Raw genomic sequence first — 144,179 nt, 5'->3', positions numbered from 1 at the left:
TGTGGGTGTTAGCCTCAGTATGAGTGGTCCAATGAGGAAAAATGCATTTCTCTTCAATTACACAAAATAGATCTAAAATTTTCCTTGCTCTAATTAGCTAATAGCACTCTTCCTTCATAAAAAGATTTTCAATATTTAATTTTTAAAGACCAATCTATTAAGTAACACATTAACATATTAAGTGTATGTATTTACATGTTTCTGTCTCATCTGATAAGTTAAACTTACTTGTATCAAAGTATCAAATCATAAAGTTTCATCCAAATACAATCTGCTTAATAACTAAAGTTTCAATTTGGTCTCTGAAATGCCATAAAGCAAAAGTGCCTTTGATGACCTATTAATGCCAACTGTGAGAATTTATTGATAATCAAATTATTTGTTAGAATGGATTAAATAACCAGTAAACATCTGTGATCAGATGGAGAGCAAAGTAATATTTTCAGCTGTTTTACACTCCTTTGAGAATTGACGGGCCTTTATCTACAGCTCATACACACTTACTTTCATTTTGCTTACTCTTGTTGTGATGCAACACGTTAAAACACTCAGAAAATAGCTTGGAAAAAAAAACTGTGTGCAAAATCAAACAGCAGCTCATAGATGCTTGTACACAGAAGCAGAGCGCGCGCTCAAACACGCGCACGCAGGTCGGTGAGTTCGTCCGATTTTAAAGACAGCCAAATGCAATACCATCTATAGACGCCCAAATGGGTCGACGGGAGATGATGATAGCACAGTTTTGACCATTTCCCACTTTCATTCATCTTTTAAAAATAATTCAAAGTGTTAATTTCTCAATAGTTCTCGCAAATGTTTGAGGTCTCTTCCACACAACTCTGCTAATTTCCGAGCAGTTTTGCTAGGTGTCTGCTAAAAGAGCAAGTTCTCTACATGAAAACAAGAAAATAAAAATATATGTCTACATATTTTCCTCTTTTGCTTTATGTAATGTAAATTACTCACCATTGTAGCCAAAGACAATGCCAGAAAAATCCCTCTGACATGCAGACAGCCCATGTTGTCGTCAGTTTCTGTATTTCACTCTTGTGAGAGACCCTCTTCACTCCTACAGGACGGGATGCTGAGCCCATCTCGCTCCTCAGGTGTAAATACAACACACGTCAAGTTAGAAGTAATGAAAACAAGCACTTCCGGTATATATTTTCACAATAATGACTTACTTGCTCTTACTTCTGCGTGGGATGGCTCTGTAAAATATCTCCCTGCCGATCGTTAAAGTCTTGAACTGAATATAATCAAGCCATTTACTGCGAAGTTTACCTACAGTTTACCTACTTACACGGGTGTAAGGCAATGCGTCTTTTATTTTTAAGGTTCATCTCCAGTTTGGTTTGTGAGCTTTACGAAGAAGGTTGAACGGGTAGGTGCGCTCTACTGTTCCTGTGAGTCTCTAAAATCATCCCTTTGCCTCACTAAGCCTGAGTGTGTCGCTAATTACACGCAAACAAAGACAGTTATGTGTCATGTTTGGTGAAAACACCAATGCTTACAGCTTTGGTGTGTGAAATACAGGGGTGAGTCTCTTCAAACTGGTCATCCGCTTTTTCAGGTCTGTTTAATGTTTCACTCACTGAACAATCAGTACAAATCTGCTGAAAAATATGGCTTTTAAAGGAATTTCAGTTGAACCCTTTGGTATCATTCTGCACATATTTGGTCCACGAGGGTGCATTTGCCACTTACGTGGCTGTGTTACTGTATATGGCAGGGGCCATCAAACGCATTTGTACAAGGGCCAGATTTTGTCTTGACAGAGGCTGTGGAAGCCACACTTACTAATAAACTAAACTAAAATTAATATTTTTCATGTAATCCACATTGTATTTTTATTTTATTTTCAAATTTGCGTACATTATATAGGTATTAATGGTGAGACCAGTCCCTGCTACAGCCAGCCACAGGGGGATAATTAAGGTAACTTGGGTACATATTTCTGGGGCTGTCATGTTTTCCATCACTGGGTTTTACACTAATGTGGTGTGTCTTGGTTGGTGATAAACAAGTGCAGGAAACAGGTCTTTTTTGTTGATTTTCAGGCAGGGCAAATTGCATTCTCTGAGAGACTGAAGTCATAAGTTGATGCATAAAACTGCAGATTTAATCAGGACTGGACTGATAAGCATGTGCTTCTCATGCAAAAATGTACTCACAATGGCTGACAGAAGTATTTCTGCAAAAACAAAACAAATATTAAGTCACTCTTGACCAAGCTGGTATAATATAAATTGTTTGGGGGGTCAGTTTTATAGGAATTTAAAGGCAAAACTACCCTAAGAACTAAAACATTCTTCTTGCTCACATTTTCTAGATTTGAGAATGCTTTGGGGGCCAGATGGGAAGCTTTGAGGGGTGATAAGGCCCTGGGGCCACCAGTTAATGATCACTGGTATATGGCACTTGTTGGAAGAGGATTTTCATTATAAATCCAGTAATTCCAGTGTCAGTTTAATGGGTCTATACATGCTCCGTATACAAAAAAACACCCTAATAGGACATTGAGGACCGAAAAAAAATTTTGCAAAAAGTTTATTTGTGTTTCATAAAATATTCTTACATGTTATTAATGATTTTGCATTGCATATGCCTTTGCGATTTTCTCATTTGTTTTTCAGCTGAAGTGTAAAAAGCATTAGAGTTTCTTTTATACCCCTTTCCCAATAAAAAATGCCTTGCATTACCTGCTTATAAAAGGAAAATAGTGCCATGTATTGATATGCAGTAAATATGACAAATTCAGGTGTTTAATTTCAAAGTGAAACAGGCATTACAGAATATGTTATATACTGTTATGGCTTTAAGAGTAAAAATGTGTTTGGATTATATAGAACATTTGTTTCCTCAAATGGTTCATAATAGAAGTATATATTAAATCTGACATTGCACAAAAATGATCTGTGCATCAAAATCAATGCTGTTGCCAACCTTTGACATAACTAATACTGTCAAAAAACAGCCCACCATCATTTAATTAATTCTTTTAAATAAAAAGAGTGACATAATGTCATCAAACTGGCATTTAAAGGACAAAAATCACAAAATTTTAGACATTTGGTCATTTTGATCAAGACTGAAGCTATTTTTTAAATGTAATAAAAAATAAAAGGTATAATATTTCAATGAATGTTTCTGGAAGTGGACATAGTTTTCTTCAATGGTTTATTGAGGTAGTAAATTTGAATACCACCAAAGGGTGAAGGCTCTTCACATGGGGGTCTATCTGACTGTTATTACCTTGACTAATCAATTCATTTTCACAACATTATATCATAAGTGATTCATGATTTGAGATCCATCAATGATTTGCATTTTGTCAGGGATTGTATTCAGCAAAGGAGCTACAGTGATGTCCCGTCAGTCAAACTAATGAACAATCTGACAAATCATTTCAGCAGTGATTCAGACACAGCAGGCCCTCCACACACAAAAATAAGAAACAGTAAACCTGCTTCACTGAGCATTATCCTGGCAGGGGGGAGGGCCTACCCCTGACTATATATCCAGAAGTATGTTAACTTCTTTTAGGGAAAGAGGGCATGAAAACTGCTTTTAGGAAGAGAAAAACTATTTTCCAGATGTGTGTGTAGAAAGGAGCTGTGAAGGACAGAGAGCATACTTGTTAGTGTGTTGATCTGTGTCTTCATTTCAAAGTTGCTGAATGAAAGAGGCACCACACAGAGATGATGTGTCTCTGTTTCTGAGGTTCCACGCTCTCAAACACCAGACACAGACCATTTAGATGTCACAGTCATCATCACTCACATTTTATTCATGTTTACTAGGAATTTGACAGGCCTATTTTGACTTACACTAGTGCTCATAGTGATGATTCATCCATCCAAAATAATCCTTCAAAAGTCAGCGTGTAGAAAAACTACCCCTGTGGGACTTCCTTTCAAAGATCATGTAAACTTAACAGATTTGATATTGTTTCCAACAATTTATAAAATAATTATCACAAAGTGCAGCTCCATAGAGAAAATAAACGCTTTAGCATAAAAATTGCACCAATTTACACCCATCAAAAGTATAAAAGAGGTCTGACTGTGAAATGGCAAACAGATCTCTACAAAAGCAGCATAGAGATAAGCCCTTCCTCCTCTGAGTTGTGAATGGATGTTTCCAAAAGTGACTGACCAGTCTTGCTTTTTTCTTATTGCTCTTTGATTAAAAAAAAACACAATAAAAAGCACAAAATGCCAACACTCATTTCATCTCTGAGAGAACAGTTTCAGAGGATTATAATAACATAAAAATAAATCAAATAAAATCAAAAGTTATTAACATTCAATTTAACAGTTTTGATGTATATTATACTGAGCAAATTGTGAATTAAATGCTACCTACCATAATACGGTGACTAAATAAAGGAATTCCAAGCAATTAGCATTAGAAGGCACTTTGACAGAGCAGTCAGAGAGTCGATTGTTGACTTTCACCAACATTGTCGTAACGTCATATAAAACCAGCCTGTGTCAGTACAGGCACTTTGCTTTATTAACATCTCCTATAACACTAAATAAAATGGCAGTTTTTATTATGTTAAGACATGCTACCATGAGAGTAAAATTTTAAATCTGACTCCTGAGAGTAGCACAAAGTGCATTTGCTTTGTAATTAAAGATAAACTGTAATTTCCCAGAACAGGAAGCATCACTGCTTTGATTCCTCCCTGCAGAGTGCAAATACAGAGTTGAAAAGTCAATTCTACAGGCCACTCATAATATACCGTCTGCACTTTTCCTGCTTTTTGACTTCATGATTCCACCCAAAAGCTTTTAATACTTGAAATTGGCTGAGATTTAAACATTTTTGAAATATTTCCTGGGTCTTCATGGACAACATTGAATAATAATTATTAATCTAAAAAAGCTTCTGCTTTTTTTAAAACACGGCAGCTTGTTGGGAAACAAAGAGGTCAAACTTAGAAAGAAAGAAAAATAAAACTGAATTAAGCTTAAGTGGACTACAGGTATATATATTACTTGGTAAATATTTAGATAAAATATACTAAAAGTCTGCATAAAAATCTGCTTCCTTTTCAAACCTTTCCATCCCCTTGACAAAAGTTCACTTCAGTAACAATTACAACATGAGCACACCTAAAATAAACTGATACCACACAGTTGAAAAACAAAGTGATTTTAAAACATAAAATACTTGGTTAAAAAAAGTTTTTTGGAGTAAGAGTGATTCATAGTTGATTCCAAACAGTCGTTACATTGGCATCTTTAAAGTGTTGCCGCACTGACATCATGATAGTGTTTCTGTGACATTGTGCTGATGTTTTCAGGGGAAGTCGCTTCCATCGTAGATGATCGGCTTTTCCATGGTCAGATGGTAAAAGACTTTCTTGGAGATAAACCTGTTAAGAGATGGTTTGCTGATCAAAGTACTGCAATCTGAATGACTGAAACAAGATGCTGAGCCACATTAGGAGGCCGGATTTAGTGAAGACACACAAACACAGCTCAAACACAAACCGCAAACAATTGCAGACTAGAATGGATGAAACAATAATAGTTAAAATAGCTATGTAACAAACAAGTTGTCTAGTTATTGGAAAATTCAGGACCAGGGTGCTTGATAAAGGCTCTTTAACATAAGTCAGTTTATGCCAGTGATTGAAGGTGAAGGAAGAGAGGATGGGGAGTTACATGAAGCAAGAAATCTTGACAGCAACAGTGAATAAGATAATTCTACAACTGCTCATGCCATAAACCTAGCTTTCATTTTCTTGGATATCGCTATATTATCAGTAATGACAGGTACAATATGCGTAGAATCAGCAGTAATAACCGTGTTTGATAGAAGACAGAACAATCTAATGTTTGCATCAGGAGCTACAATGATAATGAAATGGAGAGGGCTGATATTGGTAATTATAACAATTCAAGCACAGAAGCTCTTAGAGCCACTTTAACTTTTTTTATGAACAATAATAGATGCAGGGCTGATGTTGGTAATTTAAGCAGTTGTGGACGGGCAGGTCCACAGCAGGAAATGATGGAAGTTAATACTTTCCCTACATAGCATAACTGAGCATGTTTTCTGGCATTAATTTTGCGTATACTCATGGATGCTTTTAAAGTTTGGGGTAGTTTACATGTTTGACCACTCAGGCCATCACAAAAGTGGCTGTCGGCCTTATCACCCCCTTATTTTTCAACATCTATCCCCTTACAAAGACCCTTTAGTAGAATCGTTGTGACTATTAAACTTTTTGTTGAGCCGTGTTACTGCAGCCTTGTCTTATTTTCCTTGATTTGTTGTCAGAAACATAGAAACTGTGTATGAATTATGCATTCACTGCTGTAATTACCTCCTCCAATGCCTGAAGAAAGTCCCTCTCCAGGAGTCTGGAGGGTAATTATACTCTTCATCTTCTTGAATACATTATGTACAAATAAAAATAAAGAAAAACTCAAGTGTTCAATACCGTGAAAAGGAGTTGTCAAAGATGAGCATGTAGAGGCCAGGGTGTCGGACTTTCAGCTGTCCTTGAATTGTCTCTTTATGGGAATTACAGCGAGTGAGAGGAATCAGGACCTGAGAAAAGAACAGAAACGTTGGTCCGAAATGAAACTTCATGTACAGGTTAAAGTATTATTATCCTACAAATCTCTAATGAACCAATTCTTTTATGAAACACTTCTACTGTTTTTATAAAATGGTTTACCTTACATGACTTTAAAAAAGACAGAAAGAGCTTTCTCAATCACAATAAAATAAAACTTAAAAAATCATATCACACAATTATGGCACTATAGTGAGGGGATGGAAATGTAAGACAAAAGGTCAGAACTTAGTTAAAGCCCCTGACTTTGTCAAGTTCAGGATGTTTACTTCATCTGGCTGAGCAACACTGGCCACCTGCAGCGTTTTCCTCATTCAGTAAAATTTGAAAGACCGAGCACATAGTCCTGGTCTCTGCAGGGGAAGCAGGGTCTGTCCATTGTGTTTAGTAATAACTCTTTTGTTGCTCCATAAGAGCTTCAAAATGCCTGCAATTTCTAATAAAAGAAAGCAATTTCCCTCAGCCTTATGATGTCCTATTTTATGATTGAGAAAACATTGTCCTTGATTTTTGCCCTTTCTTCACATTTCTGTGTCAGATGTACAATGACTAAATGATGGCAAGGCCATCTTACTGTATAGCTGTATGTGCTGTCAGTTGTCTGACAGGTACAGAAAAAGAGCATGAGCATATCTACCTTTGACTGCTCCACCTGAGTATCAGCTGTTTCCCTGTAAACCACGCTAAAGGAGATGCTCTTCGGCTCTGAAGAAAACATCCAGCTGATGGTCGGCCCGCTGTCGCCCACAGCAACAGTGATCACACTGTAACAGCTGGACTTAATGAAGAGTTCCCTAGAGCCGTCACCAAACTGAGAAATGTCCTCAATGCTGAGCGGGACTGTCACCCTGCATGAGAACAGATGTAATCAAAACAAGAATTAAAACATGGTGACTCATGCTTTAAAAACCCAATAACGTCAAGTAAGAAAAAGATGTGACTCACGTAACTTCTCCTGATCTGAGGAGGTTGATTTCTGAATCCTGAACAGTAGGGATGTGCTCTTCAGGATCATCAGGGGTCACATCTCCTGTGCTTCTGCAAAATTCAAAAGCAGGTTTTTAAAGATTCTGACTCTTACAGTTGACACTTGGTCTGCACAATGACCAAGAAGGAAACAGAGAAAAGGACTCAGTGGGGGATACCACTGTTCAATATTTCTCTGACCATATAAAATGTGATCAACAAATAATCAGATGAGCTATAACCCACACTCTTTTTACACTTTACCATATGAAGAATTTGTGAGATCAAGATCTCTTTCACAAAAGTGACCTGGCCCTACATATTTAAGACACAGATTTCAAACAAGAATCTTAAACCAACAGCTGCTCTCTATGTGTTTAACAATACCTTTGTCTCCTGAATCCAGAGCAAAGCAAATGATCGTCCTATGTAATTTTGACAAATTAATCTGAGGTTTTCAGATTGCTCGCTCTGGAGGTGCAGATCGCCCAGCGGTCAGGTCGTCCCCTATGTATGTGGGCAGCCCAGATTCAAATCTGGCCTGTGGCTCCTTTCCACAAGTAGTTCTCCTATCGTTTGTCTCTTTTTCTAGATAAGATAATTAGCTTGAATTCATGTGACAACATAAAAACGGTGTGCAGAACATGACAACTACACTCAGGTCTACGTTAATAATATATGGAATGCGCACATGCTGATCAAGAAAGTATTCATTGCTTATAAAATGTATTTCTCATTACATTAAATACATTTGCATTGTGTTTAAGTATCACCATCGTGCACTAACACATTTTGCTCATACACTTCAGATTGAGATTATGCATTAAAAAGCTTAGTGTATGACAAGACACCATAAATCTTCCTTTTCCAAAGATTCGACCATGGTCATTTTTGTAGCTTTGCTCCTATTTTTTTTCATCTGAGATACACTAGACTTGGCATAAATTATGACATAATGATTAATTGAATTCAAGCACAAATTCAGTGTTAGACAAACTTCTTCCAGTTATTCATCTGAACATCTATGTATACATAAATATGAACATTTGTAGTGCACAGATTCTTAAATAGCTGTCAAAAGTACATAGATGTGTTGTACAAGTTTCAGTGTTATTTACAAAAACAACAAATAAGTGTGCTACCCTTTTTCCCATCACTCAGCCACCATCCAACCCAGCATCTCAAAACCTTGGTATTTCTCAGTGGTTCTCTTCACTGTAAACACACACAGATAAAAAGTAAAGCTTTCTCTTCATACTAGACTATTATTGTCATATACTGTGTATGTGCTAATGTATATCTATAAAAAGATACCTTTGAAAGAGAAATCAAAAGGCACTGCAGAGAAGAAATTTTTGTGTGGGCAGATGTTTTTTTTTTTTTTTAGTTTCTGACTCCCACTATGCAAAGACTGAGTGACATCACCCCAGAGCTGTAGGAGATTGATTATTGATTACTGATGATTGATAATTAAAACAAACATGCACATGGTTTTGACAAAAAAAGTATTGCATTTAATAAGTATATATAACTTCAAAATTAGCGCTCTTAAATTTCAGTCCCTTAAAGGAATAAAAATTAAACAAAAACAGTTACAGTACATAAGTTAGTTGTATGACAGGCCACTGAGTTATGAACCACCAGGTCAAACGTCAGTCATGAAAAACATCTCTGGGTTTATAATTGCACTTCAAAATCAGGAAAATTGAGGCAGTGATATCAGCTCTAGGATGCTGGGGACGTGTCGGTAGAATGCGCCAAAAGCCACACCCGCTCACGAGAATCCTCTCAAATTAAAAAAATGCTATAACCTGAATGGAGGAACCATCTGTCTGCTATGTTGCCATGTTACAACTCTCATTTTAAGCCAACAGAGGACACTCTATTTCCTGATGTTGCTCTTCAAAATAAAAGTCTTCCATGATTATTAGCATTGGACACTTTTATTGTGACACACTAGGCAGGAAGAGAATGTGTCTCTCCTCATATACTTTACTAAACTTTAGCATTGTGATGCAAATAAACAGGAGGGATTGAACTGTTACTGCTTTGAGAGAGACAATGCCACTGTCCACTTCTTTCAGTTATCCAGGACTAAAGACAAGTGACATGTGGATTAGAGCACACCCTCAGCAGGTAAAATGTTGTATCATGGTTGATCTGGCCTAAGTGAAAAATAGACGAGCAGTCTGCCCCCATGATTTTATGGTGAACTATGGCCAGAGCACTGCTACCTGACTCTGTGCCATAACAGAGACAGAGACAGAAGTCTGTTTTATGGCACAAATTTCTCTGTTATGATGTTTTTAATGACCCATAGACCAGGCCAATCGATTTGGCAAATTTACCTCCCATTGAACACAGCACTTAACTGGCTGTTAATTTTCAATAAAGGCAGTGGCATCAGCTAACAACAGACTGTTAAGATAAACAGCTTGTGATGTTATATCTCTGCAGCATTGGGGGGGGGTGGGGGGGGGTGTGTGTGTGTGTGTGTGTGTGTGTGTGATTCCTACACGACCCCATCATGCAAACGTATCCAAACATATCTAGTTTGTTCAGACAAAAATTTGGGATTTCACCTTTCAGGGACTTTCAGTAAATATGTGTTTATTACCAGGAAACATGGTTTTTATGCATTTAACAAAAATAACAATCACTCTCTCAACCAAGTGAGGGAACTTGTATTCTTGTTGCAGCTGAAGTCAACAAACATTTAAGGAACATAACAATATACATTACATAAGCTTTATAGCCTTATGAGGCCTGTCAGCTCATTGTAAAAGTGAAAGCAGTTAAGTAAAGTGTATAAGCAACATCTCATTCCAGGCCTGTTCTCCTTCAGCGCTAATTTGGAGATTGTTGTGGTGACTAGAGAGGTGCTAGCTCACTGCTGAGGTTTCCCTTGACAGCAGTGCCTCACTGTGACTTTTGGTGCATGTCCATAGGACCATGTATTGTGCATGTGCACAATGCCTAATATGCACATCTGCACATATTGCTAAAAACAATCCTATCTGCAATTTTTAAAAGCATATTTCATACTTTTTGACCATGTCTATTCGGCACTATTCAGCATCATTTGCACCATTTGCACTCCTTGCAACCATACAATTAATGCACACAGACTTTTATATAATAGGTAATGTGTCTAATTAGGGTTTGTTCATGTTTAAATTTGGATTGTATTTTTACCTCCGCCAAGGAGGTTATGTGATCGGGTGGGTTTGTTCATTTGTTTGTCTGTTTGTTTGTTTGTTTGTTTGTTTGTTTGTTTGTTTGTTTGTTAGCAACATAACTCAAAAAGTCATGGACAGATTATCAGGAAATTTTCAGGAAATGTCAGAAATGGCATGTGAAAGAACTGATTAGATTTTGGGAGTGATGGGTGAGGAATTTTTTAAAGGATTCTTTCCTATTGGGAGATAGGGCTAATGATGGAGGTCTGCGCTGTTACCACTTACACCAGGAGATGGTGGACATGAGTAACTTCAATCCCAGCAACATGTTTTTGGTGTCTTTCTATTCAAATTTTTAGAGTTTATAGAGTTTGAAAGATGCACGCCCAATCGAGGAGACGAGTTGGAGCGTAACAGAGAGAAAGACATCGAATTGTAGCGTGAACACTCACAAAGCTGGGAGGAACAGAGGAATATTCACCCTCTGCCATGACTTTCAGTCGTCCGGTGAGACCATGGGTGCTTCCGCCATGACAGTCCACACATAGCGAAGCAAATGCTTTGCCTCACCGTGTCTCCACCCCACCGGGGAGGGAGTAATCAGCAAATTAGATTTTGGGAGTGATCTGGATCACCGTCTGGATCCAGGAATGTTTTTAAAGGCTTCTTCACTATTGGGAGATAGAGCTAATGGCAGAGGTCTGCGCTCTCTGAGTGCTTTTCTAGTTTTTTATATTTATTTGTTTAATTCCTGTCCATTAAAAGTAAAATTAACCAAAGTCAAATTTCTTGTTTGCATAAGCATACTATGAATAATAAAGATTCTGATTCTGTTGTGAGTATATTTCAGCCTGTGTGTAGCACCTTAAATGTCTGCTTTAGGGATTAATAAAGTATATCTTCTATTTCATCTTTTCTTGCTCTCACACAGTTAATGCTCCATACTTACATCCTTCATTTAAAAGATGACCAATAATCAATTATTATTTACAACAGGGCACAAAAACTGCTATCTCTCTCAAGTAAAGGCAAAAAACAAAGCCTCAAAATAAATCTTTAAAAATTATTATTCACAACACTGGATGATAGAAGCCACCAAATGGTACTTTGAACACAATATTTCTTTTAAATATCCCTTGTCCATTCAGTGTTAGATATTCGTAACACTGTGTTAATGCATTTTTTAAATTAATACAAACTGTTTGGCTGCTCTGGGAACAAAACATTTGAAAAATCTGCATAAAACTAAATCTGAGAGATTTTAAATCATGCAGCACTAAAGCCAGTATTTAAGTTTATTTTTACTTTTTGGTGTGGTCTTAAAAAGCTAATGAACAGCAGTACAAGTTATTAATAGAGGGCACATAGTTTAGCTCTTTTTAAAGATACAGTGTAGCATGCAGGGGTCTTGTTTTTGTCTAAAACTCATTGTTGTGCTGTGTTGTTTATATTTGACATTCAAGGCTTACTTAAAGACAAAGTTGCATCTTTACTCAAAACAACCACTTGAGCCAGGTCTCAAGCCCTTCCCCTTCATTTAACACTCACATATCTAGTGCTCCAGAAGGCTGTTGCTCTTGTTCTCCCTCCATGGAGCCTCCTGTGGTCTGGGATGTGGTGTCGCTGTCGTAGACACCGTTCACTTCCTCTTCTGTGATTATATCAAAAGCTCCATCATCAGATCTGGGACTGGGGTCTGAAACTGAGAGGTAAAGCATGAATGGAGTAAAAATACTGGACTGTGAAAACACAGCTTGTTTGCATGTCATGGTCTTCTGATTAAATGAATTCAAAAGCCTATTGCATGGATAAAACAGTAGAAAAAGGGCACCTTTCCTTACAACAGAAGCAAACAGCATTTTCTTTCAATAGAAATGTCACCAACTTCTCTGTCACCCACTAAATGGGAGTTTATGGTGATGGTTTCTGTCCTTGTTCCTTAAAATCACATGTCGGTCTTTTCATTTCTGCTTTGCTTAAGGTAAAAGTAGCTAGCAGATTTTTTCTCACCTGTTACTCTGGGTGTGGGTTTATAAGGAGCTGGTTCAGGAGTTGGATGAGGCCCAGCTCCAGGTGGAAGAGGCTGGCTGTCTGTAGGACTCAGCTCTGCCTCTGTGAACCTCTCCACCACTACGCTGTGCTGGGTGTAACAGTCTTTACAGCAGCGCTCCTTCTTCCCACTGTGCTTGGTCATTACAAAGTTGTTGCTGCAGTAGTAGCAGAAGATGCGACCACAAAGCCTAATGATAAAACGATACAAAGAAATAAACATAAAACTTGATAGACGTTTGTTACTTGTACATGTTAATCCCACCATCTTGTTCTGTTTTCTTAAAATTCTTTAAGGAATTTTACTATGTTGTGTAAAAGTCACCTGCAGTGATGTCTGCGCAGCCACCAGGTGAACTGACCCTGGCAGCCGAGGCAGTGTGTAGCTTCTCTGTCCAACAACCAGCGCTCCTCTGCACGCAGCTTCTGTTCAAACTCTAGAGCGTCTGACTTCTGCCACAGAGCATCTTTATCCCTGCAAAAAAGGGTAGATTCACAAAGTTTTAGTGTTTTTGATGCTTTTGATGAATCAATCATATATTGTAGAAGCAGAATATAGTTTGTTTTTGGGGTCTAAGCTCTGGCCTCATTATTATACATGGAGAATTTAAGGAGGGAAGAGACGGTATCTCAGACCCTCCACTAGAGACTAAAGAGCTACTCTTAAAAGCAAGAGCTCAGTACTGATGAACAGCAGAGCTGGCAATGGCGGAGCAGGGGGAAGAGACCAGAAATCATGAAGCCTAAACAGGCCATCAATTTTTCAGATAACATTGTATGTCAACTGTGACACTTAAGTTGTCTCCCTGAACTAGCTTGCAGGCATTGCTATATTCAATAAACTTTGAAGACTGAACAAATATTGGATTTTGTGACAAAGTGACTGAGCAGTGGTATTATAAGAACATGTTTATATTTAACAAATGCAGTTACTTTTTACCTGAATATAAAACTGCAAAGAATGAAAAAAGCATGCATAATAACAAAAGTCTAAAATAGTGAGCACATCCAAGAGGAGTTCCTGGCCTCTCTTTCAGACCTGTGTTTTCAGGAAATTATCTCAACTGTTTTTTCCTGCTCTTTGGCCCAAGTTCCCTACTATCAATGTCAAGCTTAAAAAAATCAGAGATCTGCTCTCACTAGAAGAACAAATTCAAATTGCACACTCCCTGGGGTTATCAAAAAACAGGCAGCAACTAAATATAATAAGGTGTACCATCTTCAGAGAAAACAAACTTTGACTGTCTTCTTCATTTAAAATCCATCCATCTGTAGCAAAAGACTCAGGGGCAGATCCACTAAAGAATAGCACAGCTTTTTGGCACATTTTTAAGCTGTGCAAAAGGCAAGTACAAGAGTGTCTAATCCACAAAGCATGTGCAAAGGGGAAATCCACACTAACTGCACACAAAATCCATGCAAACTGCTAAGCCAAGGAAACAGTGCCCTGTCTCATTTGCATGCCTGTAAATGAGGGAATTTTCAAAATTCAGCAATCAATCCCCAAAGGCCAGCACTAACTTCCACAGACAGTGGTACAATTTAAAACCAAATGAAACCAGATATAAACCATAAAGATATGAGCCATGTACCCCTCCTCCTCTTGCTTCTCCAGTAAAGTTAGTTGTCACTGTTTATCTAAAGTCAAAATTTTTATTAACAACAATGAGATGTTGAACCAGTAGGATGCAGGCATGACCCACTTTTGAATATGTTTTACAAAATGAATTTGTTATTAACCAGGTAAATCTTAATTTGCTTCCATGTGTACTTCTAACAGACAGCAATAAAATATTTTGGTACAAAAAATGACACTCTAGCTGAAAGTGAGCAGTGGTGAGTTTGAACTGTTATTTTATCAAACCCCTTTATGGTGTACGAAGTTCATCTACATGGGACATAACTAATTGGCTGTTTACTATAGCTATTTTTCTGTAAATTATACATGCTTCATGAACAATGAAACAACTCCGTATTTAGGCAAGCAGGCACACTGAGTGTGCTTTCACAAAGCTCTTGAAATTTGCTTTCTGTTGTGGTATGAACTGCTGTTAATATTAATGTCAACAATCCTGAAAGTTTAAATTAATTAACTGATCCAATATTGATTTACACAGCAGGATGTTTAATGCCGTACAGAGCCTCTGAGTTGCACTGTTCATCTAATGTGCCGCCACATGTGCATTTTGCTCCTTATCTCTGCACGAACAAGTTCTCGGCCTAAAATTTGTATTTTTCTTTCCTTCCAGCTTACTCTTTCATAGTGATACCAGTAATGTAAACACACATCCACCAATGTGTCACTTGGTCTGTGGCAAAACACTAAGTGTGTTCAGCTGGTAAACCTCTAGGACGTGTTAGTGCTGGCATATGATTAGAGCAAATTCTTTGGTGGATGCTTTACAAAAGAGGAGCTATTAGTGGGTGCACATCTCAAGCTAAACTTGGTGCTATTAGCATGGCACAAAAATCTTAGTGGATCTGCCCCTCAGTGCACTGGTGACCCTAAAATATAAGAAAAGTTCTACCTTATAAGCTCAATGAGCCGCTCTTCAAGGTTGGTCTTGGTTTTGTTGAGGTCATCGATCTCTGAAGTCAACTTCAGGCACTCGGTTTGTTTAGCAGATTCTGTTATGTTGAGTGTCTGCTTCAATTCCTCGCAGACCTTCTGTGCAGCTAATTGTGCTTCTTCAGCCCTGAGGAGAGTAAAAATATCAGCCTGTATCTTTTCTAATGCAACCAATAGTTAAAATAAGTGACAAGTGCTCATAATTGTACCTGGTAACTGCATTCCTCAAGTACTGTATCTCACTCTCACTCTCTCGAATGGTCGTCTCTGTCTTTGTGATGTGAGCATCTTTCTCACCAGTGAGATGCAAGTACTGCTCATTCACAGCCTTGTTTAGAAAAGACACAAACACTCATTAAAAAAGACCATCAGCACAAACTTTTTTCTACTTAAATTGGTCTAAGTTTGGCTGGATAAATTATATTCGATACATTTCATAAAATATACTCTCAAAATGTTGTAATGTGCATCTTGCATTTAAGGACCTAACAATGTGTAATTCATTTAAACAATCCTTAAAATAAGATCATTTTATAAAGATCTATCATAAAAACCACATAAACTGACAAATATGATCTAAGAGCCTTTCACTACCCTATTCATTTCATCATGACCTGTTCACCGCAGTGATTTTGCATGTTTATACCTCCTGAAATCAAAGACAACTGTTCATGCAATCAGTGTATCTCCATCCATCCATCCATCCATCTTCTTCCGCTTATCTGGGTCCGGGTCGCGGACCCGGCCAATTCCACCAGCTCCTCTGGGAGGATACCGAGGCATTCCCAGGCCAGCCAAGAGATGTATTCTCTCCAACGTGTCCTGGGTCTGCCCCGGGGTCTCCTCCCAGATAGACATGCCCAAAACACCTCCCCCGGGAGACGTCCGGGAGGTATCCTTACAAGATGCCCGAACTACCTCATCTGTCTCATGTCTCCTCTGCATTGAGGAGCAGCGGCTCTACTTTGAATCTCTCATGGATGTCTGAGTCCCTGACCTTATCTCTAAGGAGAAAGCTCATTTTAGCCGCTTGTTTTTGTGATCTTGTTCTTTTGGTCAGTACTGTCTCTCATTATAAAAACAGAAATCTGTAATTCTTCATGTAATCATTGGCTGTTAATAAGCACTACGTATATATTCTGCCAGTTTTTATATTGCACCCAGTGTTTCACTTCCTTTTATGTATCACTTCCATAAATCAAGTTATTATACAGCTGTAGGTGTCTGTTCAAGGTTGTGTTTAGATGTTGCACTTCTGACCCCGATCTATCTACAGGTTCTCTTGATCATGTGTAGCTATCCTCAGACTGAGCACATAACACATATTTACCTAATGATGGGTGTATTTTATATATATTCTATAAAGGCATGAAAAGGCTACAGAACAAGTCCTACTGCCTATCATTGTTCAGTCTCTATGTGAGTATAAATCACTGCATCTTAAAAACAGACCTCAAGTTCAGACACTTTGGCCTTTAAGCTGGACACATTCTTCAGCTCCTGCTGCAGCTGGGCTTTCACCTTGTCAAGCTGCTCATTCAGACTCTGAAATGTAAAAAAATAACACCAAAAAAAGCATTAAGAGGAATGTTTTGAGATGACTGCTAATAGCCTTGGATAGCTTTCATTTGGTGTTTAAAACATCTGAGGAATGAGATTCAAATGGGGAAAGTTGAAGAAAATGTAATTCCAGTTGGAACAACCACTCATAAAGTCAGCAAAATTTAGACTCATGGTTTCTAAAACTGACAGTAATATGAATTAGAAAATTACAGAAACTTATTACTTCATTCAGTTTATTTTTTATGACTAATATATAATTGGCTTTCTTTTCTTTTCTTAATTTGAGCCATCAAACTGCCTTAACACCCTGAGCAACAAAAAACACCCACTTTGTCGCTTACATGGTGTGTCCATAAGATTACTTCAAATTCTAATTTTATCAATCATACGCACAATCACACAACTTACTTTAGAAAGACTGGGACATTGTGTGGAAAGTTAACAAAACAGAATGCAGTGATTTTCCAATCCTTTTAAACCTACATTCAATTGAATGCAGCACAAAGAAAATATATTTATATTCAAACTGATAAACTTTATTACTGTTCCATAGATATACATGTGGAATGCTCAAAAAACACCTGGAACATTCAACAGGTAACAGGTAAGTAGTGACAGGTGATAATACGATGATTGTATATAAAAGGAGCACACCAGGAAGGCTTGGTAGTTCACCGTTCAGCATTAGCTTATACACTTTGTATAACCTGCATGGGCAGAAAGTTTATGCCAGCAGTTTATGCACAAGAATCCTAAACATGCAATTGCAAGAAGGGGGAGATTTTACTCTCTATAGTCCATAATATTATTAAAAGATTCAAAGAATCTGGAGAACTATCTGTAGGTAAAGAAAGAATATAGTTTTTAATACTTTAACAATCAGTGTGTTCACCCCTAGATGCTCACACAGTATTGTTAGAAGATAATGCAATGTAACGCAGTGAAATTAGTGTATCTGTACAGTAATCAGAAGCTAGGTCCTGTCTGAGTGCCACTGTCCTTTCTTCCATCCTTTTTTGTTATTCAATCTGCCTTTCAAAAGCCAAAATGTGACCAAATGAAGAGCCGTTTGGGAGCCAAACTACCAGCTGAACCAAATGATCTGGATCTCTTAACAGAGACAGATTTCCCATCACAACCAGCGAGGCTGGACAGACCTCAGCTTAGGAAACACGGGTAAACCAGAGTTTAATGTACTAAATCACAACAAAGCTGTACTGAACCAAACCAGGCCGCTACGTGGAAACGGACCATTGTGTGACACCGTTGTGTGACACTGCTCATCAGGGCTTGCGATGGAGGCTTTTTTAATTTCTGCCTCCTGCCGTTTCTCTATTTATTAATTTTTTTCACACATTTTTTTCATATTTTTATTTAGTTATTTTTGGAACACAAAAGTAGCTGAAGAATTAAGTACATTTTTATTTTCTCACTATTAACACTTTACAATAGTCATAAACAGCTCAAAACAGGGCCAAAACAGAGCGCCCCAACAATTTTGGGAATGAGCTTTGTACATAGTACAATGTACAGTGAAGTGCTTTTGTACCTGTCCAAGCTTGAATACATGCATTTATTTACAAACGAATACATTTAAAGCACTAACAACCCAAGGAGTAGCACAATACAACAATATAAAAATGTAAAACAGAAAATGCAGAGTAGAAAATAAATATAATGTGTATTTAACATAAGAACACAATATCAGAAAAGCAACTTTACAGCTGAAGATACTGGAGTATCGCAAGACCTTATAAATGCACTCTAACAATGTCAAGTATAACATAATAGGTTTAGCTGGTTTCATGTTTACCTCACTTATTATATTAATTTAAGGTGTTAAGCATGCTAACATTTGCTAATTTCAGCTTGATACAGGGGGAGCTTATAGAAATGTCATCAGCTGAGAAATTTTTCTATATAGTGTACACTTAACCTGACAATTTTTGGAAGGTTTTTCTCAAAGTTGGGTCAATTATAAGTTACAAATGACCCAATGTGCAACAAGTAAAGCCTAGTTTCCATGACTGCACTCCGGCTGGTGTCTTTTTAAGGGGTAATGCTAATCTTTATCCCCTGTGGCTAGTTAACTTAAAACTGAAAAGCATCTCATAGAACCCAACTTCAAAAAATTATATAATCCGGTGATGGAGAATAGATTTTAAAGACTTATACATTTGTGAGATTGCCTCCTTTGATCAAAATGTGACTGTCTATTGCAAGTCCGCTCAAACTTTGAAGTAATAAAGATATGATAATATTATTATAGTGTGTGATGTTAAGTAAGTTATGAGTGCAAAGATCTTTGGATTACATTTCAGAACACTTACCAGGGTACAGATAAAAAGTTACTCCCTGGTATCAAAGGGCATGGCAAAAAAAATTATAACAGAAAAGCCATCACTGTATCAAAACTGACTATCTTAATTGTAGTAGAACTCATAGTAAACATGTTTTGACTGACTCACCTTCGTCTGGGCCTGATGATTCATGCTCTCAGAGCTCAACTGGAACTTTACAGCCTCAGCCTCCTCTCGACCGGAGTCTTTGATGCTCTGTATTTCTGTCTTGGTTTTTTCCAGCTGCTCCTGAAGCTCTGTTATAGTGTCTTGAAGTTTCTCCTTCTGTTTCAGCTCCTCTTTTAGACTTGCATTCTCCGTGCGTATTTCTGACATGCACTCTCCGAGCCGTTCCACCTCTTCCTCCAGCTCTTCGATCTTAGCAGCGTCCCCTACCAAATATTCTCTGGCCTCTTCTTTCTCTGCACTAAGCTTACATATGGTGATCCCCAGCTCAGCCATCTCTGTGTTTGCCCTGTGCAGACCCTCACGAATCTCGTTATTCTCAGACACTAACTTGTCATTTTCTGCCTTAAGGGTCGACAGCTGTTCTCGGAGGGCTGTGGTCGAGATAACCAACTCTGCTTGGGTGGCTACTTCTCTATCACGCTGCTCAGCCAAAGTTTCTTCTTTCTTTTTGCACTCCATGAGCTCTGCTACATGCCTCTGATTGAGTGCCTCTGTTTGCGCTTTAAGCTGCTCAGTAAGAGTCCTGAGTTCGTCTCTTTGGGCCTCTGTTACCTCCAACTGTGTTTTTGATTTTAGCTTTTCCTCCTCAGATCTCTGTACTTGCACCCTGAGGTCCAGGATCTCTCCCTGGAGCCTGGTCACATCTTTCATGCTGACCTCCAACTGGCCCTCAACCATAGTCAATTTACTTGTCACTTCCTGCTGCTCCTTTGCTTGGACTGTGCTCCGCTCAAGCTGAGATTTCTCCATCACCTGCTTCTCAGAGGTAACTCTTTCAATCATTTCTGTCTGTTTAACCACCATTGCTTCAGCATCAGCTTTAGCAATCTCCAGCTCCTTCTCTCTTTCCTCCAGAGCATTTAACCTAGACTGCAGCTCAATAATAGTCTTCTCTTTACCCTTTAACTGCACATCTTTGGCTTGAATCTGATCCTGAAGGCTTGCTTCATTCTTGCGTGCTACTCCTAAGTTCTTCTCCAACTCTCCAATCTGCCCGTGAACACTCTTCAGGTCGGCTTGCATGCGGCTAAGAGCTGCTTTCACTGTGTCCTGCTCCTCTCTCAGCCTCTGGTTCTCCTGTTCTAGCCGCTTTGATGTGTCCTCCGAGAGCTTTGCAGCAATTGTCGCTCTCTGCAGGTTCTCGTCCAGCTTGCGGTTCTCCTCACGCAGGTGCTTCTCTTTCTCATCCACTGTCATCTTGGTGTCATCCAGCTGACTGCGAAGCTGTTTCTCAGAAGCTCTCAGTGCTGCTAACTCAGTTTCAAGAACCGTTCTGCTTTCTGCCATCTCCTTCATCAGCTCCTCGTTTCTCTTTGATGTGGCCATCAGTTTCTCATAAAGCTCCATGAGATTGGCACACTGGTTCTTGTAGTCCTCTATCTTTACTGCTTGCTCTTTTACATTAACTTCCATCTCAGAGAGATTAGATGTCAGTTTGTCGCTCTCTATGGTCAGGCTCTGGTTCTTGGCTTCTAGCTCTTGTAGTGTCTCACAGCTTGACTTTAGCTCTCCCTCTTTTCTCTTTAATGCTTTCTTTAGTGTACTGACTTCTGCATCCAAAGACTCTTTAATGCCACCAGCCTTCTTCTGCATTTCATCATTATCTAGCTGTGCCTTCCTCTTCACCTCCTCCAACTCCTCCTCCTTCTGCTCCAGAGATCTTTGGAGGTCCTGCAGCTGCCTTTGCAGGTTACTCGCCTCCTTTTCTCTCACTGTCAGAGCCCCCTGGAGCTTATCAAGTGTACTACACTGCTCCTCCACTTTTGCCTCCAGCTTTGCCTTCTCCTCAGATGCAGCTGTAACCAATGCTCCAAGTTTTGTTTCACCAGTCTTCTTAGCTGCTTCCTTGACTCTCAGCTCCTCCTCAAGCCTCTCCGTCTGTCTCCGCTTCTCCTCTCCCTCTGCTACGGCTTCCATCTTCCCTTTCTCTGCCTCTTTCAGTCTATCCAGCAGCTCATGTATTTTCTGTGCTGAATCAAAATGACTGGCTGCCTGCTGGCCCTTCTCATTCAGAACCCCATCTAACTTGGCCAGCAGCTCAATGTTCTTTCCTTCAGCAGCTGCCAGCTTTTCTTGCAGAAGTTGTTGTTCACTCTCTCTGGCTTTTCCTGCAGTCCTGAGTGCTTCCACCTGTCTGGACAGTTCTTCTTCCCTCCCCTGCAGAGCCTTGAGTTCTCCCTGAAGACCCTGCTGCTGCTCTTGGGCGGCAAGGGACATATCCAACTGCCTCTGGAGCTCTACAACTACCCCCCTGAGTTCATCTGCCTCCTCACCAAGCTGCTTCATCTTATCTAGGAGCTCTCGCTGGTTCAGCTCAGACTGATCCAACTCCAGGCGAAGCTCCTCAACTGTGCTGCTATCCTCTGCGCATGGGGGCAGAGACTCATTCAGGTCATTCAGAAGACCCTGGCCATAGTCAGGGCTGTAGGGGAACTCAGGAGCTTGCTGGATGTTTGGCAGAAAAGGAAAAGATACAAAAGGACTAAGTGATGGACTTCATAAACTTATCTTAAATAACACTTACTTTATTGGAAGAAAGATGTATGTGGTACCTGGGAGTACGAGCTGGCCAGACTGTTAATGCTTGAGCTACGACTGGGCGGCTTCCACATATGACCAGGTGAGTTTGCACTTCCCAGTGTCCGCCTGTCAATCAGATAAAAAGCTAAACTCCAAAACATTTGTTTGTGCAAGTTTTTGTGCCAATACTTATTGTATATTTATACATGTGATGGATGTATTTGTAGTTTTCAAGCTCTAATATCTGTTTTCATCTTACCTTGCAAAAGTGGGCCAGGCAGCATCCAAATCATGACCTCTGGAGGCGACATCAAACTGGACCTCATTGAGTTCATAAAGGTGATTTATTATGTCAACACTAAGGTGTGGCTTTAAGAAAGGGCTTCTTGCATAGTACCAGTCACTGTAGGAAAAGAGATGAGTTAGTGGTTTTATCAAGACAGAAGAAAAGGTAAAAACAGTGAAAAGGGCAAAAACAAAAGGTGTTGTGTCTTATTCATACCCTTTACAGGCAAATACCTTGGAAGTGGGCTTCAGTTAGCTTTCAAACAACTTAAGTCTCATGACACAGGCTAAAGCTTTTTCTTGATGCTAATAAACAACAAAAAGTGACTTTTTAGTACCTATTCCAAATCAAAAGATAACTTAGATCCTCTAGTCTAAATGAAATTTGATACAATGTCATACGATATTATATGATACAACACGACACAATAATGCGATACGATACAATCTATCTTCCCATTTGGGAAATTTGTCTCAGACCAGTTTGTCTCTGGTTATCAGTCAACAACCAGGCCTCACAAGAGTATACTAAGACCAGAAGGGCCAAAGACAGAAAGACTATGACTTTCTTCCACATGCTCAGATACTGGGAATGCCATATTGTCTTGCACAGCAACTCATTGCCCCATTACGCTGCCAAGGTAAGTGAACTGTTCTACAACTTCCACGCTCTCACCATTCACAGACACAGATCCAGTGGCAGCATCCAAGGCATCATCAAATGCCATACAGCTTAAAGTAACAATCAAATTCTTTAAAAAAAGAAGTTCATTTGCAATGGAGGGACTTTTATCGTCTGCCAGATGGTAAAAGGTCATACTCAGACTGGAGGATGTGAGACCAGTTAGGTACAAGTGAAAACACTATCTTTCAGGGGGGTGGAAGTGGCTAAGGTGGGTTCCTAGTTGCAAGTTCCAGTTGGGCCAAGTCTGGTAGTAGGTCTGGTAGCTCGAGAGGCACTATTTCTCCATCTGAGCATTGCTGAGGTGCCCTTGAGAAACGCAACTACCCCAAACTGTTTGGGTGCTCTTTCATGTGCATTCTCACTCTGACATCTCTCCAGTGCATGTGCACTGGGACCTGTTCATGCATATGCATGCATGTCAGCCTATGTGTGCAGCATGTTTAACAACAGAGTGTTACATTTAATTTTACCCTTCAGGTTTTGAAAGGACATCTTCTTCATGTACGTACATAAGAATTTTAGTAAGAGGGAAAGCATGCTTTAAAGTACACTGTAAAAATCTTCCAAAGAAATGGAAACTAAAGAGCCTCCACATGAGGATTGTTCACACTACACCCAGCACCCAGCTTATACTTTATAAATTGGTAGGTGTGCACTGCGTCTACATAGGCAGCGTCACTGACCCAGCCCTGCAGCAGTCTTCAGCTACACCCCACTTAATGACTTCCTTGAGGTTCCAAGCATTTGTACTTAGCGTGGGAAAAAAAAGTCCTGTTCTGCCTTGTTCCCTGTGCTTAGAAAAATTTGAAGTGCATTCTGTATCTTATATTAATTAGTCTCCTGGGAAAAATGTAAAGCTCTGTTGAGAATCTATGTAACCTATTAATGCATACGATTTCAGTGAACTGAATGGATTCTAGTCTCCATGTGTGCTTGATGTCTGTGTTCCCTGCTGTTTTTGTTTAGTTTAATATCAAGCTTTAAATGGTTTGCTTTCTTTGCCAAGGCTTCCTCAGAAAAGATTTTATTTCAAAGGGACTTCCAAAATCAAATAAAGAGTAAAACAAATACAAAAGATTTAATACAAAATCCTAAATCTTTGGTTGGAATAGTCTTCAGACTATTCAAACCACATGTTGTCTCCTCTGGAATCAGAGACCCCATTTAATGTAAAATAACAAGAAGTAAAACACCACAACAAAACCTCCACAATGACAATTCAAAAAGTAAAATGGGAAGTAGCATTTACATCACTTTCCTCACACTGTGTCACCACACCCAACCTGCTGATTTTTGGTTCCCTTTACTCTTAAAAAAAAAAAAAAAAAGAAAAACTTTGCAAAGCTAGTTTTGCTGTGACTACCTTACCTGGTGACTCTCTGGTTCATCAGGCACTGCTGTAGTGTGTCAGCCAGCCGCTGATGTACGAGGGAGTAACGGATAAACGCTCGCCCTTTGCCCAGAGAAGTCTTAAGCTGTCAAAGAAAGACATAGGTTCATTAAGTTTTTAACAAGCTTTATTTCATGCATTAAAAAAATATCAAAATATGTCATTATTTATCTTAGTTTTCTTGTTGACTTCGCAAGCAGTTAAGATGTATTTTAAGTGTGGCAGTAAGCATATTGTGGCAGGCTCTCTTTGCATATTTTGGCTGGTATGTACTTAAAAAGAATGGCCGCACAAACTCAGTTTGAGTAAGCACCCTCTGAAAACTTCCGTAGTGCCCTTAAGCAAGGCACTGATTTCCCATCTACTCAGGGCATCAGTCACTATGCGGTCCTCTCACTCTGACATCTTTCTGATAAATGGATGACTTGAGGTGTTTGGTTCAGGTCGGTGTGTGTATCATGTTTCACGATTACCAGATTTCCTACACAGTATAATGTAGGACTTTTTTAGACCTCTTTAAGACCTGAATCAAGTGAAATTTAAACCACTTTGTGCGCAATAAAAAAAAAAAAAAGAAAGAAGTACAAGGTATGTGAGATTTGAGATTTCTTGGTACACTGGACCAGGACTGAATTTTTTAACTTGATGAACTGTTTATGAAATGAAAATAGTATGAGCCAAATTAGTTTTTTTTTGGTCATAAACACTCCCTATTTTTTTTCTGGCACATTTGATGCTTCTATTTCATCATTGTACTGTACAGTGATATTTATCATCATATGTTTTAGCAGTTTTTGCCGAGCTGATTCTAAACACTTTAATTCATTAAAAAGGAGAACAACACTTTTGTCAGGGAAACCTGTCAAAATAAAGGTGGGCTTTACGCATTTTTTTGTGGGCAACTTGACAGCCCAGAGGTTTGAGAGGTCGACTGCTGTTTCATGGCAGTACAAGGCTTATTCAGTCACGGTTAGTATTATAATAAGTAACCTTTACAAGCATATTCACAAAAAAGAACAATTAAAATCATACAACGTTGGCTAGAAAATGCAGAATGGATACAGACCCGTCTTTGTCAAAGAGCTATTTAAAATTTAAGACTTCTCACAAGTAAAAATAAGACTTTTTATGGCTTTAAATTTCAAAAGTCCAATTCAAAACTTTTGAAGACTGTACATTCCCTGACAGAAGTCTTGTCACATAAGGACATAGTAACTAAAAATGGTATATAACTTTATTTCTAACCAGTCAATTGTTACAATAAATGGTTCATTTAATGTCAAAGGCTTTCACATTAATAACTGGGTGTAAAATGAAACCATCAAAAAGTGTCCTGATGTTCACAGCTTGAAAAGCCCATAACATCTGTTTCTGCAAGGACAAAAGTCTTGTCATGCCTTTAAATTAAAATTCAACCAATCACAGATTACAGCTTCACCTGTGACAAGTACTGTAATTAACACATTCCCAGGCATGTATAAAAGAACCCCAGTACTCCAGACCTTCATGTGAAGCACAACCTGACCTAACCTCTGACAACATGCCAAAGTTTCAACCACAGACCAAAGTGCTGATCATCAAGAACCTGAAGACCAAGTCTGCTGCTGAGGTGCAGACATCTTCAATGTATCCAAACATCAAATGGAGAGGATAAGACAAAGATCTGTTGAAGCTGGTGACGCTCATGACAAGCCCAGTTCAGGCAGACCCTGTTAGACAGCTGTTGTTGCTTCGACTGTCCAGGGCCAGCTCTTTTACAGCTGCAGCAGAGCCACATGAAAACTGGTCGCCAGAAACCCCTGTATCTACAAGAACAGTATGTCGAATTCTCTCACACAGTAGGCTCTATGGCTAAATTAGCATTCAACAAAAGACAAAAAATAAAAACATCTGCATTTGCCAAGGCCCACAGTTTGTAAAAAGGATGGTGAGTGAAAAAGTGGGAGAAGGTTGATTTTTCTCATGAATCATCCATTGAACTGCATCCCAATCGCGTAAATACTACAGAATACCTGTTGGGACCTGCATAGACCCAAGATTCACCCAGAAAACAGTCGTTTGGTGGAGGAGAATTCTTTTTTCCAAGGCACCATGACTTTATTCTGATGTAATTGTTGTATGTTTGTGTATTCCAAATAAAGTATGGTATGTATAATTTCTACTGTACATTATTTTTGTATGCAACAAGACTTTTGCCCAAGCAAAATCTGACCTTTCTGTTCTAATTACATGATAAAACTCAATGAATGATACAAATCTTTATTTTGGTATAATAAGCATAATCTAGAGGGCTTTGCCTTTCATATAAGCCATTTCTGATTCCAACTGATCAAATTCAAGTCAAGTTATTATTTGTAGTTCCTAAAACTTGGATAAGCAACAAGACTTTTGTCAGGCACTGTACTAGGGCCCTATGAAATTCGTTTTATCTTTTGCCAGATTCCGTTTTATTTTTTTCAAAATTCTGTTTTTTTCCATTTTAATTTTTTGGAATTCAATTTTTTAACCTTTCCACTAATTGTACCATAAAAAAAGTGTTTTGTTTATGTAAATGAATCAAATGTTCACTAATTAAATAGAAATAACCTTAAATTTATTGAAAAAGGGCCACAGTTGGCCCAGGAGCCATTGTTTGGATAACCCTGATATAAAATAAATATAACCAGTGTAGCAGTCAGATATTTCCAACATTTCAAGACACATTCACATGTATAATCACATCTAACTGATGTTTATAACGTAAACGAAGAAATCCTTCTGTTCTCTCAAACAAAGAGTGATAGCAACTTAATAAGAAGGTCACATTAAAGTTAAATGGTTAAAAAGAAACCTGTTACCTAAACTTTTCTTAATTCTCTCAATATGTAACAGTCCATGCAGTTTGATGCTGCATTGTTCTACTCCTGACTGTAACAGTTCTCTCCTCATCTCCCTCCATCCTCACTGTCTGTCCGTCTGCCTCATATCAGACCGCTGCGTTAATGCAGACACATGTTGGCTCGTTAAGCAACCAAAAGGGAACTACAGTATCTACAGGAGGAATTATTAAGCAAATTGTTACTCGAATTTAACATCATTTAGACTGTGGGACTTCATAAAATCTCAAGTCCGTCCAACTCGATTTTGAAGCCTTATATTTAATAATAGTTGTTTAAGGGGGGAATCTAAAATCCAAATGATAAGTGAGAAGTGAGTACCTGGTGCTTTATCTGTGATGTCACTGTAAACAACAACCACAAACATCTTCCTACCTCAGTGATGGATTTGACAAAGCGGATCCCATCATTGGCTCCTTTGACTTTAGCCAGACAATCGCTGAAGTAATCCCAGTAATCTTTCCTTGTACCAAGAAATGTGGTTTTCTCCTTTTGGTCAAACTAGAGAGAAGATAATCACATGGATACAATTTCAATGATGAGCTCAAGAACATAGATCTGTTTGAGAGGCCTGTGTTATTAAAGTATTAAATAGTTTAGTTTAGTTTTTCTAGTCTAGTCTAGTCTGGTTTAGTTTAGCAGTCAGACAATGAAAAGTGAATAAAAGTGAATCACATGTGTAGGGGAGGGATAAACCCACTTTGGGCTTTTCTCAAATCCTCACCAAATGTGGTCAACCATGTAACACTCCAACAAACAAAGTTCAAAATCAACTACCAATATTTACCGTATTTACCTGATCAGAATGAAATAAACAATAAAAAATGAACATAAAAACAGCAATAATGTGCTTGAAAATAATGACAATAATAATTATAACAGCAGGCTTAACCAAATCCAGACTGCATAAACAATTCACTACGAACCCTTGGTGGCATCAAAGCATTTTTGAGCCTCAGTTCTGTCTAGACAAACAAAAGAATTCTGTTTTAAAGTACAAATTTGTCTTCCTCAATTTGACTCCACAGTATCTGATGGAGTTTTGTCTTCAAATTGTATGATAAAATGATAGGTACAGGTTAGTGTTCTGTCTTGTTTAAGAGGAGAATATTGATGTCATAAACAGCCAATACATTACAGCTGCATCACAGGATTCGGAAAGGTTGCTGTTCTCACAAAGCATTTCTGCAAACAATAGGAGCTTATGAAACCACTTGGGGAAACAACATTACCACACAATAATACAATACGTTGGATACATAAAACCATAGAACAATGTTAATATACAAGAGGACTGTGAAAGACAACATTTTTTTCTAATAATACCCAGACATTTTTTAACCCTACTGCAGAAAAAACTGATGTGATCTTTCCAAAAAAGCTTTTTCATCAATCAAGAAGATCCTTAAAAATCTTCTTGATGTGACTTCAGTAATTTCTTCATCATCAATTTGTAATTCAACTTATTTTGAGTTATATTTCTTCTTCCTAGCAAAGATCATAAATTAGATTTGTTTTTCACATTAAAAGCCAATTTATTGTAATATACAATATGCTAGATGGCTATTGTTAACTTCCTTAATGAGTACAGACCAATTTTATGTTAGAGGTAAGTAAATTTGTGTCATCTGCAACTAATAATGGACATACTGTATTGAATACTAGTGCAATACCATTCATGTGGATAAGGACAAATACGGCTGAAATACTGTTTGCTTGATTGTTCTTCAAACAAATATTAAATCAGTCAAAAGAAAATTAACATCTGCAAGTTTTTCCCCAACTTTTGAGAGAGTAAACACATTCTCTTTTCTATTCTTTTTTAATCTGTACAATTAATGACATCTTCCCTGAGTCATTAAATTTTTTACTGGACAAAAGTAAAAACACACCTGAAGCAGGTACTCCAGTTTGTAGGAGAACTTGTGCAGGTTGGTGCTGTCATCAGTGATCGGCTCCCCACTTTCCCTGTACTCCTTTGCAAGCTCTGCCACAGCCTCTAAAATGCACATAGTACAAAAACAACATGGAGTATGAGAGCTACATTAACACACAGCTCAGACAAGCAGGGTTTCTCTTTGATAAACACAGTACGAGATGGCAAAAGGCATTTTTCTACATTGACCCAAAACACTCCTCTGCCAGTATATCAAATAAGTTTTCTAGAAATCTCTCCACCGTCTTTAAGCACAGATAATTCTAAAATCAATCACTTGCCTCGGATCCACCGTAAAAACTGAAAGGGCACCTGCGAAGGGTGCACCCTCAATACACACTTTCTGTCTCGTTGCATGCTGAAAGAGGCGGCCACCACACCCTGACTACAGGGCCGTGAGGCCGGATGCACGTTTTCCAAAGGATGAAAATGACCAGAAGAGATAAGATATTTCCTCTTGTAAGGACTGGAATTCGACCTGGCACTCAGACTAAGGTCCTCACATCATAGCAAGCCTCTCTGGCTCTTCATTCTTCCTCTCATCAGTCACACCATGGAGGCCAAAAACTACCAGCAGCAAGTCTATTCCCACACAATCACAGAAACAGGCAGCCACATATAAAGCTGACGTACCATGCAGATCTCTGATAATCCTCTGGAGTTGGCTCTCCCCTGCCGTAGCCCCAGTAGCCATGGCCCCACCACTCTCTCCCTGGCAACCAGAGGTCACAGGGTCATGTCCAGTCTGCTGAATCAGAGAATCAGAGCCAGTCAGGATAAAATTTGAACACTGTTATATACTGGACTATCTCTACAACACAGATATTTTAACACTTGTGACATTAATGTCACACATTATAAATTTCATACTTCTCAAGGGTCAATGTGTTTCTTAGATCTTAAAGTCAGCCTGAAATAGAAAAAATGATCTTTAGTATTTGACATTTTTACAATTCTGTGTAACACATATCACATGCAGATCTAAGCAGAAAGTAAAAAATATAAGTCCCAAAACAGTTTTATTTATTTAAGTTTTATTTGACCAGGTAGTCCCTTGAAATTAAAATCTCTTTCACATGAAAGATCTGGCCAAGACAGCACAGAAGGTACAACAGGAGGAACACTAAAACACAAAAAAATATGAGATACAAACATCAGAGACAAAGAAAAGGATAAAACCGGCTAAATGAGGCAGTCGCATTTTTTCAGTTAAATGACCTTTTACTATAGTTTTAAAATGATCCGGAGAGACAAGATTTTTCAGAGAACACAATGAGCAAAGGCTTTTCTACCTTAAGGTCAGGGTCAGAATTTAAATCTGATTAGACAGGTGCTGAAAGGCAAGGCACATAGTGAAAAGATTCACTACAACACTTCTAGTGGAAAAAATAGCATATACAAATAAGGCTGCATGTAATATCCATGCAAAAACATGTTAAAATTCTTTAGATATTTTTGCTTCAACTCCAGTTTCCATAACCCCCAAATGGAGAAGTGCCCACTCGTATTATAGCATTCCCATAGGTTACATAACATATATCGGTGTGTCGGTTTACCTAGTGACCGTGTTCACTGACGACTTTCAGCTGAAATGGGCTGGGTCTGTCCTTAATGTTAAAGGGTCCCCACTACCTCTTTAGGGGTTTTCCGTAATATTGTCGGCATGTGTTTATCGTGCTCGTATTTAATGAAGACTAAAAGCTTCCAATATCTGCTGTAGCTACAACTGCAGTGGACACATTTGGCTGAAACTAGCTTTTTAGCATGGCTCTAATTAAACTGAAACACCAGTGTATTACTGAAAATGGGTTGTGTCAGACAGGCTAATCCTGCCGTGTTATTTGGCTATAAGGAAGTAAACAAAACACATTTTAAATATGTTGTATGGTATGTAACAGTGGCTTTAAGAAAACAGTGTAACTGTTTGAATTCAAGGTTAGCTAACGCCTAACATTTTATAGCACAACATACATATTTCAGTAAGTGTAAAAACATTGCATTGTTTGTTAAAGGTTAGAGCTGTTTAGCTAGTAGCTAACTAGGTTAAAACGACTTATAAGACTGAAACATTTACAGTGGTTAAACAAAACTGTTTATAGTCTTTCACAACGCTAGAAGAACTTTTTTTACCTTGAAAAAAAAACTAAAGTCAAGAATATGCCGCTGTCAGCTCAAGCTTTGACATACGACTTTTGTGTTTTTGCAGCTGTCTTTGTGACGTTAGGTCTAAAGTTGAAACAATGGTCCTTTCACATATATTTTATATTCAACACCAACACGAAACTACTGCTTAGGTAAACTAACACATTCACTTCAAACTGCTGGTAAAACGACTAAGAAAAGAAAAGAAACTTTGACATACTTCTGCGGATATGACTTGAGTCCATAACAATCCACAGCGTTAAATGTGCAGACAAACTTGTTAAGACTTTTCTGACTGATGTTGTGTGAACCAATAACAACGCGTCATGTTGTCCTTAAGCCAATCACCGCTGGACCAGAGGGTGGGACCCATAGACACCGTAGTTCGGTTGTCGTTGCAGAGTAAACAGAGACGTCATGTGATCAATGTTATTCATAAATACATGCCCCACTTTTCCAGGGGTCTTTGACAGCAGGGCAAAGACGCCAGCATTTCCGGTTTAAATGGCAGGCAAGGAAGCGGTAGGTGAACTATCCTGAAAGGCTTCTTATATCTTACGACGAAAAAAACTGTTATTGTATCATTGCATCTGCCAAAAGTTTGTCTGAAAGTCAATAATGCCATGTTTGTGATTCATAAATAGCACGTCTTTTACACTTATTTCATTGTAATGATAAAGTATTCTATGCCTTTCCCAAACTTAAGTGCGCTGGGGCCCAATTTGAGACATGACCATTTGCTGGGGACCACCAAAACCTTTAACCATAACATGAGACTCGAAGTATTTAACTGCCTTTTTTTTCATTTCATGAGCAGAGGGCTTCAATGTAAAGGCCAAATTTGATTAGTTTTAAGGTGTTTTTTTTAATGCCACAAGAAAGTGTTGGCACAGACAGATATTTGGAAAGTCACCTATATTTTATATTCTAATATCAATCTCTTAAAATGTACATTTTCTAGCTACATTAATGCAGCATAACTGAATGTATGATGGAGAGTCACCAGTTAAATCAACACCAATCAAAACATGACACCCGTTCTGAATATTGGACAAAATACAGTCAGTGTTGAAAGGGTGACATGAGGGTTAAATCTTCTTGCTCTTTTGTTACTTCTTAGACTTTATAAAAGCATATTACCATCTAACCAATTATCTCTTAATAATCTAAAACTTGATTTTGATTTCCACAATTTAGTTTATGTATATTTAGTTTTTATGTGAGGTAAAAGGCCTCTCATGGCCCATCTGCAGTAGCCCCAGGGCCCACTAGTGGATCCCAGCCCACACTTTGGGAAGCACTGTTCTATATATTAGAATATAAAATGTCATTTTCACAGAGATCTAATTTTTCAAACAAACATTTAATTGAATGTGAATAAAAGAGATATTTAATGTCATTTGTATGGGTAAACATGTTTTTCAACAAAAGGGGAGGTAATAGTTAATATTGCACATTGTTGTTGCATGCCATGAAGTTAGCTGTCTGTTAAGGAGGATGTATTACATTTCCTGCACACCTTGGAAAATAATTTTAATATAACCCTGGGCAGCTGAGGCTTGGCAGAGTCAGTGGTTGCTCAAAGCGAAGATTGGGGTTTCAGTCCTAAACTTCTGCTTTCACATGTTAAATTGTCCTTGGGTAAGATGCTAAACCCTGAATTGCTCCTGCTGCTATGCCAGCGATGTGTGACTATATGTGAGTGGATTCACTCTGCCGGACAGATGGGAACTTTATCAAGCATTTTCTGCCATCTGTGTGTAAATGTGGCATGAAAGGGTGAATGAGACATGTAGTGTAAAAGTGTTAGGAGTAGTCAGAGGACTAGAACAGCACTATACAAGTCCAACTCTGTTTACTAATTAACACTTAAATGTCCTGTGATATGAGTAGGCAGGCCTTGTGAGCAGGGATGTTCTCTGGCCTGTGGTGTCTCAGGTGTATCTGGAGACATCCCACATAAACAGAGGATGGGCTGGGTCAGAGTGGTGTTTGTCACTAAGAGTGTGTTATTCTCTTGCAGTGCCGTTTGAATAGTAAGAAAAAGGGGAAAATGCTCTCTTGATGGCTAGTTGAAGTGATTTCTTCACAGCCAGGGTGGTGTTTCCAAAGTATAGTGATTCCACTGGTGATGATGCTTTCATTGAGTTCTCTGGCCTGGGGGAGGACATGATGACTAGGTCAACCCTTCTTCAGCAACCTGATAAGGCTGTACTTGGTCTTTTTCAGCTGTAATGTTACAAGAAAAACTCATGCTTGTAATGCAGAGTTGAAGAGTCTGTAAAAACAGTTTTGCTTTGATTTATTTGAGTTTTTAAAGTCTCATAAACATCTGAAAATTCAACTTGAATCTTCATATTCTTTTATGCAAATTTGGGATTTAGAGTCTCAAATATGGGCATATAACTGCAAGAGTTTGTATGATACTGGCTGTATCATTTCATATGTGGGATCCAGTGTTTTGAGAGCATCTGCCATACTAAATACTTAAAGAAGCCGATCACAATTCTCCAGCAATCTACCCTAATTTAGCTGGTATTTCTGTTACAATTTTAAGTCTGGTTTCATGATGTGAAAGTGACTGCGTTCATGCAGGTGCATACTCCCATAAATGGGATTGTTATGCCACCGAATAGGGAACTGGGAACAAAGGTCAAGCCTGTCATGAGTATATTAAAGGTGTTCCTTTTTAGACTTTCATTTGAAAGGACCAAAGCGATCACATCTAAAATCATCTTTCACCTAAAGTGGAAAGAAGGTATTTTTTATTTATGAGATCAGGATGCTGTCATTTTTACATTTTATTTAAGACCTAAGCTGAACCCTGTATTTTTCTTCTCCAGGTTCTGGTAAACAGCAATGAATGACTCATCTAATGAAAGCTTCGTATATGACTCTTACTATGACTATATGGATCAAGTCTGTGAAAAGGATGGAGTGGTCAAGTTTGGATCCTATGTCGTTCCCATTTTCTTCTCCATTGTGATCACTCTCAGCCTCACAGGAAACATCCTTGTTCTTGTCATCTTAGCTCTGTATGAAAACCTCAAGTCTCTCACCAACATCTTCATCCTGAACCTGGCCATCTCTGATCTCGTCTTCACTACTGGTCTTCCATTCTGGGCCATTTACCACATCTGGGGATGGCTGTTCTCAGAGATTGTCTGCAAGATCGTGACTTTTGTCTTCTTCATTGGGTTTTACAGCAGCATCCTTTTCCTGTGCAGCATGACCATCTACAGGTATCTATCTGTGGTCCACCCTCTCTCTGAGCTCAAGATAACGAAATCCAGCACTGGGATTTTTGTGTCTTTCCTCCTGTGGGGGTTGAGCATCGGAGCAGCTATGCCTTCCCTGCTCTACAGCTCCATAGTCTCAATCCCCCAAAAACATGAACACACCTTTGGCTGTGAGTACGAAACAGACCTGTTAAAAAAAATCGCTGTCACCCAACAGAATGGCTTCTTCTTGTTTGCTTTCTCGGTAATGGCCTTCTGCTACATTCGTATACTAGGAAAGATCAGACACAAAGCAAGATCCAACACAAAGAACAGAGCAGTGAAGTTAGTCTTCTCTATTGTCGCTGTCTTCTTCCTCGGCTGGGTGCCGTATAATGTGCTCATTCTGCTGAGGATTTTGTCTGATAATCTGGTCAAACCTTTTGAGAAGTGTGAAACGAGCATTCAGATCGATTATGCTTATAATGTGTGTCGACTCATTGCTTTCTCCCACTGCTGCCTGAACCCGGTCTTCTATGCATTTGTTGGTGTAAAGTTCAGGAGTCATTTGAAGTCTCTGCTGCATAGAGTGTCTGTTTGCAGAACTCCTGTTGTAGAGCAGCAAGTAACAATGCACAACTTCTCACGTGGATCTCTATATTAGTTGTTTAAGTATTTTATGTTTAAGCATTATTCACAGAACCTCTCTTGAACCCATAATTCTTTGTTCCATTTAATGAAAAAAAAAAACGAAATAACTAAAATAAAAATAACTGTTTTATACTGAAATTCTCTTATTTGTCTTTGCTGTATTCTGAAATGAATGTAATTTGAACTGACAACTTTTTAGAGGCTTCCAATAATAAAAGCAGACAAAAGATTTAGAAATACAAATGTTTTTACAGTTTTTTGCTGTGTGGAAAATGGCAGAGAATTGTTTTTAATCAATATCCAATAAGTTTAATTTCCAGCTAATCTGCCTGTATAAATCATGATTCATTCATACATCACAAATCATACAAGGAACTGTGTGACTTTGTTCTAAAAGTTGCTGCATAAATAAAGATCCCTGGTGTTGTCTGTCTCCATTATTTTCCTTTTTTAATGTTAAATTTGTTTAATTAGACTTAATAGATTCCCTTCCTTGCGCAAATCCTTGGTTTTACATGAAAATCAACATATATTTCTCAAAGCTCCTCTCAGGAGTTTTTAACTGGTGAAGAAACCAACTGAAGTTACAGCTAATACCTCTATATGAGCTACAGAGGCATACAAGACCTTCAGCAAAAAGATGGACTACTTCGATAAGTGTTTTCATTGTTTGAAACACCTGCCACAGTTTAGGTGTAAAAGTGAGTAACTGCGTTTTTAACTATAGCCCCAATTCCAAAAACGTTGGGGCTCTGTATTAAATGTAATTTTTAAAAAAAGATGCCAATGATTTGCAAATAAATTGGCAGAAAATACTTTTGATCTGCCACTTTTATGCCCCTGATTGATTATGATGATGTTTTATGCATATTCTCAATCATGGAGAACTGAGGTTTATAACAAACCTTAAGTCTTTAACCCTTGCATTTTCAACACCACCTGGTTTGACCCATTTTGACATTTGACGGCAGTAAAAAATACCCTAAACATCATTCTTTTAGCCTGAAATTGGATGAATTTTCCTAAAGTTACCAAATTACACAATAATGACAATATTTTAAAACAGCATATTTCTTTACATGTGATATGAATTTTTGTACTGTGCTGTTTCGGGTCAAATTTGACCCATATCTATTAAGATGGATTTTATATCTACCAGTGTGGGTCAAATCAAAGAAAATGTTGGTTTTAGGGGATTATGAACCCATACAGGCCATATTTGTGTGTATTTTTATTGGACAGTGGTGACTAGTGATGTGTCATTTGTGAACGAGCCAGGTTAAAGAGCAGACTCTTTATCACAAACAGTAAGATATTTTTAAGATTATGATATTTTCTACTATTACTATCATGTCTGTCTGTGTGTGATGGGATTGAGTAGTGGGGATGATGATCAGGTGCGTCATCAACCCCAGCCAGTGAGCAGATTTCAGCTGACCCACAATGTGTTTTGGGGAGACAGTAAACTTTGAGCACAAATATCACTCATATGTCATGATGTTGCTAAATTTAGCAGATCAAATGAAGCCAAACTGGCACCCAAATAAAGAGCCATTTGAGAGCCAAAAGAGCCGTCTGCTCACGCTGAGCCAAGCCAAATGAACTTGATCACTAAAAAGAGCTGAAATTCCCATCACTAGTGGCGTCACCTGCTGGCCATTGAAGGGGATATGGGAGAACCTCGAAACAGTAAAATAGTAAAACAGCACAGGACCGATCATATATGGAGCACAACGGGAACAGAGGTCATCCAGAGGTCGAAGGGTGCCTTGACACAGATACCAGATCTGAACCTGCAAGCACAAGCACCTGCAATAATCTGCAAAGAAACACATTTAAAACAATTTAGGTGGGGAGGGTGGGGCTGGGAGGTTTCATTGCATTATAAAAGTAACACTAATGTTATGATTTCTTATGACATACTAGTGAGGACAGTGTTTATGAGTTGCAGTGGTTAAACATAGTTTAATCATAACGTCCAGTGGTTTCACATCATCATGCCAATTCCAAATTTAATCAAATATATTTAAATAATTATAGCTTATAGCTAACATGATACCTTGTAATAGTATATGTTTTCTCTCCAAAAATGAGTGTAGTAGAACTTAAAACATACACTCTCCCTGCTCTCTGAAACTTTAATTAAGGATGAATCATACATTTGTGAATGTGACATTCTAGACAGATCTGTAGTTTAAAATCTTTTATAGACACTCGTTATGAGGGAATTCTTGGTCCAGGCCAAAACTGACTTTTGAATTGACTTTTGCTATCTGTGCCTAAAGTCTATCTTGAAACAGATAAAAGAAGTTGCAGGTATGCTGCTCCTGCAGCCTGGAATCTGCTGCAAGAGACTTTATGTCTTAAGGAGCTGGTCTCTTTAAATCTTTTTAAAGGTAGATTGAAGGAATTGGAAGAAGATGCATCAGGTTGTAGATGCTTTGTCTGATGACTTTCTATATGGCCCAGGATTTTTTTTTTTTCTGTGACTTTATCTGCTCTGTTTTACATCTGTGTTTATTGTGCTGCTGCCTGTCTTGGCCAGGACACTACTGTAAATGAGATTCTTGATCTTAGTGAGGTTGTCCTCGTTGAATAAATCTAAATAACAAAATAGTAATAAATCTCATAGACCGAAATTTTATTCACAATAGAACAAAAAACATGTCAGATGTGCAAACTAAGCAGTTTATCATTTCATAATAAATATTAGCTTACTCCGAATTTGAAGGCAGCAACATATCTCCAAAAAGAAGGAATAGGGCTATGTGTAGCGTCCTCTCTTCCTTTAACAGTCTGTAAACATCTGAGAAGTGAGGAGACCAGTTGCAGGAGATTTAGGTGAGGAATTTTGTCCCATTCTTGTCTGATGTAGGATTCAAGCTGCTCAACATTCCTGCACTGATAACAAGCTGGATGATCCCTCTCCTCCTTAGTCGACAGGACACAGCATCAGTGGTTTTCAACAAGATTTTCAAATTTGATAGATCTGACCACAGAACAGTTTTCCATTTTTCCTCCATCCACTTCTGAATGAGCTTCAGCCCAGAAGACGGCAGCAGTTCTGGAGTGGTGTTCACATGTTGCTTCTTCTGTGTGTGATACAACTTTAACTTGTATCTTAGGATGGCAAGGCAAATGTGTTGATGATTTCTGTAGTATTCCTGAGCCAAGGCAGTGATTTTCAGTGCAGAATCATGCCTGTTATTTATGCAGTGCTGTGTAAGGGCGCGAAGATAATAAGCATCCAATATTGACCTTCAACATTGTCTCTTTTGCACAGAGATTTCTCCAGAGTCTCTGAATCTTTTGGTGATATTATGTACTGTAGATGGAGGGATATTCAAAGTCTTTGCAATTTTACATTGAGGAGCATTTTTTTATTGTTCCACAGTTTTTAGACATAGTTTTTCACCCATTAATGAACCTCTGCCTTTACTTGCGAGAGACTGCCTCTCTAAAATGCTCCTTTCATACCCAGTCAAGTTACTGACTTGTTGCCAGTTAAGTAAATAAGTTGCAAAATGCTCCTCTAGATGCTCCTTTAGTTCATTAGTACCACTTACTTTTCCAGCCCTTTGTTACCGTCCCAGCATTTTTGAGATGTGTTGCGGCTGGGTTTCAGTCAGTAGAAGGTAGTAATTATGCACAGTTTCTAACACAGTATAAGTCAATTTAAATTTTTTACTTACAGTGTCTATAAAATTAATCGCCCCTTGGATAATTCACCCTTTTTATTAATTTTGCAAATCAATCATGGTCACTTTAGTTCAGCTTTTTTTTGACAAAAAAATCACCAAAAATGTGTAAGTGAAAACAAATTTCTACAAAGTAATGGCAATTAAATAAGAATATATTTAATTTAAAATAAGTGACTGCATAAATATTTGCACCTTCAAGGAAGTATTTAGTAGAGGCACTTTTGACTGCAATCACAGCACTGAGTCTGTGTGGATAGGTCTAAATCAGGCTTGCACATCTTTTACTCAATTCTGCTTTGCAAAACTACTCAAGCTCTGTCAGGTTTGATGGAACTGGGTGTGAACAGGCCATTTTAAGTCCAGCCACAAATTCTGTTTTGGATTGAGGTCTAGGATTTGACTCGGCCACTCCAGAATATTCACCTTGTTGTCTTTAAACCAGTGGTTTTCAAAGTGTGAGGTGGGCCTCCCCTGGGGGGCGCCACAGAGCTTCAGGGGATTCACAGAACCATAAACCAGAAAAAAAGGTGATTTGCTTTGCTAACTTCTGTTGTGCATGGAGCAAAATGGATAAACTCATAGTTACTACAAGGACTATGCTATAGAGCAGTTTTACTCAACCAAAGAGCCAAATTATTGAAAATACCTTTGCAAGAGGCACAATCTAAGAGGTAAAAAGAGGCAAAAACAGCTTGAAGTGGCAATAAAATAGGTTAAAGGTGGCAAAAATGGTCAAGAAGCAGCAAAAACTAGGTGAAAATGGGGAGAAAGAGTGGAAAAAATGGTCAGAAAGTAGCAAAAATTTGTGAGAAGTGACAAAAAAAATGAGTGGAAAGTGACTTAAATGGGCAAAAAGCGGTCAAGAGTGGCAAAAATGGGCAAAAAAAAAAAATGGAAAAAAGGGATATTTAATGATGAAAGGTAGCTTAAATGGGCAAACAGATGAAAAGGGCAAAAATGAGATAAAAGTGGAAAAATTTGGGAAAAAGAAGAAAAAACAAGTTATAAAATGGCCCAAAAAAATATGAAAAAGGAGTATTTAATGGTATTATAACAGAGTAAGAGAGAAAGGCAGATGTTTAGGGACATTTGCAAACCAAAATATCCAAAACATATTAATGTTAAAAATGTTTAAAGATTAGACATAAATGTTTGAAATGTTGTTGTTTAAGTTTTTTTTTTCAATCTGAATCCTTTTGGTAGGTGGGGGTCCACCAAATGAATCATTTACTCTTAGGGGAGGCTCACTCTCACACACTTTGAAAACCCCTGGTTTAAGCCATTTCTGTGTAGCTTTCATTAAATGCTTAGGGTCATTGTCTTTCCATAAAATAAATCTTCTCCTGAGCCGTAGTTCTCTTGCAGACTGAATAAGATTGTCCCCCAGGATTTTTCTATATTTTGCTGCATTCATTTTATCCTCTACCTTTATAAGCCTTCTGGCTGCCAAGAAGCATCCCACATCATGATGCTGCCACCAGCGTGCTTCACAGTGAGGATGGTGTGTTTGTGGTGATGTGCAGTACGAGATTTAAAGAACTGTCTTCTTTGCCACTCTCCCATAAAGCTTTGACTTGTGAAGAACCCAGGCAACGTTTGTATTCAGAGTCTCTCCTATCTCAGCGGTTGAAGCTTGTAACTCCTTCAAAGTAGTCATAGGTGTCTTGGTGGCCTCTCTCACTAGTCTCCTTCTTGCACGGTCATTTGGTTTGTGAGGACAGCCTGATTTACACATGTGCAATATTCCTTCAATTTCTTGATGATGGATTCATCTGATCTCCAGGGGATGATGATCTTTATACTACAATCACTTGAGAAACATTCACTGCACTCAGGTGATTCTCATTTTACTAATTGTGAGACTACTAGCACCATCAGCGGGAACTCTGTTGAATTAGGTCAGTGACTTCAAAGAGGGTGAATATTTATGCAATCACCTATTTTACATTACGTTTTTTAATTTCATTGACATTGCCTTGAAGAAATCTGTTTTCACTTTAACATTTAATATTTTTTTGGTCAGAAGAGCAAAGTTATATTGACCATGATTGATTTATAAAATAACTTAAAGGGAAAAACATCCAAAGGGGTGAATACTTTTTATAGGTACTGTGGCTGTTGAGATTCAGACCTGAATTTTTCAGCAACACAACTAAATATCAATATGCATGGCTTTGTTCTCTATGTTACGGTGTTTATTTACTCGCTCAGAAACCTTTGAAATGATTTGACTTTCATCTTGAAAATATGGCAAGAGATTAGATGGAACTAAATCAGAGTTTTATACACAAACATTCAAAGCACACTATCTCAGAATTTTTCTCCCACGATGGACGGCCTAAATCAGGTGCCTGAGTCATTTTCTTGCAAGCGCTTGAACCATGTTTCATTCAAGGCCAGGTTCTGAACCTCATGTCTCCCTGCAACATAAAGCATGATGATAGTTTCAAATGACAACATTGTGTCTCCATGAAGCTCCTCTCAACACATTTGATAACAAGACTCAGATGCATATTTTACTACAATTTTTCTTATCTGGTTCATTCGAGCTGATAGGGCTCATTCAGTTATTTTGATCTAAAGAACCAAGAATCTGCTTTTCTTTTGCAGCTGCAGCAGACTTTTGATCCATGTTCTGAGATAAAGGTCATATCAGAGGACTAAAGGAAACCACCTAAACTGTACCATGTTTTTAATATCAGCTGAGGGCGGGCTCAGCCTTGGACTTATTGCAACCTTTTTACTTCCTCATGCAGGCTACTAAAGTGTTGAACTTCACTTGAACTCACAGTTAGCCTTACAGTCTTGGAGGGAGGATCCTTTTCCTCAGAGCAAGTTCAATTGGCTTAAACAAATACGCATTGTTTTTCCTTTTTCCCTATTCAACCAACGTGGAGTAAGACATATTCACTGTTTGCTTACATCTTATCACATTTAATCTAAAGGTAAGAAAAATATATGTAATTTTTTTTCCTGACACTGAGACTTCTAGTGATAAAAATCCAGAGCATAAAACATTGTGTTAAGATTTTTAAAATATTTGTGGTTTAACCTGTATTTTCAGTTAGAGATTCATCTTGAATATTCCATATTTTGAGGGATTTTTCAGTGGGAAAAGTAAAGATAAGTCATCAAGTAAACTATTTTGCTGGAAGAGTAGCTTTATTGTTGTGCTGCATTGTTAAAGTGGAGGACTGCTTATAATCACCCTTAAGCCAAATAATGCAAAAAGGTTTCCATTTGATCAGTCATTTAATGCAGAGAGAGGCTAACACTGTGTCTGAATGCTTAGAGTAATAAATCAAACAGTTACCAGCTGATTATTACTGTTCATATGTTTAAGGTCATTAATCACAGTAGCTGTATTGTAATGGCTCAAATAACACTGCACCTGTTTTACAGATGTGGTTGTGGATTCTAACAGGCTTTAACATCATCATAACCTCACATGGGTATTCAAGTGGAATCTTCCCACAGTCGTGTGTAGATATGAGACCCCAACACGGCAGTTTTCAGCCTAGTAAAGATGACCCCCCTTTTTATATCTCGTACGAGGAGGGCGCTGAGACAGAATCCTTTACAGGTACAGACACTACTGGACTTTGTATCAATCTGCAGCTGTCATTTTCTAATTGTGCAATTAATCTCTGTTTTTATGTCCTCTCTCCCTGATGCACCTTCAAACCGTTCTTCAGTTTCTCTGCACGCCAACAAATCCAAAAGTTTTAGAGGATTCATGCTGGCGGCTCGAAATGAAGGCGACGAAGCTGTTGGCAAATTTATTGCAATTAATGGTGGAGAGACACGACTTCTGAATTGTAATGGTCCAGTATGTACCCATACCAATTTATTAGTGTAAGAGGTTGACTTGATTGCAATTCACTGATTAACTGAATATTCATACAAAGCACATTTACTCTAAATAAACACATGTAAATGGAATGTAAAGCTCCTGTTAGCAGGTTTTTTGTTGATTAAGAAACAGGCTGAAACAATACTTTTGCCTCTGTAAGACCTAAAGAGCAAGCAGTACAACATTTTTTGATGTCAAGATTGTAACCACTGATGCGGGGTAGGTGTCAGATGAAGTATGAAACTGCACACAGTTGAAAGTTGTTTAGTGATTGTTAAAAGAAAATTTGATGAGTTTTGGTCATTAAAAAATGCTCATACATATAACAGAGACAAGAAGTGCTGTTAAGTCTACAGGGTGTGCCAAAATCAACACAAACATAAAGTCCCTTACTGGAGCTCTATGGATTTTGTTTCTTGTATATATATGTTGAATAAAGAAGTATGCTAGGGTGCAATTTTTGTGCAATGCACTCTGGGTAGTGTTGTCATATTGTTCTGCTTTCATTAATGATAAATTGACCTGTTTGGTGCCCTCTAAGTGGAAAAAAATCCACTAAGTGCCCTCTTGGGTGCCATTCAAGCAGACAAAATTTGACAAATTGACCTATTTGGTACCTTTTAAGTGGAAAATTTTCACAAAGTACCCTCTATGGTGGAGATCAGGTGAAACAAATTTGAGTAAGTGCCATCTTTGGTACTATCCGAGTGGCCAAAATGTGAAAAAATTGCTCTCTTAGGTGCCATCCAAGTGGACAGAACTTGAAGTCCCCTTTTTAGTGCCGTTCAGATAGACAATATTTGACAGATTGCCCTCTTCAGTTGTCTGTAAGTAGACAAAATTTGGCAAAGTGCTCTAAATGGCACATCCAGTGGTGGAGAAAATGCAATGAAGTGCTTTATTCCAACTGTATTACAACATTTTGTTCACTAGTACTCTATTGTATAAAGCAGATACCTTTTTTTATTATTAATTTCACCCCTGTCCCTCAAGTATCCTGGGAAGAAGTAACTGTGGATTTTGATGAGTGCAATCCAAAAGAAACTGGGAGAACAGTGCAGTCAAATGACATCACTACCCAGAATACACTGCACAAAAATGTCAGCTGATATGCGAATTTGACAAATTTTCACCAAAAACAATAAATCTAATGTGCTTCTTTGTCTTAAATACATATGAAAGACACTAATGTTAATCTAATAAGAACAGTATGTTTTAATAGGGTTCATTTCCATTTAAAATCTTGTTTAAACTTTCTAACTCTTTTGTGGGTGATTCACTTCTGCTGCTTTCCTCAGGACTCTGCTGTAAGTCATAGAAATAACGTGAAGAAGTCATTGTTCAGAGTTCACTGGGAGCCACCGGGAACGAGTCTAAATGGAACAATCACATTCAGGTATTTGAGCTCTAAATGAAAACAAAGGAACTTCTGTAGCTACGCCATCATTAATATCCTGCTTTACCTCATCATCTGTATATGTCTGATACTTTGCAGAGCCACGTTTGTTGAGTCGGTAAGGGTCTTTTGGGTAAATGTCACTTTACCACTTACGACACCATCACCAACAACCCCCAGCACAAGTACTGAAGCAAGCACTACTACAGTTCCACAGACTACCAAAGCAGAAACAGGTGCTCCAACAGCAGGTTCTACAACATCTATTGTACCAACCACTATACCAAATAATTCAACAAAATGCAACAAGGTAAGGTATTAATAGTGGAAGATCACAACTTTGGATTACATTTATTTTTGACACTGTGTAGATGTAAATATATGGATATATAATATTAAACTCTTTCATTTTTGAAGCCACTTATTGTCTCTCTTTATGTCTCTCCAGACAGTCACTGTGCTCATGGTGATTGACAGTGTTTTGGTGGTCCTAAAAATGGTATTATGTTATATACTAGTCTTTATGCTGTAGCCAAGTACAAAGTGATCAAAACAATAAAGTTAGGCAATTGATCTATCCATCACTTTTCTCTCTTTAGGAACTGTCTAATATCATCATATCCACCATCATTAACAGACCCTTTTCAAGTCGTATGGATAGGGTAAGGCAGACATTTTTGGTCTATATGTTGTTATACAAAACATTTCTACATCTTTTCATTACTGTATTTTATTGCTGTGATTTCCTTATGCATCAGTAGTTATTTGATTCAGGTGCTAAAATTGCAGACTTCAAGCTACTTGGATAAACAGAGTCGAGTACAAAAAGAGCTTTTTTTAAGGGGGCTCTTGTTTGAAGAGGTAATAGGTCTTACTAATTTACCTGCATTTTAATCAGTCTTTCACTCTTTTGTTAAAAATGCATCTTTTCTAAGTGCTTAAGCACATCTAGTGAGCATTATTATAAATAAGCTATAATATTGCTAAATGGCATTTGTAGCTCTGGCAGGATTCAACTATTAATGTGTAGCTGTTGTTTTTATAACCACAAATAATCATAAAGAAAAAGTTCTTAAATGTACATTATATTGATTTTTTGTAGTAAATAATCTACATTAAATCCAAAAAATGACTTACCTTATGTCATATAATTTTTGCTGAAAACTCACATCATGTCAAATTTTGTAACAGTTTTCAAAAGCAGAGAAAATCTTACACTTCCTGTAACATGGCATTTTTCTCTCATGGTGGTTGTGTCATGGCAGCCACCATGACAAGAAACAACACATTAATGTCATGCACATGCTGCTATCATCAAAGACTGCTACATTGCGTGAATAACAACTTCAATCTGCTGTTCTGTTGCTGTATCTCATGACACATGACATAATTTGTGCTGCTTACTTGTGATGGATCATGGTAATTCTCACTTTTAACAGCTTTTCTCTGTCATTATGTGAAATTCAGCCATAAAATCAAAACAGTGGCATACTTTTGAGTAAATCTTACGGAGTACAGTTTTTGTAAAAAAGACTTCTCAATTCAAAATAAAAAGTAAGCAGTGGTGGCATATGGTAACCTTGCAAAGCAGAAGCATTCACCCATTTCTGTATTTCTCACTGGCAAATCCATCTTGCAAAGCTCCCATCTGAACAGATCGGGCCCGGTCAGAAAGTGACAGGATCATTCAGGAGTAAGAGGCAGTACTCCCAGCGTGGCGGAGTCGCAGCGTAAGCAAGCAGCGACAAGAGGCCGGTGCAATTATGGCAGAAGAGATTAGCATGGATGCTGCTAAAGCGTCAGTTTATCAGAACTTGACAACATTTCTTTGTTAAAAGAAGAGCAAAGAACAGCAGTGGGTTCTTTTCTTTGTGGAAACAATGTTTTTGCCCTTCTCACGACTGGATTCTGTAAGACCCTAATCGCCACGTGTTTTGTTGCTCTGATTGGCCCGTAAAGATGTGACGGACAGAACGTTCATCCAATCACCCTCAAAGTTTTTTTCTCAAAGGCTCTGCCCTTTCCCAAACACTGTCTATGGGGAGTTTTCCAGATGAATGTGTGAAACGAATTCATCTGGTGTATCAGGTAAGGCATATGGAGCTGAGCACCACTTTTAGGGGCACTGAGCACTGACTTCAGAGCAAAGACCCTCTTAAAATGCAAGGAATTGCTATCTACCTTCTTTGAGTGAATAAATTGCTAATTTGGGGGCTTTAACACGCTCAAAAGCTCACCAAACTTCCTGGAAGTGCCCCATAGTGGCCCAAAACGTAAGATAGAGGACAGGTCAAGAGCTAAAGGAATGAAATTAGGTACACATATGTGTCACATCTAGATGATAAAAAAAGTCTCTGTAACTATCCTCATAAATGTAAAGAAAGCGCACTACAAACATTTTTTCTGTCAAATTTCTCCAATGGAGAGGTTGCACACTTTTTTACATTCTTTCAGGTTCCATCCGGTTGACTCCAGAGTTGTTTTGCTCATTCTACACAAGATGCTGATCTACAGTTGTGCCAGTTGGGAGTTTTTAACCATAGGGCAGGGCTCTAACCAGGGGCAAAACTTTGTACCTTTTTTGCAGTCAAAATACACCAATAATGCTAAATAAATTTTTAGTGCTTGTGTCATTAATCACAAAACTACACAAGAATCATCACACATTGATCCTATATACATTCAAACTATATCATTACTTTATCAGAGTTCCCCCTGCAACCAATTGAAAATTTCCTCCTCTGATTTGTTCATTTTTTGCTTTCAGCCCCTGCACACCATTCAATCTAGGCTTGTGATCTTTTGTCTACATATAGGTCATAATCAGACCTACAAAAAAGCCTCTTGGACCAAATCGCAACAGGAAGTCCACCAGCTTCATCTCATTTCAAAATAAGGTCCTTTTTACAGTGCCAAGTGGTTTTAACCTGTTGTAACTTTTGTATACATTGTCCGGTGTTCTTCTACGGTTTCTAACAAGACATTAGCATTACACTGAACACATTGTGCATTTTATCAAAGTAACCTTTACTACCAACAGGAAGTCGTCTGACATGATCAGACTCTGATTCTGAACTGAAGTCCTCAATATTTCTCCACAACACAGACATTTTTCATTATTTGACGCCTCGCTGGTAATGGTGAGCTTTTTGATATCTCGCCAGTTTCACAAGAAGTTGGTGTAACTCTCATGTGAAACTTCTGATATTATTCAAATTTTACACAAATGATCAAGATCTGCCCCTCCCATTCAAAGGTTAATTCATTGTTTTTTTCTGTAGCGCCACCTACAGTAAGAAGCCAACACACCTCCAACATAAACTGTTCAATATTGAATGAATTTTATATGATAAATACCACCCTGTCCTGATCATGTCTACATATTAGCATATGCCTTTGTTATACTGTCACCTACTGTTGACAATCAGTACGACCTCATATACAAAGTGCCAATGCATACATACATACATATGCCTGTTTTTTATTTTTATTCAATGACAGTCCCAAGAGGAACTACATGGTCACCCTGCTGTTCTGAAGCACACAGCACAAAATGCAAGCACCCAACTACTGCAGTTAAAGCTAACTGTAAATTCTTTTGTCTGTAGATGTCAAAGATACTTTGCCATGTGGCTTGTGAAGCAGTTGAAGTATCTTCCTTGGTTTTGTCACTTTCATGTAAATACTTAAAGGTTAGTCATAACAATTAGTATAGAAAATATCTCTTCCTCAGAAATTCATAACATTCCTCAGGCTATTTCAGTTTGTTTTTATGTCTCTAAAACTGACTACTATCTTTCTGTCTGGCTGTGTGTGTCCTTGTGGTTAGGACAATGTCTTTCCTCTGCTGTGTGTGGTGCTCGCCATAAATGTTTTGGTGGTCATATTGACCTTTCTGCCACTCGGACCCAGTCATGAACTGTGAGTTGAACTTTTGCATAATTAGTCATAACCAAATATCGAAACACTTCTTGCACAGTTGTTTAATATGTGTTTTTTCCTGTTACAGGAAGGAGATCTTTGACATCATGGCCAAAATGTTTTCAGTCTTCCATGGAGCTTTTATAAGTAAGGAGAATGACTTTTTTACTCTTATCACTGGTAAACTTTATTTCTGACTGTGAGAAGACCCGATTAATATTCTAGAGGAATAATTTGATCTTTTGAGAAAAAGAAAATATTCTCACTCTTTGTAAGAATCATGGGTATCATTCTTTGCACAAAACTCAATAAAAATCAATTTCACTTTCAAAAAGGCTTTAGATTGCAACTGTTCATCTTAGTTTAGCACAACGGGCACAGCTAGCTCACCTCTGTCCAGACTTGGGTGACCATACGTCCTGGTTTGACTGGGACTGGAACTGGACTGTTTGATTGTTTTAAAGCTCCATGTACTAAATACAGTAAAATTTCAGAAATTGTTGTTGCCAGTGTTGTTTAAACCAATTAAAAACATCACAAACACACTGCTAATCAATGTTCAAATGACTATCACAGACTGTTCATGTGAGAAAGGAAGTGCCGTAATTTGCCGTTGCAACACATTTCCAGTTTTGGATTAAGAAAAAAAAAAAATTTTTAATAAACAAAGCCTGGCATTTAAATTCATAAAATTACCACAATTTCAAACATTGCAGACTCAGAAACATTTCATAAATAAAATAGAGAAAGAGATCAGAGATCCAATCCAGGATTAAATCATATGTAGACCCGTTTTAGAAGATTTCACAAGAGCTTGGCTCGCTTTAGCTTTGTTTAGCTTTAGCTAGAGCTAAAATAGCTACTCTAGCTACATAACTAACATTACTACATAAGCTAATATAGCTAAGTTACCTTTAGCAACGAGAGCTTTGACCCATTAGTAACAGCTAATGTAGGAATGTAGCTGCTTTGTGAGCTTAGCTTATAGCTCTGTCGCTCTGTTACCAATGTAGCTTATGCGGCTAATGGAGCTACATAAGCTAGGTTAGCTGCATTAGAATGTTTTCATGGAGGACAAGATTCTTTCCTGTAAGCAAATAATAAGATAATAATAATAACACTAAAATATGATTTATAATACTTCGCTTTATAAATGTTTTGCTATCAGGCTATGCAGGTGAGGTTGTAACTTTTGACACCCTGACCCTTACCTTAAGCCTTACCCTAACCCTAAACAGAAATTTAATCTATCTTTTTTTGAGAGTTTTAGCATGTATTACAGTTCTGACAGAGACGGCGTCTCACAGTAACAGTCTGATAGAAGTGGGCTCTGAGAGCTATGGTCTGCAGCCAGACCACTCTCAATGTATGCTTGTCCACAGAGGGTGTCTTTAATGATTCATTTTTTTAAAGGTTCCTTTGTTCTGCTTTTTTGTTCAGCCATATGTTTTGTTCCATCTAAGGTCCAAGGTGCAACATGAGAATGATTGAAAACTTTGTGAAATTGGGTCATGTTGCTGTTCGTTGGGTCCTGAGGGTGTACCAGTGGAGAACCACTGGTCTATGCCAAAGAATATCATTGCTTTTATGTCTTCAGATACTTTATATTGCCTGTCTAAAGTGAATTTTTTATAAATCTTTTTTATGCACAGTGGCTTGCATCTGTGTTGGTTGTTTGGAGTTTGTGGACAGACAGAACATGACAGAGTTTTGGACTCTCTGGGTGTTGATTGCTTACACCATGGGGATTCTCCTGTTTGTTGTTTGGGCTGTTGTCGTGTTCACTACACTAAGAAGTTCCACCCTGCGGAGCACAAATACAGGTAAGTGACTTTTCATTAAATATAGAAAATATTCTTTGGCAGAACAAAATAACAAAGGTCACTTTTGAAATCCCAGGGTGTTCAAGAAACAAGAGAAAGAAGAAAAAGGTGAGTGCTTGTCCAAATCAACATGCTCTGTAGCTTGTGTATTGCCATGACAGATATTTTACATCATTACAGACCGTGAAAATTCCTCTCTCTTACTAACTAAAACACCTCTGAATTTCAGATGGTTATTACCTCCATTAGCTTCATCAGTGGAGCAGTTGTTTTTGCTGTGATCCTCATTCCTGGGATACTAAAACTTCCAGGAGAGTAGGCTTATGAAAAGATGAGCTGGTACTCTGTTTGCAGTGTAAGTGGCTTTGGAAATGAGTTGGTCTGACACTGATGCAAGTATCCCTGTTTGCCTCTGAAAATGCATAAAATTAGGTACTGGTTGTAAGCAAGCATGCTAGTCTGACCACTGATTTGATGTCATGATTTTATTGATTTCATAAAGGTAAACAAGACAGCACTAGTAGAGATTGTTCTGTTATCAGTTAGAGAAAAAAGTGCTCATCTGTTTTTTCCTTCTAAGAGTATATCTATTTTTTTTAAATAATGCTGGCATTGGAAATGTTTTCGGTATCTATGCCTCTGGGTCTGGGTGTAAGAATCAGTATTTGGGTTAAAATAAATATATCTGAACATCTGTACATTTCAAATCAATTGATTACATTCATATATTGTTGCATATATTTAGCTTTTCTAAAGGTTGGTTAAGATGTATGTTAATACATGTAAATAATGATTCTGTGCCTGTTACTTTAGCCACTGTGCTTCACATGTTCCACATCTTAAAGTTATTATAATATAAAAAGCTAATGTGAAAATGCAGGGCTGTCTATTTTTTTTATCTGTCACACAGAACAGCTATCAAACCAGTTATTGTTATTTTCAACAGCTTGATTATTAATTATGGTTAACATTTCTAAGATTGTGTTTTTAATTTTTGAAAAAAACCTTCATTAGGAAAGGTTGACAACACTCAAACAAAGCCAAGCCACTGAGATAACACTTCAAATGTTTGTTTAAGTTACACTTGCCCAGTATCTCTTCGCACCAGGCACCATGAAGGAATGTTTTGGTGATGAGATCAAGGCCTCAGGGAGGAAATATGAGAAGTGTGCTTCTCTTATAAGGGAAACAAAAACAACATGGAAAATGTCATGCAGCTGAAGTTCTGCAAAGATTTTAAACAGGACCACAACAATTAAGCCCTCACTGACATAAACTTCCTCTTGTGTTAAAGGCCAGAGCCAAGCAGAATGAATGATTTCAATCTAAATGATATCACATGCAGTAAATGGATCATAAAGTCTGCGTCAGTCTGCTGATCTCAAATATGAGCATCATGCACTGGAATTTTTAGGCCATAAAAATGTTCACAGTTCAATGTCTAAGCATGAATAGAGCATGTCTTAGTAATTCACAGGGCATAATGGGCACATTTTTCATCATTTTAAAATCATACATTTTTACGTCAGACTGTATGGTCATGAGTAAATCAGTCTGTCTGTGAGGCAAACATACAACAGACTTAAAGCTCTGTCGGGAGATTTTTGTCTGGTTCTACCCGAGACTGAAATTTTATCCTGAGGCGTCATTGTGACCTACAAAAATCAAACAAAGCTATCAAAAACAAGCTGACAATTTTCTGTCAGGCCATTTAATTGTATGTAACCACTGTGGCCACGAAAGTGTCAAAAAAGTAAGCAGAGGTGGGTACAGTTAATCAGAAAAATCTACAATGTTACAGTGTTGTTTAGCAGATGCTTTTATCCAAAGTGACATACAGCTGACAGGTTGACAGGGCTCAAACCTGATACTGTACTGACTGGGGTACCATTGATCTCCCATACCAGTCAGTGGTGTAACCCACTGTGCTATCCAGCCCCTATCTAAAGAGTAACTTAACCCTTAGATGACTTTCTTCAGTTGGAAAGGAATGTATTTTGGCATTAACTAGTGTTGCCGAGTATTTCAGCCCTGACTCTCAACATTTGAGCACTAAATTTTGGGGAGCAGATGGCCTAGTGATTAAAGGCACTCCCCATGTACGCGGGGGGCCCGGGTTCGAATCTGGCCTGAGGTCCTTTACCGCATGTCTCACCCCCACTCTTGACCCTGTTTCTGACTCTATCCACTGTCCTCCTCTATCTAATAAAGGCATAAAAATGCCCAAAAATAAATCTTAAAAAAAAAAAAACAATTTGAACACTTTATCTTGGTTTAAAATGTGCACAGTGACTGCCCGCAGCCCACTACAGGTTAAAACCAGGCCACTGTAGCAAAATGTTTTGATTGGCTAAGCTGGTACCATCTGACATCATCAAATACTTGAGAACCAAGCATAGTGAAATTGTGCTGGTGTAAAAGTTTGCATTGACCCGCTACATGCTCTAAAATATTATTTAGTGCAAATTATATGCGTTACAAAAAAAAACATGTATGTAAAGCCCTTTACAAGAAGTGAAGAGTATTTCCTTTTAAACAGCAAGATGGGATTATTATTCAAATTTGAGGGCTATACTTAATATTAGATTCATGTCATGCATTTTATGTTAACATTATCTGCTTTGAGAAAATGTACTTGTTTAAATGTGCTGCCATTGCCAATAACATGTAAGCTACTTTGTGGATGCTAACATTAGCTAGTGTGATAGCATGCCAACAGTAGCCTACAATATCCAGTAAGTGAAGAATATGTCATTCTTTGAGTGTTTGAAATGTCCATCGTTCCACACACTTGGACAGTTTTGAATGTGCCGATAGTATACTGCATTTAAGTATATTTCCCAGCGTGAATGCAGTTTGCGCACCTGTGTGTGAGATCCTGCAGTCTGCTGCTGTGGGAGAGACGCCATGGATCAGTTGTACATTTTTGATGCACTCTATTAAAGAAAAGAACAATCCAGAGCTCTGAAACCTGCTGTCTGCTGCCATCATTCTCCAAGACTTCACGTCTGCTGGTCTTTATCCTATATTAAGGTTTAAAACCATCAAAAACCCTACAATGCACATGATCAGGCCTACCAGTAAAAATGCACTAATTGCAAATAATTGAGGTCCATTATTAGTGCATTCATTTTATTAATTGCAATCAGTTGCATGCTTTCTTGTCCCTTTTAGCACACTTTAGTTAAGCCTCTTCCCTGCAGCCAGTGGTGAATTTAAAAAGTCCACCACAGCTCCTTAATGTCTACTTTAACTTGAAAAAAACCCGCTGACAGCTTAGTGGACAAGTCTAAAGTCATCTGCACCTTGCGCTATCAAATACTTCAATCCATAACAAGCTACTTTTTCTGTGATTGAGTTCATGCAACAATCTTCATGTACCCAAAGTTTCTTATTTTCTTTCAAAATAAAAGCAGGTCTGCATTCAGACAGCAAGTAAATTAATGCCAAATAAAAACCGTTTCAAAGCAAAGTGGTGCAATTTCAAGATGTGAGAAAGGGAGATTAATCACAATTAACTACAGAAATTCTGATATTTATCATAATTAAAAAGTGTGATTGATTCCAAATGATGGAAACTTCTTTTTATAAATCACCACAGTCTTTGGCAACACTCCAGAAATCTCTACACCATGTAGGTCAGAAAGCATTTCAAATCAAAATCACCAGAGGCAGAAATTAACACATAACTCATTCTTTAATTGGTTGTCTTAACTAGGAGGCTATTGACCCATCTTTTCAAGTATGAGCAAGGTTTGGAACCTTCCTCTTTCCCAGGTAAACAGACTGCAGGTAAACCTATGGCATTTCTTTGTTGCTGCAGCTCCTTTGATGTAAGCACGGGGTGCACTGACACATGAGTGACAAGGAAATATCACATCTTTCACATACTTTCTTTCTCTCTCCTCCATGTCTGGAACCACATATGACCAAGGGGAGTCAGAGGAACAACAGAGGTTGAATTTATTGGTAAATAAATGACAATTGTGTATTCTTTACCATTCATAATAAATTATTAATTTAGAAAAAAAATGCATATAAATCACATTGATGTGTACTCATGAGCCACTGCAAGCTTCTTTTACAGCTTTTATTAGAATATTTTTTGGCTTCTGCCTTGGTTTGCACAGGAGAAGTTAATATAAGAAAAGTTGGGAGAAACTGGCGGCTAACATCTGCAGAGTCTCTGTACACCAACACTACAGTTGAGCTCAGCCAGCAGCCTAGCCATTTCTGATGTTTTTAACAGCAAACAACTGTAGCCAGTGACACATTTGACTGTTAAAAGACAACAGAACAAGATTAGCTGCTTTGCCTACAAGGGGAAAAATCAAAACATGTAGTTCAATAGAAACTGTGTATTTCTGTGATTGGTTGATATATATCATTCAGTGAATAACACTGTAGCCAGGATACATTTGTCATCAACAACAAATTAGCTCTTTTTCTTTTTTTTCAAATGACAGCATTTCTTTAACTACAACAGAGCACTTTAATGAGGCCAAACATTGGAAAGTCCGTTTGTAAATATTTGCTCCTGATTTTAATATGCCAGTAAGACTTGTAGCTAAAAAAACAAAATGGCTCTTTATCTACAGTGTTCCGTTTAATGCAAGGTGGATCTGTAAATGATTGATTTTTATGATTCTTTAGAAGAGAGTCATTCGTTGTGGGTCAATGTAAGGTGGATGACTCTCACAGTTATAAAACTATTTTCACAGTATGGAAGCCAGATTTAAAACCACTTAGCAAATGATTAAACCTGCTCCACCTTCCTTGTTTCTCAGAATAACACTTGTTGTTAAGCTGTTGAGGCAGCTTCATAATTACTTTGTTTAACTTTATTAAGAAAAGTACTGAAATATTTCACAAACTTTAGTTCCAATTACATCTCTACAAAACACAATATACAGTGACTGCAACGATGTTCTAAAAACTTGCTTTAACCCTTTGCCTCCTAATTGTATTCTGTTTACTGTCTTTAATCATGCCATACCTCTTAGTAAATGATTAAACTTCATATGTTGTACAGTTTTAACTTCCTGGTTACGCTAATAAAAGTATTCTTCAGTGTAATCCAAGCAGAACACCAAGAGCAAAGAAGGGTCATGGGTTATACAATCAACTCTTGTAGTAATCAAAATAATCTTTATTGAAAATTGACACACAAATATGTATGATCCAAACCAAATTCATCAAAAACTGAAGACATAAGAGGAATGAGTATCACGACAAAATACACCTACCTGTATTTATATCCTTAAATAAGCATTAAACATTGTTTGGGCTTTTATTTTGTCAGGACATTGTGTCATGAGTCATTTGGAGCAATTCAAAGTCCAATGTTCTCCACAAAAGAGTTTAAGGCACATTTTGTGACTCGTTTTTAGTCAAAACATTTACAAATGTATGTTACAATTCAAATCAATTTGTGTAATCTTATCTGAAACTAAACATTTCAGTGGTTTCTTGAGAAATTATACCAAACTGTTGCAGTATACAACAAATATACAGCTATCAAAAATATTCCAATTCAAGAAACATACAAAATATCAAATGTATGCAGCATATTTACAAATAAACAAAGCACATAAATTATTTACATTTTAAAAAGTACTCTTAGATGGTTGTTAAAGCAAAAATCACACAATTTTTAGTGCAAAACCATAGTAAAAGAATACAAAAGGAGCTATACAGATCTCCATGGGAAATATCAATCAAAACCAGCAGTGGTCCAGGGCATTATGAAGAACAGGGATCTTTTACCTCAAGTAAAGAAGGCCTGAAGTTGTTTTCTTCCAAAGAAGAAGTTAAATATTTTATTATTTACCCATGAATCTGTTTTTAAAAACAAATGTTGAAAAATGATGATGAAAAAGATTTATGACAGAGAACAAGACAAAATCAAACTATATCTTGTATGTTAAATCTTAAAAAACAAAATGCATCTGGATCATTAGTTTGAAATGGAATGCTACTGTTTCACTTCTTATACCTCTTTATGAAAAGCCTGTACATGTATGTAAGAACATTAAATCAGTGCTGGACATCTTTGATGTAGGTCATGTGAATTATAAAAAAGGATGCAGCTTAAGTACAATATTATCTCTTGAAGAGACAAAACAAACCTCAAACATATTCAGTCAAATCTATATGTGAAATATGACAGCAAACACATTATATTTACATTACTTCTTATTTATAGTTGCCTACGGTGTTAAATAGCTTCTGCTATAAAGACAGCTTGGTTCATCAGCATCCCTTCAGCTCTATGTCCTCCTCAGACACCACAGGTAAAATGAGATGGGAGATTCGGCTCCACAGTCCACTGAACTTGTCCAGGTCCATCTTATTGAAGGCAGTTTGACTGCTGGAGCCAACCAGCTTCTCTTTAATGTACTCATGCACCCTCTCCTCCACATCCTTTAGACTCAGATCAGCCCCTACCTTATCCTGAGGCATAAGCACAGTAAACAATAAGAACGCTCGTTTGTAGGCGGAGTTCTCATGGTCGCAGTAGCGGTAAAAGATAAGGGTGGAGCCAGGAGGCAGCTCCTCAAAGCGATGAATCACCACAGCAGGTTTGTCTCCTTCAAAGGATGCTCGCAGCTGGTTGTCAATGTCCAGCTTGACCTTGTCACTGTCCTGGCTGGCTTTGCTGGCTCCATAGATGTGAAGTACGGAGGCATTGAGGGCAGAGGAGAAAGAAGAGGCCAAACCCTGGGCCAGGCATTGCAGCGTCCTTTCAGCCTTGAGCCCCGCAGTAAGGATGAGGCTGACTGGCTCTCTCGGCTGAGCTGTTTTGAGGTGCTTCTCAATGTGGATTTTACTTCTTTTCCACACCTCAAGACGCTGAGTGGGAAACCGAGACTCAAGAAGAGACAACTGATCTGCAAACATTCCTGGCTCCACAGACTTGAATGGAGATTCTGCATCACCTGCCATACTTCGGTGTAGAATGGTACTCTTATGTATGAAAAAGACAGTAGAACCAGCTAGCACCAGGAGAACCAAACACCATAAATACCACCTTAAACCTGAAAAGACACAAGGCAATACTGAAATGTGAAAAGTAATGAATATTTAATGATCGTCTCAAAATATAAATAAGATGGAGTATATAACAACTTTAGCTTACCTCTTGATGAATGTGAAGAGCTTTTTTTGATTGCAGCAGCTTTCTTGGTCCCTTCTGATAGAGAAAATGTAATTTAAAAAAGCACCCCCACTTTACATGTTGGACAACACTGTAATATTAAGACAAGGCTGATACCTTGTTTTGTGAGCTGAACAGCATCTTTTTGTTTTGGTAAGTTATTTACAAATCTTCGTGTTGAATAGGATTTGTCTGAGGCTGGATAACTGCTTGGGAGATGGTTGTTAACTGCTGGTAATCCTAAGGATGGAGCACAATATTAAAAAATCTACATCTGATCATTTTAAGAGATACAATATGAATTGACAGATATATATTTTTTTGTTGTTAAAAATATAATTAAACACATCTTCACACTACCAGCGCTCCTGGCTTTGGCCTCCATCGTCTTTTTGTATTCAGCCATGCTGGTGATCTTGGGATTTTTCATCTTCACAACAGTTTTACTTGGGGCTACTTGTCTTTTTGGTGGTTTTACTGAAAATAAAAAAAGACAGCTTAAAATGACTGCATTGTACTCTCTCAATAACAAGATTCCAACACAGAAAGCAGGAGTTCTGTTTACATACCACTCTCTGTTTTTAATATGTCAGCATCTTTGTTTACCCCATGACCAGACCAGCGTTCACCAGGAATGATTTTGTGGGATAAATTCACATCTCCATGGGCACCTGATTTACATGGAAGAAAAAAGCAGGAGTGTATATATGAATGTAAGTCCACTGTTGTCATTTCAAGAGAGAGAAAAGAAATACTTTGATCATCCCTGAGGGAAATTTAATTCTTACACATATTTTCAAACATGCCATGAACACATAAGGTCAGAAAAACAAATATGCACAAGCAGGATTTTTGGCCATGCACTAATGGAGAGCTGTCAGAGAGAGGGGCTGTACAAAAGAGACTGCCCAGGTAGTTGGGGTTTCAGTGCTTTGCTCAGGGACACCTCACCTGTGGTTGAGAACTGAGCTTGCACTTGGGGACCCTGACTGTCCCTTGAGATAGTTAAAGCATGTAATACTGAATACAGCTGCAAACACTCCATAATAGGCCTTTCCCAATCCCAACAATGGCATAAGAACAACACAAAGCAACATTACAGCCTAAAACCCCACTATTATTTTCTAGAGTGATTTATTGTTAGAAGGGTTAAGTAGAATAGAAGTAATCTCTATGTATGGATTGTAGCACTGGGTGGGCATACTAAATTTAATAACACAAAATGGATGTCTGTGTGTTTTAAAGAAAAGCAGACCCCCCTTTCTCTGCTGTCTGTCTGTCAAACTTACATTTTAAAGATTATTTACACATTTCCTAACTTAAGCAAAATCTCAGTTGAAATTAATGGTTTAACAGAATAATGGGTTAGACCTATATTTAAAATCATGTAACAAATAAAATCATGTTTCTTAGTTTTTCAGAAGGCACCTTGTGACCCCCACGTTAGAACCACAGTGTGAGCTAAGGTACTGAATCACACACATACAGGGAACTGTCAGAATGCAACATGAAGTAGTCTGTTTTAATGTTTATCATAATTTTCAATAATGTATTTTTTAAAATGACTATATGTTGCATAATTTAATATGATGATGTTACTTTGGGTTGAGATTTTTCTTAATTGGTTAAATCTTATTAACAAAATGAATTTAGTGACTGCATATCATACATATATAACTGCACCAACCTTGGTGTATTTCTGGTTGTTGAAAGTTACTTTTCTCTGGATCTTCAGCTGATTCCTGGTCGTCCATCTCAACATCATCACCAAGAGCCCCTCTATCTTCTTCAGGCTGCAGTCGGATCTTTTTGCTAGGGGACTCTGAAAAAGGGAGAAGTGCATGTCTAGGTCTTACAACACCTTGAGTAAAAGAGACAGGAGGTTAACTTTCATGGTAGCTTGCCAAATGTTCACAACATAGGATGCATATTATCAGTTCGATAGCAGTATCAGTAAATAGGTGCTATAAAGTATATTATCGGTACCAGCAGATATGCAGATTTCAACCAATATTTTGACTATAAAAATCTGCCTACATCAACTGTAAATATTGGCTGTATGAGCAAATAAGTAAGAGGAGTCTGGAGGCAGGATCAACAGATCTACTTCAGCTGAAGTTGTTGTCTTTATTCATCATCATTCCATACTCAAAATTTAAAGTGTGTTTTTACTTGTTAATTTGCTCATCCTCCATGTTTAAATTGTGTGTTTTAAGGACTGAAGGTTTAGGACTGAACTACTTTTAAATATTGATATTGGTTAAAGTTATTTTGGAAATATCTATAGGAGCACAATATTATCAGCAATATATGCAATAAGGGTAATAAGCAATCTCTTCTTTAAGCACACTCATGATCATGTGCCATATATAAGCACACTTTCACTTCAGCACTACAGCACTTTAACGTCTGCCTTTTTCACTTTAACTGCAATGGTCACTTTATTCCTTGTCTTTCTTAAGCAAAGGTCATGCAGCCACCTACTGTATTTTTATATGTGGGTCTTTGTATTTTATTATACTGTCTATGTCGTCTAGTCTCTTGGTGTTGACTGATTTTTATGTAGATTTTTAATGTACTCTTTGTTATACCATCAACCTGCTGGGGACTACTGATGGATATTAGCCTATGGCTACAATCTGGCACATTTACATGTCCATGTTCATTAATGTGCATTGTCCTTTGTAATAAATGAATGAATGAATGAATGAATGTATAAATAAATACCTGTAGCTATGAGAATTTCTGCCAATATTTCACTGATATTTAGGCTATAAAAAATCTGCCTATATGAGCTGTAAATATTGTCCATACCAACAATAAGTTCGTGAAGTTTGAGGCTGGATCAATAACCCTCTTTCAGCTGAAATCTTTTTCTTTATTACCTTACACTTTAAAGTGTGTTTTAAAGACTGATTTTTTTTTTTATTTGTTCATCCTCAAACTTTAAATTGTCTGTTTAAAGAACTTAAGTTTTATGTCTGAATGAAGGGGTAGACCAATTATTGGGCTGGTCCATTATTGATGCTGACATTTGGCAATTAGCCAGTTATCTGTATCAGCATTTTATTGTACTAATTATCATCCAAAATCAATAAATTCAAAGGTGTGTTTCTTTGGACCCACTGCAAGATGTGTTTTCCTCTCTGGTCTTGTTTTCACTCTACAGTCTCACCAAATGTCTTACCCACAGTTCTGACTGGTTTGATGTCACATAACTACCAGCCAATCAACACCAAAGCCTGGGTGGAACTGACACTGGGAGTGTACAGCGTCCCTCCCTGTGTTCCTGCTGCTAATGTGTTACTCAGTGTACCGTTCCTCATGCTGATCGAGCTAGTGCAAAATTGTTTATTTTCCCTAATTTCTAACAGCCAATTCTACTTTTGACACATTGCATACATCTTGTTTGTCATAATGAATGCATATCAATTCCAAATATCGGTTAGCGGTCACGTGCACTAAGAATAATCAGTATCGATATCAGCCCTGAAAAACCCATAGCGGTGGACCCTTAGTCTTAACTACATTTAAATGTTAGTATCGCTACTGGCATCGGCTCATTTTAATTTGTAAATACTGGAATATCAGATATCCAATACTGTACATCCCTGAATACCTGCGTATCAGGTATTGGCAAAAATCAATTACAGTGCATCCCGACAAACTACTCTTAAATTTCCTTCGGGATCAATAAAGTATCTATCTAATCTATTCAGGTCTAACTGGAGTATCTTACCTTCATCCTCTGGGTCATTTTCAGCCTCTTTGGACCCATTGACTGCTGGAACATTAGGCTGTTTTTCTGACCTCTTTCTTGTCCTCTTTAAGGGACCCCTGGGGGTCGGCTCTATACTCAACACTGAAAAGATGAAACAGAAATAATAATATTCAAGTAAATTAGTCAGGAAAAAAGTTACTATGGACTAAGAAAATGCCACAGAATTCAAGATATCAATGTCAAGCTTATTTGATAGTCTGCCATTTAAAAACTCGCCAATGTCACCTAAAAAAAGTACCAAAAGAGGTTTTCGTGTTAAAGTTTGAGAAAACTTGAATCAATTAGCTGCTTTGGTTTAGCTAGCTAGCTTACTGATCAGGTTCCTCTGACGGCCGTTACCTGATGATCGCCTCGCTGATCTCCTCAAACTGAGACTTCCAGTCACCGTGGAATCCATTTTTTATAATATGTTGCAACACGAGTAAATTACAAACATAAATTAAGCAAAGCGAAGAAACACTGTGCTAACGAAGAGCGAGAAACTGACTTCCCTGTCATTTTTAGGGGAAACATTTAATGACAGGACGACGGAAATACGGTCACCTCATTTACCCATCTCCATGGAAACACGAACAGTGCTGAAGGTTCCGCATGAACGTTGGGGACCTGTCAGAGCGGCTGCGACACACGTAATTACGAACATAAGGACCAGTTATGTTAATTATGGTTCACGGAAATGTGACTGACGGTTTGGTAAGGCACTTCAACGCTTTTAACACCCCAAAATATGTAATTTAAGTCACATAAATACAGCTTATATTGATTAAAGACGTGTATTGTTTTGCTAACTGTTGGCCAAAGAAGCTAGCCGACCAGCCTGACATTAGCTCCGCGTATGTGGTCAACCTGCTAGCTACTTTGCTAACAACTTGTAATATATAATATAAGCTTGGTTCTGCAATACCATGCTAATACTATTCTAACGAGTGAGTGTCTGTGTACAATGTTAACATGTAATTTATGGAAATCCTCCCATTAAGGCAACTGTATTTTCTCTCTTTTATGTAGCACTTATTGTCAAAATGAAACTATCAAACAGCTTCAAAAATGTATATTAAAAAGCAGTGAAGCCTCTCACTCTTATCTCTTTTAAAGCAAACTACATTCAGTCTAAATCTAGTCGTTAGTTGCCTAGACCTCTTGTGATTTAGCATGCACACTAAAATCTGGAAACGTACATTAAAGGATCCTAATCTTAAGTTACACCTGATGTTTTAAAACGAGCGGTCATTTGTAAACCCTTTTTGTGTGTCTTTGTGTTTTTATGTTTTATTAGCAAGATCAGATTGTTTCACAGAGCAGTGACCAAACGTCGTATGTCTGTTTTTCAGCTTTAAAACATCCGATCTGTTATCATCATTGGAGACCCTCTATCCTCAGACATGGCAGAGCAACCTACAGATATGAACCACCCCACAACTGCAGGTACTGAAATATCCCTCCGTTTTTTTCAGTACGAGTATAGAATAGAATTGTGTCAGTATTTTTCAGTCATTGTGTTTTTCCCCTTCATTTTAGATGACAAATTCGAAGAAGCACAGTTAACAAACGTGGATCTTGTCTCAGCGAGTAATGGATACAAAAAGGAGAACACTGATATTGCTCCATATGTAAACCCACAACAGCCAGAAGGTAAATGATACAAAGAAGGCCAATCAAAACCAGAAATATAGGTTGTTTACTAACTTGTGCCTGGGTCAATCCAATTTGGTTCATGTCTCATTTAACAAGATTCAGCAGCATGCACCAACAGTATGACCAAAAGTGAGATTGAAGAAGTCTTGGAGCTCGCTGATGAAAAGAAACTGTATCATTTAAGCATTTCATTTCCATTAAATAGTCTTTGATATACAGGCATTATGGTCAACCAGTAGTAATGCTGATCAGTAATTAAGAAATTGGTTTTTCAGTCAGACTATTACATTAATGACTGATTTTCATCCTTACCCCAGACACAAATTTAACTGAAGAGAAGAAGACAGGTCTTACTGAAGAATCATCTCCAAAAAATGAAGAAACGCTGTCTGTAGAGGATAGCACTCAAACACAGGCTGGTGATGAAGGCAATGATGATTCCACCAGAGAGACTGAAAGAACTGAGCAGCCTATCGACAAAGTGGAGAGCATCTCTAGTGAGTTTTCTTTTTAAGTATTATGACAGGGTATTGAGACATTATTTATATGTTTTGACTAATGCAAATAAACCTACAGATGTGATTAAATCTACAAATGTCAATAAACGTACAAACCAACAGCCACTGGGAGACTGTGGATCAGTAGGTAGAATCGGTCGTCTTGCAGTTGGATGGTTGTGGGTTTAATCCCAGCTTTCCTTTTTCTTTTTTTTTTTTTTTTTGGGTTTGTTTTTTGCTCTAATTGCTCCTATCCTCTCCCACTGCTTCTATCATAAAGAAATACTTAGATGTAATTTACTTTCTAATGTTACACACATTTAATGTAACTTAATGTTGGACAAATAACTAACATTCTCTACTGGAGCTTTTTAATGTCATCCAAGTTAACTCTAAATGCCCAAGATTTTTTTCAATTTTAGCAGAATTTTGCCATTCCGGGGACATGGCAGTTGAAGAAACTGCAACTAAGGAAGAGGAGGATGGAGTAGATGGACCCAAAGCCAGAGATAAAAAAAAATCCCAGGACAAAAACATCATTGATATTGGAGCAGAGGGAGGTGCGTCTGGATTTTCTGTAATTTAATTGCCAATATAGATTAATTTCCATTGAACAACCTACTTTTGAGCTTCAACCTTCTGTTGCTTCTGTTAACCTTGTGTTAACCTTCTCCGGTTTTTGCCATTGATCAGATGTTAGGAGCAGTCCTGAGAAGGTCTTTGCTCCTGAAGAAGAAGCAGCTGAAGAAGAAGAAATAAAGAAACCACAGGAAATCACAACCTGTCTGCAGGCTGAATCACAGCCAAAGACCTCAGTAGACGAAAAGACAGGTGAACAGGCAGAAAAAATTGAAAATGTTGGTCGTACACATCTGGGGAGTACAGAATCTGAGGGAACTTCTGGAGGTGATTAATTTTTTTCCTCAGTGCTTCTTTAACCTTTTTTCTTGTTCTCATTATTGTTGCAAGTTAGCAAAAATGAGCCCATTTAAATGTTTGTATAGTTTTAAATCATTTCTGCCATAGTGTTTATATGAGTTCTCAAATACTAGAGTCAGTGTATGAATAGTACATGATTATAAATAACCACACCTATAATAAAGATAATATCAAGTTAAAAAAAGACACTAATGATTATTTAATGTTCTTTGGGTCATAATGTATGCACTTTGTGCAAAACTTTAAGACATTAAATATAACGTCTTGATTGTACTGATAGACAATGATCAAATGAGTAAAGGCAGAATGTTTCTTTATAATAACAGGAATTATCATAACATAATAGTTGAGAGAACACGTGCTTTCTGTCCACAGGAAACATAAGATACCTGATATTGTTGGGGGTTCTGGCTCTGGTTCTTGCTGTGTTGATGCAATATCTCCATCCTGAGTCTCCATCTCTGAAAATTGAAGAGCAGCAGATAGACATCTTCCTCAAGCAGATGGAAAAATTAAAGACTCAGTTCTCTAACCAGCGTGCTGAACTCTGGAAAAGAAGCAGAATCCACCTTCTGAGGCACCTTCAGACCGCACAACCCACAGAGCCGGTCAGCCTGATCCTGACTGCTGGTGTCCGAGCTGAGAGGACGCTACACTGCCTGGCTAAGGGCTTGGCCTCTGCTTTCTCTTCTTCCCTTAATGCTTCTGTCCTCTACATCGATGGAGCCAGCAAGGCCAGCCAGGATAGTGACCAGGTCAAACTGGACATAGACAGGAACTTACAGGGAGCTTTTGAGGGAGATAAACCTGTAGCTGTCATTCACCGCTTCGAGGAGCTGCCTCCAGGCTCCACCCTTATCTTTTACCGCTACTGCGACCATGAGAATGCTGCCTACAAGAAGACTTTTCTGATTTTCACAGTACTGCTGGGGGAGGAAGAGGAGATCCCTGCTAAGAGTCATTTGAGTGCTGTGGAGGAGATGGTGGATGACCACCTCCAGAAGAAGTTTCTCTCTGATAGCTATCCTGTGTCTTATGACAGGATGGACCTGGACAAGTACGGTGGCCTGTGGAGCCGTATTTCTCACCTCATTCTGCCTGTGGCAGCAGAGGTAGGGATAGAGCGTGATGGGTGTGAAAGGACATGATTAACCCCTCTTAAATTCAATTAAAGTCAAAGCACTAAACTTCTGCTAGTTCATCAGACTTCTCACTGCGTGACTCAAGTTAATCTGGGGTTTAGAGGTTTCACACCCAAGGATGTCTTACATATCGACTTATGAAAAATTCTACAAATGATGGCATCAAACATAAATAACACTCTAAAGATTTTAAGCATTACATCAGTGGAGATTACCATACAACACTTAGGGCACATAAGAAAATAAGGATGTGGTGCTTTGATTTTTAATTAATTGTAAATTAAAATAGATTATAATAAATGCTATTCAAAACTGGAGGTTTTGTAAATATAGAAGAATGTTTGCAATTTTTAAGTTCATTGCTGCAAATTGTGTAAAATTTGAAAAATTATTTAATGCAAAGCTTGATTGTTCTCCTATGGATAATGATCAACAAGAGTTCAAATGAATACATTTTTTTATATATTCCAGCACAGGGTTTACCATTTTCTATGACACTTTTTAAAGGGTTTATTGCCTTTAAGGATTTCCCATCTTTCCATTGCCTGTACACATATTCATGTATCAAATTACAGCAAAACATTTAATGTAAATATTTGAACAGATTAAATGTGCCTTAATTTATAAATAAAGCACTGCAAATTCATCAGAGCATTTAATATCACTGATATCAAGCTTCGGTTTCCTGCTCTAGTTCAGTTTAAGGCAGCATCTGCAAAAATTAAAGTCTTACTAATTAAAAAGTAGACGACAAAACCTTGTAAAGTTAAGAAGTTTTTGTTACAAGCTTGTTTAGCTTGTTAACTATCATGGTCTAGGGCTAGGGGTGTGGTGCCCTGGCGTGGGCTAACACACACCTCTGCATGGCGTTGCTTTGCACTCTACGTCCCCCTACTCTCATTTTCATGAGGGAAGAGAAAAGTGAGCGGATTAAACAAGACTAAAGGATGGAGCGGTTAAGGAATTTCGTCAACCTTCATTTTTGCCCCAGCTGTCATTACTCCTCTTCATCCAAATCAGATACGTATCTTTTGACTGCAGAGTGAACAGCCAATCAAAATCAGATCTCAGCAAAAGATTAGATTTGAGCATTAAGGCCTCCAGTGTGAACGTAGCCAGAGAATCACTTTTCGTTTTAATGTGCTTTATAAACATAAAAATGTATAGTAGCTAACCTAGCTGTGGGGCTAAAATGTTTACTAGTAAAAGAGAGAAAGTTAAACTAACCACTCCTTACACTCACAGGGGTCTTGTTGATCCCAACTTATCTGTTTAGGGTCAAAACTCTTCACTAGTTCTCCAGCAAGACTCAGTCTGCTTGTTGCACCAGTGAAGCTGTTGTTGTTCTAGTACACTGGTGTGGCTAAAAGCCTTTATTTGTTGAGATGCAGAAAGCCAAAATGCGATGAGAAGGTAGGGATTACACGTGGCCTTCTGCTTGACTTCAAATCCAGAGTAAGAAATGAATTAGATGACAACAACAAAGTGTTATGTTCTCGCCTGCCGCTAGAGGGAAGCAAATCTCAAACTATAACTGAGTAGCATCATCGTCAACCTACCGACTTTCAACAGGCAGTTGCTTTGTGTTTTACCAGCAAGTATGCTAGTGACAGAAATTTCATATTGAAAATAATAATTAAGTCCGTATAAATTAAATCTTTGACTGCTCAGTTCAGCTCAATTCAGTTCAACCAAATGTGCTGCACAGATAAGAGCAGTCCTCTGAAGTAGCTCAACCCCTCCTTTAGCGGGCTCAGGTCCGCCTCCTGTCAGCACTGCTGCTGCAGCAGACGCCGGCTGCTCTCTCACAGGCTGCACGCGCTCTCTGCTCTCTAAATTATCCCGCGTTATCTGTGACAATGAAAAGGGTGACAATGAGTTCTAGAGCTTGATCTCTCTGATGACGCATCCAGATACATCGCCCTGATTCTGGAGTCAGGCGCAGGCTATGCAATTTTCTTGGCAGCTATTTTTGTTCAGTGACAGGCTGTGCCTGCTAAAATAGGTGCTTCATTGTTTCATTTTTTAGCTTCAAATCATGTATAGTTTATGCATTATCATCGTGCTGTGCTGTGCGCTTGTTCCACGGGACTCTGCAGCGCCAGTGACCGAGGGAGAAGACCCCGGGTCACAGCACGAGATCAAGGCAGAGCAGGATGAAAGGCTGCAGGAGGAAACAGATGACCAGGAGAGCATCCTCTCCAGGGTAGGATAAGCCTTTTCTTTATTCAAAGTTTGCATGCTCATGTTGATGTACGTAAGATTTCCAAACTTTTGAATGGACCTGGTGGAAAATACATTCGTCCTCTTCTCTTTGTAGCTGCTGGGTGATTATGACAAAGTGAAAGCCCTCTCGGAAGGCTCTGACTGTCGCTGTAAATGTGTTGTCAGACCCCTGAGCAGGAGCGCCTGCAGGCGGATAGAAGAAGGTAGCGCCGCTGCGCAGGACTTCTACACCGTGGAGACCATCACATCCGGACCCGAGTGCAAGTGTGCCTGCATCGCTCCTCCGTCTGCAGTCAACCCGTGCGAGGGAGAGTTCAGGCTGAAAAGACTTAGGGAAGCTGGGAAAGAAAATGTCAAGGTGAAGAATTTATCCTGTCCTTTAAGATGAATACTGGACCCCCCATATTGCCCATGCTCCAGAGCCAAGTGGCTGAAGGCTGCTGATTTCTTGGGATCCCTGGATTACTTTGGGTTGGATTTCATGTTTCATTTAACTCAGGAGGCAGGCCCAATTTAATCAAAATCAGAGGCTCTGAGTTCAGATAGGCAGGGGCTATAGGGCTGCTTTAGTCATGGCATTTCTTGAATTCCCTTTTTGACGGAATCCCCTTGGTCTTTCCAGTTATCCACCGTCCTGGAGCTGCTGGAAGGCTCCTTCTATGGCATGGATCTACTCAAGCTGCACTCTATAACCACCAAGCTCCTGGATCGTGTGGAACACATAGAAAAGGTATACTACAAACGCAGCCTTGTATATCACTAATATGTTGAACAACCAAAACAAATTAGTGGTTAGGTGTTTGATTAGAATGCTTTCTGGATTTTAGTGGGTCAAATACATAACACTCACAGGGCCAATTTAGGGCTGGACTTGGAAGAAGAGCTAAAGCTTTCCATCACATGTGGAAGTTTAAGAGTTTTGAAGAAAGCAGACTTGATTGCTGCAATAAAAAATGACCTTCTGTGGTCTTTTTCCATTCTAACATATGTAAATTAGTAAACTAAGTCTTTAAAGGATTAAAATAGTCATCAAATGTATAAAGTTGCATATGTAGAAAAGCTTCTTCAGGGTGTAAGGTGATTTTTTTTTTTTCTGGCTCTGGACTAGAAATCAATATGCATGTACAAGGGTGAGTCACAAACATAATGAAGTATTCCCAAAAACAGGAATAGCAACTTACCTGAGACTAACATGTCCTGACAGATAAGATTCTTAAAATCTACTAACACCCATGAGAATCTCTTATGGGTGGGTTATTAGTTAAAAAAACAGCTAGCAAAGACAGATTTGTAAGATAAATTAAGACAGTTTTAGCTCAGCTCTATTACCTAAATGAGACATTATTATAGACCAGCCTTTCTCAACCAGGGTGCCGGAGAACCCTTGGGTGCTTTCTGACATCGTTAGAGGTGCCTTCCAGATGCTTTAAATTTAAATAAGAGTTAGCAAGAAAATACTGATTATAATCTATTCCAGTGTAAATAATCCAAACAGTCTCATATGCCCTTTCTCTGACATCAGGGTCAGTGAATGAAAAGCCTATCGTCAGTGTGGATTGCACAAGACTCATTCCAGTTATTCCCTATTCAGCAGGCGTTTGTTCATAAGAAATGTGTCAAAATGTGATTTAAGGTCAGCATAACCATTAGAAAAAGAAGGCATCTTGGTTGTTTGAAGGGGGTGCCTTCAAGATTAGTTGTGTTTATTCTATTACATGAATCACCTGGCAGTTATAGGAATGTAAAATGTTTTCTTTTTTACAAATATATTTTGACTAGCGTGACTTGAGATTTTTTTTAATTTTCAAAGGGTGCCTTTGACAGATAATGGTTTAAAAACGATATTCTAGGAAGTGCAGAATGGACCTCTGTATCAAGGCATGGGAAGTGGGAACCTACAGTGGGATGGAATTTGAATGTATAGCAGTAGTATTAGCTCTCATATATGGGGAAATGTGCTCCTAATGTTTTTTCTGTGAGCAAATCAGTGTTGTTGGAGATAAACAATGAGGTCTACATGTTAACATATCAGATGCTGTCATCTGTAATGTCCTCAGACATATGATGGTTCGGACTTTTCTTCAGGAATTTTTAGTTTTCATTCATTTTCATAGTAAGCTGCCTATGGGGGCGAATTCTTGTGTTAGTTTATTCAAACCAGGCGGAGGTGGTTTGAAGCACGCTGCTAAATCAGAGTGGAAAAAAATGCTATCCCAGCTGCTGTGGTGGTGCTGATCAGAGGCTGCTTTAGGTGACAGATGTATGATGTTTTCCTGTATGATGACATTAATTCTGTTGTGTAACCAGCTAGAATTGTTGGGTGTGCTTTTGCAGGTAAGTATGTCTCTTTGGCTCTTAAAAATATGTTTGCATCAGGGTCCAGCACAAACTTGTTACACCACTGTTACCTTGTGCTAGCCCAAATTTCTCATGGGATTAAATTCATATGTTATATGTCCCTCAAACATTTGAATTAGTCCACTTAAATGCTGAAAACCCCAAAATCCAGATCTGGGCCACTGTTAAATGAGTGTTGATTTTATGTTTACAGTGACCAGTAGTGCACAGTGGTGCCATTCAAAACACAAAAAAATTATGGCACTTTCTATGGCTATGGCTGCAGATGATTTCACACCACTTTCTCTAAGACGTATGGATTGTTGTGTTCTTATGTGTGTGATGATTTTTTCCCATAACTGTATGAAGGTGGTATCCCTGAACAACACCATGGATGTGGCAAAGCCCCTGGAGAGCCCTCAGATGCAGGAAGTTGTGACTGTACGGCCACCCATCACTCCATCCAACCACCATCAAGACAAGAGGAGAGTCAGCAGTGCAGCAGTGTATCAAAACCCAGAGGTTAGTGTTACAGCCTAACACTGATACTCTTCTAGTTTGGACCTTTGTTCTCACGGTTGTCTTTCAAAAAAGGAATTCTTACCTACATTTTGGTTGTCCAAACTTTAAACTAAAACCTAAAAAATGGCCTAATTGCTAGTTTTTTTAAGTCCATCTCATTGACTGCCTGTTTCTTTGTGCCAATGTCACTATGTGAGCTTAATGAAGATAGAAAAGCAGAAAATATTCAAGGAAAAAAACATCCACCATAGGGCTACTTTTAATTTTCCAAATGAGAAGAATGTGTTATATAACTCTTAAACTCTTTCTGTCCACTAACAGGGAAAGTATGAAGAGAGGTTTATTGGGGAAAATCCATCCTTCCTAAAGACAGATGGTTCTGCTCAGATCATTGAGGTCAGACCTCAGGTGACTCTGAAAAATGCGGCTAAGAAGGAGCCTTCTCAGGTGTCAAAGACTGGCCCCAATGGAATGATCATCAGAGGGATGACTTTTTATAAATCTGAGCCAGATCCGATGGTGGCAGATGATGGGGAACCTGGAGAGAACTGTAAGTATGAGTGATCATCCAACTCATCGCTTTGCTTTGAAAGTATACTTTTCCTTATTAAGCCACACTCATCTGAGATTGAAACAGGAATGGTTTGGATGGAAAATCACCATAGATTGGTTTTCAAGGGTGGATGGAAAGAAAGGCTTGGTGCTTATCTGAGCTGTATTTCAGGAACATCTGTGAGCAGCTCTGTCAGCTGCTGCAAATATTTCAATCAATATCATTTGTTGTGATTGTTTAGCTTCTACTGTTTGTAGCAAGTTAGACCATTGGACGATTGTTAAAGATTGGCCACATACTTTCCCCTTCTCTTTCCTAGTTTTTGAGTACCATGGATTCAGCGGTGATGGGCCCATGAACCTCTTCTTAGAGGAGAATCTTCTGCAACACAGAGCCCCTCGGCCCAGGACCAAGGCAGGGCCAAGATCACCTCGACCAAAGAAAACAGGCTCCAAGAGGACGAGCCAATCGGAACTGAAAGAAACTGAGTCGGCCTCAAATAATGACTTTGTCAGTGGCATTGAAACCAAATCAGTAGATATGTCCATAGATGTGCAGAGTGATACATCGTTCGCATTTGGTCTGACAACAACAGACACTCCACCTCTGACTACTGAAAGAGTCTCTAGCAGGAGCACTCCGTCGCCAACCAGCACTCTTCCAAGCATCACTGCCAAGGAAATAACCAAAACTACCATGAACCCAACCCAGCTGTCTGGAAATACAACCACAGAGGAAATCCTACATTTGACGCCAAGTATTACGCCAACCACCGGGATGGAAACCTCCACTCTAGAGATCATGCAAACTAATAAGAGCATGACTGCAGCTCATTCAAGCACATTCACACGCAGTACAACTGCAGAAGCTTCAGCAACAATATCAATTTCTACAAGTAGCTTCACAACACAAGCTGCCCAGACCACAACAGCTCCTACAACAGCTGCCACCACCCAGGCTGCAACCACAACACCAGACGAAGGAGCTAAATCTACCCTGTCTTCTGGCTTGAATGTGCCTACAACCACAGAGAGACTGACCACTAGTTCTCTACATACGACTCTACCTTTGACCACACCTGAGACTACCTCTTCTTCAGCCACAACTACCACTACAACAGCCACGACCTCCACAACAACCACAACTAGGCAGGGTGCCCAATTCAAACGGAAATACAAGATCAGCTGGGAAGAGGAAGAGAGTGAGGATGAGCACCCAGAGTTTGATGAGCGAATGCAAAGGCAAGAGGAATCTACATCAAGAAAACCAGGTGAGTAGAATCATTTTGGTTAAATGATGGAGAGATATCCCAACAGTGGTGCTTTTTGTTAGCAATTTGACATTTTATGTATATACCAGTTTGGTCAAAACCTAAAAAGCATGTGCTTTTGAATGAGAAAACACAACCAAACTCTGAGAGAATTATGTTGCATTTAACTTAATGTTTGGCAACTGTGAGGACATCACTTGGGATTAAACACCATGTTAACAGCTCTGTAAAACTGTATATACAAGGACACACATTGCTTTTAGCTTAAAGATGTTAGCATGCTAATTTGCTAAGATTAACCTGGTATAATGTTTTGTCTACTCTGAGATTTTACCAGGTTAGCGTGCACGTTAGAATATTAAACTGCATTATACAATAAGCACATCATCATGCTTATGTCCATAGCTTTACACATATTTATATATATCTAATATAGAATATTTTTAAATCTGAACCTGGAAGTCTGAAACTCATTCAATACACTCAAGACAATATTTTTTTGTATAATGGTTATCTATCAAGCAGCATACAAGTGTTATGAAAACTGAAGCCAGTGCAGAAGTGCAGAAAAACCTGCAGTTCCTTGAGCATCCACTTGAGGTTGACTGTAAAAGCCCTGAAGTCCCATTAGAACCCAAGTTAAAATGGCTATTTTGACAGCAGAAATAAACATGCCGACAGCCTTATATTGGGTTTGATTTTTTTTTATTACTCATCTGTTTTAAATGTATTAAGGCTAAGAGTTCAGGGTGAATGGGGTCGTCACTGAACTGTCTGATTGGTGGATGACTTGTAGCTGTTTGTCAGGAGGCTACAGGCAGCCTCAGCTTCAAGACTTTACCATGGTGACCAAAAGTTAGTTTGAGACAGCAATTTCAATATGCTGACTGCCACTGTTGATCTTCAAAAGTGGAGTTGACACATTCAAAGGCAGACATACCATCCTGTCGATTTAGAACCGACATGTAACTCATTAACATAACAAGTAGGACTGTCGGCATTAATGCATTCATCACAATACATTAAAGTCCATAATTAGTGCATTAATTTTAAACAACAGTTAATTAGACACTTTGGTTAAACCACTGTAATTTCCTGCAGCAATAGTGATGTAAAATAAGTACACCACTGCTCCTGAGTGTCTCATTTCACTTCGAATAAATCACAGAAAGCTCAGTCATCTGCACCTTGTGTTATCAAACATTTCCCTTATTTACTGTTTTGTTATTTTCCTTTTCAATTAATAACTCATTAATAAGTTATTTCTCCCATGGTTAAACTTATGTCATGATCATCGATCTACCTGAGGCCTGTATCCAAACAGGAAGTCCGTTAACCTTAGCTAAAGTCAGAACAAACATTTTTCACAAGTCTATTTTGAATGCTAAACAGAAGATTTTCAAAATGTGGACAAATTAATCACAATTAACGACAAAAATGATGAGGATGAAACCGGAAAAATGATTTAAAAAAATGACGAAGACAAAAAAAATTAACGAAAAAAATTACGATGAAAAAAAAAACACAGTAAAAAACGACCAAAATGTCAACAAAAAATGGCTCAAATGTTACTGAAAACGACAAGTGAAAAAAGGGGAGAACGTCACTGAGACTGTGCTCATGTGTTTCATTTGGCCATTTTCTCTCATTTTTTCAGGTCAAATATTGTAGATAAGATCTTACCTTGCCAAAGTGCAAATAAGCACAAAATTTAAAGTACATCTTTGGAGTGTCCCTAGAATTGTCTCTTTTTGGTCATAAAACATTGGATAATGGCCTAGTGGTCTAAGGCGTGACCCATGTACACAGGCGGCCTGGGTTCAAATCTGGCCTGTGGCCCTTTGCTGCATGTCTCTCCCCACTCTCGTCCCATTTCCGACTCTATCCACTGTCCACTTCTGTCAAATAAAGGCACTAAAAAGCCCAAAAAATAAATTGGATTAAATTGGAACACTGGATAATTGAGTCTGAATTCATCAAAATTGAATTTTGAATTGTGGTTATTTTTATCTGTCCCAGATCTAATGGTGGTCCCTCAAAACTTTTGGCAGGACATTTCTCTAAAGCAGTGGTTCTCAAGTGTTATGGCAAAGCACTCTGATGTGCCTTGAGCCAAGTCTTGGTGTGCCGTGGGAATATGTACAACATATGTAATTACTACAACTATTCAACAACTTAAGTTCAGTCACGACCACTTTGTCAAGAAGCACACATGATGTGTGGTTATAAATATTTTTTCTTTATTAGCAGTTATGACACTGATAAAGTCAGAGGCAGAATAATGGAGGAGCTGGGGTGGAGGAGGGCTGTAAAAGGGGCTTGCAAAGGGAGCAGCAAAGTGTAGCAGGCAAGAGCAGTTTAAATATGGCAGCATGATTGCACTTTGCCAATAGCATGCTTAGAATGAATTAGTTTACCATCAGCTGGTGAGGGCTTGTGTGAGATTAGTTGATCTCAGTTATACGGCAGCGCTGGACTCCATGGCCTGCCTGAACTAATGCTATACACTTGATTTACTGTAACAAGTAAGGGACTATTTTGCATGGATATGGTTTTGGTGTGCCTTGAAATTTTGGCTTGATCTTAGGTGTGCCTTGAGCAAAAAGAAAGACTAAAAACCACTGTTCTAAATGATACAAATTTTAGCCTACTGGTGATGCAATAGGTATTAAGTGCCAACAAAGTTGATAAACTTATTAGAGAACAGGACTTTGTAAAGAAAACAAATATGGCTACACAGTTGAGTAGTTTGCCAAGAACCAAAATAATGGACCAACAGATCCATACAGCCTCCTTGTAGTTAAGACAGGAAACATCTTTGCAAGAACTTTCTAGAGTTACTGATCGTAGACTGTGACAAATACAGAATATGCTTTTAAATTTAAAGTGCGTTTTTTAAAGAAAAGTCAGATATATCTAATGGGATGGACTGACTTGACACCTTCACTCCTAACATTTTTGAGTTGGTCATTCAAAAAGATGAAATTGTAGTTGCTCTTCTGTGGCAAACTTGCCCCTTCTGTGATCGGAGTTTGTTGAAACAAAAGCTGCTAATTATTTTCAGATTCTTTGACATAGGTCTGGGTGACTCTAAACTTGGTCTTAATCCTCACCTGTGGCTTTCTGACTCTTTCTCAGGGGAGTGTAAGGACACTTTGGCAACAATCTCAGAGCCAGTGACTCACAACACCTATGGCAAAAATGAGGGAGCGTGGATGAAGGATCCAAAGTCTGGTGATGACAAAATTTATGTGACAAATTTTTATTACGGGAATAACCTGCTGGAGTTCCGCAACCTGGAGGTTTTTAAAGGAGGTAAGAACCTGTTGTTCAGATATTTCCTAATCATAATATCTCATAGCTTTGATTAATCTCACCCTTTTTGTTGCCGTTTACCTTTCCAGGACGATTCACCAACTCTTACAAGCTTCCTTATAACTGGATTGGCACAGGCCATGTTGTTTACAATGGAGCTTTTTACTATAACCGTGCTTTCTCCCGGGACATCATCAAGTTTGACCTGCGCCTGCGTTACGTGGCTGCCTGGACTATGCTGCATGACGCTCTGTTTGAGGAGTCCTCTGTGCCGTGGGAATGGCGCAGTCACTCAGACATTGATTTTGCCGTGGACGAGAGTGGCCTGTGGATCATCTACCCAGCTCTTGATGACGAGGGTTTCTTACAGGAAGTGGTTGTTCTGAGTCAACTGAACCCCTCAGACCTCAGCATGCAGAGAGAGACCACCTGGAGAACGGGGCTCCGGAGAAACCACTACGGGAACTGCTTCATTGTGTGTGGTGTCTTGTATGCTGTCGACAGCCACAACAAGAAGGAAGCCAACTTGGAATACGCCTTTGACACACACACAAACACTCAGATGATTCCCAGAATGCCTTTCACCAACAACTACACTTACACCACACAGATAGACTACAATCCCAAAGAGAGGGTTTTATATGCATGGGACAATGGACACCAAGTCACATATGACATTAAGTTTGCTCTGGTGGACCCTTAGTAAGGGTTTGACTGTAGTTATTTTAAAAAGTTAATGCTATGGTCTAAATGGATTGTAGATCAGTCCACACGGCCTTCAGTACGGAGACAAAAGAGGGTCAACTGTATAAAAATATTTCAGTGTGTTATGGCTTAATTGTCTTGTTCTAATAGAGATTTTTAAATTCTTACCTAAAGTAAATTGATGTTGATTCCTATCAACACATCATACTGTACTGTATATATTGTCATACTGTAAAAAAAGCCTGATTGGTTAAATGAATGTAAAAAAGAATACGCTTCCATCAGAGAACACTTCCACAATTTATATTACAGAACCCATTCGAAGTATACTCTTGAAGCAGTTTGCCAAATTCTGTATATAAACTACATTTAATGTTTAATACACATTATTTTATTTTTTTCTTTGTCACATACCACGGGTCCTCCAAAGGTGATATCAAAGATATTGCTTTGACCTTTTGTCTTGTGAAAGCACTTAATCTCTTCATATCAGACTATTCTGAGAAACTACAATAAAATCGGAAATTCTATCTGAAAATGTTGTCTTTGTTGCACAAACTTTTCGCTGAGACTATTGGCACTGAAGCCATGTTTCTGTATTAGCTACTGATTTCTCCCTATTTTTGTCTACATTTTGCAGCAGATGGTTGTTCAACAGGAGTCTGGTTCTGCTGGAGCTCTCTGTTAAAAGAGTTTTTCGTGACATTCATTTGCTAAATGTGGCCAAGGTTTTTTCTCATGTTGAATTGATGCTGGGCCTTTGTTCACATATAATAGACAAATGAAGAGGTGCGTATTTGACCCATTTTTAAAAAAATATTATTATAAGTTCAATTCAAAGTAAAATCATAGTTATAAAGTGGGATTTATGCTGAAATGAAAGTAATGAGTCCAAAAGTCCCTTAAATGTAAATTTGCACATGATGCTTTCTTGTAACATTATATGCTTTAACAACCTCCAGGGTGTGGGAGGTCCCTAGTCTCTGACATGCTTGGGGTCGAAGCCAGAAAAGTTTGGAAACTCCTGTCATAGTCTGTATAAAACATGGATGTAGTCTCAGTGATGTCACTCATTGGTTAGGAAGGGGATTTTTGAAGCCCAACGACAGTAGTCACAATATTTTAAATGCTTCTCAAACTTCAGGCTCCTGCAGTCTATTCAGTGAAATCCTTATTCACATGCAGCGCTCTTCCTTCATTAAGCCATAATGGTCAACTAAAAAAAAAAAATTCAACTCTTATTAATATGCCAAATTATAGATTTCATGTGACATCACACCAAGGCTATTATAGTTAACTAAAACTAGCTATAACTAAAATCCGAAAATCATTTAAGTTAACTGAAACTAAATAAAGATGAAAACTAACAAATCTGTATGGTGCACTTATAAAACTAACTAAAATAGAAAAAAACAGAGAGAAAATATCCTTATTTTTAGTCTTTGACATATCCATACTGACTGGCACCTACACCCAAGTCTGGGGAGTGTAAAATGGCCTGAACTGATTGGTCAAGACTTCACACAGTGGTAGTTCTATGTCTGGAGTTGTATTCAAACATCATCTTTCAATAACTAAAATGATAAGTTAAGAGTAACCTGTTTGATTATGTTTTTAAAAATGTACAATGTTCACTTAGCCCTGACACGTATCAGAAAAAAACTAACACTAAAACTAATAAAAAGTAAACTTAAAAAGAAGCATTTTTGCAAAATAAATAATAAAACTAACAAACCAGCAGTAAGAACAAATTAAAGCTAAGTGGAAATTGAGCACAGAAAGTGAAAATGAAATAAAATATAAACTAATAAAAAAATCCAAAACTATTATAACCTTCCATCACACACTCATGGAGCTGCCCCCCCGGTGGGAAAGAATGGTTTTCTTCTTTCTATTGAGAAGAACTATCTATATTATCTCTTTGGGATTGATGTTGTCGTATACGATGAGAAGAGATACAGATTACAAAAGTTAAATAACTCGTAGCATAGATTTTAGCTGCTTACTTCTTCCCCCGCTGGAAGCCCACCATTTTGTTGTTCCAAGTATGCAATCCATAACATCCATGCCAGTAACTTTCATATTGAATGTCTTTTAACCACTTTATTAATTTTTCAGTTATTTCCATTGCTAGTGTCTAATGATATCTGCCATATTGTCTGTTCATACATTGTGACTATGACAACCAGTGGCAGGCTGTTCTGCTGTGCTATACTTTGTCAAACTGCAAATGTACATCCTGGAGAAGATGGTCAGAACAGCTCATAATGAAGAGAAAAAGACTGCAGACAGGAACTGCTTTGAATAATGGCAAAAAACAGAGCCAATACAAAGAAGCACAAGGACTTTTTTGTAAATTTGTGAATATTTTGAAGACTTTTTGTTACAGAATCTTTTTTTTTTTTTTCACGTTTAGTTTCCAAGAGATGGGAAATAGAGTTTTTGCAAAAAAAAAAAGAGTTCATGTTTACTGTCAGTTTTATTTTCTGTGTAGTCTTACTATGAAAAACAGCATGTGTAGAGCTTGACTGTGCACGACAGGGTTGATATTTTACAAGCTTTTTAATACGATAAGTCCAGGCAAGAGAAAATGGTTAAAAATAAAACAGTCCAACATTTTAATGAAAGAAAGCTGTTTCTGAAAGGATGCACTTACTGACGAGGAGACAAGACCAGGTTTTACCTCTACAGAATCCCATCAGTGAAAGAAAACTCAAAGAAGAGCAAATTAACACAGTTAGATGCTCCAAAGTTCATTCAGGGAACAACACAGTAGTGTTGAATGGACCTCTAATCCTGCCATGAAATATTAGAGATCATAATACTCTAATAATAATAATCTAATAATAATTAGATCAAAATACAGCTGCCTTTTAACATCACATCTCCAGAGCACTGACTGATGGCTTACAGTGATCCTCATATCATCAAGTAACATGAACTTGTTAATTTTAGCTATTTCTCACCTACACTTTTAATGATAAATGTCTTGCCCTTCACTTCCCAACTGGAAGCATCACTTACCCAGAAACAGGAGGTCAGCAGAGTACTGACGGGCAAAGTTGGGGATGACTTTGAAGGTGAGCAGTAGAATCTTAAAGTCAACACGTTAGTTGACTTGAAGCTAGGGAACAGGAGTGATGCGATTGCAGGATGGGGTTCTGGCAGAATTCTGGACCAGCTGAAGTTGTCAAAAGTTTGTGAGGGATTTGTGAGAGAGTGGCAGTTATCAAATGACCAGAGTGTAAACTAAAATGACGTCAGAGTTGGGTGCCAGGTGGACAAAGGCAATTAATGTTGCACAGGTGGAAGTATGCAGACTGAGTAACATTAACCTAAGAGGAAGGAGAAATTGTGAGGGAAAATTGATTTGACTAAAGGCCAGCTCAGACTACAGGAATTCAGCCAGAGTTTAGCCTGACTGCAATGTTGCAGCCCATCCTCAAAACTCGGGCACTATTTTGAGCGTCGGGAACGACAAACTGGGGTCTTGTAGAGTTACATAATTAACGACGCATCCAAGACGCCCCACAAACACGATTCAACAAGACTAGCATGCCATAATTTTTCTCATATCGTGATCTAGTTTGACACCCTGACCTGACATCAACGATCTAAATCCTGACGTCTACCAACAGGAGTGTTTGCTCTTATCTTTGCATCATTATTTACAAGATTTACCACGTTTGATCCCCTTTTATTCCCTAAGACTATTGTGCAAATTTTATTTTATTTAGGTTATTACATGCATACCTTAAGTTGTATCTGAAGGAGAGCCAGTCCACATTGTCCTCTTGATACATCCATAACTGTTATCCATAATCCAATCCATAATTGTGTTGCATTTTTCTATTTTATTTATTTATTTGTTTATTTTTTACAAACAAAAGACCACTACAATCACTTAGCACTTCTGTTGTAGGGTGATTGACACTCTTTGACCCGCCTCCCCTGTCAACCTGTGAACTTGCACTCAGTCACGGAGACAGCGGTGACACCAGCATACGGCGAGCAGTCAGGATCACTCTTGTAGTAAGGCCAGGTTGTCGGCCAAGATGGGAAAAGATTTTTGTTGTATAGTCTGACATGGTGCTGTCGTGAATGGCCAAAAAAATCATGTAGTCTGAGCCGGCCTTAAGGTGGCTTTAGTGCCAATATCAAGTCCTTTACTCTTTTGCACTGTTAAGTTTGAGAACATTTGTGAGAACCCGGATTTGATTTCTTGTAAATGTAATAAAGAGAGAGGTGGGTGGGAGGGTATAGTTAGGTTTGGTAGATAGGTAGAGATGGGTGTCGTCTACATAGCCATGTAAGTTGATGTTGAATTTACAGAAAATCTGACAGAGGGGAGGTAAATATATAATGAACAAAAGGGAACAAAGGACAGAACCCTGAGGAACACTGGTAGAAACTGGGAAAGGATGGGATTTGAACAATTTGAGTTATGAACAGGCTAGAGAGAGATATAATTCAAACCAGTGCAGTGGTGGCCTGGTGTCACAGGACCATAGTGTTTGACAGTACGTGCCATTGTCTTAGGCTTTTTTTGCCCTCCAGGCCTCAACAACAGTCAAGGGACCAACAGTAAATGGGACTTCCAGAGCTTTTGCAGACAGCCTCATGAGGGTACTAATGGAATTGCAGTCTTAAGGACATATGCACTGGCTTTATTCTTTAACAGCTGAGCTTGCTGTGTGGTAAATATTGTAACAGTGCAGTTTGAGGTAACATCTGTCATGTTTTGACTTAGTGCTATACAAAAATCATGGATTGGTTGATTGATTTAAGTGCAAGAATGAAGGCAAACAGGACCAGACAGATTAAGTTTCATAATAAAAAAAAATCTATAATAACAGAGATACAAAAAACTACTCAGTTTTATTGTTACTGGGTGCAGTATGAGTCAAAATCAGGAAAAATGAAGTTAAAGCAGCTATGTTTCCACTAGCAGCCCACAAGGATGCACACAAATTTGTAGTTAGACAAAATCCAGTGTTTATTTTGGTGTATGCACTGTAGTAAAATACAAAAAAAACAAAACCTCACTCTTTCTTTGTCCCCAAGTACTGTTTATAGGCAGTGAAAACAATGTGGAGCATAGAACATATTCTTCAAAACCAAGGGGGAAAAATGTTGTTCAGACGGTCTTGCTGAGGCCAGCATGTTATTTTCAGACATATTTTTAAGGACCTTCATTGAGCTAAAACAACCATCATTTAAAACATATACATTTTTAGATATTGACAAAATGTCTGTCTTCGTTAGAAAAACTGATGCACAATTTATATACAATCAAATTTTGACCTTAATTGTATAAAGTCCAAACATATTTGACACATTTATATAAAGCATTCAAAGCCAGAACAGATCTCTCCAGATTCTGAAATTATAGTGCAATTTTACACAAAAGATTGGTTAATATAGGCTTTAGGCCAGAAAATAAAAGTGCAATTTAGCTGTTGGAGAAAGACATCAGGACTTTGAATTTTAAAAGTGGTTAAAAGTCAGAAGTTTACCATTTTAGCTCAACACATGAAGAGGGTTTCACAGTGATGAAGACACAGTATAGTATTTGAATTTCATGATGTCTAACCAGGAAACCAACACAAAGAAATCTCCTCGTTCTAACAGTGTTTCACTCCAAACCACCATTTGTGATTATATATCAATATTATGTTCATTGAAAGTTTGAAGAAAGCAACCCCAGACAGAAGGAGAAAATGTCATCTGAAGCAAAAAATGGCCACATCAAAAATACATGAATTGTAGTTGGCATTGTTGATGCATAATATAACAAATAAATATGTATAATATCTGGATAGATTCTTTTTCAGAAGAGAGGGACAGTGCAAAGACCCAAAAATAAAAACTAAAATTCTTCATCAATACAATGCTAAAAACTAAGCACCTGAAATTTAACAAACAACCAACAGCATATTAGTTATGCTTTCCTAATGTTTTCCTGAGTTTAATCTTCTGTTTCCTCCTTTTGCTGTGCTGCTTGTCCCAAAATTGAGAACCAAAAAAAGAGAAAGAGCAGATTTGAGAAGAGCTGCTCTTGGGTAAAAGTATTTGTGTTATGAAGGGGTGACTCAGGGTTCAATGCTCGGCACCCTGCTGCTAAGCAATTACCCTTATGTAGGCCGTCTGGGGTTACAGGGAGAAGTCACTGCTGCCACACAAGAAGTGAGCATCTGCTAGGACTCGATTACAGAATACCTCTGGATATTAGCCCCTAATAAGGAATGTAGCTGAATGGCGCCGACAGTTTGACCTACCTTTGTGTTTTAATGACTGGATTTCATTCAAATCTAAATCACAATCAGAGAGTCAGTGGTAGTACACCAAATCAAAACATACACAAGCTAAATTAACTGAGGTCTTCTGTGTTCTGTTTGTCTTCATGGAGATTGTGCTGAGGAGTTGCAAAGAGTCCTGGTGCTGCTGGTGATCTTAAGCAGAGCCCATCAGCACGCCGACAGGGGGTGCGGCCTGGTTGTCAGTGGGGGAGTGCTGGTAGAAAGTGTCAGTGTGGTTGACCCGCAGCAAAGGCGGGATGGTTGAAGACCTGATGTGGAGGATCCTTGTGTCTGTTACTTCACAGTCTATCTGCATCATCACCTCGTAGTCTTTGTCTCTTATGATGCTTTCTGTAATGGAAGAAAAGAAACAGGAGTCTGTTAGTAGTCAATACATCAATAATGGCAAAGATAAACAAGGTCAAGACAGTCTGGCTGCAGACTGTACATCTCTGATGGTTCCTCCCACAGACCGTTCCCTTGAGACGCCGTCTATGTCAGAACAGAAATGCAGGAATTTTCCAATACAATGTATTTCCAGAATAAGATTGTTTTGAAACTAAACTCTATTAACAACGAAGTCTGGCAGCTACATTCATGAAATAATTACTTTGCAAACCTTACAGACTAAGCAACATTTCATAAATGTAGTAGAGAAAAAGGTCAGCGGTCTAATCCAGGATTAAATTTTGTAGCAACCCGTTTTAAAACGATGCTCTAGCTACATTAGTTTTAGCTAAAGCTAACATAGCTATGTTAGCTATAAATGTAGCCAAGTTAGCTTTAACAACCTGAGCTTTAGCAAACACAGCTAAAGCAAATGTAGATACATAGTTTACATTACGTCAGCTTACATGGCTCTGTTATCTATGTAGATTATGCAGCTACTGAAGCTACGTAATTTATATTTGCTGCGTTACAATGTTTTCATGTTGGATGAGCTTTATTCCTGTAAGCAGACTGTTTACTCGATTTTATTCAACATTTAGGGATCAGGTTTGCAGATGAGGTTTTTAACTTTGGTATCCTAACATTACCTTAACCCTTAACTGAAGTTTAATATGATTTATTACTAAAGTTTAAAGGCATTATTTCCAATCTGACACAGAGAGTGTCTCAAACGGTCTTCAGGAATAGCTGTCAGATATATATATTCTGCAGGTAGAAGGTTTGGAACAACCCCAAATTTAAAAGTTTTTACTGACTGGATATTTTCTCCCCATAACAAATTTGTTCCCCAGTTTCATAATTTTCTATGTTGTTTTTGTCTGATTCTCAATTAAATATATAGAGTTCAATGTTTTACAAATCATCAAATTCTGTTATTTAGGTTTTCCACAACATCCCGACTTTTAGTTGGGGTTGTAGAGAAGTTTGTGTATTTGCTCATTTGCCACTGGATTTATGTCATGAAAAGATATTAAAATGTTTTTACATGAATAAACAATAATGACAACTGCTTTTTATCATGGCAACAATAAAAGGCACCCCATATTGAACAAACTATGTTCAATGGTATTACAAACTATGTTCTATGGTATTACCAGAAATGTAACCAAACCACTCCTCATATGTGGTCAATGGTTTGGTACTATGATGTTGCCAATGCATTTATGCAGTTTAGACAGTGCTCTCTGTTATGGGTTGGCTGGTATTAGTTTTAAGGATAACGATTATAATAGTTCATGGGACCAATATCTGAAATCTGACATTTATGTGCTTTATGTGACAAAAGTAAAACTGTATCATCAAAAAACTCAAGAATTAAACATTAGCTCTGTCAACATGAGAAATGTCACAGTGCAACATATAACAGCAGGAAAACAGGAAGTGTTGCCTTTCAGTGGCACCGAGGCCTCACAGCTGATTGGCTAGTACTTGTGATGAACACCTAATCAGACAGCATTGTGGGGGCATTAGGCAGGAATGTGGAGAGTGAAAGCAGAGCTAGATGGGAAGACACACCTCACAATGGAGCCAATATAGCACACTTTTAAACAGATTAATTTAATCATTAGTAAAATTGAATGCTGGTGCAGATAACTATTCTTTTGACTTGGCTCGAGGCTATGTTTGGCTAATAATATGACTGAAAAATCTCTTTTTTAAATCTTGATACTTTTTCAGTATAAAATAATAGAGATTGGGGAACAGATAAACCAGGGTTTAGGTGGTGCCTCATAAATGTAAGCTAGTATATGTAGTAGGCAGATTACATATACACCGTCCTGTCCTCCTCAATTAAAGGCAAAAGCAACAAAAGTAAAAAATTAAGACTAATGTTGTTGACAAAGTATCCAAGTATAAAAAAATGCCATTAAACAAGACTAAAATGTTGTTCTTCAAACTGCCAAACTATGTTCATTACTCCTATCATGGATAGATTTTTTTTATCATAGTTGCAGCACAAAGACATGATACAAGAATATTCTGCGAGCAGAAAAAGAGAGTATTGTATGAGGCAGTGAGGGGGGGCCTGAAAAACCGCAGTGAGCTCTGGTGGAGGAAGGATAGCAGATGGAGTCCAGAGGTGAGTCATACACTGGATTTCTCCATCATAGAGATAAACAACACAGCTCTAAACAAGAGTAGGACATGCACATTTGAGAGGAGAAAAAGACAGAACTCTGGTTAAAGTGTAGGAGAAAGGATGGCAGAAGTGTGGGAGATAAAACAAGAAAAAGAGAAATCACAAAAGATGAGTAAAGATCCTTTAGGCTTTTTGTGCTCAGTGAGGGTTAAAGTAAAAAAGGAATTTTGGCAAGACTGAAGGACAGAATACGATCAGTGTTGATGAGTCAGGCTTTTGTGTTTGAGAAAAAAAAAAAAAAATCCCTGAGGCTGCAGCACGCCACAGATGGTGTACAGTGTGACGATGAGCTGAAGCTTGTTATCAAAGTCAGCCTTTGTAGGTTTGACCTACAAAGTATAATTACCCCAGCTTTATCTCAGGAGATTTAAATGTGGACAAAGATTTTGGACTTACAACATAGTTTGTGGCTCCCAAAAGCCTGACTCCTCAGCTTGGAGCAAGAGCAACCTCAAAGTGGACATGTTTGCAAAATTCATTGCTACAATGAGCTTTTATCAGCACATTGAGAAATCCATTGTGCATTTACACCAACAGACAACTACAAAACATTTCTGATCCTCTGTCTGTCAGCAAGAGTCAAATTTGTCAATAACGACCTCCATATGGAGCACACAAGCCTGACACACCAGTCTGTTAAGCGCTCTTGTATATGACCTGGAAAAGAAGCTGTAGGTGTGTTAAAAATGCCTGAAGCCACCATGAGTTGTTTAAAAAGCTGCAGCTTTTTTCCAAACACCTGTGCAAGACATCAGCTTCTTCTGCAGATTTCATCAGACGCTCACTTTGTAGGCAGAAAGAGAGCTTATCAGATGATACGGTAACAATACAATGGACATTTCTGCAGCCGGGAGACTCTACATATGTTCATATCGTTAAATAGATCAAAGACGTAACGCAGAGAATGACTTCATCTGCTGCTGAACTTCCTCTTTTGCACCTGCAGAGAAACTGGAGTTTGGCTTCAGTGTTTAAACAGACATCTCTGGAAATCATCCTTGGAGTGAGGATTTTGGTCTTTCTCATGCTATGTTCATCTCAAATTAGCCTTCTATATGGCACAAGCGGAAAATTTACTCTCTGAGTATCTTCATATAGCTTGATGAGATCATGACTAATTTTCCCTCCATGGTTCAAGGTACCCTCATTATTGCAAAGTCAAGTCTATGGATTCTGTTCACTTAAAAAAATAAACTGCTCTGACATAACCGCCACTTAGCTTACCCAATCTGTCTAAAAATAAAAAGTTCAAAAGATAGGCATCACATAGAGAAAAATGTGTGTGAATTATTCAAAAAAGTAAGCGAACAAAACAGCTGAAATGAAAAAGGAAAACTGCTTTAAGAAGTGCAACAGTGAACCAGAGGCTACAAGCCTTTGTGGTGAAAGCACCAAGAGAATTTATAGGCACATGAGTTACCAAGAGCTTTTAAAGTTTTGTCATTAGTGTTCATTTTAGTGTTAAGCATGGTTAACAACAATTATTCTACCAGTTTATCTTGAATTTATCCCATAAGTACAAAGCAAAGTCATAGAAGAGACATCACCGCACCCTCATGTTGGGGCAGCTGTGGCTCAGTAGGTAGAGTCATCTCTTAATGCAATGATTTACAAACCTCAAAACTTTTATTTCATTCACAATAGAACACAAACGACATATCGTAAGTTGAAACTGAGACATTTTACCTTTCATGAAAAATATTAGCTCATTTTGAATTTGATGGCAGCAACACATCTAAAAGTAGGGACAGGGCTGTATTTGCTGTTGTGTAGCATCCCCTCTGTACACAAATCCTGAGAGACCTGATCTGTAAATCAGTATAATATTCAAAATGGAACATTAAGAGTATTTTGAGATGCAGTTTGTCAATATTTCCAGCTGTTTTTATTAGTACCATTTAGATTTTTCAGCCTTTTGTTGCCCTGTCCCTTCTTTTTTGAGTATGCTACTTCCATCAAATTCAAAATGCACTGATATTTTGCATGAAATGTTAAAATATCTAAGTTTTAGCAGCTGATATGTTGTTTATGTTCTATTGTATAGAAAAGATGGGTTTAAGAAACTTTCAAACCATTGCATTCTGTTTTATTTGCATTTTAAACAGCGCCCAAACTTTTTTGGAATTGAGGCTGTAGTTGTGCATAGCCACCTGATAAGCAAGGGATGAATGTAAAACCCAATAACCCTGAGCTCTGATCTCCTAAATCCTATTAGTTCAGTCTTGAGTCACAGTGGACATTTTTGTAAAAGCATTCAATTTAATTCAGTTCAATTCAACCTTTATTTTCATTTCACAAAAAGTACCATGAGATTTCCCATGCATCCTGGATGATTAAGATAAAAATATATAGATAAAAATAGAGAAAAATAAAATATCCATACATACCCACTCACTTTCATCTCCACACACATTAAATAAAATTCACAGAATAAAAATTTAAAAAAGGGAAAGATAATTACATTCACTAGAAATGAACATGAGGCCAGATGAACTTTAACTTTAAAAATTGTATCAGTTCATATTTGAGTCAGAGTGGCCAATTATGCAACATTTCTATGAAAACAGCAACAAAAAAACAGGTTTGATAGGCAGGTCACCCCTGACCTCCATCTTAGCTCTTTGGACAGCCTGAAGAAACTAGTCTGTAAGAACTGAGTGTCTTAAAGTTCCTCATGGAAGCTTTAATGCAGGTTAACATTACAAGCCCTTTTATTTTGAAACATTATGTTCTGCTAGCCCCAAGCAAGATAACATTATCCCAGAATTACTTTGTAAGTCCCTAAAAATTACAAAATAATCATAATTTAATCTCTGGGCCATTACCCTAGACATTACTCTGATTGAAGACACACATTTCATTCCCTGCACTGTCCATACTTTCCACCAAAATTACCAGAGTGTCTTTCTTCTGTCCAGCCAACTGCTTGAGAAGTCTCAACATTTAAACAGGAAACACACAAACACACACAGACACGAGGCCAAACTTCAAACAGCAGCTCTTTGAAGAAGCTGCCAAATCTACCATCCTGCTCTTACATGATCCCCTTCCCCCTTTAACTAGCGCCATGTGGAGACCTTCCAGAGAGTTTCAGCGACACACTGAGCTGGTGTGTGCTGATAAAAACTCCCACGTCTGGCAGAGATACATCTGAGGTAACCTGAGAGGATATCTTGGGAGGATTTTAGCTGCCAGGCTGGCACAAACTCTGAGGGGAGCTTTTTTAATATAAGAAAGGAAGCAATTTATCCTCTTTTTTTAGTCTGACTCTAGCTGGTGGAGATTTGGGTGTGCCTCTGAAGCAACACTTAAATGTTGTGTATCATGGACACATTTGGACTGATGCTTTTGCAATGTTTGAGTTGGTCAGGGATACATAGCCATTTTAATTAAAAGCATCATTTAAAGGTTGGATATGGCTTTCTAAAAGAAATGCAAGCCATACAGCATGACATTTGGTTACTTGAGTATTCACGTAACCTTGTAATCTGGCAAATTTTCAGGGAAGTTTGCTTTTGATTATTCTGACAATACCCTTTTTTTTCACTTTTCACTTTGACAAAGCTTAGTTCAGTCGGGTTGGACAGGGCCCATCAAGTCAGAGCTTTGGCTGGGCCACTCTAGGACATTAACAGAACTGTCCCTAAGTTGCTCCTGTGTTGTCTTGGCTGTGTGCTTTGGGTCATTGTCATGTTGGAAAGTGAGCCTTTGGCTCAGTCTAGGGTCCTGAGTTTTGTGGAATAGGTTTCCATTGAGGATATCTCTGTACTTTGCACCATTCAGCTTTCTTCAACCTTGACAAGTCTTGCAAACTCCAAGATGGCTTTCATGTGTTTTGCACTGAGGAGAGGCTTCTGTCAGCCACTCTGCCATTTTTGTAGCCTTCCCCAGACATGTGCCTTGCAACAATCCTGTCTCTGAGCTTTGCAGGCAGTTCCTTTGACCTCATGGCTTTGTATTTGCTCTGATATGCATTGTCATCTGTGAGGTCTTCTATAGAGAAGTGTGTGCCTTTCCAAATCATGTCCAATTAATTCAATACTTTAGGAGGACTCCAATAAAGGTGAAGAAACATCTTGGCAACGATCAAGACAAATGGGAAGAACCTGAGATAAATTTTAAGGGTTGTTGCAAAAGATCAGAAAACTTAGTTCAATGTAATATTTTAGTTTCTTATTTTTAATACATTTGCAAGCCCTTTCTAAAATTCTGTTTTCACTTTTTTAGGGGCACTGTGTGTAGATTAATGAGAGAAAAATGTGAACAACTGCAGCATCAGGCTGCAACATAAGAGAATTGAAAAAGCTGAAGGGGGTCTGAATTGTTTCTGAATGGGCTGTATATAAAAAAGAGGTAGACATTTTTAAATTAATGTAGGCATTTCAGGGTGACATCTCAATATACAGTTCCTGTAATCAGAACGTGGATATCAGAGCTAAATTTGCATCCATAAGTCCGACACATTAAAAAGACAACCTTGTGGTGGTGAAGGATGGAAACGTCTTAAATCATTAAAATTAGTGGCTTTCATTTTCTGGAGATCACTGGTGTCTGTACAATAATTTAATTAAAATCAGTGATCATTTATGAGACTTCAGTCTGCATTAGAGCAGAAGGACAAAGATAGTAACACATCTATAAATAGAGCCATGCTGGAGGAATATCTCAACATACAAACTACAGAGAATGAAGTTACTGGGGTACAAGCTACACAAGTTAAAATTTATTTTCTAAATCTGGCAAAGGTTAAAAATTTGGTTTGGTGAGAGCGCACTGCTTTTCAGAGCACTCTTGAGTATATTTATTTAGTTAAGAGAAGGAAAATCTGACCCCAGACTGCTTCAGCTCTACTTTGAACCCCCAGTGAAAGCTGCCTGCTAACATGGGTGCACATGTAAAATCTCAGGGAAGTAAAAATAGACTGCAGTTTGTCTGCCACAGTCGATCCACCTGTTTATGATGTAATCTCAAAAATATTCTGCTCCCCCGAAAACATGTCGCTTCCACTTGATTGAGCTACATTCAAACTCAGAGGATCATTAAATAAACACCCCTTTCAGTCCTTATGAGGAGCTGGTGCTGAGGCACTCACGTTTTCAGAAAGGATCAAGAACGTCAAGGTCAAGTAACTTGAACAGAACCTCTGAACCATAGACACACGGCGAGACAAAAAACACACCATGGCTTACATCAAAGTCTCTATCTTCCATGTTCAGTTATTGACCAAGACAGACCAAAAGCTCACTTGAGATTAACAGAGTTGATCCTCCTCCTCCTCCAGATGAAACCGTTTAGCGACTAGAGGAGGACAGCATTCCAAAAAAGGGAGAGCAGCATCGGGTAGCTGGAAAGAATTATCCTTCACTGCAAGGCAGCAATCAGACTGCAGAAAGAGGATGGTGTTTCTGCTCCACTAACAGTCGCACCCAGCTGAATATGTACATTTGCACTTAATCACTTCAAAGTTTCAGCATAAATCTGAAATGCTACTTGGCTGTCATCTGTGTGACACATGGCGCTGCATATGCTGAAAGAGGGAGGACCGTGCCGGCGCTGTGCTTTTAGGAAATCACCACAGACCTCTTTGATACGTCAGCCTCTGTTGGCTTTGTTTTGAACTGAAATCCTTGCTGTGAGGTCGACAAGGATTACCAGGATGAGAAGCTGTTGCATCTGAAACTAAAGCTACTGTAAATGTGCTAACATAAAACTGGTGTCAATCCTACCTCTGAAAGATACCACATGGTCCAGTAGATGTGGAAAGATGCAGACTACAAGCACAGAAGGCATCTATGACAGATCACTCAACTTCAAAACCCTGTCCTTGAGCTTAAAAGAAGCCTTCAAGACCCCAAATCTCCCCCTGAAAGCCACCTTTGTTTGGCGACTTCAACAATTAGCTGAAAAGGACGTCTTGGATTTCACTATTTGCTGCTATTTCAATGGGCTATCTGACCGACATGGACTTTAACATTCCTCCCTGACAAGACCAACCAAGAACAATGTTTACTTCATCAATCTTCATCTCTAACACCACCCTCCCAGAGCAAAAAAAGTTATTTCCCAAAGGCCATGTCTTCCCTGCTGAGTAAGAGGCTCAATTTCCACTGACTCACTCCTCGCTGGGCTGGTTAAAACACTAATCAAATCACAAGACAGGGGAGGTAAAAGGAGAACAAGAGGATTTCGGATAAAATTCCCAGGTTAACAGCCAACAACAACAGGCTGTCTCACTAATTGCTCACGCCTTGAATAAACATGATCTCCCTTTGGTCGAGTTTCTGTCAGTTCGCTGTCCTGCAGGCTTGGTGAAAATCAATCCGCCAGATAATTAAATCTGCAGTTTTTGCCATAGAGGAATTCTTTCCACAGAAAGATCTGATGACCTGAATTTGACTGACCTGATCGATAATCCAGCACATTAAAATGACCACGGACTCAAGCTATGGTTAGCTCATGGAAACAGAAAACATCTGCTTAAATTGTTTATTAAAAATGCAACACATCGGCCAATGGAAGTCCAAACTTTAGCCAAAAAATATTAAACCACCAGGGAATACATCATTCATATGTGTTATAATGGTTTGGATGGGTTTGATTAAAAGATATTCAACTTAAATGGGTGATTGCTCCTCAAATGGGCTGATGACACCCCCCCCACCAGCACCACCACCCAACCCAACAAGCTGCTGACAGCAATAGTTCTCTCTATGAGGAGTGAAGCAATGGACAAACTCCTGTTCCAAAAGAGCTGGGACACTGTGTGTAATGTTAAAAAAAAAAAAAAAAAAAAAAAGAAAGAAAGAAAACAGTGATTTGTAAATCTTTCTCAACCTATGTTCAAATGAATATAGTAAAAAGACCAGATGTTTTATGTTTAAACTAAAGTATTTAATCCTGAAAAAAACTGAACCTGAATTGATACCTGCAACATGTTCCAATAAAGCTGGGACAGGGGCAAGAAAAGACTTTGAAAGTTGGGGAATGCTCAACAAACACCTGGACCATTCCACAGGTAAGTCGACTGGTGACAGTTGAGTCCTCTGGGACGAAATGGAAAAAAGACCAGAATCTGTGATAGTGTGGGGGTGTAATAGTACCCATGGCATGGGTAACTTGCACATCTGGGTTGGGTACCAGGTATTTATACACCAAAAATGTAAAATGATCCAACTGTGTAACTGATTAATCAAGATGTCAGAGGACGGATTCAACAAAAGAGTAGTTGTATGGAGTAAAGTAAATAATTCTTCATAGGCTGATTAGATTTACTCTATTTTGAGGAGGTGGATATGTCACATATCTACAGGAATGATTTATGCTGTAATGTTAAGTCAATAAAAGGGAAGCTCTTGAGTGAATAAAAAATATGGCTTGATAACGTTCTCTTCAAATTAAAACTAAGGACATACGTATGTGCTGATTAAACAAAAATGTATTCCTGAATCATATCTTACATCTTGATTATCTAAGCCAAAGGTCCTTGGTTGCACAGTTAAGATCTGGTATTCTTCCTCTGGTCATTAAGACCAGTTGATTCAAAAATATTCCCAGAGCACACGTCGTCTTGGACATTGGTATGTGTTCATTTACAAAGCCATTCTTGGCAAAATTCCTCATTATCTCGTCTCTTTTTTAATCTTGAAAGATGGATTACACAACCTGAGAATAGTGAACTCCTGGGAAGTTTGTTGTTCCCAGAGTCCAAACTGAATTGGAAAGGAAGGCTTTTAGGTTTTCAGCACCTTTTGCTTGGAACAATCTACAGACTGAATTTAAACTGCAAAACTTGGTGTCTCTGAATGTTTTTAAATCTGCAGTGAAAACTTTTGAATCCAAACTGTCTGAATGTTGCTGCTCTAACTGATCACTTATAATTGTTTTCTATCACGTCATGTGTATTGTATGAGTTTGAGTGTACTGTTTGATGGAAAATGTATTGCAGAAGAAGAAAGTGAGTCCCATTTTCTTTTTTTCAGTACCAAATAATGATGACCTAAGAGAAGTGCTATGTCATGAAATGGCTTGTCAAAACAATAAAATTCTGCAGTCGCCTGATGAGCAAAAACTGGAATGGCTGTCTAAATCTGGTATTTAAACTTGGTAATTTTGTCTCACAAGCCTGGAAAAGACGACAAAATAGTTTAACTTATTAATTAATCTTTGGTTTGTCTCCATCCTCCTTTTCTGTTCTTTAATAATCAAAGAACTATTATGCACTCTAAACCTGGCTTGTTTAGATTCTTAGTGTCACCTGTGCCCATGTAGGCTGGGCATATGATTGAACATATATCACAATAATAAAATAAAAACTTCATAAATAAAAACTTAAGTGAAATTAACATTAATACTGAGGGTACATACGGCTTTTTCAATTAACCCTTTAAAACCTACAGGATCACCGGCGCTCCCATTTGCATATCTATTTTCAACTGCAGGTAGAATTGTAACAAAATGAGATGGAGCTATAATTTTTTTTGCATATAAAACCAGAGGAGTAACACTAACATATCACACATTCAATGTGTTCCAGAGTACTGTGTCCTTCTAGAAATAGCCTTCCTTCTTTTGCGTAAATGAAGCACGAAGCACAACACATCAAAAATAATATAATAAAATCCGGGCTATAAATGTGTTGTTTTCTTGCAGGTTACGAGCCGCACTTGTTATTGTTTCAACATGGCCTTTGGCAAACACATGTATGCTCAAAAGTATCTAGCACACTTAGAGATTTGATTTCACTACTGTAAATAGTTAATTTCTTCTAAAGATGCTGTCTTTTTTGCAAATTGAGCACAATTTCATTTTAGCCACAGTTTATAAAGAGAAGCATATTTTAAAAGTGAAGTTATGACCATACTCAAAATCATTTTTTGTGGTTTGAAATGATCTTGTGCAACTTTTTTACAATCACAATTTTGAGGGATACAGCTATCACATCTCTGTATTTAGGAAAATGTGTTAAAAAAAAAAAATGCTTTTCACTTTTCTTGTGGTTTTTTTTGCACTTTTAAGCAATTTAATTTGTTACTATTGATTTATGACATACATATTAAAATTTGGGTTCTAAGGGCTGTGTTGATGTATAGCCAAAAAAATACTCAAAAAATGAACTACAACATGTAAAAATGTAAAGATATCCTCTGGCAGACTTGTTCCATGGTAGGTCATAAAGGGTTAAGCGACATATTCTTCTATCCAGGCGACATCTTTTTCACAGATGTTCTTGCTTATTCCAGCAAGACAATGCTAAGCCTCATGCTGCATGAGTTACAAGGGCATAGCTTCACAGTAAAAGAGGTGACAGAACAAACTGAATGCAGTCTAGACCTGTTAAAATGTATGGCATATTATAAAGCCCAAAACATGACAACTGCTGAGCAACTTAAGATGCACATCAAGGAAGAATGGGAAAAATTCTGTCAGTCCTTTAGCAATTATTATTTTCAGTCCCAAGACACTGACTGAGTGTTGTTAAAAGAAAAAGGGATGTAACTTGCTCCTGTCCCAACCATTTTTGGAACATGATGAAGGCATCAAATTCAGATGTTGTGTTTTTCCAAAGGGTATCAGGCTGAATATCAAATATAAATATGTATATGTCTTTGAGCTATATTAAATTGAATTTAGATTCAAACACATTTGCAAATCACTGTATTCTGCTTTTCTTCACATTTAACACAGCTTTTTTGAAATTAGCTTTGTACACAAGCAATGTCAGATAAATACCTTTTCATCTGTGCCTTCTTAAAGCTTCTTAGTTGCACAAATGGTGGATCATGTCACTTTGATGAGGGTGAAGGGGGTTTCATGATGACAAAACATTTCTTTTTTAGTTTTTAAAATATATTTTATGAATTGAATTTTATCAATTTGTACCTTTTGTGCACAACTTTATGATCTAGTCTTATTTAACAGGCACATTATCACACAGCAATACATTCATTTCGATACATTTGCAAACATGTAGACTTTAATAGTTCTTTTGTTTATGCATTGTTTATATTGTGAAACTCATCAGCAGAAGGTTTTGTTAATTCAGCCTAACAACCCAACTGCCAATTTACAAGAGCCACCTGCCTGGCCTAAAAGCTTAAAACTATCTAGTGTGTGGTCAACTTAAATGGCTTTGTACTTTAAATTTTTCTCTCTTTATATCTTTTTTAACAGAAAATCTCATCATTTATGCCTGGTCTGATATCTACTCTACGGTGGAAGTTTTAGGCATTAAAAATAGTTTTATAGAAATAGCCTTAATGCTGATTGTCTCCTCTACGTTTGTAGCACATGTAGAGGTATCAGTATTTCTTTCAGTTTGTTTAATCGGTAGTTATAAACTCCTTACAGAAGCTTTTTGTAGACATTTTACCAAATCTGAGAATACACATATGTGCCATATGTACATTGCCTTAACTTAATTATTTTCAAAAGACTAAAATCTAACATAACAAAAAAGCAAAGAAGAAGAAATGACCCAGTTAAATGAGCTGTATTTTCTCAGCCTTGGTGTCTGTGTGTGGTTTGGTCAGTGACTGTATGGACACTTGACAACATTATATAACGCACCAGACAGTATAATCAAAGGCTAAAGGACAAAACAGAACTCTCAGAGGGAAGTAGCAGACCTTCTAAAACAAGATGCCAGATGTCAAAGAAACTTTTTGGCAAAGAAATCCTATAAAAATCTCTTATCCAGGTTAAATCTGAGAGGGTAGATTTGAGGAGGCAGTTTCCCTGCATAGATAAAAACAGAATCAATATCACCTTTAAAGGCTTAAGTGCTCTATTTCAGTCCTAAAAGGTTTTCCTTACAAGCCTGTTATTCCACATTTAATGCATTCTTGCAGGGAGACGTGTTTCTGAGTCTGCTCTCAGCTTGCCTCTCATCTGTTTCATTGTGTTGAATGACCAAACTTCCCATCTGTTTGTGTAGCAGTGCATACCGTTTATGTTCATGGCTGGCAACACCACAGACATCTTGGGTCGACTTCCCTTGTTGTGGCTGGTGGCAGGAAGTAGAAGATGGTCCTGTAAACAGAGAAGAGAAGGTCATTAATCACAACAGAAATGAAAAGGTTGGATACATCAGTTTTCTGGTTCTTGATCAAGATGTGGCTCTGACTTTGTAGCTCTGAGGAGGAGACAAACTGGAGGACTTGAATTGACAAATTGAAACTACCAATGATGCAATGGTCATCTGGGAGGTTTGAAAGCCCTGGCAGGAAACAAACATTTCCATGAGTGGCTTTATGGTCAGATAATTCTTCAAATTGAAAATCTTTTTCGTGCCTCGCCCCATAACATTATCAGTGAAAACAACTCTGATTTAGATTGTGTAGCACTGAGTCATTTCTGCTCTAAGAACATGAAGTAGCAACCAGCAGGAATTCATTTTTAAAGCTATTTAAACAGCTTTTGTTGCTTGCTTCATACAATGACAGAAGGTTTGAACTAGGCACACGCTCTGAGAAGGGAGGAACCTGCTAATGTGCAAAAAGGCTCTCACAGATGCATTTTCTTGATCATAACTTGGACTTACTTTTTTAAATAAAACTAAGATAAATCTTTCTTGATACGAAAACCAGTGAAGTAAAGTGTTGCTTGTTTTAGAGGGAAATCAAAATTGATAAGCAAAACTATTGTAATAAAGCATCTTAGCAAACTTTCATACCATGACTAATAATGTGAGCCTGCATGAAACAGTTATTGCTAGAATGAAGAGAAGAAGTTATGAATCATAAAACTCAAGCAAACAACTTTTGAGTTTTGAGAAAGGGAAAAAAGTTATGTGACGTTAAAATTAAGATTATTTGAGAACTTCAAGACAGACAGACTTCAGACAGTTTGCCGCTGAAATCTTGCTAACTTTCCTTGTCTCGTATGCATCTCACAGCTGGAGACTGTCCCTGTTTTAGTTGTCAGGCCATGACGTTAAGAGTACAATGCAGAAATAAAAGACAAAGCAACAGCATTCAATACTGTGATGACAAGTTTTTACCATTACATCAAAGCTACGTGTAATTGGGCGTATATGCAGTTTTCACATGTAATAAATAATAATGGTAAAGAGCATACTAGAGTACAGAAAGATTATGAAGCAGCTTCATTATGTGCTCAACAATTGCACATGTCGAGTGATGTAAAAGTTATCACCCCTGCCCACTCGCCTGTGATGGATTTCCTTGAGTATTCCCACATCTGCTCCCATGACTTCAGATGGAAGTTTTTTACTTGGGCAGGAATTATACTCAGTAAAATCATTTTCAGAAGTTCAGTGATGTGTTAAAAAAATGACACATGAAACCACAGAAAAAAACGTGAATTTGCCATTTTAACACATAATAATACCCTATTTTAAGAATTTGATGTTTCTATATTGATCTGCCTTTGCTTTGCTCTTTGAGGGGCTTGAACCCCTGAGTCCAGGAGTCCTTCACAGGGAACTTTGGGAGGATAACCTAAGTCCAATGTTTTAATACACTCTGGGGATATTATTTACATTAGAAATATACATCTTAATTACTGAAATAATTTTAATACATAGTTCACAACTTTTCCTATGCCTTGGGGCCCCTTGGTGCACAAGGCTCCAGGCAATTGCCAGTCTTTGCCTACTGGTGAAATTGCCTATGATTACAGGATCATAATTTTAGTTGCTCTCTGCAAAAAAAGAAAAAAAGAAAAAAGAAAAGAAGAAGAAAAAAACTTGTGAAACTTTATCACACTTGATTTGCTAAACTGTCTCGGTGAAATTAGAAATGATGGGGGTTGAAGAGATTACAGGCAGGAGTATAGGATGAGGTAGGGACACAGATAACAGTAAGGCTAGTAAAGGAAGTGATTAAGGCATGGCACTGAACATCCCCTGGGGTTCAGTTAAATCCATCATCAAGAAATAGAAGGAAGATGGCACATGTGTAAATCTGCTTAGATAAGGCAATCCTCACACACTGAGTGACTATGCAAGAAGGAGACTAGTGAAAAAGGCCACCAAGACACTCTGGAGGAGTTACAAGCTTCAGCAGCTGAGTCGGGAAAGACTCTGCATACAACTGTTGCCTGGGTTCCTCGCCAGTCAAAGCTTTACTGGGTCAAAGAGAAAGCCACTTTTGAAGAAAAAACTCATTTTAAATCTCAACTAGATTTCACCAAAAGGCATGAGGGAGACTCCATGGTCAAGTAGAAGAAAGTCCTTTTGTCTGATAAGGCCAAGAACAGTGCTTTTTGGCCATCAGACAAGATGCTATGATTGGCAGACACCAAACTCTGCACACCCCCACAGTGGTGGAAGCATCATGCTGTGGGGATGCTTCTCAGCAGCTGGCCCTTAAAGGCTTGGTAAAGGTAGAGTGTAAAATGAATGCGGAAAGATAAGGTAAAATTGTGGAGGGAAATGTTATTCAGTCTGCAAGAGAACTACAGCTTGGATAAGATTTATTTTCCAGTCAGACAATGACCTGAAGCATACAGCGAAAGCTACAAAGAAATTGTTTAAAGACGACAAGGTGAATGTTCTAGAGTGGCCGAGTCAAAGCCCAGACCTCAGTCCAACAGAGAACTTGTGGCTAGACTTGAAAAGGGCATTTATTGCCCAAAACCTGTGTAACCTAACAGAACTTGAGTATTTTAGCAAAGAATAATGGAGTAAAAATACTGATTGAAAAAGGATGAATACTTATGCAGTCACTAATTTTACATTTCTGTTTTCATTTTGACATTTATGATTTTCTTGTTTAATTTTTGGTCAAAAAACCAAGTTATACTGACCATAATTGGTTTATAAAATCAATGGAATTAATACTTTTTACAGGCATTTAAATAATTTTTCTTTCTTACTCCTGTAAGTAATAGAGTGTTTTTCTTAATGATAAGAAAGTTTTAGCAAGGAATGTTTAAGAATTGCTTCAGCCAAAAAGCAGCCCTCTAATACTTTAATTTGTAGTGTTTTTGAAAAGTGTAAGTGAGATATGGTGCTGATGACAGGTACCAAATACTAAAAAATGAATGTGAGGGGTGAGGGTTGTTGTTTACTGTGTTCTTTGGATGGCAGAAGGTAGAGAACATAATTTCACATCACTGCACATCATGGGGGAACCAGCAAGCCCATCAAACTGACTCGTCCCGTGCAGCTGCCATGTCAGCAGGTGAATTTCCCTCATCCCTTACTGGATTGGTCTATACAGTAAAAGCAGCAGTTTCCACCACATCACCTACATGCACGCTTATATAAAGCCACAGGTGCTACAACTACATGAGAATTGAAGCAAAACCACAAAATGACGGTAGAGTAAGGGCATAGTTTGGTCTTGTTATGTTTTCCATCACCTCATTTTACACTTCGACAAACCACAGGTGGTTCTGTATCTGTGAGGCTTTAAAAGAACCTTGACCTGAGTGTGACCACTGTGGGTGTGCAGCGGTCTGACATCAGTCACTGGCCAGGGTGACAGCAGGCTGTGATGAACGTGATGAGGGATTTTAGGGAGAGAGGGACAAAGTCAAATTTTGGTAGTGACTGGCTCTAAAATCTAAACAAATTCCAAATTTAATCCAGAGCTTTGGCAGTCTTGTAATAACATCATTCTGACTGGAAGGGGGAAAAAAACATACTCCATTTTTGCACACACACAGTCACACACATAAAAGACACACACCCTGAAACCCAGGAAACAAAATACAAGCAAATAAACTGAGTAAGAAAAAAAAGCTGACAAAAGGTCTACCGAAATTAAAAAGGTCACACAGAAAAAGACACTGCCAAAAAGGAGAGAATGGAAGGAAAGGAGGCCAGACTTAATATTTTTCAAAGGGAATTTTTCACGAGGTTCTGACATTTACAGACTAAACAACTTTACAATTAATGTGGAAAGTTGTTTTATACTGCAGCCTATAATCTCAAAATACGTCAAGCTATTTATCTTTATAAATTTCAATTGATAAAGACTATTTTGAGAGCATTTAAAGCCATGTTTTATGTAATTGTTTATTTTGGGATCTCCTTTTGATTAGTTTATCAATAATAAAAGCCTTTTTTTAACCATATAAATGATCTTATATATTGAATGAATGAGAACACTCTGTCTTCACTTGTACGAAACAAGCTGTCAAGAACTGAGGGACTGATACTTGACCTGAGAGGCCCTCAGCTCAGCCACACCATTGTTGTCATTGTCCCTGCTGTCACCATGCCAACTCAGGCCAAAACCTTTGAGAGTCCCTTGGTGACAAGAGGTCTTGATCTTTGCCTACTTGCTCTTGAAGTCCCGCCTCTCTTTGTAATTCAGAGGATATAAGGTCTTAACTTCCCATGACATGCAGCGAGTGAATTAAACTTTGCGGCAGAGAAACATACGTTTGCATCAGGAAATTGAAATGTGTTTTCTTTTTGGTTGGTTAGCATTTAAGAACAAAGTGGTTTAAGTTTATGGGCTCTAAAAATGTGTTTTTATAGGGAACACATCACAGAAAGAAACAAACCCAAACTACCCAAAGAGCTTTCTCTGATCATAACAATCGGGATTAATCATATCAGGAGGGAAAATTAAAAACAGGTTCAGAGTTTCCAACAGGGAAAAACAAAATTTTCAACTGAGAAGAGACAAAGTAGATTAACACTGACATATGGTCTTGACCGAAAACATGGTACTGATGATTGTAAGTGGACAAAGGAAACTGGAATTGAGAGAAGCAGCTACACCCTATGGCATGCGTTTCATCCCCTTCCCCACACTCAAACTTTCCCTGAAACCATAGCGCTCTGCTGATGAGCAGGGCTATTACACTGATTTATGGTGCATTAGTAAGTCTTTCAGTAAATTTACATACAATACATTTGTTCTTTTTATGACTAGTTTGGATGAAAATAATCCATGAAACATATAAACATCATGACCTATTCAAAGCTGTGATAACTTCTTTTGAAACTGGTACTAAATTCACCTTATATGATCATTTTAGAGGAGGAAGTAATTTCAAACACTGTCAGAGAGTAAGTGCAAGTTAGTGTTTATTTTTCTGCCAGGTGGAAACTTACCCTGCGGAAAGACACCACATAGAAAGTGTCGGCACGACGATTGATCTCATCAAAGAAGTCGCTGTAGGTGTGATGAGGGGCATAGTAAACCTGCAGCTCACTGCTAGGATTCCTGTTGATAAGGAAAAACAGAAACATGAAAACACTGAAACATAATGATTTGGGGAAAAGGACACTTAAAGTCAGATTCAATTTAGATGTGTGTTTCAACAATCGAGTATATAGCGTTAGTTCAGGCAAGCCCTGCAGTCAAGCAGTGCCATATAATTCAGCTGATCTCATGCAAATGAGCTGAGACTGAAAGCTAGCTGAACTGCTCTAAGCACACTATTGGCTAATCACACTCATGCTGCAGGGCTGTACGTTAACTTTTTTTGCCCATAGTGCTGGTGCTACAGAGGTTGACAATCTTGTAGCACAGAACAAAAACCTGTAGCACAATATTTAATACGTTTGTTACATCTCTAAAACCAACATGTAACCAAAATATATGCTTGGTAAATGAATGTACTTGAAAAACAAAAACAAAACAGCCTAAAGCTCTCATTAATGTCTACCAAAGCAAAAAGCCAATCACAGAGAAGAGGGACGCTGATGGTTCATCTCCACATTCAGACACAAAACAAGAGCAATCTGCTTGAAGCTGACTAACTTTACAGAAGTGTGGTGCTTAAAGATGATTAGAGCAATATGATAAGGAAATCAGACCTTGAGATCAGACAGAGGAGCAAATGAGCTCAGTTTGTGCTGCTATTTGCTGCTGGAATCCTTTTGTTTGCATTCATCTTTTTTTTTAATTTTTTTTTTTTACTTTTGGCAGGAACAACAGACAGCTGAAGTTTTTCTGTATTCATCCTATTTACTTAAACTTTGGTGTGTTCTAGAGACAGAAGTATGTTTCTTTGTTCATCCTTAAACTGTGTTTCAAGGACTGAAGTGTTAGGTCTTAACTACATTTATATATTGCTATTGATATCAGCTACATTTAATTTGTAAATGTCCTCATATTGTATAAACCCCAATATTGTGCATTCCTAGTCAAACTAAGAAATACAGTAAAGTTTTATGTTCATATGTGGGCCTTTTTCATGGATTTCTTGCAGGCCAATTCAAAAGGACCAAGGGCCACAGTTGGCCCACAGGCCATAGTTTGGACACCCCTTATACATTTACTGATACTCAGAGTAATAGGAAAATATTCCTAACATTAGTAGAAATTAATTAAACACTGTTAGAGTTTGGTCCATATTGTAGTATCACACTGCACCACCTGCACAAATCGGTCGCAACCTAACCGCTGGGCCATCAGGCGTCATGATAGAAACAGTTTTAAACAAACAAAAAAATTGTCTGGATAAGGTTGACATTTTTGTTTCTTGATTCTTTTTGTGTGAGACAAGTAAAAAAATAACAATAATAACAGCAGCATGCATTATGGCAAATCTTGAAGTGGATACATTCATTTTATATTTCATGATAAAACCATGGATTGAGTAGACAATAATCAAGAATCAAAATCTTCAAAAGTTGCTCTATAATGACTTGATCCCTTGTTTCACTCCACTACATCAGGGACTGGAAGCAAAAACTCTGGCACACCCGACATCTGTAACTACTGTTCCTCCTGTTATTTAAAACATCATGCAAGCAGCAAGAAGGCACAGGTTTTTATGGTGTGTGATTTCCATATTTATTCAATATTATACTTTGATACTCAGATTTCTATGCCTGCTGAAACTGATTTTTCCTCTTCTATCCAGTGGATTTTGAAATTCATAGCCTTCTACAGGGGAAAAAAATACAGGTAGCCAAAAAACAATTGACTCCGTCTGTCTGATCGAGACGGCACTGTCCAGTCCAGCATAAAAAGTTCTTACTGACTGCCAGGTCTCTACAGCACTGTACAAAGGTCAGTGCTTTACAATCACGGCATCATAAATCGGTCAGTTTGTAAAATCTGAAAAGGGGACTAATGCCAAAAAAATGAAAAAGTAGCAGAATGTTTACTTCCCATTTCAGCGCTATTCAACACAACCCTTAAACAATGCAACATACCAGTTTATTATGTCTGCAGTTGCTTTACATAAATTATTTCTTTGATGCCACTGACTATAAACAGACCAGATTACAGCTGTGTTGGTTTACCACACAAGAAGTAATTGCTGTATGTTTGTTCTCCTATCAACAGTATATTTGTCCCTCAGGCAGCCAAAGATGCTGAATTCTGCCTTAAAGTCAACTGTTACTTTTTTGCAACAAAAAACTGAGACTAAATATAAAGATTGATCTAACAACTCTGTTTTTTTACTCACTTTTGCTCAGTAGTTTCTGTATACTGGACCGTCACGATCTGGGCACCCTGAGCCTCCTTACTGTGTGTTTTCTGTTAGGAAAAATGAGGGAGTATTAGCTGTAATCTTTAATATTCACTTCAACTAACAATTAGTGAGGGAAGGAAAAACCAGTGGAAAAATTATCCAACACATGAATATAGTCTCTATTCAAAACATTGTTATACAAGCACAGTAATTCAGTCTTTTATTTGATGTATTTCTAAGGATAAACCAACCCAACACAGGTAAGAAATGAATATTTCTACATTTCTATTTATGGTAACATGAGGCCCTGGTGTACACAAAGCCAGACAGCTCTGCCTGGATTACACTTCTGTAGCTTTTTAGAAAAAAAATGATGGAAAAAAGAAGCAGGGGGGCAACAATCCTGCAGCCCCTCTAAGTGTAGTGTTTACTTTCTCAGGGCTGCTGAATTAAACTCGACCTAATAAAGAAAAATGAGAGGCTGAGAAGAAAAGGTGTAAGTGGAGGAGAAAAAGTGGTGAAAGAGAGGGTCTTCTTTGCCAAAACATACATTTGTTATGCAATAATTCACTTAAAAACAAATTAAGTTTGTAATCTCTACAGCAAATATTTAGCATCACATTTATTTTGAGGTATTTTTTTAAAACTTACCATAATGGTCCTTGTGGGTTTGAGGTTGCTGTTACTCATGTGTCTGGTTTTGGTCAGCTGCACTTCATGACGCTGGACCCAACCCCTCAGCTCATGAGCCAACCTGCCAATCAACATAAATGTACTGTATATGATTTTTTTTCTTATATTAGGGGAACCGGGCAGTTCTGTTGTCTTTAGAGAGGAGGAAAATAACCCACAGGTGTGACAAAGGTTATCAAAAGTTTCAATACTTCTACAGTTCCACATACTTTAAATTGATCTCTGTTATCACAAAAAGTACCAACATTTATTAGACGTGAACATTTACAGTCATATTTACAGCCCAAAGCTGACATGAGCGAAAGACAGAGAGGCACTGGTTGAATGACACTGATCCTAACTCACCAATAACATCTTAAGATTTTTCTTAAATTTATTCATAAATTTCTAGGAAAAAATTCTGTTTGATTCCTGATGTGCTCCTAAACTTTTGAATTGCATCTGTGACCTTAAATTGATGAATGCAATGTCCTTGTAAGCTGAAAGTTTGTGCATGTTTTTCCTAGTTAGCATAGAGCAGTAGTGGGTCTGGATCCAAAAGTGGGTTGTGGAGCTGTTTTTAGTGTGTCGCGAGTGTGTGCTATGGGAAAAAATTGCTGCACAAAGTCTATGGTGAACAGGAGCCCTAAGCAGACATACCCTCGTTCATTTTTTTCCACCTGTTTTTGTCTCAACAAATAACACAAAAACTGGTTGTTTTTCTGAAGATGTTCACCTTTTTGTCTCCTTTTCTCAGGACAAAATTTGGCTTTCTTATGATGACAAGTCTAAGGCTGAAACGATTGCTCAAGTAATTTAAGTCACTCGATCAAAAATATTTGAGCCAAGATATCTGTCTTGAGGTTTGAATCAATCAATACCTATGTATACCCGTGGTTTAAATATGGACACTGCATTGTGTGTCTCATGGCTTGCTCTGTTTTGCATGGATAGTTATTTGTGTGGCACAATGCACTTGCTTCACCGTTTAAGATAAAGTAGTGATGAAAACTATGTGTCCTGCATCTTTTTAGGCACTGACTGTCTGTGGCGTTATAGATTATGGCATTATACATAGTGATTCTTAATGAAATAAGGGGTGGTTTTGCAAACGTTGGGAGCTGTCATTTCTTATTACATCACTCAATTAATCAACAGAAGGATCAGTAGAATAGAAAATTAATTACTGTAGCCCTAAGCAAGGGTATATTTTATGTTCCTCTGAAAACAGTTGAAATTTACACTCAATCATGGGAAATAGAGTAACATAGCATGTGTGTAGAGGTCCAACGTGCAACAATTTTATAATATATTTTTAAGTCGGTGTAAATGTTTTAAATTTGGGTCACGATTTCTCATGAAGGAAGTAGTGGTGGGTACTGAGGCTAGACCAGATGAGGACCATTAAGGAGAAATTCCTCTTTTATGTCCATATAAGGGCATGAGACTGCAGGGCAGTGTGCACAAAGCATACACATACACAATAATCAATAGAGAAGTAAAGGGGAAGTTGGGAGACGTCCTCATTAGGGGTGCAACTGTACAGGTAACCTGTGCTCTGTGCTGTCGACAAATAGCAGGGCGCATTTAAATGGGGCTAAGCTTCTGACTGATGATAGCACTGCCAACAGCTGATGGATGTGTGATGGTGAGACGAGAAGGAGACATGATGCAGCGCAGAAACAAGTCGAGTCGCTCCACTGTCTTCTGTTTAGGAAGTGTTATATCAGTATGCTTATGCTGTCCACAGCTGTCACTCCCTCGTTGTTGTATTTGATGGCGAAACTGAAGTTAACCCACACCGCTGATTTGAATGAAGCTGGTGCTTCTGCAAATGTCTCAACTCCTCCGCTCGTTTTCTTTTTTTCTGCTTAAGTGTGAAAGCGGCAGCGTGAACCCAGCTCCAAAACAGTGTGAGAGGGGCTGTGTGGGTGGAGCAACAACAATGATTGGACATTAACTCATGGGGAGGGCTTTTCTCCTGCCAGGACAGACGCACATACCAGACACACGCAATGGCCTGTAAACCATCAGTGCAAAATGAATTACAAATCTGAAATCCATGGTGCACAAGGGCATATTGTCCTGTACAGAGCGGACCGAACGGTTCACTATTTTACCGAGTACCGTTGCATCCCTAGTCCTCATGTATCAAGAGGAGGACAGAATGGACTGGCTGATGTGATAAAATGTTGAAAAAAATCACTGTATGTTCACATAAATCTCCAGAGAGAGGAAAAAGTGGGGACTTGCATTATGTCACTCTGGTAAATGATGATACAAAGATCAAATGCTCCTCTATTGGTAGGTGTCAGGATTCATGCTATAGCCATCAGGTCAGGATGTCACACTAGGTGACAAGATCTATCCAAGATAACAGGACAAATCAGTTCAAAATGTGGGTCCTGACCCCGCAGCTGAGAACCACTGTCAGATCTGTACATTAATTTTTTAGGACAATACAATTTCCTGTTTCTTTAATTGCCATTAACAGCAGTGCAGTATGTCAAATGCGGGTTGGTGGTGTGTTCAGTGACCATTGCTTTACTGTTAGTACAAAGAAATAAGACAGTGACTCAATTTCGGGTGCCTGGAAGTTCATTTTTGTAGCCATGGTATCAAAACAGATGTCACAGTTGTCAGATTTGTACTTTTAATATACTGAAATTAAAAAAAATCTGGTATTCTGCAACCATCAGTGCAACAGTTCCAAACTTACTCTAAACACTTGGTCCTGTTAACAGGAGGCTGGCAGGGTGGAGGAGGTCGGAGGAAGATGGGATCTTTCACCACCATCAGGGCCTTGTCCTCAGACCTGCAACACAGACAGAAGGTGTTTAAGACAAAAAAAAAGATAACTTCACCAAAGGAAAGGTGCTTACTTTACAAGGCTCCTCAGATGCCCTCAAATCAGTGTCACAATGTGTTAGGAATGTTTTCCACATGTTGGGAATATGCCTTGAATGCAAAACAAGAGCCAACATGACGGCCTGCCTTCAGATGGAGGTAAAACATCAAGATTGGACCGAGACACAGGAAGGAAAAACAGCACAAACAAAGAAACAGTGTGGCTTCCATGTGCTGAATTTTATTGCTGACTAATGAGTTTTATTGACTCAAATGCTCTCAAAATGTGCTGAGGTGGCAGAGTTTCAGTCACTAAATGTATTCATGATGAATGCTGAGAAGGAGAGGTGTCTCAGACTGAATGTAAACATGCAACAGAGGACTGAACTAAACTGAACTGACAGACATTGCTTTTGCTATGGGTAATGATAGAGGAAAACAAACCAACAAAAACACAGTCTGAGTTGTTACTAGGGCTGGGCCATAAAGACCAAAATTCATAACTTTGCACAGGCACTTTTATTAACAGCCAGCTGCCTAACATGAACATGTGCATGAAAGAAGACAAAAGTAAACTTCCTACTTGTGAAAAAAAAAACACAACCTGGGGCTAGAGAAGAGGGAAGAAATTGCCAGCATTAAGATCAACACGACACGTGTCCCTCGGCAGCCAAGGTCAAGCTCGATGGCATTTCTTTTGCCTCAGCCTTGTCAACCCTGGTAATAGGCCTGGAGACCCACAAGTGGTAAAAAAAAACTTTCTGAGTAGGGCTTTTAAATGTTTAAAATTTTAATCACAATAAAATCCAGAAATTCTGTTTTTAACTTTTCTGCTTGATATTAATCTCCACTTTTCAGGGACAATACATTGGCAATGATGCTTTCAATTACAACTGATGCACAGCACAAAAGACTTATAGCCATGGCTAATTTGCAGTCCTTGTCTCTGGTTAGGCTTTTAAGGATACAACAGAATAAAATAGACATAAAAGACTGACAATTACAGCAGTCATTGATGTACAACCACACAGATGCATTAAAACAGCAACAGAAAGGCCATGCAGCCACATACATACATACATAAAACCTAACATTAAAGCAGATACAAACATACAGACTAATCAAAATAAGTAAAAATATGATGAATGATATAAAACATAGAAAACATGCAGCTTAGTGTTTGTTTAAGCAACTGTTTTACCACGTTATTGAAAATTAAGGGTAATTTGCTTTCTGTTTGGATACAGACCTGCTTTTATTTTGAAAGAAAATAAGGAGCTTTGGGTAGATAGAAGATCAGACTAAAGATCTGCAACAAGACAAGCTGAAACTCACAACTGCTTGCAATGGGCCACTTCGTACAATCTTAATTCCTGCCAGTTCACACTGCAGCGACTGAAGGAGACGATTCATCGTTTCCATGGAAGAGGATTTATTTGGGAAATTGTGCAATAAATCTGTCTCTACAAGAGAGACAGCATTGCACATTGACTTTTTTTCCTGCACCTTTATCATCATGATAATAGCTTGATGATTATCACTTGTCATCTATATCACAGCATGGCAGCAAATCTTGAGGCACTCAAAAACACAAAAATGCTTTGCTAGCTTATAACAAAGATATCTGCTGAGAATTATTCATTTTCTACAGAACAATTTAGGCCCTACAGCCTTGAATTTCTAATGGATTATCTTAAAAAGTGTCACACATTCACACTTTGTGTGCCAGCTGGAAAAGTAGAACCTTATCAAAACGATATATCTACTTACTTCCTGTTATCTTCTTTTAATTTAACTGTCTGTTTGAAAAGCACTATGTGCTGCATTTTAGTGTATGAAAAGTTTGAAAAGTATAAATAAAGTTTGATCTGATTTAATCTATTTCCCTTTTGCAAATTAATGTGCTTGCAATGTCCTGAAACCAGCTGTCCACAAATTGACAAGCTAAATTGCAGGTGACAGCATCAGCCGGCTCAATTCAAGTTGCAGTGGCTTGGTTCAGACTGCTGCAACTGTTGCCAACTTCCAAAATTGTCTTGTCGCATCACAGATCTTTGGTCTTAACTGGGCTTATGGCAAAAAAAATTTAGGGTATTTTGATTTCAAAAATGGAAACAAAATTATAAGTAGACTGGTTCATATTAAACTGGAACATAATAGCTCAACCAGAGCTATGAGTAACCATAGCAGACAAGTACGGACCAACAACCGGCTTTACTTCTACTGCCAACGTTAGCCACACTCAGCAAACCAATTTGACATCCACAGATGCTGTGATCCCATGTGTGGATAGGCTTAATAATTTGTGCTCAGAGTAGACGGTTTTCTGAGTGTTTTCCTACTCTTTGATAATACCATTAATCAACTAGAGAATAGTCATTTTGGAACAGCTTTAGTAAATACCAGATATTCTTACACTTTCACTTGAGTAATATGAAGGACTAATGTGAGAACTTACCCTCCTACCAAAGTCATTTTCTGATTCAATATCTGCACTTGTACACAAGAAAGGCTTTCAGGTGCTTGTCCCTCGCTGCACATTTCAGATCAGTCGTGAGCAGCAAAGTTAGACTTGGCTGTCTGCCTCAGAGATTATTCTGACTTTAATTACAGCTGTTCTACCTGAGCAAATGAATGATTACGTTGATCAAGGCGATGATGTAGACTGTCCACACAGTCAGAGCCCACCTGCAGAGGCCTTGTTACCTAAACGTCAGCCATCTACGTAATACCTCCCTTGGGCCCCCCTCATCAGAGCCAACACATCGACTACACCTCACTTCCCGTCTCTAAACGCTCTGGAAATGTTTCAGTGAGACAACATGTCAGACCACAGAGGCCCTGATTATAACTCTAGCTGAGGGGCTGTATTAACCTTCCCGCACGCACACCTTCCTGTTCAGTGGGACCTTAAGATTAGGTTGCATATCTTCCCCTGGTCCCCCTCCTCCCTGCCTCTCTGGTGCTGTCACCCCTTTTGTAAAGGCTAATGTGTTCCTTCCTGCCTGCGTTGGTTTAATGCTGCCGGGTAACCTGATAGCACAGCTGAATGGTTTGCATTAACATGTAATATACCCTACACAGGGATCTGACAAAACACAGGCTGGCAATGCCATGCACACGTTAGACCCTCTGACCACCTTGCAAAACATCACTTTCAGGATGAGGGGGGTGCAGGTAATGTACCAAACAAGAATGTTATTTATGCAATTTACAAACGAGACTGCTGGGCCTCTATTGCTTTTAAAATAGAAAGACAAATATATAACTCTTTAGAAAAATAAACTGTTACCAGCAATATAAAGCTGGATGTCAAATGAGGCCTGACTGCAATTTCCCACCTTGTTACTAAAAGCACAACAGCAGCCTGGAGGCTTTAGAGAAGCAGACATTTGAGTCTGTAACCGGTTGGCAGACATGTTTACATCTGCCATAATGAGCTGTACCAGTTCAGACCAAGCCCTGGCACAGGTGCATCCTGGTCCGCTGACATGGTGTTGTGTTGTGAAAGGTGTCTGGAGGAAAGGGGGGTTGAGCTCATTACCTGTCGCCAATCTCAGAAGGGCCACTGTGGAAGGAATCGGCGCCCATGACCAACTCGGTTTGTTTTTCTGTGGAGAAATTCAACAGGTGTCTGCCGATGTGCCGCGCGGTATAAACATCAGGTTTGGATCCACCCTGAAACAAACTGATGAGACAGATAACGGGTGAGGTAAAATCAGGACACTTTGGTGCAGGAAACAATTTAGTCGAAAAACTGGTCTGAAATGACCGCCAAATTCCTAGTGGGCCACATCCTGAGCACAGGAAGGGGTCCCTGTTTCTAGCAACAAGCAGAGTCTGAACTCTGATCTCGACTGTATAACCCAAAGCATTGTAGGGCAAAAATACACACAGTCTCTTTCAGCTGTATTACTGCACTGGTGGCATTTTCATTTCAAAGGGATCTGACCTCAAAGCGGGCATATTTTACATTCCAAAGGAGAGCCCTAACACAAAACACACAGATGTAAGCACAGGTACAGACACACACAGACTTCTGTGGACAGCACTCAATTGGCATGAGTCTGAAAAAACTTTTAAGCTCTTGAGAACAATGGAAAAAACTGATTCTCAGCAGTGAGCGCACGCAGATTTTTCTAAATCAGCTGGTCAGACAAGTAGACGCTTGCATCTGACTTGAGAAAGTTTATCCCAGGAGAAAATAAACATTTCTAAAACATGAGAACAGATAATTCATGGTTAACATTTGGAATTTGAGTTTGTGGAGTTGCACAATCTCTCCATCTGGTTACTAGGCTGGAATGGAGGCTTTTCCCTCATGTAGATTTACGTAATTCATCCTCATTTGTCCACAATGTTAACATTACAAACACTGATAAGAAAAATTTGAAACTCCAGTTGAATCGATTTCATGTTTTTTCTAAAATGATGGATGTTTACTTTCTCAGCATACATCTGGGTGTTTTGGGGTTTTACACCCATTAGTCACCAAGTCCTATAAACTCTGGAAACAACGACAGAGTGATGGAAAATACACAGAAGTGCCAGTTGGCAGGGAGGAACTATTAACTGTCAGTTACTTGACCAATTTGATGAGTTTCAATAAGGACAAAAAACTCAATTGTGTGTAATCCAGATGAATTAATCCAGTTTCTCTGCTTCTGTGTTATTGAATGTTAATGTTTTAATATGGTTGCCATGATTTTTGTGACTTTTCCACAACTTTGTTTAACTATGCAAGTCAGCCAATCAGAGTTCAACCCACAATTCACAAACATCCAGTTCACAAGGTCACTTCCTCCTCCTCCTTCAACTCACACAGGCAGATGAGGCATGGCAGGTCATCGTTTGTGATGGCGCTCACATGATGAAGACTTTCTGAAACTATTTAGCACCCAGCAGTGACTTTTCCCATATTTGTTATTAACTCTATAACTCATGTTAGATTAGTGTCACATGTCTGTTGTTTCTGCTAGAATTGCGATACATTTCATACAGAGGTCCCATTGGAAAACCTGTTAATTGAAGCCATGTGTATTTACAAAGTATTGATTTAAGGAGTATTTGATTTGTGTAAACTGAAGAAAGTTCTTTTAATGAGAGTTGGTTTAGATAAACTTCAACTTGCTGAGCAAATGAGAAATTTGAGGAGAATGGAATAAGAATTTTTTTCCATGAACTTTTTAAAGGTCAGCGTTTTTTTGTGTATTTTGTTGTTAAGACATTTAAACTTCTATAGGGAAGATGTTGAGCCATCCTCATGATTTTTTTTGGATTAACAAAACAAACACAACTGTATGACAGGAAGTACAAGGTTGAACAGTCATTTCCCTCATCAACTGAGTCATTAATTAAATGGAATCAAAAAACACCCCACAAGAGCCCTTTTCTTTCAAAATTGAAGGTATTATCTTTTTGTTGGACTTTTTGAACAATGGAATATCATCATTTCTGTATAGTTTGTGCAACTTGTTTGAAGAAAATATTTAACCTTACTTTTGCGTTTAGTTTCTTGGCATTCACACAAATGTGGTGCTTATAGACAAACCTTTTTTCATCAGTTAATCCATACAAAATATTATTCAAATTTCTACTTGTATTTCATTTCAGTTTAGTGTTACCCATGTGTTACAATGTGCATATTTCATACTACTGGTACATCTAAAAAAATTAGAATATTATGATAAAGTTTCTTTTTTCTCCCTGTGATTTAATTCAAGAGGAAACCCCCACATAGTCTACATTCATATCATACAAAGTAAAATATTTCAAGACTTTTTTTGTTTTAATGTTGACGATCTCAGCTCACAAAAATCAAACATCTTCTACCTCAAAATATTAAAATATCACAAAACATCAGTCCAAAAAAGATTTGTAATGCAGAAATGTTGACCTTCTGGAAAATTATACTCATGTATGCTCTCAGTACTTGGTTTGAGCTCCTTTTACACAAATTTCTGCATCTATGCAACACAGCATGGAGCCAGTCGGTCTGTAGCACTGCTTGGGTGTTATGAAGCCCAGGTTGCTCCAATAGGATCCTTCAGCTCATCTGTTTTATTGAGTCTGTATTTCTCATTAGTTAGGCCAGTCGGCTGGCCAATCAAGCTCAGTAAAACCATGGTCAGCAAACAAGTGTCTGGTACTTTTGGCTTCCCTGGGGGCAAGTGCCAAGTCCTGCAGGAAAAGGAAACCAGTATCTCCATAAAGCATCTCAGCATATGGAAGCATGAAGTGTTTTATGATCTATTGGGAGACGGCTGATGGTGTAGACTGTGGGCTTGATAAAGCACAGTGGACCATGGCAGTAAATGACATGACACCTCAAACCACTGCTGACTTTGTAAACTGAAAACACTGTACTTCAAGCACCTTTGATTCTGTGTCTGTCTGATCTTCCTCCAGACTCTGGGACCTTGATTTCCAAATGAAATTCAAAAGTTACTTTCATCTGGACAATAGTAAAGTCAGCAGTCTTCTCCATGTTTGTGGTTGTGTGTACTAAACCAGAGTGACAAATAAAGGCTCAGGAAATCTGCGCAAATTAGACATTCCACAATGTTCCAATAATTCTGGTATAGTGGATTTTTGCTTTTCGTAAGCAATAAACCGTAATCTTCCAGACTAAAATAAAAGAAGTCTTGAAATGTTTCACTTTATATAAGGTTAAACTAGAATATATAGAAATCTAACTTTCTGAAGTTAATCATGGAAGAAGGTACTTGAGATTCTAATATTTTAAGATGCACCTGTATATTAAAGGTCACATATGTAAAATACAATTTTTCATGTTTTTTTTAATCAAAAATATGTGCCCCTGACCTGTCCACAATCTCCTCAAGTACCAGAAAAATCCCCCCTCCTCTTTTGCTCTTGCTTTCAGACAATGTGTGCTTAAACATGCCATTTTCAGATTTTCCCCTCATGATGTCATGTGGGATTAGCAGAGTTAGCACTGCCCCAGGTTTGGTTGGCTCTCCCAACTTGGAAGAAAGTTCCGCCCTCCTCTCCTGATCTTCCTCTCAGCTGGATCACGAGAGCCACATACTCTAAGCCATATCCATGAGAGGGGCATAGTCGGGGGGGGGCGGAGTCAGACAGCTCATTAACATTTAAAGCCACAGACACAGAAACAGCTCGTTCTGAGCAGGGCTGGAGCAGAGGGTTTCTTAGACATGCAAATATCAAATACTTGAGTGTTTTTTTCAGAAACAAACTTTACATGCATGTTTTGGGGACCTCTGAGACCAATAAAAACTTGTCTTTAAAGGGTAAAATATGTGACCTTTAAGCTGGATTGTTAACCTTGCATAGCACATAGATTTGCCAGATTTCATGTTTGTCATCAAGCAGATCTATGTTGTAAAGCTTCAAGCTGAAACACTCGTTGCTGATCAGAGAATGACCAGACCAAGAAAAAGGAGAAGGAGGCAGTTGCCACTGGTGTGGTTTCGTTGAAGCAAATACAAGCCTGTAAGCAGACCAGTGAAGAGATGAGCATGGATCCAGCTATAACAGGATTTTATTACAAGTGGAAAATATTTCTTTAATAGAAGGCAAGCAAAGAACCACACTGAAAGCTTTTCTTGGTGGAAAAGAATTTTTTCTTTTATGCCTGAATGGCTTTAGCAAGAGTCTGATTTAGCAAATGGCTCCACTGACACTGAAAGATCATGCATTGACATGTTATGTAGGTTGTGCACCTATTACATCATTATGCTTTGATCAGCCTGTAATAAATGTGACAGACAGGGCATTCATCTAGGCCATCTATTCAGGTTCTTCCCTTCCTAAACACCATCTTTGGGCTGTTCCGAAGACCCAGATGGATGTGAAATATACCCCATGCCATGGATATGTGAAACAGTCTATCTGGCACACATAGGGTAGGGGGTTTGACTGATTTTGCCCAAAGGTTTAAAGAATTCTTGTCCGTTAAAATTACTGAAAAGCTTGTTGTGTGAACATAACGCTCCAGTGGGAAAAGTTTTGAACTGATTTCAGTGAATGTTTTTGCATCATGTCACTAGAGGTTCAATTTCCACAATGAGTCATGGGGCTTCCCATTTTATTTCCTCCCGTAATCAATCTCTTATGTTGCAGTTAATCTTGTATCTTACGCTTCAGTATCTGTAATTATCTGCAGTATGTTGTTTGGTTTTATATTCAGTTTTATTAAAACAAGCCAAACTTGAAGAAATAGAATCAGATACAGTGAGAAACCCTCACTCACCTCATTGGCCCAACGTTCAGCACCAGAAACACCAAAACCACCATGAGACACACAGCTCTCCTCTTGGGGGCCGTTGCAGTTAGTACTTTGTTCTGAAAGAACAGATTATGTAAGAAGGAATAAAACTGATTTTTGCTGTGGAAACTTCTCTGTTGCTGTGCAAAAGAAATACTTGTCAGTAAAGTCTGTGTTTCAGTATTCTCAGAGCTGCAGCCTCTCACCTCACTCAGCAGGCCCTCCAGCCGCCTCTTGAGGTTCCCATTCTCACACTTGAGCGCCTCGTTCTCAGACAACGCCAGTTTCAGACGAGCTTCAAGAGAGAGCAGATACTCCTTCTTCTTCTTACGAGACAAGGATGCAGATTCACGGTTCTTTATCATGCGCTGCTGCCTCTGGGACAACTTTGACTGTGACAACAAAAAGCAGAAATGGATGGATTAATACTCACATTAAAGTCCATATTGTAACATGTGTACATGCAGTCAGCACATACCATTAAAGGAATAGGTTAGGTAAACGCTAGTATGTGATGAAATGTCTGTCTGAGCCACCTGTTGGGCTGTAGATCACTACGCCCTCTTGGTAGTTGACATCGTGTTTATCCCCACTCTCTGGGTCAGTATGTTAAAAATGCCCTCATAAATATAAGCCATCTTTCTTGTTAAACATCTTAAACAAGTCACAAGGGGATATGTAGGGGAAAAAACAGGCATACACACACCAATGCATGTGAAAACAGATTGTACAGTCAATTTTAGATGGGAGAGTTTTATATGCTTATCCATATAAACTGCTGTTTCCTCTTTAAGCTCTAACATCTGCTCTGCCAGTTTGCCTTAATACCGCTCGTTCACACTCAGCAAATGGTACAAAATGAAGAAAATCCTCACAAGAAGTGGAAGAAGGCAGGAGAAGTTTAAAACTAGTATAAAAGAGACACACACTACAACAGACAACATAGGAAGACACTAAAAGAGAGGAGTGGGAGCTCTGACATAAAAGCTAGGGTTGACTTTGTTATTCTTTGGTGGAAAACAAACCCCGCTGATGTTTCAGTTTACTGCAGTGATGGAATAATAAATGGACATGTCGGAGTTATGTTGCGAGGTTAATGACAGCTCTGCAAGGAATCACCACTTCAGCGTCACCCCAAAGAGCTCTAAAGTGCACAAGATTAAGCATAGGTTTGAAAAATATTTACACTGACATCCTCTGAGGGGTCAAGATGTCACCTGTGAAGGCTTTGTTCAATGTGTGAGCAGGAACATGTTTATAGTGTGTCAATCTTTGAGGTTTACATCTTAGAGACAGAAGCATAGGGGTGCTTTCTATGTTTGAGGTCTGGAGGTAAGAAAAAATAACATGCCCAGCGATAGCCAGTGTAAATTGCAATAATTACTGTCTAATATACACAAAAAGACTATGAAAGTAAATAAGACAAAATGAAGCACTTTGTCAGTGAAGTTTGGTAGTGTTTTTGTTTTCCTTTCAGTCAAGTGGCACAGAGCTCTGGAGGGCACAAGATCTTAAGACAGTATCAGCTACCATTGATGACTGAGTAGAGCTGTGGTACCTGGTACTTAAATCCTCCATCTCATCAAAGTGACACATAAAACATCACCTGAAAGCGGCAGAAAAACTGTTACACATCTTCTGCTCAATAATAAATCTCTTCACCAAGTCAACAGTCTGGTTTGCTAAACGTCAGCATGAAATTGTAAGATAGGTTGGTTAGGTAGGTAGAAAGGTAAGGTTGGTAAGTTAGGTAAGTAGGTTATGAAGGTAGGTGTGTTAGGGAAGTAGGTAGGTCGGTAGGTAATGTGGGTAGGTTAGGTAGGTAAGTTTTATGGGTGGGTAGTTAGGTTAAATAAGTAGGCAGGGGGGTAGATTAGGTAGGTAGGAAGGTTAAGTATGTTGGTAGGTAGGTAGATTCCTAAAACTGACAAGTGAGTGTCATAGCAGAATTTTTAACAGTGCCATTTAAACCATGACACTGGTTCAGAGAAAATAAATAATAAAAAGGCAATGTGAGTTAAAACTTCTGTCAGTGTTTAGTTACTTCTTTGGTTTACTTTTTAAAAAATATTTCTGTCAGTTGTGAAATTAAGCTCAATTTTCCAAAAATGTGGTTAATCACAGTTAATCCATGATATAACAAGGGGGGCAATTACTTCTTCACATATGGCCAGGAAGATTTCAGTAGCTTTTTCCCTTAATAAATGAAATCCATCATTTAAAAACTGCATTTTGTATTTATCCAGGTTGTCTTTTTCTAATATTATTATATTTTTCTTGTGACTGGAAACATTTAAGCATGCAAATATACAGGAAAATACAAAATTGGGAAAGGAAATACTTTTTTAAAGCACTGCAGTTAAACGTCTTCTTTGTCACTAGTAAACCAGAATGACATGTTGGCTTAACACATTAGTGTTAGTGCTACGCGAACTTATGGAGGCTGTAGCCATAAACTGTCTGTAGCTCCAGTTAAAGGGCCTTCTCCTCTGGCTTTACTGCTTGGATGTAAAAAAGCTCAGTGATCAGAGTATAGCATCCTGCAGGAGCTGCACATCTGACAGAATTTTAATCAAACTAGTAGAAACAGAGTTGTATGTAGGCTGTGTCAGAGGGCGATATTCAACAATAACTAGAATACAGAACAGAGCAATGTGAAACCGAATTTAGCAAAGGCTAAAAGCAAAGGTGTTTGAACCCTTGCTAATGTCAGGGTAAAGATATAGTGGTGAGCAGCTTGCTAAAGAAACAACCTTTTTTACATTTTTGATGCAGCAACTTTCATTAAATGATATATCTGATTGTTAAAATAGAGTACTGAAAGTTTTTCACAGGAGCTCTATGCCTGAAAACATGAAAACTACAATGATGTTTTGTATGCTCTGAAATGGCAACAAATAAAAGAGGCTATATAAAAAGAAAAATGTGAAAAAAAGTTTGGTGGTTTATGCATGGTTAAAGTATATCCCACAAGAAAGATTGTTTTAAACCCTATGAGACAAACACAATGATAAATGTAAAAATACACAAGTACAAATAAACAGTTTTAGGGATAACTAAACAAAGAAGAGGAATTCACAACTTGTTTAGAAGAAGGAAAACCAATGGGATGCCTTCCAGTCAAAGTCAAAGGTGACACTGAAAATCAAAGCTTCACACACAAACCCAAACAACACATATCCAAACATGACCTATTCCAACTGAACAGATCACATACCTGAGATGATCATTCAAACCCCTTCATTAACTAACCAGTCCCTTGTTACCCCTCTACTACCCTTCTCCAAACACCCTCCCCCAGGGTAAGCCCCTGAGATCCTGGGCCTAATCGCCCCACTGGTGATTAAGTTATTTGGATCCCTGTATTTGTGTTCTGTCTCCTGAGAAACCCCTCTGTCTCCCAGCCGCAGATCTGGGAGCTGTGCCACTAGTCTGAGCCTGGGAACGCCGCATGGAAGCAGTTGCCAGGGAGCAGAGAGCAGAGAGAGATCAGCATCGCCACCAGGATGAAGGAGGAAAATGGAGGGTTAGGGGCGAAAATGGCAAAGTGGCCTGTATCAATCATGAATGAGTGAAGTGCCCATAAGTATGTCTATAAAGCAAGAAGCCAACAGATCCCAGCATGCCTCACTGACACACTGCTGTTGGGAGTCTTCTTTTCAGCATCCAAAGGGTTACTCCAGGAGGAAGTGTGTGATGAACCATTAACCTTTCCAAACAGGAGGGGAGTTTTTACAAGGTCGGGTGAAAACGTGTCCTGATTTAACAGTGGGTCATAAACACCTTTGAATGTGGCGTGTGTTCCACAGGTGAAATAACTGTGAAGCTGTGATGTTGAATTCTAAGGGTTGTTTTGTGCGACAATTGACACTTAAGGCACTCAATCTCTCTCCCTTTCAGTTTTAAATTTAACCAAGTGCTAAACAAAGTGATGAGGTTTAAGAATGAAGGTGGAAAAAGCAAATGAGCTTGTTGTTCCATTCCACTAATGGCTTGTATTTTGCATTAGGGCAGGAAATGTGGATGAATAGCTATTCTTAACAGGCACAGTAAATCCCCAAACAAACACCTGCAGAGGTTTTCAGGTTTGCTGTGAAATAATTAGGTTTTTATGCTGTATTATATAATCAAACAGTAGATGCCGCATATCATAAAATGAGACAAAGCATGTTACACATGATACAACCTTGTTAGAATTTTTATTCGATGGATATCTTTGTTATGTATGTTGATGTGGCAAAATAGAGACTGAATTAGACCAAACAAAAGATAAATACAACATAGCAGGGTTTTTTTGTTTTTTTGCATATTTAATTTTGTGTAGACATTTCAGTGCATAAATTCTACATATTGTATCTTTAACCTCTTAAGTCCCAGCACCCTTATATGAGGACATTCAATTTTGGGCTCCCTGCACCTTTACTCTTAATTTTGCTAAATTTACACCTGTTATCCTCATTCCTGGAAACTTTGTCATCTTGTGGTCATCATTGCACATTACAACTGTTAGTGTACATTAAAGATGGCTGCCATTCTCACAAAAATCTTCTACAGCCACTCACAACACAAAACTGGTCGAGGTACAAAAACTGCAAATTTAATTATTAAAACTTTTTAATTTATGCTCATTAACATTTCAGCAACAACACTGCTAAACAGGAAGCGCTCACGAAGACTTTGGAACTTTTTACTGGTTTAAAAATATGGAAATATAGCTTCATTACATTTTTTGCCCCAAACCAACAGTTTACAAAAAAAGGTGAATATAAAAGCTTATTTCCTGTGGTACAAATCAGTCTATGCACATTTTTATTTGTATTTGGAGACATTTCCAGGGCATATTTATCTACCAATAGCGGAAAGATTACAGAATATAATAGAAGGAGAAAACTGTGAGGTATCTAATTTATTCATTGGGTTGTTTGATTTTTTTTTTTTTTTTTACACTGCCACGTTCAAAAACATTGTTTTTTTTTATTTTGACACAGCCTTGTTTAGGTATTTCAATAAAGGTTTATATGGGCCATTCTACCAAAATAGTGCAATCTGTGGTCCAAAATCAAGAAATTAAGTGTAAAATTGATTTAATCATGCATTTTTAGTAATATTTAGCTATTATCTCATAAAAAAAGACTATAGGCTATATACGTATTTTCGATAATCTTAAGCTACATTTATATTGAATATCCATTTACAGGGTACTTTGTATTCTGAGGTTGGTGTTCTGAACCTAACCCTTTAGATTTAATTTACACAATTTTTGCAACATTTTCTGTTAAATTTTTCAAAAAATATCTTTTGAATATATTCAAAAAAGAAGAAAAAAAATGTCTTATATATTTTTTTCTAAAACATAACACTGCTGTTGCCACTGAAAGAGTACTGTTACTACCTTAATAATGCATTATTTCTCAAAAATGATATAAATGAAATATTAACCCATTAATTAAAAAGTTTTTACGATGTTTAGTTAAATGTGGATTCAACCTAATGAACTGTTTACTGTTAAAGTAAGCAGTTCAAATAAATTTCTGCCATTCAGGAGAAAAATATGATTACAAATCAAACAAAATGCTCTGAAAACTAAAACTTTAAATATATTTACAAAACTATGGCATTAACTTCGTCATTTTTAGAAAAAATAGTGTGTGCAGATTGAAACAAAATCTAAAAAGCTTTTAAGATCATTTTTATTATCTTTAAGAACTTTTTGTTCAGTGGTTAAATTTGGAAGATGAAAACTATCAGGAAACTGTTAAAATACAAAGCAAGATGTAGATGCAGAAATGTGGACATTTGGTGTTAATCAATATTATGCAGGCATAAAAGTGTTAAAGGAATTGTTACTTTTTTCTTACAGGATAGTTCCAACTCTTCGCACGACTTTGGGTGAAAGAGCCCATATTGTGTTAGACAATTGTCTCTTTACAATCTTATACAGTAAAATAGACCCACTGTCCTCTTATGAGGACAACATTTAAAAAAAATAAATGATTATTTTTTGGATGCAATATTTAGTTATTATACTTTTTAGGTCCAATTTAACTAAAAATAAGTAGGAGATATCAAAAATGCATAACAAATAAAAGTGCCGGTCTTTGGAGGTTAAAGCAATAAATTTGGATTTTTGTCAAGTGTGAAAGCTCAAATCCTGAAAACAATTAAATTTGGATTAAATGCACAATCCTACTCAGAATTCTGTTTAAGTAACTAAATGTGAAAATAATTAAAGGCCTTACAGCATCACCTTTGGTGTTTGAGGCAAGGGCCCCCTTTCCAGCCAGCATTAAACCATGCTTTCCCGGGGTCCCCTCCTGTTAATCCTCCAAACCTATCAATAGGGGGGTTTGTTCAGACCTTCAATTCCAGACCAAAATGTTTTCCAGCCTCAAACGAAAACATGCACTCACAAACACAGCTAAATCCCGGGCTGTGTAGGAGCTCATTACATTACAGTGACCCAATCCCTAATGGCTGTTTACAGCTGTCGCTAAAGCTTCATCCTGCACAACACCTGCCTGAAGCATGTAATCGTTAGCAGCCGTTTAACGCCCAGGCTTATACTGGCCAGCTCCAGCCCAAAATACAGAACTGTGAACAACAAGAACACTGACACAGAAATACTGTAGATACAACATGTAGTAAGTAGTAACACCTGGCACTAGCATGCCATCTTTAACAGGCGTTTTACACAGCCCTCGAAGTCCAGCAGTGTGCTGCAGCCAAACCACAGTGAGGTTATAAAGTAACACAGCTGCAGCCAGGCCGAACACAAGCACTCACACACAAACAGTACGGCACAGCTCAAACACTTCTTGGTGGGCCACAGAAACATGCCTCAAGTACATTTAAAGCCAAATGATGCAACTCTTACGTTGCTTATATAATATTCTTTTTTAACAGATGTTGAGCTGAATTTGAACACATCAAATACACTCTTATTTTACAACACCCTGCAGTGTTAATACTGTAACTACATTTGTTCCTGTATGACCAGCAGTTTTAAGTAGAAAACATAAGCTACTAGTATTTGATGGTAGAAAGTTAAAAGAGCTAAAACAGCTTCTGCGTCACTCTTGTCTAATGGTACACGTCACCTGTTTTGCCATTACCATTGTAAAGCAGTATTTTGGGGTGATACAGAGTATAAGCCTGGGCTGTCTTGTTGTTTCTCTGAACTCAATATGTGTGTTTAAATAAACTTTCAGGATGTGGGCACACATCCTGAAAGCACAGGAACAACTTCTGTCATACATGTCAAATATATTTCCAAATAAAGTATTTGCGAAGTTAGTATTCAATCAAATGATGTAACTTATCTTAACCTGAGAAAAACAAAGTTCTAAGCTTAAACTTATAATTCTTATCTTACACAGACACATGTGAGATGTGCTGACACATGTGAGATTTTAAGCTAATTATTTGAGAATCAGAAACATGAACACTATGCCGGATCTCCCTCCTCCCCCCAACAGACTAACTGAACCCCAGAACCTGGCAGCCAGAAGTAATGCATAATCTCTATACAGACTTTATGCATCACATTAACGCTCATCAGATTTTAGCTCCCATGCTTAAAAATGCACACTGTGTATGCTGCATCCTTTAGAGAACTGCACTGTAACCTATTCACCAATATACCTGCACATCTTTACAGTTTCTCCTTTTATGTAATGTTTACACCGTATTTTGTATTTTCATTCTACTTTATTCTTCTATAGTAATCTATTTAGGTTTATAGCCTCTTAATATTTTTTATTAGCCTCTAAATATCTTATTCTTCCTCTCTGTCATTTGTTTTGCAACCAAGCATGAAGACAGATTCTTTTATGTGAAAATATACTTGGCAATAAAATCTGATTTTGATCAAGCACAAAACAAAACAAAACAGCTGCCATATTAAAAATTCTGTCTCTTACAGGGATGCATTAATGCTTCAGTTTAACATTTATTTTTGCCTACACCAGTCCTTTTGGACAAACACTGTTTATCAGCACGCAAAAGATAAATATCTGCTATTTCTGCAATTGATAACTCTTTGCGCTCGTATTATTTGCTAACATCTCACATGCTGGCATTTAGCACACCTAACTGCTGATTTAGAGAAGAAGAAGGTATTATTAAGCAGAAGATGTGACCTGTTGGACAAACTCTGATCTGTTTTTCTGGTCAAACATGAGAGAAAATGTTGGCATTTTGGGAGTCTAACACCAAAAGAAGTGATATGAAACATCAGCATTAGTAGCAACCACAGGCAAAGTTTCGCATGGCAGCCCAGCATGGCAGGGGATTTGTTTTTCCTCCACAACCAGGCTATCTGTTCGAGGGTGCATCTAGAGGTGATGGTGTAGAGTTTTGAGCCCTCGATCTCATCATAGTCTAATCTCTACACTGTCTGACCTGCTTGACTTTACATTGTTTAAAAGCAAAAATCAAACTGTAGACCGACAGCACCGCACACCGCTCTTTTCCCAATGTCTCTCTCTCTCTCTTCCTTTCTTTCAGTGATCTATAAACAAAAAATAATTCACACTGATCATTAAAAAGAGTAACTTCACACGCCAGATAGATTTGTTTCACACATTCATCTGGAAAACCTTCAACTGAGAAGCGATTGGGAAAGGGCAGAGGATTTGAAAAAACTCAGTGTGTGATTGGATGAACGTTCTGTCTGTCACACATTTACAGGCCAACCACAGTAACAAAACACGTGTCGTAGCTGCAACCAAGGTCCATGTGCGCAGCTACCAAGGAATAACGCGAACCATGGCGACTATAGACATGTCACCACATGACTTTTCTCGTTTTTGAAAAGAAAACAACTCACTGCTGTTCTTTGTTCTTCTTCTAACAAATAAATGTCTTCAAACTCTGATAAAACTGGCGCTTTAGCAGCATCCACACTAAACTATTCTGCCATAATGCACCGGCCTCTTGTTGCTGCTTGCTTACATCACGACTCCGCCACATCCGAAAGTACTGCCCCTAATTGCTGATTGGTCCTGTCACTTTCTAACCGGGCCCAAACGGTTCAGACCGGAGCTTTGCAAGATGGATTCACCAGTGAGAAACAAGGAAACAGGAAAATCCATTTGCTTTGCAAGGTTGGTTTTCCTACATATAAGTTAAAGAACAGTCTTCTGATGATTGATTTTTGGGTCTCTAGGAAGCAGAAAATGAACACAATCATATTTTTGGATTGGGCTGAAGAACTGCATGCTTTACCAGTGCCAGCTAATAAATTAAAGGCTGACTCTATCAGTCTGGGCTAAATGTTCCAACATCTACAGCATTTTAATTTTAAAAAGTCTAGAGTATCTTTGTCTATAAGAAGGGGAAAGGGTCAAACTTTAATCTGGTAGATACAGACAAAGTTGTAATCTTAGTCCATCCTGATTTCACTGGTCAGTGTGGGAACTCAGGTTGTGCACCACTATCAGACTACAATATTAACACACAAAATCTGGAGTTTTGGTCATGTGTCATCAAAGTTTCAGTCACACAGTGACTACTGACATTAGACCACCACTGTTATAGAGTTGTTCTCATTCTGAGCACAGGCAGGGATAACATGGGCTGAAATTTCATCATCAGAGGGCAAGATATCAGAAGCAGAAGCAGTAAATTCTGGCCTGGCACGGCAAAACTGGTGATGGAAAAGTAAATCAGCACAGGTTGGTTGGCTCGGTGAGGGAAAAAGTCATAGGGGAAAAGCCCTAAGACTGGGCTTGAACCAGGGCTGCTCACACAAAGTGACCTAGCCACTAGGCCATCTGCGCTCCCAGTGGTTACGTTTTCAAACACTGGTATTTTTATAATCAGTGCATCTCTAGCCTAAAACTAACTTTCACTCAATTTAAAAAAAAAAACAAAGAGGTGAAGTTGAGGAGAGCCTTTAGACATTCTGGTGCTTCAGCAACCAGCCTTAAATGGTACTTGTCCAACTTGCAGTTTTTTAAACTTGGCTTCATTTTTCAACGTCTGAATAAATGTGTGTTTCCACCTCTGCTACAACGGTCATCACTAAGCAAAATGTAAATACTCTCAGTTTAAATATTTAATTCAACCCCCAGATATTGCCATATCAAGATATTTTTCCTACTCTCAGCAAGGAAACATTTCAAAACCATCAAATATTTTCTCCTGAAAAAAAGTCCAACCTACTTTTTTTCACCCACACAATTAAATCAAGGGTCCCACCCTCTTAATCACCCACACGCAGTCCGTATTTACAGTGGTCTCCTGTAAACTTTATTGACTTGTTTAGCTTCACAAATGGCAGAGAGGTGTGTTTGTTCTAGCTTCAGGGCTTTGAAATTCCTGGACACTGTTGTCGAAGTCTGGCAAGAAAACTTGTTCTCAAGACTCAATTATCCGCCATAATAATTGGAAAAGTTTCTTTAAGGCACTTTGGTGCCAACAACGACTGGGAAAATTACAGTTTAGAAAAATGATTTCAAGATATACTGAGCAGCTCTATAAAATAGAACATTTTGAAATCTCTATTGGATGCTATGACTTAAGAATGCAAATCACAGAGTAAAACCCAACATGGAAAGGTGCAGTATACAGCCTTAAATAAAAATCGTACCATGTTATAGGGATTCAGCATGATTGTGAAGTTTTAAGACAATCATTCAATGATGCATAACAATAAAAGATAAACAAAAAAATGCAAAATGCCTCTTAAAAGGTTAATTGTAGGGTTAATCAATTGTTCACCTCTTCTATCACTTTATCTTTTAAGGTCTTTTTACCATTGTGAGACATTATCTCACTGTCTTTAATGTTTTTATTCATCCAGCAGTCATTATCATCCTTTTAGGCTGGTTAACATCTGTTAATGCTACTCTTGTTCATTTCATAAGTGCCACTAAGAGGAGTCATCTAGAAATGATGCAGTATGTCAAAATGAAAAAATATCGTGTCCAGAGTATTCCTTCCAACCATCCATTTTCTATACAGCTTAACCCACTGGGGGGGGGGGGGGGGGGGGGCGGGAGCCTGTCCCAGCTGTCATTGGGCAAGAGGCAGGGTACACTCTGGACTGGTCACCAGTCAATTACAGGGCAGACATATAGAGTCACTAATGAACCTGATGAGCATGTTTTTGGTGGTGGAAGGAAGCCAGAGTACCCGGAGAGAAACTACGCGTGGACAGGGAAAACATGCAATCTCCGCACAGAAAGGCCCTGACCGCGAAGCGAACTGAGGACCTTCTTGCTGTAAGGCAACAGCATTAATCCCTGTGTCGCCGTGCAGCCCAAGAGTACTGTATTTTTAGAATTAAATATTAATATTTGGCATCCGCTCTTTATTCATTCTGTCACTGAAGTCCTGACAGTAATATATTGCTTCATCAGTGTTGTTCAGTGTTGATATTTTGTTCTATTTTTAGTTATGATGACTTTAGTCTCATGCACAATGCTTCAGGGCTGCACATGTTATTTCAAGATAACAATGCCTGCAAATTGGACTCATTCTGTGTGCTTTAAGTGTCACTACAGACATCTCTGCAGATGATTAAGGGGATGTCCTACACACGTGGCACATCTGGTTTTCTCAATTTGAAAATAAATGAATAAAATAAAGCTACCCTCATAAACATGACGTACTTCCCTTCCATGTCAGAATGAGGTACTTGGCACATAAGAAACACTAAATGTGGAAGTCCTGCTCCCAGAACAAGACAAAACAAACCAGAAGACAGATTAACAACATGTTTCTCAACTCACTAAAGGTCAAACAACAGCAAGCCATCAGGAACTGTTGTGCTGGGGAATGAAGCCTGAAACAACACTGGAGTTGCTGAAAGTCACGACATCTCTCCGACTTTGTAATGGAAATATTTGCAGTTCATTCCAGCAACAAAGAAGAGAAGAGAATCAGAAACACAGGCGAACAAAGTGGCCCCAGGTCTTAACGGAGAACATCAGACTCTCCCACACAAAACCAGATCAGCAGGCACAAAAGATGAGGAGCGTTTATTGTTAGACCACAAGCTTACAGCACTCACAAAACCGACTTTAAGTGAGTTTTTATTAACTTTCAATCTTCGGGGAAGTCTCTAGTGCAACTAAAGTATCTTATGATAATCCCTGAGAACTCCACACTCTCCTGTGCTGCTTTCAGATCACAGATCTTAAAGAAATAAGCACATAATACAAAAAATGAGCAGAGCTTGTGTTTGATTTGTGTGTTTGTGCATGTGTCTCCTGTGTACTGCAGCTGTCCTGACATCACCTCTGAGGGATCCGCCCTGTTTCATCCTCATGGGGAGCAATATCCACCGTTTACACTGTCTGAACTACAGTTATATAATATGAATCTGTCAAATAATGACAAACAGATGCGCCTCTTTTATGAAAACAACAATCAGTTCACAGAAAACTTCATTTATCCACTTGAGACTAAAAGCAACTTGAATCTGTAGAGGCTGACATGGTCTATACGGTGTAACGACTCCTTCAATGTGGAAAATTATGCACATTCAGCATTGTAAATAAAGTTGTTAACTTTTTCCCTAATAATTTTTCATATTTTATGCTGAAATTAAAGTTAATGGTTTGTGTAATTAAAATAAATACTAAAAATAGTTTAGAACCAGAGAGTTTACAGTGGAATAGGTCCAGATTTAGTGTATACATAGCATTAACAATGTCATAGCGACCTAATGAGCAAGCGAGTGCACGCCCCAGCTGTTACTCATGAGTATGAAGCTGCATGCAAATCTACACAGACAAGTCCTCACAAAAAAATACAGAGAGAGACAAAACCCAGTCCTTTGAAATCAACCTTCAACTTCCTTCAAATAATCTAACATTCAGGTCTCTAGATGATAGAAACATTTTGATGACTGGTTTCCTCACTTTAAACACAAAACTGTTTCGTACAAACTTCTTGGATTTTTGTTTCACTTTCAGATTTTCATATCTGCTACATGTGTGTTTATGTGTGCACATCACAAATACTAATAATAGCTATGATGGCAACTGCTCAAGATCCAAAAACAGCCCATAAAATAACTGTGCAGTAATTTTTTTGTTAAATTTAAAAAACATGGTTCTGTTTAGTTGTACTTTAAACCGATCCTATCTTTCTGGGGCCAGCCTTCCTCTACTAAAGCAAGACTTTTGGAAACTTGTTCTTGTTTTTAATTTTAGGAGGCTTGTTCATTGCAATTGTGCCTTCCCAGCTCCCTGTAAAATATCAATCCAACAGCTGCAGCTTATTGAAATGTTCTTGCCCATGTCTTTACTAAACTAATAAATTCAACCAAACCAGCTTTTTTTCCTCAGAGCTTGGTACTGGTTTCCCATGAATCAAAGAATTGACTCCAAAATTGTTCCACAGACTTAAAACGAGCACTTTTACAATTTTTCCTTATCTGATTTACTTTTTTAATTAGTTCCCAATCATGGAAACTCCACTGAAATGTTAGATGGCATGTTATTAATAAACGTCCCTTGCCTGAAGAGAAGCCTTGTTTAGCCTTCTCTTTGGCAACAACCTCTCAGTGTGTTAACAATGCAAAAAAAACATCTAGAGATATCCCAACATTTTTTCGATTAGTTGCATGTGTGAATGCAAATTACTTTTTTTTCACCTCATCTCAATTCCTCTCATTCCTTGTGCAAAGCACTAGCCACAATTACACAAAGCTTTGAATTAAGGCAGGAACTGTCTTTATGGTGGCAGATATTGTGCCTTCATCCACAAGTTAGTTTTGTCATGTCCTGCTACTCTCTGACAGGGAAAGTCTCATACTTGGCACCTTTACATTAGGGGTGTGAAAAGACTCTAGTCTTCTGAGACAAGAAGAGACGAGATGAGATCTGGGCTCAGAGAATGGGAGGAGACAAGATTTTACACTATTTTTTTTGTTAAACCTTGATAACAGAATATATGGATAGATTTTTTTTATTTAATCCAAGTGAAAGACATACAATGCAAGGTTGTTAATCTATTTTGAAAAACCTTAACTATTAATCCTCTTGCACTAAATGTCAGACATACAAACATGTAGGCTGCCGAGTTCATGTCTTGTCTAGCCTTGACTCAAACATGCATTTAACGGCACTTCATATCAAATATTCATGCATGATAATATAGTCACATCCTCATACATCACTTCCTATTACTACAGGTCCAATGAAAATAGAGAAAAAAGAAGCAGTTTGATAAGCCTGAACTATCTTCATATTAGAAAAACATTTTTACAATGTGAATAAAACAGACAGAAATTTTAAACGCTGCATCAACTCAATTTTACTATTCCTCATCCTCTTTTAGGGAAAATCATTATTACAAACACTTTAAAAACATTTGTTTGTCAATAAAAAGTTTGCCATAAACAGCAGAATATTTTTTCTGACACTGTTTCGTGGAACTACAGAGTTTCTGAGACAGCTGTCTGAAGAAGACCTACTGCTTTGGTTCGATCAGTAAAACACCTGAATGCACCTTATTCTATTATCAGTTTTGTTTTTAATAGCCATACCTCGCACATGCCAGAGTAGACTGATGTCCAACCACAGTATCTAGACGTGGCAGAAGGACTTTGTAAAATTGGATTAATAATGATTTTAGTCAGACTTCCATGTCTACATGTATTTTAAAAGTCCAGTTTTAAACTGATAACTGGACATTTTCTAACTGCATGTTAACACGCTGAATTTGAGGTGTATCTGTAAGGAGATTTGATGGCCAATCTGTCATGAAATTTCTAGATGTTTTCAGGAGAGACAGTGTGAAAACAGCTTTAGAATGTGACCTTTCAGGTGAATGTTCAGGGAAAAGTTTCCATAGATGAGAGGGAAATCTAGCTGACAAAACACAGTAGTATTAATTTGAGCCATGTCTGCAAAGACAACATGTTTATCAAGGATCTCTTCTTTGACATTTTGTTTTTGAAATCAAGCATCCATTAAGGTTAATTTGGTTTAGGAAGACTGAACTACTTCTCTTCAAATAGGTACCTGTATTTACAGACTTTGCCCCTCAGTAAACAACCTCCCACTCAGTACGTGTAACCATAGAAAAACAGATGTAGTCCCCAAGAGACTGTGTTGTGAGTTTAACTAATCAGGGCAAAGTGAGTAGTTGTGACGTGTTTTTAGAACCTTAAACAAGAAAAACACTTTTAATGTTATGTGAGAGTTTGATATCATACAGAGAAATATGTGTAAATGGCAGGGTCTGCAGCTACAATCTCCAACAGCATAATGGCACACATACTGTAAGTAATTGCACTTGGAGGGGAAATCCTTGTGAAGATAGAAGCATAACCGCTCCCTGCTTTTCACATTAATCCCCAAATTTTGCCCAAGAATCTTGAATAGCTTATTATGTCTAAAGAGTTTTTTCAACATCTTTAAGAGGTTTTATTCCCTTGCATGACTCATCGAGAGACCAGTGTGATAAAGAGTGTGGGTGGGACTCACGTCATCATCTGAGGAGGGGGATCGAAGTGTAACAGAGACCACTGAAGGAGCAGCGGCAGGGATGGGCCTCTCCTGGCTAAGCGTTGGCATGGCGACAACATTGCTGGTGATGGTCTGAGGTGTCTGGATCTGCAGCACCTGGCTAGGCTGAGACAGCACGATAGGACATCCTGAAAAAGAGACACATACAGATCTTCTAATTATAGGTCTCAGCTATACTGTAATCATATTTTGACTGTGTGATTAACAATAATTAAGGCAGAGGCTGTTGATGCTTATAACACTGTGATTATGTGAGCCTGTTTGCCAGTATGTTAGTGTTTTTGTTTATATCCAGATTCTAATGTGCCTGAGTCCAGGTTCCCTTACCAACCCTGTGACCTTTATTAACCCCTTCCTTTTAAAGGGACTCCTTGTTTTTAACAGGTGGAAAAGATGTTTACCACTTGACCTGTACTCTTGAACTTCCACATTCCAACCCAAAAGGTGTGCAGGTTTTATGTGCATGGACACATAAACATGCACGTGTGCCCACATTTTAAAAGCATTATGAGCTAGGAGGAAAGACACAAGCAAAACCTCAACATAATGTCCATGTTTATAAATGTCCTGTTAATGCAGGAGCCTCCAGGAGGGTGGCCCAGCCCTTGGGGTAAGACCGTACCAGGAACCATCCCTCAAAATGACCCAGTAGATTTCAGCACTAATGCTAAACAAGCTGTCAAAGCTCATTTTGTAGAAGTGTAGGGCAGCCCTGTTAATGAGTGTATGGTGCCGTATTGTGCCCAACCTCCACATGTGTGAGAAGAATTCATGACGACGGAAGTCAAAAGACATTAAACAACTGTGGAAAACCTGTCATAGTGTTTATTCATAGGAAATACATGACAGGCCAAGACAGACTCAACCAACAGCTTCATGCCCCGGCTGGACGCACTCCTCAGCTGTGAAGTTTGCAGCACTCTTTAACCAAGGAGACGTCTGACACTGAGCAGCTTTGACTTGACCCCCATCTGTGGTCCTCAACTTAGATGTCTTTCCCAGAACAACAGGAGAGCCAAGCTCAAACTCAAGTCCAGACCAGAGAGGTCAGACACTCCACCCAGAAAGGTCCCACACAATGACATAAATATTTACACTGGCCTAGGTGCTGTTGATGTAACACACAGAAATGACCATACTGGTTAACCAGGCAGGCTAAACCACAAACGAAACAGCAAACACTTAGGGGCAAAAACACCTAAACCGCACAGAAGCCCATAGATATTATTTTGTTCAATGCGTCTTTAAAATCAACAAATCAACAAATTTAAATGCAGACTTATGGAATTGCTGCACTGGCAAAATCCTGAACTAATTTTGGTATACAAAAGGAAAAATCTGATCTCCTGCTGTGTGGTAAGGTTGTTATAGTTAATTAAAACTAACTAAATAACTCAAACTAAAAAAAAACATTCCAGTTAACTGAAACTTAATAAAAAACTAAGCTTTATAAAAAAGAAAATTAACTAAAACCTAATTCTGTGCTTACAAGACTAACTAAAAAATAATAATAAAAAAATTAGAGCCAAAAGTCTGCTTAGTTCTAGTCTTTGACAGCAGCAGCCTTACTGACATGTGCGACCAAGCCTGGAGAATGCAAAATGGCCTGATCTGACTGAAAAAGACTTCACACAATGGTAATTTTAGGTCTTGAGTTGTATAAAAACATTAAAATTAAATAAATAAATAAAATGGAAAGTGAAGAGCCCTTCTGGGCCATCCCTCTGATAAGTATCCCATATTGCTGAAAAAATAATAAATAATAAACCAGCAGTAAAAATAACCAAATCTTAAATGAAAAAAACAAGATTGAATTTAAAAAAATAACGAAAAATATCAAACTTCTATGACCTTTTTGTTTTGGATACTCATTCTCTAGTATGGAATCAAATACTCCACTAACTTTATATCTATATAGCTGTATATGACCGCACTTTTACCTTCTTTTGCTTTTTGAATCTGTTTTAACTGATTATTATTTTTATTATTATTATTATTATTATTATTATTACACTATTATCATTCATTTGCAGTTTCTAACTTTTTAACTGTTGTACGCGGATCCAATAATCACTTCTAAACTTAATTTTTTTTAATCTATTCTTACTGGTTTGACTTTTATTCTGTTCTACCCCTTCTTAATATCTTTTATGCCCTTACATCATTGGTCCTTAGGGTTTCTCTTTTATGTAGCTGGGTTCCTGTCTTGCCTGGATTCACTTTGGTTATTATGGGTTTTTATTTTCATTATGAGTTTTCTTATGTTTCTGCGTTTTTATTCTGTCTTTCTGGTTTTGATAATGTGTCTTCTGGGTTATAAAGATGCTATCAGAGGAGTTCCAATCCTGGCTGAGTTTTTCATGGGTTCTTCTGTTGTTGTAATTTTGTCTTTCTTCTTGTGTTCTTATGATTGTGTTGTGATGCTTTGTCTCATTTGTGATTCCGCCTATTGTCAAAGTACTTTGTAAACCTCCGTTTTTAAAGGTGCTATGCAAATACAGTTATTATCATTATTATTATTATTACCATTATTATGATCATTTTGGCATTACTTTACCATAGGTTTTAACATTACATGTTTCAACATCAAATTTCACTTCTTACTCTGTTGATCTGCTTAAATTTATCATTTTTTGGTTCAAAGACAAGTGAAGGAGATATAATAAACTGAGATTAAGAGAACAGATCAAAAGAGAGAACAAGTCTAAAAAAGTTAGAAAAATAAAGGGAGTACTTCTGCACTCCCTTTAAAATTGACCGAAGACAATATGATTATTTCCATTAAGGTTTTTAATGATGTTAAACATTCTATTTTAATGTGTTTCTTGTTCCCTTGTCATAGTATTTTCATATCTTGTGTGAAGCTCTTGAATCACAGTGAGGCTGAGCTTTCTTTCATACAGTGCTTAAAAAATTTATTAGACCACCTGTCATATTTGTCTCAGAGACCATCCAGCATTATGAAGTGCTTTAATGCGGACTCTTTCATTTTCAGTCAGCTCTCCACGTTTTACCATTTTGAACAGGAATGAGGGATTTCAAACTGAATTCACCCAAATTTGAGCCGGCTCACTGGGCTTCTCTGAGAAGTGGGAAATTAATCAAGCATAACATTCAAGCACTAAAACTCATTTTTCTGTTCAGGAATGCAAGTAAGTAATTATAATTTGACATATTAATCAAGAAATATTAATGTGCTTTACTATTTTTTCAGTTTTCTTGTAAATCAGTCAATTTGAAAATTCATGGATAACAATAATAACTATATTTTAGCATTAAAAATATCATTTTGGTTAAAGAGCTTCTACATATTGGTGTGTTAACCATTGTAGAAACATAAAAAATAATTTGGTAATTACCAATGCTGTCAATTTAGGGCAGCTGTGGCATAAACCTTACTTTGGGTAGGGTTAGGGTGGTCTAATAAATTTGTTGAGCACTGTAAATAAAGCTGCCTTGCCTTGTTATTTAACCAACAGAAACGCATACTGGGACAGTGAGGACTGGAGTGTTCAATGAGTTAAAACTAACGTAAAGGCACCATCTGCTGGCCAAGCTGCCAAAATTAAAATAAAAAGTTCTGATGAGGAATGGCAACCGAATTCAGAGATGAGAAACGCTGTAAATATGTAATCTCTTAGTTTAGGTGTAATATAAACTTGCAGTAATGCTCTTCTTGCTCATGTTTTCAGCACATTGGTCTGATGCAATACAATGTAATCTGAGGACATGAGTCTAGCTGTGTTGCATTCTGGGCTCTGACCTGGATGGGGCGCTGGTTGGATGTTGACTGGAGCTTGTTTGACCACAGGTAGAACAGTGGTCTGCAGGGGCTGGATGATGATTGTCTTGGCCTGCAGAGGAGTGGCTGCGTGAGCCAACGGCACGGCTGTAATCAGCGGCTTTGGCTGGATGGAAACCTTCGGGCCGATCTGGATGGGCCTCTTGATTGGAGGAGTTTGTTTGGCTGAAGTGTGGGATAAGAATACAGAAATGATAAAAGTACAGAGACAGGTTAATCCCTAAGCTTAAGTGGGTTTTGGTTTACATGTAAAATGTAGCTAAGTCTGAATTAGGTCTTTTCTTTTTCTTTTGCCTTTGTGTGGTATGAAAATTCCCCTACTTCTTGGACAGAGCTTACAGATACATGCTAAAAAGAAACCTCACCTCGTGTGGTCTGGCTGGTCCTCTTTGCAGCTTTCTTCGTTGGGGAAGAGTCCACAGAAAAGCCACTGGACTCTGAGCAGACTGAAACAGGAGAGAGCTGCGACTGTGGAGAAGGGGCCTCATCCTGAGTGGAGAAAGCAAGATTTAAAAGTGCTAAGATCAGAACAAATCAGATTAGCTTCAGAATTATGACAGTTGCATGAAATTACATCAATAAACTACACAAGAAAATGGGAATAAATGTCTGAAAATGTGTTGGGGCTCGGGGTGGAAGGTTAGAAAGAAATCCCCACTCACTGCCAAAGGTCTTAGGTCAGTTTTTCAATGAAGACATGGACAGGCTCTCTCTTAAACCCTATGGCCAATAATCTTAGCATCACAGAATAAAAGACTAAACCTAACACGTCCTTATCTTGTTAAAAGCACCGCCAGTTATCCTGGGCATGTGACACAGCATGTGCTGCATGTCATAAACTGTACAATAGAGCCCTGTTGGGAACAATTTTCTTTTTCCCATCCTGTCTTCTCCTCCTGGATTTGTGTCATCTACACCATTCACACCCACACCATGTGTGTCTACTGGTGTTCACCCTAGACAGTGGTTGTTCAACTCATTTGCAGTTTTGGCTTTGCACAAAAACCACCCAGTCTTTTGTGATCAGTTCCTTGGCTTCGACAGAGCATCACTCTGACTTCAGAGGAGCAGTCTTTGATCAAGCATACAGTAAATGAGCAGAATCTGTGCCTACAATGCCAAACAGCAAGAACATCTAATCCTGATGTCTCAGTGAATGATTCTAACACCAAAGTCTAACACATTTTTCTGTAGTGTATTTTTGGCTGACCACTGAGGTCAGCCTTATATATGGCTCTGCCCGTATACTGACTGACTGAGTGAGCGATCCTACTTCCAAAGCCCTAACAGTTGCGTTTGCTTGGACTGAATGCTGTCACTAATGGCTGCCTCGACTGTGTTAACTAGAGCCATACATAAAGAGTTGTGCAATGGGCGGGGTTTACTTGTGCTGAAAGCCCTCTAATGGCTGCCTCCACTGCCCTAAATACTCAGATGTAGCTTTAGCCTCTGTTTTACCAGAACTGGGCCACATTTCTGTATGACAAAGAATAAAAATAACCCTATAAGCTTTTCATGTTGGGAAAGATGTTTTCAGTCCTCTGCTGACCTGCTTTGGCGTGATTATGTGATAGTTGAGGGGAAAGGTATCTTCTTGTGTGAATGCTTGTGTACAACGGCGGCTCGTGTAACGGTAAGCTTTGACTAAGTCACAGCAGCACTTAGTCAAAACTGGACATTTCTTTATTAAAACAAGCGAAGACAGCAACACTAAAAGTTTTCTGTAGCAGAAAGGGTGTTTTTGCTCTTTTACCAAACTGCTTCAGCATGAGAATATGATAGTTAAAGGGTTACTTGTTGTGCTTGTATAAAACGGCTGCTAGCCGAACATTAGCTCGGCCTTAGCCAGACCAACACATTTCTTCAACACAGTTAGTGCTGAGAGCAACACGAAAAGATTTCTGTGATCGTAAATGATGTTGTCGCTCTTCTGCCGCCCCACTTTGGCATGACTATGTGATAGTTATAGGGAAAGGGTTAGTTGTTGTATACAGCTAAGTAGTTGTTGTGTCCAAGCTAATGACTCTAGCAGGCCTGCCAGTCATTAGCTGGGACTGAGCCGCAGCAGCGCCTTTGTCTGAACCAGACAACGTGTCTTATCCAAACAAGCACAGAGAGTAACACTGAAAGCGTTCTGTGACAGAAAAAAAACGATCTCGCTCTACTCCCGGTCTGTTTCGGGATGGCTTTCTGATCATGGCGGTGGGTTTGTCCGCCGTTAGCTGTTAGCTTGGAAGCTGCTGTAAGACTGCTGCTGTTTACTCCGAACTGGACCACTGTTCTTGTTAAATCCAGAGCAGAGCCACACAGACAACTTGTCTTCTGCAGAGAATATATTTCGTGATTTGAAACCCGTGCACAATCTTGGGTTTTCAATTTTTCCATCATGAGATCCTGTCCCCCTGTCACTCTTTCTCCTATTGTCCCTTTCTCTTTGACCGTTGGTGCGTCATTTATGCAGCAGCATCAGCTGCTTTCATACTGCATGACACACACAAACACGACGCTCACGCACACACCTACACTGAAACACACACTAGCATGTTGTTAGTGTAGATTTCAGGCTTCTTTCTGTTGAGGGCAAAAGTTTCAGAATACTGGAGGATAAACAGCAGAAGTTTCTCCTCTTAAAGCTTCTCTCTGACCGTGGAGGACCAGCACGTCAGCGCTGTGTGCGCTCCAGCTGTGTGTCTTTGTGTCGCCCGCATGAGCCAGGGGTGTGCGCCATGTTAAAAAATATTTGGTAAATATTCCCTTAATACTATCTGTTTATAGGGAACAAATAAATGTTAAAATCTCTGCATTTGCATTGTTAACAGAACGCTAATTAAACTTTTAGCATATCTTCATTTGCAGGATATATGAGAAATGTGCTGTTTTTTTGATAATCAACTGATATAAAAAATATTTGGAGCACCAAAGTAGAAATTCAGCTTAATTTTACACATATAAAGACCCTTACACACCTGTCTGATGAGAATTAGAAATGTTCATGAAACCTGCTGCAGTTTTTCTTTTATTTTAGAATAAACCGTTCATTATTAGTTAGTGTTTTATTGTTTGTATAAAATTACTACCATTAAAGACTTATATCCGTATCGGTGAAGTCTGTCTCTGTAGTGTTTCATATGTACACAGAGAAGAGCCCTGATAGTTGCGGTCAGCCATAAACTAGGTTTTTAACTAGTCTTGTTTAATTTGTGCAGGGAGAAGTGCTTTAATGTAGAAGAGTTTACTTTAAATAAGAAAAATGGAGCATTTGTTTTTTCTCATCCCAGACAGATTTGAGCCCGTTTAATAGCAGAACTTTTTGTTGCAACAAAAGAGTATATTTCTTACCCATCTTTATAACAAATTTTATAATGACAAATTTGTCCAAATGTAACCTTGTCTTACGGTGTTGAAAAAAATCCAAATACCAATCTCCTTTTCTATGCCATTTGTTAGTTTAATCATAATAAGCCCTAGCTGTATTGGACCACACAGGGCCAACAGTAGGGGTGGACAATATGGGCAAAAAACATATCCTGATTTTTTATGGCTGGACCACAATATTGATTTTATCACAATTCCTTTTCATTCTAATTTTTAAAGGCAAGTTTTTATGTTGTTGACCAAAAAACAAACTTGTGTCACATATACATTTTTTTAAAACACACAAATACTGAGTTCTATAATAAACTATATACTTTTTATATTTTCCTCAGCAACAACATGTTGGTCAATGCATGAATTATTTAAATATTTGACATTTTACAGTTGGCACCACCAAATAAGGGGGGTCCGGAGGTCCTCTCCTAAATATCTTAAGTGCCAAATGTTTTTATTCACCATCATAAAATAATAATGTAGTTGTGTATCTTCTTTTGTGTTTTTGAATCTGTTTCAGTGTTCATCAGGCACAATTTTACATAGAGATTTTTTTTTAAACATGGACTATAAGAAAAGTTCATGCAGCTGTAGCTTTGCATAAATAGTCTGTTCATATTACATTTTTGCACAGGTTATATTAGCTTTGTAAGGATGAAAAAATATGTAACTTAAACATAACCCAAAATGGGATTAATTTCTTTAATAAATGGTCACGCAATTAAAAAGCGACCTTATTTTATTTTGATATGATCTGTATTTTTATTCATAAAGATTTCAGAAGTGTTTTTTACAGACACAGGGTGATGATATTAGTGTCACAAACCTACCTGCTGCACCCTGAAGGAGTTACAGAGAGATGCAGGATCACTGAAAGTTACATGCATGTTTTATGTAAATTGTGCAAAAAAATAAAATAATGATAATGATGTCTAAAACATTTTAAAACAACAACTGACATCAATACCTGGCAGACATCACCACCTTCATCTATAAAAAAAGACTCTGGTATTAGAGTTTCACTCGGGATTCTGATATCCCGACAGGTTGAGCCTTATGTGAAGAGGTTAATAACTTGGTAAAACACAGAGAGAGCAGGGTAATACCAACTGTAACATGTAAAAACAAGAGGATGAGATCTGTCTCTGCCACACTCTATGATACATGGCCATGCAGGGAAGACTGCAATGCTGAATGTGGTGTCTCTGGTTTCTTACCTATTCAACTCTCAGGATGCAGTCAAAAGAGATCGTCAAAAAGGTCTGCAAACATTGTGTATTCTGTATTGTGCAATTAACTGTTCCTTGCACCCTGATGGTTTAGAAAAGGCAAAGCAGTTCCATATAGACCAGTAAGACCAGTAAGATGTCTTTATCAGGCCTAAATCTTTAGTTTCAGCTTTGTTTTAAGCCATGGCTGTCTGTTCCCCTGAGACTTGCTTTACACTCTGAATGTAGTTCTTCGGGTTGAAGCTCAGAATAGTTTTTAAAAGATGCAAAAAGGTCTGCTTCTGGGGAAAAAAGGCACACCTCACAGCTGGCTATGGGCCTAGACAACAACAAAACAATAAAAAATGGCATTCCAAGCCTCATATTTAACATTACACCTCAGTCTTTGCATATAAGGAGGGATGTAACAGTGGACACCTCTCTCCCTGTCTCTCTTGTCACCTGCAAAGCACATACCTTGCAGCTCTCATGTCAGGTGTAAAAGACCGTCCACTGGTGTACAGATCTTAAATGTCAATAATAATATTTTTCAACTGTTAAATGGTCATTATTTGCAGTCTATGTATGAGGCTGTAAATAAACAGTACAAGTGACAAAAATGGTTGATTTGTAGGAAACACTGTTGTTAATCATCTAAGTGTTGTTGGTAAATATTTCAGGGTGGGAATATCTGGAATTTCAGACAGAACCTAAAAAATCACCTGGTAGTAGAATAAATGAACTTGGCAATGTAAAAGTCTCTAATAGGAAATGTCCTTGGATTAAGTTGGGGTGTTTCAGTAAGCAGACAAACATGTGCAGCCAGTGATGTAACCCTGGCCCTTGCTTTGACACACAGCAAAAACATCTGCCTGCTAAATTATGCTAATGTGGCTAAAATTGTCAGCACCTTTTATTTAACGAGGGGGCGGGACACAGCTCAGATGGGTGGCAAATTATCAGTGTGACAGGCTGTTTAAAGCTTTTGTTAATACAGTCTCAAGAGTGTATGTGAGTGTCTTTAATCACAGCTGTCAATGTCTGGACACCATCTGGATGAAAAGAAGGACACTCGTGCAAATCATCTTAGCAAACTGCAAAGGTAAAAAAATGTGCACTGAAAACAGCACTCCAAGGCTGAAAAACTGAGAAGGACAAAGAGTTAAAAAAAATGTGACTTACGAGTAAGGAGTACGGGGACAGAGCCTCCACAGAGGAGGGAGAGGGGACGGAGCTCAGAGTGTGAGCAGGTGACAGAGAGTTCATGCTCACCTCACCATCTGGACACACAAGGACAAAGAAAAATGTGTTATATATGACAGCTTATCATCATAGATGGCTATGATTTATAACACCAGTGGATTACAGCAGATAAACTCAACACAAATACTCTTTTTATATCCTCTATTCATTTACCACTATGTCACATAAATACAAACTTTAAAGGCTCTGAAGATCAATCATTCATCAGGAGAACACATACAATTAACCCCAGTCATATGAGATCAGAATTTCCAACATTTTCAGACAAGTGAACAGATTTAACTTCCTGAAAGGAAAAGTGCCTATAAAATACAGACATTTTTAAATCATATATCATTTTGAACAGTGTAACATAAACTTCATATGTGCAACAGCAGTACATAATTATTGTACCTTACATTTTCTTCCAAATTTCAATAGCAAAGCACTGTGCAAAAACAATACAAATGATAAAAAGACTCTGACTTTCACCTTTAATGCTGAAAATAGCAGTTTCAAATTAGAACTAAAATAATTATTAGTGTGTATACATCAACTAATAAATTTCCAAAGTGCCTTGCCTCATTACAGCTCTGTAATGAAGCACCACCATCATTATGACATTGAGTATCAATGTCATAATGACGCACCACCATCATTATGACATTGATTCTAAAACCAGGACAGTGTGATATTTGACAGCCATGTTTGTATGTTCACAAAGCATTTTAGCTTTTCAAGAGTAGGAGAGAGATCGGCACGGCAGGAGCTTCACATACACTCACAGTCAGACAAACAAACACAGCATTGAGCTGCCCCACTGACTCCACTGATCCCACTCTTACCTCTATACCCGACTACCTCCAAAGCTGGCACAGAGGAGGAATCACTTAGTCCCCCTGTTTTGTCTTTACAGTGCTCACAGCAAAGATGAAACATCAGAGGGGTGTAAATATCACGGCTTGAAACAGCACTGTGAATTAGTCTTCAGAGTTAAGGATTTTCTGCTTATTTTGATCAGTTCTCTTAGATGAGAAGCGTTTAGGTAGAGGACAACTGAATGGACAGGAGGCAAAGCAAATACCACTAGGAAATTTTGATGAGATTTTTTTTTAATTTCATTATGCAAACAAATAACCCTGACAATAGCGTGTTGATTGATTGATGTGGCAGGGATAAGTAGTTAAAGCTGTTTGTGTTGCTGTACCTGTGCAGGTGCTGCTTGTGTCTGCTCCATTCCACAGTGGGATATCAATATCAAAGTCCAGGTCTGGACCTTCATTGGCCTGAGAAACAAAACACAGTTTCTTAATGATAAACCTCATAATAGTATTAGTACAAAACAACTGCCTATTCAGCTCTGCAACACTTTGAACAAATGCTTTGCATGTTTTGGATTTCCGGCTGCCCACTTATCTGGTGAGACAAACAGTTTCAGCTGACAGCTTCAATTTGCATATTGTGAAGATGAGTTACTCACATATGCGGCATTCTCCAGGGCCTCAAGCAGATCATCTGGGTCTCCAAGCTGTTCTAGCTCATCGAACAAGCTTATGTCTGTGTAACAACAAGCAGGCAGCACAAAACGTTATGATTGTGAGTCTATAGCACAGATTAAGACTAATCATGCCTGTGGCAATTAAGAAAGTACTTTGAACTATAAGAAGAACAACATATTTAAAACATTTACAAATACTCACATTATGACTAATCTTGAATGTTCATAGGTACAGTGCTATCAGAAAGTATTGAGACCCCCTTACTTTTTTCAATTTGTTCTGTTGCAGCCTAAAGATAGTAAAAAAAAAAAGCTATTTTTTATTCTTATTAATCTTCAGTAAGTACAACATAATGACAACGTAAAAACAGAATATTAAAAAATGTGCAAATTAATCAAAAATAAAACTGAAATATCACCAATAGGGGCTTGTGGCAGAGTGGATAGACAGAAGCCTTTCCACCGTGCAAAACCCATGAAAGCCCACTTGGTTTTCATTTGGATTACTTTTACAAACTCCAAGTGGGCTTTCATGCATTTTGCACTGAGGAGAGGCTTCCATGGAGCCATAAGCCAATGTCATTGACGGGCTGCATGGATGGTTGTCTTTCTGGGACCTTGTTCCATCTCCACACATGATCTCTGGAGCTCAGCCAGTTAACAATGGGTTCTTGGTCACCTCTCTTACTAAGACCTTTCTCCCCCAATTGTATAGTTTGGCCAGGTGACCAGGTCTTGGTAGAGTCCTGGTTGTGCAAAACTTCTTCCATTTGAGAATTATGAGAGCCACTTCGCTCTTGGGAACCTTCAGCGCACTTTGTGCAGCCTAGATCTGTGCCTTGCAACAGCCCTGTCTCTGAGGTCTACAGGCAGTTCTATGCACGTCATGGCTTGGTTCTTGCTCTCATATGCATTGACAGCTGTGAGGCCTTCTATAGAGAGGCGTGGACCTTTCCAAATTATATCCAATCAATTTAATTTACCACAGGTGGACTCCAATTAAGGTGTAGACAGATAACAGCAATGATCAGGAGTACTTCAGCTGAATTTCAAGTGTTTTTGACTGAGTGTAGATGAATGAGAATACATTTTCTTCAAATGTATTATCAGGCTTCAACATAACAAAATTGAAAAAAAGGGAAAGGGGTCTGAATATTTCCTAAAAGCACTATACATAGCTATATGAAATTAATTTTTGAACTTGAGCTTAAAGATGTGAAAAACCAACATAAACGTAGTTATTTTAAACAGAATGTAATGCAATATCATGCAAATATTCTTTATATTTAGGAGAAGTTTAATGAGTTTGAGTTGTAAAAAAACAAGCACTGCATAATATTCAAGGACAAACGTACAAAATGCTACCATGACATTTTGGGTACACGGAAATGGCAAAGTGCAGAAATTAAAGCAAAAACAAAGGCGATGACGTTTGAATTGAGTTAATAAAGTATTATAGTAAATTTTTAGTCACTTAATTGAGTTATGTTTTCAACGTCATAACTCAATTATTAATAATAATTATATTATTATGTTATTATTTATATATATATATATATATATATATATATATATATATATTATTTTATATATTATTTTTATTGTTATTATTACAATTATTATTACCATAATCTTCATTTTTGATTATTTGTATTAATACTGTTGATATTGTTAGTACTTCTAAGTGCCGGATGGCAACCGTTTTACCTTCAAAGAAACCGTCAAATGTAAACAAAAGTGAGCAACATTTGACTTCGTAACAAATTCATAGTTTTTCAAATACTTCACCTTAAGGAGTTACCCAAGAGTAAATATTCGCCACTTCCGCTTCTTCATATACATTCAAGTACATAATATTTTTAGCCCAGTTTGTTATTTCCCCCCAGGATGAGCAGGTTACATCATCACATCATCCTGAGCTAAGGTAAGCTAATGCTAACCACATTAGTATTGGGTGGACAGACTCACAACTACGCTTAACATGAAAGTATGTGTGTTTCTGATAACACACTTTGTATTGAAATTGTGTTAAGATCCCATACTTTAACTACGTATCGTACAATGTTAAAGCACACCGTGTTCCCCTATGTAAAGCCTTCTAGAAAGATCACTAAGCCGACTTACCCCACTCTCCCCCCTGGTCGATAGAGATGCTGTCTGTCTCGCGCTCCATCACAGGAAACTGTTGACGACTTTCTAAGTCTAACGTTAAGTTGGACAACATCGCCGTTTAAATTCATAAGTAGTCTGTCTCTAACAATCAAGAAATGGCCGAGCGATGGCACATAGGACTATTCATCTTTCAGCTGGTTGAAAACACTTCCCGTATCAAGCGGAGATACACGTCTGACTTTACCGTAAATCTACGGGTGCCAACGAGGGACTATTTGAGTCAAACGGCGAACGCAGCGATTGTTGTAAAGTGGACGTTTACATTAAACTGGTGCTACCAAATGAGACCACTAGGTGGCGGGATAATACTGTGTAATCGTGTTACACACGCGATATGGCAAGAATTGTGTCCAGCATGAAGTTGACCTCTCTTTCAGAGTCACTGAGTTCAACCAACAAGAAGTGGTTGAAATATTACTAATTAAAAGTTTTTTGATACTGTTGACATCAGATTTTACTGATAGGC

The 144,179-nt window shown here is 38.2% G+C and overlaps 8 protein-coding genes across 13 annotated transcripts in view; 4 read left to right on the top strand and 4 right to left on the bottom strand.

Annotated features, from left to right (window-relative positions):
* The window catches only part of ghrhrl (growth hormone releasing hormone receptor, like), a 30,279-nt gene extending 29,182 nt beyond the window's left edge, over window positions 1-1,097 (bottom strand). The window contains exon 1 of the mRNA XM_041792050.1: window positions 967-1,097. Within this exon, the coding sequence (XP_041647984.1) occupies window positions 967-1,020 (54 nt within the window). The 5' untranslated portion in view covers window positions 1,021-1,097. The remainder of the gene's footprint in view (window positions 1-966) is intronic.
* Window positions 1,098-3,765: 2,668 nt separating this feature from the next.
* On the bottom strand, window positions 3,766-31,566 carry fyco1a (FYVE and coiled-coil domain autophagy adaptor 1a). 3 transcript variants are annotated; one of them, XM_041790927.1, is made up of 19 exons: window positions 31,507-31,556; window positions 30,015-30,054; window positions 29,778-29,892; window positions 29,101-29,207; window positions 27,584-27,709; window positions 24,311-24,417; window positions 22,232-22,375; window positions 22,005-22,098; window positions 19,393-21,897; window positions 16,814-16,906; window positions 15,571-15,689; window positions 15,321-15,488; window positions 13,118-13,267; window positions 12,754-12,983; window positions 12,292-12,445; window positions 7,544-7,636; window positions 7,236-7,446; window positions 6,461-6,570; window positions 3,766-5,386 (listed from the first exon to the last, which is right to left on the bottom strand). In XM_041790927.1, the coding sequence occupies exons 3-19, from the start codon at window positions 29,836-29,838 to the stop codon at window positions 5,311-5,313; spliced, it is 4,548 nt and encodes a 1,515-aa protein (XP_041646861.1). In that variant the 5' UTR covers window positions 29,839-29,892; window positions 30,015-30,054; window positions 31,507-31,556; the 3' UTR covers window positions 3,766-5,310. The 3 variants fall into 3 exon arrangements, with proteins under 3 accessions (XP_041646861.1, XP_041646860.1, XP_041646862.1); XM_041790926.1 differs by lacking the exon at window positions 30,015-30,054 and having other exon boundaries at window positions 31,507-31,566; XM_041790928.1 differs by lacking the exon at window positions 30,015-30,054 and having other exon boundaries at window positions 29,778-29,889.
* Window positions 31,567-31,733: 167 nt separating this feature from the next.
* xcr1a.1 (chemokine (C motif) receptor 1a, duplicate 1) lies at window positions 31,734-35,571 on the top strand. 2 transcript variants are annotated; one of them, XM_041791520.1, is made up of 2 exons: window positions 31,734-31,808; window positions 34,130-35,571. In XM_041791520.1, exon 2 carries the CDS (start codon window positions 34,146-34,148, stop codon window positions 35,166-35,168), a length of 1,023 nt encoding a protein of 340 aa, XP_041647454.1. In that variant the 5' UTR covers window positions 31,734-31,808; window positions 34,130-34,145; the 3' UTR covers window positions 35,169-35,571. The 2 variants fall into 2 exon arrangements, with proteins under 2 accessions (XP_041647454.1, XP_041647455.1); XM_041791521.1 differs by lacking the exon at window positions 31,734-31,808 and adding an exon at window positions 33,980-34,044.
* Window positions 35,572-41,638: 6,067 nt separating this feature from the next.
* On the top strand, window positions 41,639-52,806 carry LOC121512572. Its single transcript, XM_041791899.1, has 13 exons — window positions 41,639-41,801; window positions 42,259-42,439; window positions 42,552-42,685; window positions 44,008-44,105; window positions 44,205-44,415; window positions 44,554-44,604; window positions 44,705-44,767; window positions 47,714-47,797; window positions 47,935-48,026; window positions 48,115-48,173; window positions 49,679-49,849; window positions 49,926-49,957; window positions 50,079-52,806. Exons 2-13 carry the CDS (start codon window positions 42,259-42,261, stop codon window positions 50,166-50,168), a joined length of 1,266 nt encoding a protein of 421 aa, XP_041647833.1. The 5' UTR covers window positions 41,639-41,801; the 3' UTR covers window positions 50,169-52,806.
* Window positions 52,807-54,975: 2,169 nt separating this feature from the next.
* On the bottom strand, window positions 54,976-61,318 carry LOC121511996 (torsin-1A-interacting protein 2-like). The gene is made up of 8 exons (XM_041790905.1): window positions 61,126-61,318; window positions 60,745-60,867; window positions 58,693-58,827; window positions 57,575-57,676; window positions 57,366-57,482; window positions 57,123-57,245; window positions 56,988-57,041; window positions 54,976-56,886 (listed from the first exon to the last, which is right to left on the bottom strand). Exons 1-8 carry the CDS (start codon window positions 61,181-61,183, stop codon window positions 56,102-56,104), a joined length of 1,497 nt encoding a protein of 498 aa, XP_041646839.1. The 5' UTR covers window positions 61,184-61,318; the 3' UTR covers window positions 54,976-56,101.
* Window positions 61,319-61,371: 53 nt separating this feature from the next.
* On the top strand, window positions 61,372-65,645 carry LOC121511997 (torsin-1A-interacting protein 2-like). Of its 2 annotated transcripts, none has more exons than XM_041790907.1 (7): window positions 61,372-61,479; window positions 62,118-62,211; window positions 62,305-62,418; window positions 62,739-62,918; window positions 63,344-63,478; window positions 63,612-63,824; window positions 64,233-65,645. In XM_041790907.1, the coding sequence occupies exons 2-7, from the start codon at window positions 62,169-62,171 to the stop codon at window positions 65,003-65,005; spliced, it is 1,458 nt and encodes a 485-aa protein (XP_041646841.1). In that variant the 5' UTR covers window positions 61,372-61,479; window positions 62,118-62,168; the 3' UTR covers window positions 65,006-65,645. The 2 variants fall into 2 exon arrangements, with proteins under 2 accessions (XP_041646841.1, XP_041646840.1); XM_041790906.1 differs by having other exon boundaries at window positions 63,341-63,478.
* Window positions 65,646-66,490: 845 nt separating this feature from the next.
* Window positions 66,491-76,457, top strand: olfml2ba (olfactomedin-like 2Ba). Of its 2 annotated transcripts, none has more exons than XM_041790904.1 (8): window positions 66,491-67,205; window positions 67,391-67,583; window positions 67,848-67,955; window positions 69,932-70,084; window positions 70,406-70,634; window positions 70,957-71,907; window positions 75,046-75,222; window positions 75,312-76,457. In XM_041790904.1, exons 1-8 carry the CDS (start codon window positions 67,156-67,158, stop codon window positions 75,923-75,925), a joined length of 2,475 nt encoding a protein of 824 aa, XP_041646838.1. In that variant the 5' UTR covers window positions 66,491-67,155; the 3' UTR covers window positions 75,926-76,457. The 2 variants fall into 2 exon arrangements, with proteins under 2 accessions (XP_041646838.1, XP_041646837.1); XM_041790903.1 differs by having other exon boundaries at window positions 66,492-67,205; window positions 67,320-67,583.
* Window positions 76,458-80,898: 4,441 nt separating this feature from the next.
* atf6 (activating transcription factor 6) lies at window positions 80,899-143,924 on the bottom strand. The gene is made up of 16 exons (XM_041790953.1): window positions 143,666-143,924; window positions 141,524-141,600; window positions 141,251-141,329; window positions 139,984-140,081; window positions 134,590-134,713; window positions 134,186-134,389; window positions 130,381-130,550; window positions 115,144-115,329; window positions 114,923-115,014; window positions 110,231-110,374; window positions 106,559-106,654; window positions 103,819-103,921; window positions 103,162-103,232; window positions 100,850-100,961; window positions 95,760-95,844; window positions 80,899-82,577 (listed from the first exon to the last, which is right to left on the bottom strand). Exons 1-16 carry the CDS (start codon window positions 143,763-143,765, stop codon window positions 82,381-82,383), a joined length of 1,938 nt encoding a protein of 645 aa, XP_041646887.1. The 5' UTR covers window positions 143,766-143,924; the 3' UTR covers window positions 80,899-82,380.
* Window positions 143,925-144,179: the final 255 nt, after the last annotated feature.

Source organism: Cheilinus undulatus, linkage group 7 (assembly GCF_018320785.1).
Source record: "Cheilinus undulatus linkage group 7, ASM1832078v1, whole genome shotgun sequence".
In the NCBI taxonomy this organism is placed as follows: domain Eukaryota; kingdom Metazoa; phylum Chordata; class Actinopteri; order Labriformes; family Labridae; genus Cheilinus; species Cheilinus undulatus.
Note: the sequence above shows the minus strand (reverse complement) of the source record. Positions and strands in the feature narration are given on the sequence as shown.

Coding starts and splice junctions, on each gene's coding strand:
- fyco1a (XM_041790926.1), bottom strand. CDS start 29,838: ATGGCTACTGGGGCTACGGCAGGGGAGAGCCAACTCCAGAGGATTATC. Junction 16,907..19,392: donor ATCATCAGGCCCAGACGAAG/GTGAGTCAGTCA, acceptor TTTACATTTCAG/AGTCTGAATGAGCAGCTTGA. Junction 6,571..7,235: donor CTCAGGTGGAGCAGTCAAAG/GTAGATATGCTC, acceptor TTCTTTTCTCAG/GTCCTGATTCCTCTCACTCG.
- xcr1a.1 (XM_041791520.1), top strand. CDS start 34,146: ATGAATGACTCATCTAATGAAAGCTTCGTATATGACTCTTACTATGAC.
- LOC121512572 (XM_041791899.1), top strand. CDS start 42,259: ATGTGGTTGTGGATTCTAACAGGCTTTAACATCATCATAACCTCACAT. Junction 42,686..44,007: donor TTCTGAATTGTAATGGTCCA/GTATGTACCCAT, acceptor TGCTTTCCTCAG/GACTCTGCTGTAAGTCATAG. Junction 44,768..47,713: donor TTTCAAGTCGTATGGATAGG/GTAAGGCAGACA, acceptor TTTTGTCTGTAG/ATGTCAAAGATACTTTGCCA.
- LOC121511996 (XM_041790905.1), bottom strand. CDS start 61,183: ATGGATTCCACGGTGACTGGAAGTCTCAGTTTGAGGAGATCAGCGAGG. Junction 57,677..58,692: donor ACAACCAGAAATACACCAAG/GTTGGTGCAGTT, acceptor CATGTAAATCAG/GTGCCCATGGAGATGTGAAT. Junction 57,246..57,365: donor GGCCAAAGCCAGGAGCGCTG/GTAGTGTGAAGA, acceptor CTCCATCCTTAG/GATTACCAGCAGTTAACAAC.
- LOC121511997 (XM_041790906.1), top strand. CDS start 62,169: ATGGCAGAGCAACCTACAGATATGAACCACCCCACAACTGCAG. Junction 62,212..62,304: donor GAACCACCCCACAACTGCAG/GTACTGAAATAT, acceptor CCTTCATTTTAG/ATGACAAATTCGAAGAAGCA. Junction 63,479..63,611: donor TGATATTGGAGCAGAGGGAG/GTGCGTCTGGAT, acceptor GCCATTGATCAG/ATGTTAGGAGCAGTCCTGAG.
- olfml2ba (XM_041790903.1), top strand. CDS start 67,038: ATGTATAGTTTATGCATTATCATCGTGCTGTGCTGTGCGCTTGTTCCA. Junction 67,584..67,847: donor CTGGGAAAGAAAATGTCAAG/GTGAAGAATTTA, acceptor TGGTCTTTCCAG/TTATCCACCGTCCTGGAGCT. Junction 67,956..69,931: donor GTGTGGAACACATAGAAAAG/GTATACTACAAA, acceptor AACTGTATGAAG/GTGGTATCCCTGAACAACAC.
- atf6 (XM_041790953.1), bottom strand. CDS start 143,765: ATGTTGTCCAACTTAACGTTAGACTTAGAAAGTCGTCAACAGTTTCCT. Junction 134,714..139,983: donor TGTCCCCGTACTCCTTACTC/GTAAGTCACATT, acceptor TTCTCCACTCAG/GATGAGGCCCCTTCTCCACA. Junction 100,962..103,161: donor ACAGAAACTACTGAGCAAAA/GTGAGTAAAAAA, acceptor CCTTATCAACAG/GAATCCTAGCAGTGAGCTGC.